The sequence below is a fragment of the Myotis nattereri genome, assembly GCF_964212035.1.
Source record: "Myotis nattereri genome assembly, chromosome: 16".
Classification (NCBI taxonomy): Eukaryota; Metazoa; Chordata; class Mammalia; order Chiroptera; family Vespertilionidae; genus Myotis; species Myotis nattereri.
The window spans coordinates 24,318,072-24,460,224 of record NC_138091.1 but is presented as its reverse complement, the minus strand read 5'-3'; the positions used below and the strand labels follow the sequence as shown (position 1 = coordinate 24,460,224).

The 142,153-nt window shown below is 50.0% G+C and overlaps 3 protein-coding genes and 1 long non-coding RNA gene across 8 annotated transcripts; 2 read left to right on the top strand and 2 right to left on the bottom strand.

Moving 5' to 3' along the window:
- Positions 1-602: 602 nt before the first annotated feature.
- PHF12 (PHD finger protein 12) lies at positions 603-42,760 on the bottom strand (the record flags this gene model as incomplete). 2 transcript variants are annotated; one of them, XM_081109900.1, is made up of 15 exons in its annotated part: positions 603-1,844; positions 2,193-2,331; positions 3,240-3,322; positions 4,258-4,356; positions 5,281-5,424; positions 6,087-6,212; positions 7,406-8,204; positions 8,809-8,967; positions 12,306-12,470; positions 14,279-14,411; positions 15,797-15,917; positions 17,705-18,098; positions 20,919-20,991; positions 41,358-41,539; positions 42,174-42,760. In XM_081109900.1, the coding sequence occupies 15 exons, from the start codon at positions 42,237-42,239 to the stop codon at positions 1,510-1,512; spliced, it is 3,018 nt and encodes a 1,005-aa protein (XP_080966026.1). In that variant the 3' UTR covers positions 603-1,509. The 2 variants fall into 2 exon arrangements, with proteins under 2 accessions (XP_080966026.1, XP_080966025.1); XM_081109899.1 differs by lacking the exon at positions 42,174-42,760 and having other exon boundaries at positions 41,358-41,659.
- A 3,428-nt stretch (positions 42,761-46,188) lies between these two features.
- Positions 46,189-91,949, bottom strand: SEZ6 (seizure related 6 homolog; the record flags this gene model as incomplete). 4 transcript variants are annotated; one of them, XM_081110542.1, is made up of 17 exons in its annotated part: positions 46,189-47,270; positions 47,435-47,537; positions 47,619-47,736; positions 47,978-48,016; positions 48,294-48,491; positions 48,590-48,781; positions 49,474-49,668; positions 50,254-50,450; positions 50,562-50,700; positions 50,940-51,134; positions 51,706-51,872; positions 52,004-52,172; positions 54,551-54,736; positions 59,282-59,477; positions 69,951-70,084; positions 70,535-71,200; positions 91,895-91,949. In XM_081110542.1, the coding sequence occupies 17 exons, from the start codon at positions 91,947-91,949 to the stop codon at positions 47,238-47,240; spliced, it is 2,982 nt and encodes a 993-aa protein (XP_080966668.1). The 4 variants fall into 4 exon arrangements, with proteins under 4 accessions (XP_080966668.1, XP_080966669.1, XP_080966670.1 ...); XM_081110543.1 differs by having other exon boundaries at positions 46,189-47,254; XM_081110544.1 differs by lacking the exon at positions 47,978-48,016 and having other exon boundaries at positions 46,189-47,254.
- On the top strand, positions 91,743-102,996 carry LOC308532878. Its single transcript, XR_013997012.1, has 3 exons — positions 91,743-91,895; positions 93,685-93,747; positions 102,977-102,996. It is a non-coding gene; the product is annotated as an uncharacterized lncRNA (long non-coding RNA).
- Positions 102,997-129,550: 26,554 nt separating this feature from the next.
- On the top strand, positions 129,551-141,678 carry PIPOX (pipecolic acid and sarcosine oxidase; the record flags this gene model as incomplete). Its single annotated transcript, XM_081109559.1, has 9 exons — positions 129,551-129,664; positions 131,117-131,265; positions 137,682-137,895; positions 138,179-138,361; positions 139,071-139,223; positions 139,596-139,754; positions 140,321-140,396; positions 140,630-140,803; positions 140,988-141,678. The coding sequence occupies 8 exons, from the start codon at positions 129,551-129,553 to the stop codon at positions 140,758-140,760; spliced, it is 1,179 nt and encodes a 392-aa protein (XP_080965685.1). The 3' UTR covers positions 140,761-140,803; positions 140,988-141,678.
- Between the last annotated feature and the right edge of the window lie 475 nt (positions 141,679-142,153).

The following is a 142,153-nucleotide window of genomic DNA, read 5'->3' as shown; positions in this document are numbered from 1 at the left end:
AGACACAGGGGCCACATCTGCCTTGTTGACTGCTCATAGCAAGTGAGCTAGACCAAGATTCAGGCACAGAGGGTCAAGTGGTACTTGAATTGCTCCATGTCCAGCTAAGGTGACAGGGAAAGGACAAAACCAGGTGTTATGACCTCCCAGAATAGATGAATAAAGTATGACAGCAAATAATTGGAACTAAAGGCAGTCTCTACTCTCTAGATTAAAGCTTCTAGACCAGAATGCAGAGGTCTCACTCATGCCAGCTTGTTTTAATGTCTTGGTTTTGGAGCCAATAAGAGCAGGGGCCTGAACATTCTTAGAATCTTGCAGAATCTGATCATGTCAAATAATCAAACCCTCTAAACTCTAAGTCACCCACAAAGTCATACAACAGCTCCCCTTAGCAGATGCACCCTTACCCTCCCATTTCCACTCCCCATGCACTGTAGGCTCACTTTCCTACAACACCTCCCCTCTCCTGACTTCCCTTGGGGAATGTGACTTGTTCAAGGAGACTGTGGGGCCAAGATCTCAGGGAGGGTCCCTTCCAAGGATGATGACAGGTAGGACAGACAGGCAGAAAACATAATTTGAAGTATTTTTGTTTTTTTATATACAGAATACAGGAAAGTTTCTGTAAAGTCTAAAACATTACAATTACTATGTACATTGGTACTAGTTGTGGGGTAGGAGAAGAGGAGGGAGTCAAGGGTGGGAGGAAGAGGAGAGAAGTGGCAAGAGAACAAAAAAAGGAGACAAAACAGGTTTACGACAAAAAACATTTTTGCTACAATAGACAATTTGAAGAAAACGCTCTACCACATGTAGTACTGTACACAGTTTTTAAAAACATTGAAAAAAGTCATCACTAGATGTATTTACACAAAATCCAAATACACTTTTCCTTATTCGAAATAAAATAGATGGACAGCCAGAAAAAGGATTCATTTCTCATTTGTCCATAATACACAGTAGCTACCTGTAGTGCAACCGCTGCAGAAAGGGAAAATAACTTGGAGGGTGGGAACCGTGGAAGGAGGGTGGGTAGCGATCTTTATATTAAATAAAACAATGATATTGTATAGATTTTGCTGTATGAAAACTGTATTTTTTTCTTTTAATATAAAACTATTGTCACTGCCACAAAATAGAACAAGTTTCTGATTATTTTACAACGGCGGGCGAGGGGGAGGGAGCAGGTGGGTGGGGAACGGTTTTGTGTTGGAGGAAGTGTCCAGACCATTGGCCTTCCCCTCCCTGCCCACGCTGTTCCTCAGCTCGGGTCTGCCGCTTTTCCATGAAATGTTGAGTACAAATATATGTGCAAATGCCCCCTAGAACTTGAGAAAAGAAAAAGGATTTTAAAAAACAGTCAAAAGGTTTTCTTCATGTCATGCAAAGATTGTAGTTGAAGGGTTTCTGGTGGAGTATAGAAAAAACCCGGGCTTGGTTTGTGTACATTTTTGCATTGCAGGAGTCTTGGGGTGGGTGAGGCGGGTGATGGGGTAGCCACCAGTCCTAGGGAACGGAGTTGGAGCGCAACACAGGGCCCTGGTGGGGCTTGAGAGAGAGCTTCTCGGCCAAGACCCCATCTTGCAACAGACTGGCATCGCCTTTGGGCTGTTTGGTCGCAAACTCAGTGATGCTGAAGACAAACTGCAGACACCCCAGCTTGATGTAGCTGCCATGGTGCAGTAAGGCCGTGCCTTCCCAGCCGGCCCCACTGCCCCCAATCAAGCTCGAGCTGCTGGCTTTGCAGTTGCAGGGTCTCCGTTGTGGCCCCTGGGCTTGGGAACTCATCATGGGTGCCTCCTCACTTGGCTCTTCATCCTGTTTCTGGTGCCGGCGGCGCCCTGGGGAAAAAGGGGATGGTCACCAGAGAGGAACAGTGAGCAGTCCAACCATCTGGGCTGTTTGCCAGATGGATCCCTGTACCTCCCCATTTTAGATGCTGCATGACTGGGGTGAGGGATGCTCAGAAAGGACTGGTCAAGTCTGAAGTGCTGTACACATAAGTGGGTGCACAGCACTTGGTTCTCTGTGACCCTCCCTTGGCCCAGAAGCAAGCACTTGGCCAATGCAACCAGGAAGGCAAGAGACAGCATATCACTGGCAGCAAGCCTGAGCCACCCTGACAGAGCCTTTGAAAATGTATCCAAAAATGGCAGGCCTCATGGCCACAGGCCTCTGCTCCAACTTACTGATGACACTCTGCACTTTGGCAACAATACTGCTTGGGGGGGTTGGCGGGGTCTTCTCAGAGAAGTCACATGAATACAGCACATTGTCCACCGTTGTCCCGTGCTCACTGTAGTTTAACAGCTCATAATGTTTGGTATTCTGAGGAGGAGGAGGGAAGATAAGATGTGTGGTCTGCTGCGTGGGGCCTGGGGCTAAGGGGAGAGAGGACATATGGAGAAGGCTGTGCTGCTCTATCTGAGGAGCTCTCTCTCTTTCCCAATCGTGCCCTTCTTCCCTATACTTTTCCACTGGGGCTCAAAATTCACCTCCTGTGTGCTCTCCCTCCCAGGAGCAAGCTCCCGCCTTTCCCTTCCCCCTCTCCTCCCCCCACAGGCATGCAACTCCTAACCTCTAAGGGAACCCATGAGACTTGCAACCAGGGGAGCAGTGGGCACTGTCAGTTAGTCCCAGGCTCATCCCCTGAACCTATCTCTAAGGATCCCTTTTCTCTGACTTTCCAGAGCCAAAGCAGATTCGCCTAGGTTCTCTCCTGTTGCTTCTTCTATCCTAAGCCCTGCCTTGTTTCACTGTCCCCAGCTTTCATAAATGTACTCTAACAATAAAAAACAAAAACAAATAAACAAAAAAGATTCACCCCTTCAGGGAAGCCTTCCTTCTTAGACCGCCCCCCCCCTCACTCTTTTCTGCCTCCTCAGCACTGGCTCCTGTTGAAATCACTGGCATATGAGATGATGAAACTCACAGAGTTGCACTAAGAGGGCTTGGCTTCTTTCTATGCTGTTTCCTCCCCCTGCTTAGCCCCACCCCTCCCCCCACCTCAGCTGAGCCTGTGATCAACCTCAGGAGATATGGTAGCCCTGCTCCTGGGGAGCAGATGGCCATGGTAGAATGTCCTTTTCACACCAAGACTCTTCTCCTCCCCAGATGACAGGGAGGGAAAAGAAGACCCCCAACCCCCTTCTCACCCAGGCACTGAACAAAAACCCAGTGCCTGGGAGAGGCCTCGGGTGGGGAGAGCTCCCTCCTATGCCATCAACACCCCTTACCTCATCGTAGAATATGCAGGCGTGTTTCCCGGACACGTAATTACAGTGACCATAGTTTGTAAGGCACACGTCCATGTCAGCTCCTGCAAGGTGACATGAATAGAGGAAAAGGCGGGCAGAGAACACATTGTAAGGTGTATGTGTGAAGGTGTGGGGGAGGGGGAGTGTTAGCTTCTGGGCAGGCACTAGGAGACACTGAGGGACAGGTAGCTCAGGGCCCCCTCCTTGTATTTTAAACTAAAGCTGATGTCTTTTCAACCTCTTGCTAAAGAACAGTTGTCTTTGCCAGTTGATCTGCTTTAGAACATATGGCTCCTGCCCAGGTGGGTACAGTGAGCTACTGAAGAAAATGCGATATTTTCTTTTCATTTTTTAAAATATATTTTTTATTCATTTTAGAGAGAAAGGAAGAGGGAGAGAAACATCAATGATGTGAGAGAATCACTGACTGGCTGCCTCCTGCATGCCCCCTACTGGGGATTGAATCCGCAACCCTGGGCATGTGCCCTTGACTGGAGCGTCAGTCCACAGGCCAACGTTCTATCCCCTGAGCCAAACTGGCTAGGGAGAGGATGGGATGTTTTCATGAGAACACAACATGGGGTGCAGGGCCTATAAATCATATCACCTGAAAGAAGGGAAATGTCTAGGCAGGGGGCTAATCTGCCTGAACCTCTGTACAAGATAGAGGGCGAACTAAAGCTCAGGTGTATGTGAACCCTGTAACTTTTTCAAAGACCTGCAGGGAGAAAGCACGTGCTCTCTCCTTGGGTATCTCCTTGCAGTGTTTTAAATGCCTCACTGAGCAGCAGTCAGAAGTTTTACCTCTCCTGATGTCACACTGGGCACAAAGCAAAGGGCCAGAGGACAGGGAAGACAAGCAGCTGATGGTCTCCTTTCTTAGCCCCTCTGGTTGGGACATCCATCAAGTTAAACCAGTCTGCCCCTTTCTAGCCTTTGAGGGTAAGAGTGTTAGTCTTTAGGGCTGAACAGACTCAGCACCTCCTAGCTGGCTCACCTGTCCCGATGTAGAGGGTTCGATAACACATGTTCACAGCTCCTCCCAACCCTAAGAGAGGGTAGAACACAGCTCGGGCCTGTACCTCCTTTCTTTGCACTACAAGACAAACACAGGGATAGGGTTATTCAGAAACTCAGAACCTGACACTCAAATGCAAACCAACAGAACATATGGCTCAAACATTAACAGAACCTGGACCTCTGGCGCATCGCTTGAAGAATATAATCCCATTGGATGAGTAATCTTTACAAACTCACATCTAACACTGGGCTGCTTCACGGTGAGGCTCTCTGTCCCACACACAGCAGTCCTCACATGGGGTAAGAAGGACCAGAGCTTTGACAATGGTCACAGAATTTAAGGATGATAGTACTTCATGAGCTCTTGGCTGCTGGTTGGTTTGTCAGGGACATACTAGCTGGTCCTATAGGGAGGTTGTGCAAAAAAGGGCACAGACCATCTCTCTCAAACTTTAAAGTGCATATGATTTGCCTAGAATCTTGTTAAAATGCAGATTATGATTTTGTAGGTCTAAGGTGGCGCCAAGCTCTGCATTTCTAACAAGTTCTTAGATGCAGCTGCTGCTGCTGGTCTGGGGACCAAACTTTTAACAGCTAATGCTCCAAGGGGAATCCTAAGCAGAGTTAACCTCTTGGGAAGGATTTCCAGGAGGCTAGCCCAACTGTTACTCTGTTTCTCACCTTTTGGGAAATTCTTCTAACTTGAATATTTGACAGCAATTGAGCAGAAAACACTACATATACCCAAAGGCACTTGTAGCTGCTTTCTGTGCCTCAAAGTGGATATGTATGAAAGAAAGTTACAGTGCACTTCCTGGAGTCTGAGCTGAAAGCTGTGGGTGCCATTTTGTATCTGTTTTCTGAGGAAAAAAACAAAAACCATGGTGCTTTATAAAGCCCATAAAAAGCACACACTGAAAGCTGAGATTTCCATGGAGGGGAGATGGCCATTCACACAGAGATCTGATGGCGTGGTGTGGTGGCAGGTGTGCATGCGCACCTTCTGTGTGGTGCCCTCCAGAAGCCAGTGGATGTGCCCCGACACTGCCCGGTGAAGTTTGGACCCGGGAGGGGAAAAGCTGATGTATTCTCTGCAAGGCCAGAAACTTGATCAGCTTCTCGTCCAGCATATTTATCTCGATTTCTATTAACCAAAGAGAAAGATTAAAAAAGCAGCTGAGGAGGAAATGGAATGAGAAGTAGGCTAAGGTTACCGAGCAAATAGTGCAGCATTTCTAAAATCCAGCCAAGAGCTTTTTAAAAAATAGCACAAAGTGATACAAAGATCTTGGCTGGGCATCTCACTAGCCATCTGCAGTGAGAGACAGGCCCCAGTGCAGAATATACAGATGCCTCCTGCCCCTGGGTAGCTGGATTTTAGGTAAAGTGGTCCTAGAAAGGTAGAGCAAGATAAACCATTTGCCTGTGCATGGGGAAGGGCCTGGATGTCTGATATTGGGGCTTGGATTTCTACCCACTCTCTGTTTACAGAGATCGAGTTCTGCCCTGCTTCTCCTTAATTGTGGGAGCGAGATGCCTCCTGATTTTATTCTGCAAGTGCAGGTGATCTGACTATAGTGATTTTCTTCTCTTCTCACTAGTCAGCTTGGCTCTGTTCTCTTTTCATCTTTGATTATGTGTATATGCATAAGGCAGAGATAGAAGGGGCTTTTCCCCTACACCACTCCCCTCTCCAACCCTGAGATCAGGCATCCCTTCTGCCCCTTTTGAAATGAGCTGAATGCTGCGTGGGGACAGCACTTCCACCACAGCAGCTGGTGGCAGAGCAGCAGCTCACTCACTCACCTCCATTGACATCCATAAATGCTCGAAGTGAGTTGGTGAGGTCCACCATGGCAGTAGAGTTGGCTGGGAAAGAGGGTACGGTTAAAGCGCTTCCTATGGATAACGTGCCGGGGCTGACCTTGCCATCTGGGGACGGAGCAGGAAGACTGTTACTTACGTCGCCTGAGGGAAACCCACCGGTACAATCCCCCACTGCCGAGACAGGTCTGGATTTCGGACCCAAGGTGATGTTCCCTTCTCGATTCTCACCCCATAGGCTCTGGAACTCCTAGAGCTAAAAACGTGTGGTGAGGAAGGGCAGATGGAACGACAATGCACCCAGGCATGCAGAAGGCTCCAGAGAACTGAGAACCAGTGAAATCTACTGCTCTGGGGAATGTTGGTGGGGTAACTTCATTCTCTGAGCCATGACTACCTCCCTACTACCTCTATTCATTAAAATAAGTGGTGCCTGCCCCTAAAGCTCCTGCCTACTGAAGTCTGACTCACAGGTGCAAAATCTATCCAGGAAAAAAGCCTGAGAAGTGGGGCCACCCTGAGATCAGGGGCTCCATGCAGAGAAGTCACAGACACCTTGTTACCAAGACTTCCAGCTGACTAGGGAGGCCAGCTTCAGTTCAGACAGGAGACCACAGGGGGTTTCAGCAGCATCTGATACCTGGTTCAGATGCTGAGGTCAGCAACCTCGAGGTCCCGAGTGCTGACTGGAGATAGCTGAGAGAGCAGGGCCACACTAGGTCAAGTGTGGACATGAGGGCAAGCTTTTGGGCCAGAACTATCTCTATGGGCATCCCACTCTAGAGCAATTCTAAAGGCAATGTTCCTTTCTAGCCCTGCTTTCCCTGACATGGAAGTTCCTTCAAAATAACCAGGCTCTGAGAATCTGGATCAGGTGTGGATCTAATCTCTGGTGTGGATCATGAAACAGAGGCTATCACTCAGAGCCTCAGGCTGAGCACAATGGTTTTGGAGCACATGCTGCCTTCCTCAAGGGTGATGGGACAAAACAGGCAGAAGACCCAGGCCTGGAAGGAGTGGGAAGGTGGAATCAGGAGATCCAGGCTGTAGTTCCAATCCTGCGACTGACTTGTTCGATCACCTTAAAGAAATCACTTAAGCTTTCAGAGCCTAAGCAGTCCCATTGAATAGACGAAGACAAGTTAACATGTACTTTCTCTTCCATCACAGAAATGGGGGAAGGATAAATAATACAGAGATCAAAGCCCTCTGAAATATTCACAGATAGGATTTTTTGAAGCTTATTTGTCAGGAAGAGCATAAAATTACTCCAAATCACCCTAAGGCTGAGTAGCACTCACCTGAAGATGGCGCTGGTGAGCAGAAACTTTGGCTGGCTCCTGTGGCCAAGATACTGTCTCCTGCTGCTTGGGGGGGAGTGAGCACCCGGGTGGCATTTGGGGGTGAGCCCAGTGGCCTTGAATCTGTCAACGGAGGTCCTATCTGTGATTGGACAGTCTTTCTTTGCAAAGTGCTGGTGTTCTCGATGCTGGCACAAGAGCTGGGAATGGAAGGGGGCAGGCTTGGGACAGGAACCAAACTCCTCTGGGGGCAAGAGCTGGGGCCAGTGGCATTCTCTGTCTTCACAATGATGCCGACGGTGTGGTTCTGAAGCCCCCCAGCCGCTGGTGGTGTGAGGGGCCGGGGCCAGCCTTGTCGGTGTGAGAGGCCTGGTAGGGGGGTGTTGGCGCCTGGAAGTCGCCGGGGGTCCGTGGAATCAGTGGGGCTGCTGTAGAGGTGTGGGCCATTGGCTTTCACCTCTGTGTTCACCGGCCCGTTGGCAGTCCCACAGGGAGTTTTCTTGGATTTTTCCGCACAAGAACTGCAGCTGATGTCTTCTAGGGCTGGGGGTTGGTGGGGTGGAGAGCAGCTCAGGGAATTCTGGGTGCTAATCCCTGAGGGGCAGGACAGGGGATAGTGGGAAGGTGTAGTAGGTGCCTTGTCAGCTGTTTGCAGGGAGGTGGTGATTGAGCTGTCAGTCACAATAACAGGCTTAATATCAGCCTTCTCTGTCTGTTCAGAGTCCCAATGCGAAGGCATCTGCTTAGCAGATAAATGTTTCAATATGCTGCACTGGAGCGCAACAACACTACAGAGCCACTGTAATGGAAGGAGAGGAGAGGAGAGGAGGGTAAGAGGCCTGGGAGGCGCTGGTCCTTCCTGCCACAGTGGCCAGGGCTACAGCAGAGCTGATAAACACTGTTTCCGAGGTCCCATTGCGAATGCCCAGAAAGGGTGTGCTTGACTCCTGATAGGATTCCATTTCCATTCCCAAGCAAGACTTGTTGGTACACTCAGCAGACAACACCCTGGTCAGCAGAGCTTGGGATTCCCGTTCTGGTTTTGCCCCTAAGGCTCACCTTGTGACCAATATTCAGCAAGTACCCTAAACATCGGCTGTGTGTCCAGCACTATCACCTAGTCTCTCTATGGGTCTACTGAGCTCTTTCTACAGACAGTTTTGCCCATCTCACAGTGCAGGGAGACCGATGGAGAGAAGCAGACCGGTTGACTCTGTAGTTCTCTTACTTGCCTCAAGATCTGAGTCAGAGGTTCTCCCTGAAATAGTCAACTCTTGGGGGGTGGGGGTGGGGGTGGGTGGGGTTGTAGAAGATGGGGATGGGAATGACACTGAGGCTATTTCCATAACAGCTGCAGTGGGATGGAAGATTAGATTTGGAATCCCAGCCCTGCCTTCACTCACCTCTTGCTGCTCTGCCTGGGTGGCTAAGTGCTCAGAGTTCAAAAGGTGCATCTGTGATTCCTCAGGGATCCCATTGCAGATCAGCTCCCCATCCCGAATGGCCGCGGGTGCAATGAGTGGGGGTGGAAACTGGTATTGAGATTTTATAGCATCAGGAACCTGTTCAGAAGAGATAGGAGGAGGAAGGAGAGGGAGATAGTGCCAACATGGCCAGTTGATTCTGCTCTGACCGTGCTCTTCTGTCCTTGGTGCTGATGCCCAGGGGACCATCATCCACTCTGGGATAAGGTGGCTTGGTGGGCAGCAACTGCTCTGTGCCACCATCTCGTTGCCTAACACATATGCACGCTAGCTTGAGAAGGCACAAAACTGGAAACAGCAGGCATGCCCCCCACTTTACTTCATTAAGGTCTAAGGACTGAGGAAGCCAGAAATCACTGCATACTGCCTTCTGCTTTGGTCTAAAAAGTGGAAGACTGACACCAAACAGGGCTCCAGAGTGGTACCCTGGGCTCCTATTGCTTAGGATCAAGTTTGGAAAGTAGGTAAACGATATCTGAAGAGATAAAAAGTTAAATGAGATCACATTCACAGTAGACATGTTCAGCATGAGGCCTGGCTCCAGATAAGCACTCAATGTCAGTTTTCTCCATTCATTCATGACTCATAAAACAATTGAAGACCTCTTTGTTGCACAAACAGAAGACACACTCTGAATCTCACCATGTAAGAATGAAAGAGCCACACAAGCAAAGAATCAATCATTCATACATTCAACCAACATTTATTGAGCATCTCCTGAGTCTGGGCACTATGCCAATTCCTAGAAATCCAGATGAATAAAATTTAAGCCTTGCCCTCAAGGAGCTCACAGTCTAGTAGGGAAGATAAACACAGAAACATTATAATACAATGTAATGGATCCTAGAATAAAGGTATGTCTAAGTAGCTATTAAAAACATGGAGAAAAGTGCTTATTTCTACCTGGGGGACAGAAGCTTGGGATTAGAGATTTTATAGGAAGGCGGTATTTGAGCTGAGACTTGGCAGTTAAGAAGGAACTTCCAGGCAGACCAAGGGGAAATAGGGTAGAGATGCAGTACCTAAGGCAGAGATGTAAAAGCACCTGGTAGATTTGGAAAATATTTTGGGAGAATCAAGAGATTTGGTGAGCAGGTTCTTAGGGAGGATAAGGGAAGGAAAGCCCCAAATGGTTGCCTTTCCTTATTTTATTATTGTTATTTTAATTTTATTTTTTTATTTACTTATTTATTTTTATTGATTTCAGAGAGGAATGAAGAGGGAGAGAGATAGAAACAATGATGGGAGAGAATCATTGATTGGCTGCCTTCTGCACGCCCCCTACTGGGGATTGAGCCCACAACCTGGGCATGTGCCCTCGACTGGAATCAAACCTAGGACTCCAGTCCATAGGCTGACACTCTATCCACTGAGCCAAACCAGCGAGGGCTTATTATTATTATAAACCCTCATTTGAGGATATGTTTTTATTGACTTTAGAGGGGAGGGGGGAGGAGAGAGAGAGAGAAACATCGATCAGTAGCCTCCCGTATGTGCCTAACCAGAGATTGAGCCCACAAGCTAGGAATGTGGCCTGAATGGAATTAAAACTGCAACCTTTTGATGTATGGCAGGAAGCTCCAATCAACTGAGCCACCCAGCTAGGGCTCCCTGTCCTTATTTCACTCTCAAATTGTCCAATTACAAAATGCTTTTCAGAAAATTTGTGCCCTTGGATTTTCTTCAAGAATAGAGAAACATTTTAAAAGGGAACATTATAAAGTGACAGGGTTTTATCAAAGCCTCTTGGCCTGTTCATTTTGGTAGCCTGGCTCTCTTCCATACCTATATGGTGAATTATAGTCTAGATTTTTTCTAGATCTGTTTAACTAAGGCAGTGGTCGGCAAACTGCGGCCTCTTGAGTGTGGCTCTTCTACAAAATACCACGTGCGGGCACGCACATACAGTGCGATTGAAACTTTGGCCACACTCAAGGGGCTAAAGAGCTGCATGTGGCTCGCGAGCCGCAGTTTGCGGACCACTGAACTAAGGTATGAGGCTTGTCACCTGTAATATTTCTTACCCCCAACTGAAAACACCTAACTTAATTTTGGAAAACTGGTGTTTCCACTGAAGTATAAATATTTACACAGTTAAGAGTTTGTTATCCAATTTTCAACAGTTAACATCTTGCTGGTGCTGACACCCACTGGAAATGATGGGTATGATTTAAAAAAAAAAATCCTCACCAGAGGATATGTTTTTACTAATTTTATTTATTATTATTTTTTTAAATCCTCACCCAAGGATATTTTTCTATTGTTTTTTAGAGAGAGTGGAAGAGAGAGGGAAAGACAGAGAAATATTAATGTGAGGGAAACACATCAATTGGTTGCCTCCTGCATAAGCCCTGACCAGGGCCTGGGCCAGGGAGAAGCCTGTAACTGAGGTACATGCCCTTGACTGGAATCGAACCCAGGACCGTTTGGTCCACAGGCCGACACTCTATCCACTGAGCAAAACTGGCTAGGGCTATTTTTACTAATTTTAGAGAGAGGTTAAAGGAGGGACAGGAAGCGGGGGGGCGGGAGAGAATATGTATGAGAAAAACAGTAATTGGTTGCCTCCTGTACCTGCAACCTAGGTATGTGCCTGGACCAGGAATAGAACCGGCAACCTTTCAGTGCATGGGACAACCAACTGAGCTACACCATCAGCCAGGGCGGGGCTGGTGTGATTTTGAAGTATGGCTGCCCCCAAGTGGCCATATTTGAGAATTGCTGGTTCCTATTGATAACATGACAGTCTGGGATTATTTCAAAAGAGAAAAATCAGTTTATATATAGGTATATAGTGTTGGGCTAAGTTAAATGAATGAGGGGATTGAGTGGTTTATGAGAACCAGCCTCAACACCACCAAATACTCTTCAAATTTCTCTGTCAAATCTCTGTGGATACACTTTAATAATTGTTAAGTACATAAAATGTATTGCTAATATATTAACAGCAGCCTGGGAAAAGAGATTTAACTTTCCTTTAGACATTTTCCCCTCTTAAATTCCTCAGTTGGGACAGCTCACTTTCCACATGGCCCGCTGCTTAATCACCCCCACCTTCACCTCATGACAGCTCTAGGAAAGGGGCCATCAAACAGGAAGAGATGGCACCAAGTGCCAGGTGAGGGGAGTAACAGCAGAGCACACCTACATTTGGTGGAAGGGGTTAAAGAGTGTTTATCCTCAGGAGAACTAGAGACCTGCAGTTTGAAGGCCTACTATGGGGTTTGGCATTCATAATCCCGACCACCCTCCTCAAGTATTAAAATGTACAGCCACATTCATTACTTGTTCAGATACCACAGAGAAGTCTCAGGGACTTCAGTTTCCCTATTTGTGGAAGTGGGACCATGGCCCTCTGTCTATACCTTGAAGGTGATCAGAAACCACCATCCTGCCTGAACCAGGTTGTGACTCACCTTCAAGCTTCTTCTTTTGACCGACTGGAGCACACGGCGGTTAGGAGGGTGCTTCTTGTGAATTCGGTTCAGGAAATCCACTTTGACGACGTGCTGTGAAATGGTGTCCTGGAAACGGTCAAACACCTGGCACCGATTACTCAGTGTCATATTCTTTTGGTTCAGCTAGGATCAAAGCAGAAACACTCCTGTGGTGAACCTCAAAAGACATCCCTCTCCCAGCTAACTATAAATGGACCAAATGGGATTGTCTGTCAGGGGTTGGCATGTCAACACTTGTCAGAGTTGCATAAGACTTTCTCCCTCAGCTCTGCCCAGTCCAACAAGGGACAACTGGTATGTTCCTATTCCCTAGAGTGGCAGGAAATAGGGAATTAGCTAAGAAGTGACCTTCCAAATTCAGCCTCTGAATGTCTTCTGTCCAGCTCAGACCACCCTCTGTCAGTTTACAGGTTTCTTTTTTTCTTCCCTTTAGTGTACAGGTTTCTGAGGAGATGCAGGCCTTGGCTCTCAAGAGACCCAGACTCCATTCCTAGCAAGAGAACCTCTCCCACAGGAAGCAGGACTGTTTCCTATATAGGAGTTTGGTTGACAGCTGGGATCAGCACCCAAATCCTGTGTGCCCTGCCCTTTTCCTCCTCCATGGTACTAGGGAGCAAACTCCTAGAATATATCAGTCTATAGGAGGCAGAAAACTTGGACTGCTCTAAGAGGCCAAAGGGAGGAGAGGGAAGTTTGTGCAGCAGCATACAGAAATTATGTCACATTTCCTCTTCTACAACTGGTCTCATACACTTTAATTCAAAAGGAAAAAAAATGTGCGGCAGCTTCTAATTAGTAAAAGAGGAAAAACCCCTAAGTGGCTAATAAAATATTACCCAATTAATAACTTCTCATCTGCTGGAAAGGTGATCTTTAAGATTCATATTTGGGTAAACTGCTCATGGTTGCTTTTTTTTTTGGTTCAGTAAGAGGCAAAACAAGATACTCACACTGAGCCCCAGAGAGAAGCTTCCTCCTAGATAAATCTTTCTGAACAGCATTAGACAAATAAGAGGACAAAGCAACTATTTTCTTTCATATGTGCAAGTCTATAACTGAGGTTCCCTCAGTGTAAAGTGGAGAGCACATTGCCATGTTGAGGGGCAACAGTCATTCCATGATTATCACCATTTGATAGGCGACGTCTTATGCAATAACATTTTTTAATTTGGAAAGGCTGTTCTTATGAGGGACCTGCTCCTCCTGAAGCCCTCTCCTACTCAATCTATGAGTGACTGTTCTAAGTGCCTGTAAGGAAATGTCTTTGGAGATAGCAAACCACTGTTCTGTTTTGGCCCCAGGAAGCAGTATGGAAAATGTACCCAAGACTCCTGGGAAATAGATAATACCCTCACACCATTCATTCAACAACTTAGTTACTCAACACCTATAAGTGTTATGACAAGAATTAAAGTAAGAGGAGGGAAAGAACCTCATTTGGTGCCTAGGAAAGATGAGGTGCTCAATAAATGGTTGACTGTCTGGAATACCATTATATCCACGTCAATTCGCTGAAGTTACTGTGCAGTTAATATCTTAGAATTTTCTTTGTTCCCTCTAAAAACAAGAGGCAGGAAAATACGGAAGCAACCACTGTGAGAGTATTTATTTCCATAAGGTTGGACCTAATATACCCCAGTTTAGGGCTATAACATCTGTTTGATTCACTCTGGAAGAAAATATTAATGAACAACCAAATGCTAGTGGGTTAAGTCTGTCCATGCAGCTAAAATAAGGCATTGTGATAAAAGGCAAAACACACAGTTAACGCATGTCAAAATAATCGGAATTGAGTAGAATGGTCTGCAGAAACCAGCATCGGAGAGATTATAGTGAATTCTGGTACAAAGCTGACCTTACTATGCTTTCTACTGAATCAGTCCACGCTCCACTGTGCCCGTAGGGGACTGAAGGGACACTGCTGTACTTACCACCACATGTTCGATGTGATTTGGACACATCCATCTGCCCAGGGGCATGGCAGTGAGTGGTGGCTCAAGGCAGTCCATGTGGAACAGGAGGGGGCAATAGTCACACTGGATGAGAGGGGCCACGCGACAACTCCTGCAAAAAAGAGATTAGGCCATTTCTGTGGCAAGATGGGAGAACTCAAAACAACCTCCCCTCCTTAATCCTAACAACATTCTCCCACATCCTCCTCCCCCAATGATTCAGTTACATTCACGATTAGAAAGATGGATGAAGTTGGGGGCCACCACACAGCTCTTCATTATTCTCTCTTCTAAGAGAACTGTGTCTTGTCAGGAAGTGAATGTATACGTGGAGTATGCTAAAGTGGCTGTCAAAGCATGAATGATAAATGCTTAGTACTCACTGGGGGAAGACAGCCAGCTCTACTTGATCTTTCTAGTCCTTAAAAAAAGCAACTACTGCATTAAACAACAACAAAAATACTAGCAACCTTTCTAAAATCTACTACAGCAAGAACCTTTTCTTCTGCCGAAACCGGTTTGGCTCAGTGGATAGAGCGTTGGCCTGCGGACTGAAGGGTCCCAGGTTTGATTCCGGTTGGGGGCATGTACCTTGGTTGCGGGCACATCCCCAGGGGCTGTGCAGGAGGCAGCTGATCGATGTTTCTCTCTCATCGATGTTTCTAACTCTCTATCTCTCTCCCTTCCTCTCTGTAAGAAATCAATAAAATATATTTTAAAAAAAAGAAAAAAAAAAAAGAAACTTTTCTTCTGCATGAAGCACTCAGACTGAGAATCAGAGACAGTTGTGCTGGGAAAATGTTTTGTAATGTATTAATATAAGCATAATTAAAGAGAGGGGCTTAAGCAAATGCCAATTATGATTTGTAACCATGATACTCCTGGGTCCTCAAAATGCACTGGAGCCACAGTTTGGGCTCAGAGTCCTGCACTTTGCTATCCAGTCCCCTATAGCTTTTGGTGTGGAACATTTCTTTTTCATATTCTTTCTCCTGTTACCCTGTTCTTCTAACATATCTAAACAAGTCCATCTTCAGTAGCAGCTGGCTCCTGTCACTGAGGAGATCCGATTTGAAGAAAACCAGTATCACAGGGAAGCTACAACTGGGGCAACCTAGGTGCTTTTGGAAGTCATCCAGGCTAACGCATACTGTGGATACCTGTACTACTTTTAAACTAAACTTGAGCGATTTAAAAATTATTTGTTGTTTCCAAGGACTTGTGTCGCTGCAGGCTAGAATTCTTCCTGATAGGTAGTCTAAATATTTCATACTTTAGTTTACTTTCAACTCCTCTTGTTTAGCCTCTACAGTTTACAATACTTGTTAAAATATTCAAGGCTCTGATCAATTAGTCACTCAGTCTCTCTGCTCTCATATCATCAAAATATAGATTATGTACATTTAACATATATGGTTTGAAAGAGGTGATGGAAAAGAGAAAAAAATATCATTTGCTGAATATGAGGAAAAGCCCCTTAGTATGGAGGAAAAATACCTGCTACACGTGAAGCAGACTTTGACCGGTAAGGGAACGAGACCATTGTGATCTAACTCATGCTGTGTCTTCTTAACGTTTTTTCCTGTGGTTTCCTCCTTTCTTCTTCTCTTGCTGGAACCTAGAAGAGAAATTGGTGATGCTGGACTTTCTCTAGGTACATAGTTCCTGGCCTCAGATTTGGACACAATAGTAAGCGAAAGGAAGAGACCTCAGTAAAAGCATGTGCTATGGCCTAGACATGGATCTCTTTCTGAGGCCCCCTGGTCTGGTTTCAAGTGAGAAAAAGAATTAGAAGGGAGACTGAGACATAAGTCAGAACCTTGATCAGAAGTCACTTGTTCTGTGGCACAAACACCTCTAAAGGTTTTGTAAACATCAAGTGGCCAGAAGCCTAGCTTATATACTGGCAACCTATGAAATGTAAATAGGTCAAAAAGCCTATTATCTGGAGGTAGATGAGGAAAAAACTACAATTTCACTGCATTTTAACAAAAATCAGAAAAGCTTTGATTCTGCATCCTACTGACCGTAAGTTTCTTAAGTTTGCCAATTTCACTCTATCTGAAAGAAAAAAATAAGATCTAGAAGCTTCATGGTATCAAGAAGAAGCCATGACTTGATTGATTAAACAAACAAACAAACAAAACACAAGGAGGGTAATTTGGTAGTATCTATTAAAACTATAAATATCTGCCCTAACCGGTTTGGCTCAGTGGATAGTATGTTGGCCTGCAAACTGAAAGGTCCCAGGTTCGATTCCGGTCAAGGGCATGTACCTTGGTTGCAGGCACATCCCCAGTAGGAGGTGTGCAGGAGGCAGCTGATCGATGTTTCTTTCTCATCAATGTTTCTAACTCTCTATTCCTCTCCCTTCCTCTTTGTAATAAATCAATAAAAATATATTTAAAAACAAACAAACAAAAACTATAAATACAGCCCGCCTGGCATGGCTCAGTGGTTGAGCATCGACCTATGAACCAGGAGGTCATGGTTTGATTCCCGGTCAGGGCACATGCCCAGGCTGTGGACTCGATCCCCAGTGTGGGGTGTGCAGGAAGCAGCCAATCAATGATTCTCATTGCTGTTTCTATCTCCCTCTTCATTACTTTCTGAAATTAATAAAAAATATATATATAAAAAAGAAAGTAACTTGTCTTAAAAACAACAACTATAAACACAGTTTTGACTCAGCAATTCTAATATTAAGAATTTATCCTATAGACACACACCAACAAGTATACAATGATGTATTTACAGGATTATCTGTGAAGCACTATCTATAGAAACAAAAGATTAGGAAAAACCTGAATGTCCATTAACAGGGAATTAAATAAATTATAGTGCATCTATATGTATATGATAGATCATTATACAACCATTAAGAGAAACTAAGTAATGTCTATATTAATATGGAAAGATCTCTATCCTGAGCACATTATGAAGTAAAAAAAAAGCAATGTGTAGAACAGAATATCAAGTATGCTATTTAAGGGGGAAATAATGAGCATATATCTGTACTTGCTTATATATACACAAGGAAATTCTAGAGGAAATACACAAGAACAAAACAGTGGTTATCTGTGAGGGGTAGGAAGGTGGAAACTAGGCAAATGGCAGGCAGAAGTAGGAGGGAAATTTTTCCTGTACGCCTTTTTATATTTTTTGATTTCTGAATCATGTGAATATATTACTTGTTTAAAAAATGTGATACTGGGAAGGGTGGAAAGAGAAAAATGAATAAGCACTGTAAGAGCTAAAACCTTCAAAGATCTCTCCAGGAAGAACCAAGAGCAGTATGAGACAGTGGCTATACAGACAGTGATCCCATAGGCAGCACTACCCTTTGACTGGACAATAATCCTCTGGAAGGTGGAGTGGGGGAGGGGATATAATGGTTTGGCTAACCTGGTAGTGCAGTGGTACAAGTCAGTTCATTGGGCAACTGGAATTGGGTGGGGTTCCGCTCCATGGCGGCAGCAATCAGCAGCTCAAAAGGCCGCCTTAGCTGGGGCTGCACATAGTCTGGCTCTACTGCCACTGGCTCCTCATCCACGTCAATGATGTCCTCGTCAACGTCGTTCTGCTCAGAGGTGGGGGTCTCTGTGCTGGCATTGGACGTGGGCGTGCCAGGCCGGCTGGCTCTTCTCTCCAGGATCCGGGCATGGGCCATAGCCTTGAGTTCAGTTTTGCTAGCTGATCTGTCCAACAAGTCAGTGTCACTGCTGGGGGATGTAGTCCGTTTGCCAGATTTGTCCACCAGTCCATTAACATGGCCCAGCTCCTTTTTCTGTTCTCGCTTCTGTGCAAATGAACAGGAGGGCCCATCATACAAAGTACCACAAAACAGAAAGAAATAGATGCTATAAAATCCTATTAGACTACAAACCAAAATTATGAAAGTCACAGATTCATCCACCTGGGGACTTGGAACACAGTTCTGTTAAAGTTGACAAAATTATAGCTGAACTAATGCTGGCAAAACTATTGCAGCAGGGAATCACCAAAAGGCATGGAAATTAGAAACTATTATACAAATCACACATCATTTCCTCTAAGTCATCATATGATACACAATATCTCTATACAAGTAGAGGAGTAAAGGAATAAACAACGAACACAGTGAGAACAAGCTCAGCGAGACTGAGGACAGTAAGAATAACAGTGGGAACCAATGAGATCACTGTAGTTTGCCTTGGAGCAGCAGCCTGACCTATTGAATGGTTTTAAGAACTGCTCAAAATAAATAAAGTCTGGCCCATCAGGTGTGGCTCAGTGGCTGAGCATTGACCTATGAACCAGGAGGTCATGGTTTGATTCCCAGTCAGGACACATACCCAGGTTGTGGGCTCAATCCCGGTGTGGGGCCTGCAGGAGGCAGCCGATCAATGATTCTCTTTCATCATTGATGTTTCTATCTCTCTCTCCCTTTCCCTTCTTCACTGAAATAAATTAAAAAAAAATTATATATATAACAGTCTGCAAAAGCAAAGGTAGTATGTAAAATAGGCAAGCAGAACTCCCTATCTAGGGAGACTGAGTGCTAGCCTGGAAGGTATCTGTACTACACAGTGGATAGATAGTGTGTGAAGGGTAAGGACTCAGCAATCATCGTGGTGGCTTTCAATGTTTCAAATTTAACTAGAACTCTGAAAGTGATACTTCTTTGAATGGGAAGGTGGAGAAGTAGAAAAAGACTAAGTGTACTCTGTAGGACTAGATGACTGACAATACATTTTCCTCCAGGATTCCAAATAGAGTGGTCAAATGAAAGTTTAACATTGGTCTCCTGTCAGAAGACAGTTCTGCCACTGATATCCTATGACGTTGGGTGACTCAGGCTGGTGGGCAGGAATTTCTCTATCTGTAAAGTGAATCTAGTAAAACTTTTCTTCTTTTCTCCGGGACATGGTGACGATAAAGAGAATCATATATATGCAAGGGATGGCTCTGAGTTGGGAGAATCTAGCCTCCACTAGGAACAGGACCTGAACATTGGAGGTTGATGAGGCTCAGAGGATGTATCATTTCAATCCACTTCAGTGTAACTACAGGAGGCCAAAGCCTGGAACTGGTGGTGGTGGTGGTGGAAAAGACAGATATGGCTCTGGTAGGCAAAGAGGGCCATCTGAGAGAGGGTCAGAGTGAAATTTCAGAAAATAAAAACTATGTTAGAAAAAAAGCATACTATAATCTCTAGCAAGTAGTTCTGCTTCTAGAAAATTGATGAAGAGGTAACAGAGCGTTGGAGTGAGACAGGATTTAGTTCTTATCTTGGCTCTGTCAATTCCTTTTCTTTGGGAAAGTTATTCTGCATTTATAAGCCTCAGTTTCTTCCATTCTAAAATGGAGATACTACCACCAGCACCCACAGATGGCTACATGGATTAAATAAGGCACATGAAATACCCAGCAGATGATGGGAACTAAAAGAACAGTTTATCTCCTCCACCCTCTTTTCCTGGCTTTACCTCTTCTCCCTCCACTGTCCTAACCCTTTCACGTCCAGCTTCTTTGAGTGGCAAGTTTCTGAAAGGCTTCCTGGCTGGCAGGTATCTCTAACTGGCCCTGCTCTAATCTAACCAAGGATGCACAGGAATAGATCTTGGGAGGTGAGCAGGCTGGAGGACAACCTGTTTTGTGGATTTTAGGAGAAATCAAACTACAACTGTGTTAGGTGGCTGAGTTGGCCCTGGCTTGCTTTTTAATAGGAACCCTTGTGAACACACTGAAAAAAAATGTCTACCTAACTGTTTATCTTCTTCTTAAAGGTTGAAAACTGTTACACACATAAACCACAATCTCTGAATCATCTCATCCTGTTTCTGCAACCAAGGAAGTCATCATTCACTGTGACATCATGTACAGGGGCCAGGAAAACAGAAGTGATGTCACAACAAAAGCAAGTTATTTGGTGTATAATTAGTGTGGGGGTGGGGGTGGGGCTTTACAATTCACACAGTGTAATCCACAGTCTATAATCTGAGGATTGGCTCTCTCTTAATCTGAGTGGAAACACACCTACTTCCTTTTTTGATAAAGGAGAATTTAGCTTTTGCATTCCACAGCAGTTCTCTCAATGTAGAAAATAATGTTCTCAAAGCCAGTACTGAATAATTGAAGCCAAGGTAAGGGAAACTAAAGAGAGATTAGGAATTTGGGGTACAAGTGAGTTCAAAGTCCCCCCACCCCCATATACCTGGCTAAGCCTTTGGTTACTAGTGACTTATTTGTCTTGGGGTAACAGAAACCATTTTTCCATCAAGTTGGAGAAGCAGTCTGTTTTTTCTTCAACCACTTTTAGCCATGGATATAGTTGCCACATTCAGGCCACTTATAGGAGGTCTACAAGATCAAACACTACTCCTGTCACTAGTGAATGAACATGGCTTAGTAAATTAACACACCTCTTCTGCCCATATCAGCAGCCCATGTTTGGATTTTAGGCCCTATTGGATTCCAAACAGTCACCATGAGGAGAATGTGGGTGATTCCAGGGCTGGAAGAGACAAGAAGAAGGGACAAAAACACCTTCAGGGCCAGGCCATCTTAGCTCTAGAATATCAGTACTCTAGATCCGGCATTCTGAGCAAAGCCTTTAGAAAACAGCATTATTTATTACCTTTCGACGAACAGTGCACCGGTGACACATCCACTCCCCAGGAGGCAACATTTCTTCACTCAGTGGAGGGTTACTGTGGGGAAAAGACAAGGGCAAGACTAAGTAACTAGCTAATCCTTTGAAGCAGTGGAAAAAGCCTATCTAGATTTGGCACAAAGACTCATGTACCTCAACTTCTATTTTGGCCAGCCCTACAGCACTGCTCAGGCTCTCACATCTTTCAAAATGCTTACTTGGCATCATTTACAATAACCTAAAGAGTGAGCATCCCTTCCTTATCTTAGAAAGAGAAGCCAAAGCCAGAGCTATTAATAGTTATAGGGAAAGACATAATTTCTTTCTCTAGAACACTCTTCCCCTAGAAAGCCATGCCTATAAGGTCTGCCTCAATCAGCCTATGATAGATGAAAGATCATTACAAATTCTTTGATACTCCTTCCATCCAGAAGTAGTCTATTTCCTTCCTCTTGAACTGGACTTGTTCTTGTGCCTTGTTTGACCAACAGAATGTAGCAGAGGTGACAATGTTGTAACTTCCAAGGTTGGGTCCTGAAGATTCCATTTTTACATGCCTGGAATGTTCCACCTCAGAGCCCTGATGTTGTGCTGTGAGAGGCCACACAGAGGAGACTTACGGCGCTCCAATGAACAACTTCTGTTGAAATCCAAGCCAACAGCCAGCACCACTACTGCTATGTGACCAAGTCATCTTGGACCATGCCAGCTCAGATGAGCTTCCACATGACTGCAGTACCAGACCACAGCATATAGAACAGGAAAACCACCCAGCTGAGCCCAATCAACCTATAGACTTGTGAGAGATAATAACTAGTGTCTGTTTTGTTTTTTTTTAAAAATATATTTTATTGATTTTCCACAGAGAAGAAGGGAGAGAGATAGAGAGTTAGAAACATCGATGAGAGAGAAACATCGATCAGCTGCCTCCTGCACATCCCCTACTGGGGATATGTGCGCAACCCAGGTACATGCCCTTGACCGGAATCGAACCCGGGACCCTTCAGTCCGCAGGCCGACGCTCTATCCACTGAGCCAAACCGGTTTTGGCAACTAGTGTCTGTTTTAAGCCACGGAGTTTTGGGGCAGTTTGTCAGCAACAATGGCACACTAAGGACAGCTCCTCCAGGTGTTCTACTGGGATTACTCAAGCATCCTAGACCCCTGGCGGCATGGTTTTGGTTCACTTCTGGCACTTCTCATGCTTTCCCTTATGTGATAGTTCTCTTACTTCTTTTATTAGAGGGACCAAGACAAGGGTTGAATCTCTTCCCTCTTTGTATCTTTATAAGAGGTGTACACAGTAGCTACTCAGTAAGTCAATACTGAATCAAAATTAAAGCTGTGTAGGGCTAGCCTTACTGATTCTCCAGGTGATTGATTTCCATTAAGGTTATACCAAGATCCATATGAGACTTTATTAAGTCCTTGGGAGGCTCATATTTATAATGCCTATACAGTAGTTGTTCTCAAAGTGTGGTTTCCAGACTGGCAGCATCATTTGGGAACTTATTAGAAATGCAAATTCTGAGACCTCACTCCAGATTCACTGAATCATAAATTTTGGAGATAGGCCTCAGCAATTTATGCTCAACACCAAAGTTTGAAAACCCCTGCTATACAGAATAGGCTACACTTATGCTTAAGAAATTCTTACATTTGGTTCCTGAAGGTATTTACTTGGAATGGTAAGGAGGAAATTTTTCTTCAAAGAATCCGAGATATTATAAAAACAAACAAACAAGCAAACAAACAAACATACTCGAAGGTTGAGTGTATAAGGACACTCCTTCAAGTCCCAGGGCTTAATGCTCTCCTGCTTTAACGTTTCTACTTAAAATAGCCTCGGGCTGGCAAATTTTCCTAGCTCCACACTTCCCCAGAGCCCTGAACATACATGTCAGGATGCCCAGCAAGCCTCACTGCTCCCTTTCTTCCCTGTTACCTTGGTGGGATCACAGGAGGACCTGTATCAGGAAGCAGAAAACTGGAGGGACACTGGCCTGTGCGGATAGGTCTTCAAGCCCTGGAGGACCACGGGTGAACATCACCTGTAATGTCTACCTTTGTTCTCTCCAATGTATTTCTGCATAGACCACACCCAAACTAATGAAATGCACACATGTAATTTGCAAAGGTCTACAGACTCTGCTATGCTTCAGCAGCTGTTATATTAAAATTAACCCTGAAAAAGCTGTCATTTCTGATTCTGTTTTTCATCATTTCTTTTCAGAAATCTGCCTACTGGCTTTGAATCAAGATACCCTACACCACATGTAAAGCAGAGAAGGGCAAGGCAAGGTTGTACAGGCTTAGATCTTTTTACCAAGATGTGAATGGCCTCCTGGTTACCCTTCATGCTTCCCTAATCTATTTCTAACTCTGCTGGCAGAATGGTATATTTAAAACACAATTCAGATCAGATCACTCTCCAAATTAAAATGCCCTTCAATAACACCCCATCCATTACAGGATAAAGTTCAAGCTCCTCAATGTTGTAGATAAGACCCCGTGACCAGAACCCTACCTCCTTCTCCAGCTCCATTAAGTCTGGTGGCCCCCTACACAGCCTATACTGTTTCTCAACTCTGTTTCTGCTCATTCCAGGGCCACTGTTCACAACCACTAAAGCCAAGTCTTTCCCCACTCCTTCACCTGGTGGACTCATCTTTTATAGGGGCTCAAGTCAGGTGTTACCTACAGGAAGCCTTCTCTGACAGCCACCTGGCCACGGTGCTTTCTTGTTTCTCTTTATTTTTAAAAATTGATTTTTAGAGAGAGAGGAAGGGAGAGGGAGAGAGGAACATCTCTTCATGCATTCACTAGAGGCCCGGTGCATGAAATTTGTGCACGGGTAGGGTCCCTAGGCCTGGCCTTCGATCAGGGCTGATTGGGCCTTCCTTCCCCAGCTGCGGGCTAGGGCCTTCCTTCGTTCCGTGCCGCCCCCTAGTGGTCAATGCATGTCATAGTGAGTGATCAAACCCCTGGTCTCCTGAACTCTCAAGGGGATACTTTGCATATTAACCTTTTACATATATAGAAGATGGGTTGATTCTTCTATGTGCCCTGACCAGGGATCAAACTTGAAACCTTGGTGTATCTGGGCGATGCTCTAACCAATTGAGCTATCTGGTCAGGGCCTTCTTTCTCTTCTGTGTGTGTGTGTGTGTGTGTGTGTGTGTGTGTGTGAGTTTAATTTTTATGCAATCAGTTTAGATTTTTTAAAAATATATTTTTTATTGATTTCAGAGAGGAAGTGAGAGGGAGAGAGAATCATTGATCAGCTGCCACCTGCACACCCCCTACTGGTGATTGAGCCTAGCAACCGGGCATGTGCCCTTGACCAAAATCAAACCTGGGACCCTTCAGTCTGCAGGTTGATACTCTATCCTGAGCCAAAACGGCCAGGGTGAAATGCTTAAAATTCTTATTAAGAGGCTTTCAAAAGTAGCTCCTGATTGGTCTCTAAAAGATCACTTTTAGAGATACCAAGTTTAAGAACACACATTTTTCAGAATTCTAGATTATGGCCACAGGCTCCTCTTGTCTGCCCTAAAGTATGGGATGAGGACTGTGAGTTTAGGGAGTATGCAGGGAAGTGAGAGGGCTATCTCCAAGATTAATGTAGAACACGTAAAACAGTAAGGCCTTGCTGGGATTTTGCTGCTTTCTTAGAGACAGAACATGCATCTTGAAATACATTTGAAAATGTGGTTATCTTGAGAAACAGTAATGAAATAATATCTAAGATGGGACTGAAAAGGAAGGAAGGTCTGTCTATGTTTCTAGAAAATGATCATAGGCATAGCTGGAACACAGGAATTGCCCATCATAAAGCTTTCTCATAATGATGATTCCTCTTTGCTACTAGCAATTCCTTTCAAGCAATTTAGATGGCAGTTTTTCAATTCAAAAGGAAAAGGATTTATGAAATGCCTCCAGGAAAGACAGACTGTTACTGGGGTAAAAAGCTCAGGAACCAGTTCCAGAAAAAGGCTGTTTTGCAAATAGACTAGTTCTCTTCCACATTAAATATTGTCAACAGGGAAAGGATTCCAGAGAGAAAGGAAATTCTGCCTCAGGGGACTCAAGTACACATCCTGAGAAGTTCCCCACCTCATCCACCCACCTTAAAGCTCCTACCCCCATAAGAATGACGTACCCCTAAGTTTAGTGTGCAACTCTGAAATAATTACAGGCACACCTTGGAGATATTGTGGGTTCAATTACAGACCACTGCACTAAAATGAGTATCACAATAGAGAGTCATGCAAATTTTTGGTTCCCTAGTACAGATAGTAGTTATGTTTATATTATACTATAGTCTTTTTTTAAACAAATTTTTATTTATTGACTTTAGAGAAAGGCGGGGGGGGGGAGGGGGAAGAGAAACATTGATTTTGTTGTTCCACTTATCTATGCATTCATTGGTTGATTCTTGTATAAACCCTGACCAGGGATCGAACCCACAACATTGGCATATTAGGATGACACCTAACCAGCTGAGCTCCCCGGCCAGGGCTATTAAGTGTGCAACAGCACTGTCTAGAAAAACAAAAACAAAAAACAAACCACTATATATATATATTATATTTATATATATATATAAATTAAAAAATACTTTGTTAAAAAATATGCTAACCATTATTTGAACCTTCAAGAAGTTGCAGGGTTTTTGCTGCTGGAGGGTCTTACCTTCATTTTGTAAAAAACAACAACACAGTATCTGTGAAGCACAAGAAAGAGGAGTACAATAAAAAAAGGAATACCTATACATGTACTTATGTCAGATTCTTGAAAATTAATGATACGCTTGTCAAGAAAAACAAGGCTCTGTCCCAGCTCCCTCTCATCCTGATGTATCAATGAAGACAGGGTGCCAAGGGCCATTCTCTACTAAAGGAAATAATTAAAAGCTTAAAGTCAGGTAGTGCTGAAATTATTCTATCCGAGTTTCTGCAAGCAGTGAAAACCATGAAAATACTATAATGAGCCAGTGCTGCTGTTAAAGACAGTACTTCCTAATCACTAAAGTTAGAAATAGCACAGTGATATTACATCTAGACAGTGTATCACAGTTCACAAAGTGTTTTCACAGATGCTCTTATTTGATTTTCACCACCATACTGTGAGAATTAATTATTATTCCCATCGCACAGGTGAGGAAACTGACTTATCTAAAGCCATGTAGCTGCCCTAACCGGTTTGGCTCAGTGGATAGAGCGTCGGCCTGTGGACTGAAGGGTCCCGGGTTGGATTCTGGTCAAGGGCATGTACCTTGGTTGCGGGCACATCCCCAGTACGGGGTGTGCAGGAGGCAGCTGATCGATGTTTCTAACTCTCTATCCCTCTCCCTTCTTCTCTGTAAAAAATCAACTAAAAAATGTATTTAAAGCCATGTAACCAATAAGCAGCAGAATTAGAACCCAAGCCCTAACAGGTATGGCTCAGTGGAGAGAGCATTGGCCTGTGGAATGAAGGGTCCCAGGTTCAATTCCAGTCAAGGGCATGTACCTTGGTTGCAGGCACATGCCCAGTAGGGGGTGTGCAAGAGGCGGCTGATCGATTTTTCTCTCTCATTAATGTTTCTCTCTACTCCTCTCCCTTCCTCTCTGTAAAAAAATCAATAAAATATTTAAAAAAAAATAGAACCCAAGTCAGTTTTCTAGTTCTTTCACATCTTGAATTCAAACTGTTTTTAAAGACTGTTCAGTAGTTCTCTTATTTCTAAGGAACACATTAGAATATCTATCAGGGTATCTTCCTCAACTTCAAGGTCAAGCATTTCCTTCTTCATCAGTCAATATTTATTGAGTTCCCACTGCTTACTAACCAATGCCACAATGGAGGTGCCACATTGAAGAAAGAATATAAAGCAAACAAAGTTATGATCTACCCCAGCAAGAAACATAGCCTTTGAGGAGAGAGGATCAAGGTCATTTGTCTATTCAAGCATTTATTGGACATTTATTTCATGCTAGGCAATATGCTAAGTGGTGAGATTTCAGACATGATCCTTGCTCTCAGGGATCAGAGGCTACAGACAACATGAAAAGGACAGCTGGCAATGCGACCACATACAATCAACTACAAAGTGATTCTTGCCGTACAGACTTATATAAGACTCAATTGCTCATGGGTGCCAACCTCAGCAAAGAGCCCCAGATGTTTGGTTACTAGGTACCTGAAGGTGACAGTGGCCTTTTCTCTACTCTCTTTCCACAATCCAGAGCTACTCAGCAAATGATAGTTCAGCCAGTGATCCTTTAAAGAGGGCAAAATTAAGGATCTCAAGGTATTCAGAAAGAAACTATGGTTTTAGAAGCAGGTATATTCTGAATTTTGAAAAGTTACTTGATAAAAAGAAGGTTGTGGGAGTGGGAGCATTTTTCTGAGAATCGATGTTTAAGTCTATCTAGCGCATAATAGTATTTGAGCCTTTAGATTTCTTCTAAGGACTGTCCAAGTCCTGAGAAGGAAGGTGAGTCCTGGAATAGTTGGCTGTGGTATATGAGCAGGTTTGTCTTGGGAAACTGGTAGCTCTTAAGCTAAGAGGCCAAGGACCTCTATTTTCTGGCTTCCAAAGAATATGGCCTATACAGTACTTTGAGATAGGTACTCTTCTCCACGGCAGAGAAGGTACCCCGTGAGGATGGAGCTTCTGCAGAATACCTTCCCCTCTTCACTGCTTGTGGATGTTTCCTTCCAGATCACTTGTTGAAAAGCGCTGGACTGCAAGTCCTGGCTAGAAAGTACCTGTTCACTGCTTTCCAACTCCCTCTTTATTTTAACCACTGCCCAATCTTAAAAGACATTCTGTTAGCTATAAAATAATTCATAACAATAGAACTCTAAATCTTCAGAGATTATACAATTAAAGTATATGTGTCTAAGAGTTTGGTGTAGTTCTCTATAAGGCCTAAGAGGCCTATAAACTATTAACAGTAATATCTGTACACCAACCAACTAGAAAGCTGGTGAAGGACATTAATTTTTCAAAAGTAAAACTCTTCAAGCCAACCTCTGCAGTAGGACTCTAGCATCTAGACTCCCATAAACAAATCCATTGTTGATAAGGGTGTTTACATAGGTCTATTTCAGAGTTATCGAAGAGAAAACCACAAATACACACCTCTCAGTTAACTGTAAAGCCTGCACTGACAGACCCCTCCATGTCAAATATTCAAAGCCTATAGCCAGATGACTCCAACTACAGCTAAAGGACAGACCCAATTTTAATTCAGAAAGCCTCTTTCATTCCCTAATGAGGCTGCAGCTCACCACTGCAGGTGGAAGATATTGGTAGTTGTCATGGTTCTTGGCTCTCTAATTAAGAGGATCTATTTCAAGTCATACCCTAGTATGGCTGATCTGAGTCTAACCTCACTCATCTCCCTCGCTTATTAATGCACGTGAACCTGCACGACATTAACATTTACTTCAGATTTAGTCCCCACCAGTGGGACCTGTTGCTCTGTGTTAATTATCCATCCAGCGCAAGCAGTTTTTCAATATGGAACTGGAAGGGAGCAGGGGGAAGGGAACAAAAGAACAAAGGGGGGAAGGGAGAGGTGGAGGAAGAAAGGGAGATAGGGAAGCAAAAAGACTGCCTTTTATTTCAAAGACCTATTTTTTACATTACAACACGCAGATAAAAATGGTGTTGCGTTCTGGACTTGTTTTTTAAAAATATATTAGGTTACTGTCTATCCAGCTAAGTGACATTGACATTTTAAAACTTGAGCCAAAGGCAGCCAGAAAGACAATATCATTTAACCAAAGTAAAAGCTTTAGTGTATGTCTTAGGACAAAAGGAAGCAAGTGGGTGAAATATATTTAAGAAAAAACACACTCCCATTTTCTCTTCCCAGGCTGACAAAATATTATGTTTAAAACAAACACTTAATAGGAACACTATGTAGACAACATATCTACACAATATACTAACAGCCTTCCATCTGGGTTGCCTTCTAAAAGAGGTCGGTTGCATGAACTGGTAGAGTCCCTCCTGTCAGAATCCATTGATTCTCCAAGCAACAGAAGCTCTCTAGCCACATATGGCAGTATGAGTTGAAATAAAATATCAGTTAAACTAAGAAAGATCTCAATGGCCCCCTACCATCATTTGTATACCACCTCCCTTTTTTTAAAAAAAAATATTTTATCAATTTTTTACAGAGAGGAAGGGAGAGGAATAGAGAGTTAGAAACATCGATGAGAGAGAAACATCGATCAGCTGCCTCCTGCACACCTCCCACTGGGGATGTGCCTGCAACCCAGGTACATGCCCTTGACTGGACTCAAACCTGGGACCCTTCAGTCCACAGGCCAACACTCTATCCACTGAGCCAAACCAGTCACAGCCCACCTCCCTTAGAAAAATAAAATAAATAAAATAAAATAAAATAAAAAAAATATATATATATATATATTTTTTTTTTCAGAGAGGAAGGGAGGAGAGAAAGATAGAATCATCAATGATGAGAATCATTGATTGGCTGCCTCCTGCACACTCCCCACTGGGGATCGAGCCCACAACCTAGGCATATGCCCTTGCCCAGAATATAACCCAGGACCCTTCAGTCCGCAGGCCAACATTCTATCCACTGGGTCAAACTGGCTAGGGCACCATCTCCCTTTTTTGATGGTGGTGGGGTATTCAGCAAGCAAACAATAGCACTAAACAGTTTTGATTTTTAAATTCATAGTTTATGGATCCCATTCATCCATCTGAGGTCCACTACCAGATAAAAATCCTACAATTATATTTAGTGGCATTGTGTAATACCAACTGCAAAAGACAATACCATACATGTTCAGAACAGGACTACTCCCTCTAACTCGCCCTGCTATCCTTTGCTAGCTCCGGAAATGTGTTGGTACCAGCCAAAATGAGAGTAAAAGTGACTACTAGCAGGACCACAATCAGGTTTCAGCCTCCCAGCAGCCATCTTTTTTCAGTTTGTTCTAAATTTTTTACTTTTTAAAAAATTGATTGCAGAGAGGAAGGGAGAGGGGGAGAGAGAGAAACATTAGTGGTGAGAATCACTGATTGGCTGCCTCCTGTATGCCCCCCATTTGGGACTAGCCCACAGACGGGGCATGTGCCCTGATGGGGAATCGAATCATGACCTCCTGGATCATAGGCCAATGCTCAACCACTGAGCAACACTGACTGGGCTCCCAGAAGACATCTTGATCTATAAAGGAACCTATGAGCACAGAAAACAAGCCTTTTACAAACTGAAACCAGCTACTGTCCTGGAAAAGCTAAGAGGCCCAGGGTGAAGTTTAACGTGAAAATACATTTTAAAATGTAAATTGAAAGCTGTATTAATATACTCAAATTTAATGGTTTAGGTTTTGAGGGAACAAAATTTAATGAAATTTAAATGGCAGCAGAGCCCTAACCGGTTTGGCTCAGTGCGTCGGCCTGCAGACTCAAGGGTCCCAGGTTTGATTCCGGTCAAGGGCATGTACCTTGGCTGCGAGCACATCCCCAGTAGGGAGTGTGCAGGAGGCAGCTAATCGATGTTTCTCTCTCATCGATGTTCCTAACTCTCTATCTCTCTCCCTTCCTCTTTGTAAAAAATCAATAAGATATATTTAAAAAAAAAAATAAATGGCAGCAGAAATAGTAAGCTTCCCCTGGACACTTGTGTGGTCACCAGCTTTTATCTTCAAATATGGTACACCTTTCAAAGGCAGGAAAGATGGTCACATTGAAGGATACTGGAGAGATGAAAGCACAGAGAAAGTTCATGGGGGTGGAGGGGGGGAGGCGTTGTCCCTGAACCTTAATACCTTACTCTCCTTCATCCCAGCTACTGACTGACTCAAATACAGTTAACACCACAAAGTAAAAAATACAAGGACTGCTGGTTTTCATGCAAAGCCTCAGTAGCAATGTTAACAAAAAGACCAATGAAGTGCCAGGCCATTACAAATACCCCATTGAGAAACTTAGCTAGTTGCGTCATTTCCACAGGCTACAATCCTTTCAAACTAGCTGACTGTGCTCCCAAATTTTAAGTAAAGCTGGCCTGTGACATCCTCCCGGTGAAGGACACCTGGAGAAGAGGGTTACAAGTTAGTGCACGGAAAGGAGGAGGGAGTGAGGGTAGAGCACCAACAGTTACACCAGGTGTTTGCTTCTGCTAACTTCTCTATAAGTTGAGCCCAGGTGCTTACAGGGTCTGATCTATTATTACTAGTTTGGCTATTCTTGAAATTCTGGCTTCTCTAGAATGGAAAATGGGCTCCATTCATCCACCTCATGATAGCTGTAGGAGCCCACCTGTTCTGGAAGAGTCAATATTCTGGCCTCAACAGCCACTGTGTAACACTCCTAGGGAACATGCCATTGGAAAGAGGAACCAACAAAACTGAGTACTGTTCTGTGGCCCAATGTTAGTGGACTATCAAGAACAAAGTAATACTCAGGCCACACTATTCTTACAGACCTAGCTCAGGGAATCTGGACCAATTTACATCTTATATATAGATATAGAACCTAAAATTCTATAAAGACTGGGAAAACTAAGAAAATATTAACAATGTCTTTATTTGAAATCCTACTAAAAACAGGGTGGGACAAAAGTAGCTTTACAGTTGTGAATATGCGAAAGTTTATTCTTGTGTTATCATTTATTAATTATTGTATTATTTTCCATACAAACTGTAAGCCATGTTTTGTTCCACTTTGTATATAGAGAACAGGTTTCTACTTAAGACCCAGCTACTTTTCCCTAAGGAGAATTTCTGCTTCATCTACTGACAGGGTCTTCTATTAAAAAAAAAAAAAAAAAATAAGGAAGGAGGGAAATGCTATTATTTGGGCCATAACAGCATAGAGGTTATTCCTTCCTTCTTTGACCACTATTTTCTCCCCTCCCCCAATTTTACTCATAAACCTCAACGCTTCCCCCGCCCTACATGACTGAAGTAATCTCCTGGGCATGCTGTCAAACTGTGCTGTCGTGGTTTGATGCCACAGCTAAGTGCTGACTTGGGCTGCTGAAGCCTTCCAGTTATACCCACAGTGACCTATTTAGGAGTTGAACGTACTTCTCAGAGACAGAGAACCATGATTTTTCCCTTTGGCCCAGTTTTCTTCCTAGATGGTCCCTAATCAAAGAACGATCATCCTAAAGACCTGAATGTGTGCACAAAAATGTTAAGATATTAGAAAAGCTTGTATGCAATAAGCACACAAGCCTTTGACATGAGCTCTTTCCCATAACTTAAATTGCAGACACTTTACTTACTATTCAGCTTATATCCACAACACCTAAAAACTACAGCCTGCACTCAAAAATGCCTGATATTATGGAATTAGGCGTTAGAATTTAGTTAGAATTGCTAAGTGTCATCTGTGCCAGGCAAAACCGTAAGGGCTACAGAGGGATAAAGTAAAACAAGAAAAAGCAAAACAATGTTTATAAAAAGGCCAAAATTAGTGCCAAAATTCTCCCTGGTTTAAAATGCTCTTTGAAAAAAATGGCAAGCAAGCTCAAAGAAAGTTGAATGTAGTAAACCTATGTATAGAACTATGAAAAGTTACAGGTTTATACACATTTAATGGTGTATAATTTTCATAATGCATTTTAATCAATAATTGATGACCGTCAATGGAAAAAGTACACTGTGTAGAGTGTCCCTCTAATGTTTCCAGAGTTTCATTAAAACCAAGAATCAGTAGAACTCTACTGATTTAATTCCCATGTTCAGTGGACGTGGGAACTAAAAAGCTACCAGCTCCGTCACAGCTCATAACTGGTGGAAAGCAGAACAAGAGTAGCTCCACAATGCCCAAGTTTGTAACATAGAGACTTATCTAAATCCACTTGAAGTGCTGTACATTTCATTAGCTTCTTGCAGACATGAGAAAAATAATACTCAACATCCCTTTGAATATCACAGTTGGATAAAAGCCTGTAAATGTGCTTGTATTGTCAAAAACAGGATTCCACCCTGGAACGGGAAGCTTGCTAGTAACTCTGAGCGGTTCCCCCATTCCTGCCTGGACTAGAGGTGAAGTGATGTCTTTGGATTATGGTTAAATTCAAACCCTGCAGAGTCCTTTTTTGCTCACTCAAGCTTATTTCAAAAAGAGCCTCATGCAGAGCCTAAATCAGTGGACTGATGGCTTGGTTTAGGCATGGAGTTTTCCTCTGCCCTGCAGTCACTCTCTGTCTTTTGTCCTTTCAAGACTGGGAAACATTTTCTGAGAGATATGCTGTACAATTTGTCAGAAAACAGGGGAAGGGCAAAGATTAAACACCAAAGCCATTAACATACAGGAAAGCAAATGTAATTAAGAGGGAAAGGAATGGTCACTCCGTGTTTGTATTTTTTTAATTGATTTCAGAGAGGAAGGTAGAGGGAGAGAGAGAGAGAGAAAAACATTAATGATGAGAATCATTGATTGGCAGTCTCCTGCATGCCCCCTACCGGAGATCGAGCCTGCAACCCGGGCATGTGCCCTTGACCAGAATCGAACCCAGGACTCTTCAGTCCTTAGGCCGACGCTCTATCCACTGAGCCAAACTGGCTAGGGCACTGTATGTCTGTATTAACAAAGGTACCATCCACTTGGAAGAACCCAGACATAATTTCTGTTCCCCAAACAGTGTTTATCTTTGCACATTCTCATTTGTAATATCATTAGTACTATGCACCCGTGAGCAGAGGAAATGGGTCAGCCTCTGGCTTTCAAGTACAGATGCTCCTTGACTTAACGATGGGGTTAAATCCCAATAAACCCATTGTAAGTTGAAGCTATTGTAAGTCGAAAATGCATTTAAAAAACCTAACCCACTGACCATAGCTTAGCCTAGCTGGTTTCTACTGAATGTGTATTGCTTTTGCACTATAAACAAAAATCATAAGTTGACCACTGTAAACCAGAAACTGTAGTTTAGTGAGCATTTAGTACACAACTGTAAAAGGGAAAGGAGCTCTTTGAATGAGTTGAGTTTTTATTAGATAATTTTATCAACCTGTAAGGTGTACTTGGTATTTGCTTATTGTGAATTCACCAACACTCTATATAGTAAGTAGCCAAGTTCCTCTTTGCTGATAGGTAAAATCAATGATTTCTCCTTTTATCAGTGTCTATTGTTTCCTTCAGTGTCTTTTGCCTTCCACACAATTGTGCTAAAACTTCATCTTTATTCTTATTTGCTGAGACCTAGATTTAGAAATAACCTTAGGTTTAAAAGATAAGGATTTTGATATCCATAAGAGGTAGGCAGAAAAAGGAGTCACCTTATTCTTAACTGTTCTCGAGTCATGGGAAAAGCAGTCAGCTAGTGACCTGTGCATGCGTGCTGGGCATGGTGACAAATCCGCAATACCAAAGTGCCTTTCTGAAATTTGGTCTAGGACTTGCACTGAATACAATGTCCTCCTCTTTCAGGAAACTGGCAGGGGGACAGCTGTACTCTTGTCCTATCTCTTGGGAGGATAGCATTATGCAGAGGTGCTCTTATAAGTGTCACTCATTCAACGGCAATGCAGCTGGCCATGTTGTACTCCCTGGGGACTCTAAGTAAAAGGAAAAGCACAGTGGAGGTGGGAAAACAACCCCCCCCCCCCCCCCCCCGCTCTGGTCACTTAAAACTCTGGTACCTTAAAATAATGCATTTCCAGGAGCTTGTGCTACATTATCGTAAGTCCATCATAACCCCAACCAGAATATTCTACTAGGGTGACCTGCTTAACTATACACCCAAGGAATTGTTTTATATGTGCTAGTATAAAGATGGATTTCAACATTCTTGTCTATAACCAAAAGCAAACAACATTCAGCTTCATCTATATTCTATTGCCCTGTCTCTTGTAGAAGAAAAGATGTACCCATTTCTGTTAATTAGCAGGACAACTGCATTTCTAGGTAACAAAAAAAATCCTCTTGGGAACATCAAAGCAGACTGTTTCTTTTTACAAGTTATATAAAACCTGCAGGCAAATATTCTCTCCCTATTTATTGCTACTTGGGCTTATATAAAGACACATATAAACAGGTGAGTTCACCAATGTACAAAAATCTTTTTGTCCTTGTTAACTGGTTCAAAAGACAGCTCATTAATTGATTTGAAGTTATTTCCATCCCAAGCTGTTACCAATCAAACTGAGGCAATTAAAATCTTCCTCCTTGCCACCGGTTTGGCTCAGTGGATACAGCCAAAGGGTCCCCGGTTCGAGCATGTACCTTGGTTGCGGGCACATCCCCAGTAGCGAGTGTGCAGGAGGCAGCTGATCGATGTTTCTCTCTCATTGATGTTTCTAACTCTCCTCTCCCTTCCTCTCTGTAAAAAAATCAATAAAATATATTTTTTAAAAAATCTTCCTCCTTAAACTAGGAGCCCCCATGTATGAGAAGTGCCTATACACAGAAATTTTCTATTGTGGCTGGTGGGTGCTGGGTGGGCATCCTGCTTAAGGCAGGTGGTGGATTTTTTTATATTTCCTCTAGGGTAACTTTCAGCCTTAGACTTCTTTGTTGAGAAGGATCACTCAGAAAAGTTGAAACAGCAACACACCAAAGCACATTGTAAGGTTCTCTCCACTGAGATGCACCATCTTGACTGCAGTTCACAGAAGAAACAGTTTACTCACTGTCATTACATAGGTTATACAGGCATAGACATTAACCTGTAATTAAATCTACCATCTTTCTCTAGGTAAGACTCAAAAGTTGAAAAATAAAAAGACAACCCATAAATTGTGAGAAAATACTTGCAAATCATGTATCTGACAAGGGACTTGTATCTCTAGAACATATAGAAAAACCCCTTAAAACTCAATAAAAAAACAACAAAAATCCCAATTAAACTTGGACAAAGGATCTGAATAGACATTTCTCCAAGAAAATATACAAATGGCCAATAAGCACATGAAAAGATGTTCAATCTCATTAGCCAGCAGGAAAATGCAAATCTAAATCTCAGTGACATAGCACTTTGTACTAATCAAGAAGACAGATAATGCCCTAACCGGTTTGGCTCAGTGGATAGAGCATCGGCCTGCGGACTGAAGGGTCCCAGGTTCAATTCCGGTCAAGGGCATATGCCTTGGTTGCGGGCACATACCCAGTAGGGAGTGTGCAGGAGGCAGCTGACTGATGTTTCTCTCTCATCGGTGTTTCTAACTCTCTATCCTTCTCCCATCCTCTCTCTGTAAAAAATCAATAATATATATATATATATATATATATATATATATATATATATATATATAAAGAAGACAGATAATAACAAGGGTTGGTAAAGATGTGGAGAAACTGGGACCCTCATACATTGCTGGTGGGAATGTAAAATGGTGCAACCACTTTGGAGAATAGTCTGGCAGATCTTCAAAGGTAAAACGTTAGAGTGACTTAGCAATTCCACTCCTGAATATACACTTAAGAGAAATGAAAGCAGATGTTCACACAAAGAACTTGCACATGAATGTTCATAGCATCATTATTCATGATAGCAAAAAGTAGAAACAACCCAAATTTCCACCAACTAATGAATGAATAAATAAAATGTATTATAGCCACACACAGAATAGTATTCAGCCACAGAAAGTACTGATAAATCCTACAAGGATGAACCTTGAAAACTCATTGAGCCCTTCTGAGTATCACTTGCAATTTCATTCAGAGCTTACCAAAACCCACTGTTTCATTTAACACAGGACTATTTGAATCCCTTTTCAGTCCAAATCAAATAATTTTTTATTTTACTTTATTTTTAAATTTTTTATTTATTGATTTGAGAGAGACTAAGAGAGAGGAGAGATACATCAATTTGCTGTTCCACTTATGTATGCACTCATTAGTTGCTTCTTGTATTTGCCGTGACTGAAGATCAAACCTGCAATCTTGGCATATTGGGGACAATGCTCTAACCAACTGAGCTACCCGGCCAGGGTGCAATTTTTATGATTTGGCTGTCAAAAAATTCTTTTGGAGACATACTTAAGAACTTAAAATAAATACAAATGCATCTCCATATTAAAAATAAAGGCTGTGCCTAAAACATGTCTTTACACATTTACACATGATTGAGGAGTATTACCTCTTTTCCCACTTTTAATACTTCCCATGCTTCCCATTTTCAACAAAAGCCATCTGAGTCACAAACATTTTGTGAGCAAACAACTCATACCAAATATTATTCTTATATTTTTGAACAGTGATTATCCTTTATCCTTGGATTAAAGCACTCATGTAATAAGAATTAGTCCCTGAGCCCCATCATAGGTTTACAAAGCATACATGTGATATTGAGTTGAAGGTGATTGGCAATGGACCCTCCCTGTTTGAGTGGACCACTTAAGAATACTACAAATGCAATTTAGCAAATGCAAAAGTAAATACATAAAATACACATAAAACCAAATTAGGTTTATTGTTCAATCATTTCACTACTGAGGGGGCAGAGTAAGGGGAGGCAGTCCTGATGCTGCCACCTCCAATTCTTCAGTGCCAGGCTTCTAAGCACTTACAATGTCAGAAACTACAGATTCATAAGATAATGTTAACATAAATGTATTTTAATTAATCTCTTGCCTGACACTATTCTAATGAGGAGCTAAATACAACAAAATCAGAAAAACCACCTCTTTAAAAGTTCACATGGCAAATAGTTTCTGTAAGGCAGTTTTCTACTCTATGTGTGAAACCTTTCTTGTTATGACTCACTGAAAATTAAATATGCAAAACTCTAAGCTGAGCTTAGTTTTGCCTGTGCACAGAGACCTTTTTACTTTCATTCTTCGAAAACCTCATTTTGGATCTTGCTGCCAACACCAGAGAGGAAAGCGGCCAACAATTCCAAATATAACATGCGGAGGCAAATGCTACAGAAATCTGTCTGACGGGAAGCAACCATGCTGAGGTCTGCTGAGGTAGACGCACTTCTTAATCAGACCATTTTGGTCCCTCAGTCTGGAGCAAAATGCCATGAGAAAGCAATCAGAGGAAACCATCCAGTTTCTAGTCAGCCTCATTATCAATGCCCTATGATACTCTATCAGTAAGAATAATTCTATCCATCTCAAACAGAAAGATGGGTCAGTGGCAACTAGAGCTCCATCAGTTATTCTAGTATTTTTTAAACTGATGTTTTAGGGACCAGTCCACGGAGACCAGTATTTTCAGAAGGCTCAACTTATGGCATGATAATTATAATAAAGGTCAGGCTCACCAGGGAACACTTAAAAACATATCTCTTTCCAACTCTCCAGGGGCAGGTTTAGTAACCCCTGCTACCACTCTGAATAATTGATAACCAGTTAAACTTGGATAAAATGATTATACTATCACTTAAACAAATATGAAAACATCATTAGCTTCTCAAGTTTAATTCTTTAGTGAGTTAATGGTACTGAGTACAGGAAAATTCATTTCCTCACCCAGATCATTACAGAAAACCCAAAAATAGGACTCCCAGTCTAATTGGGAAAAGGACTGTTCTTCATATAAAGCACTGACCCTGAGACAAGACAAGACAATTAAAACAGCTTATTTGACCAGTCATTTCCTCCAGTAGTTTATCTTAGAAAAATCCCTGGTGGTGGTGGCTGTCACTAAACCCAGGAAGTAAAGTTTGCCTAGAATTACTTCTGGAACATTTTACTAGATCCGGTTCACTGTGAGGCAAGCTGGCAAGGCGCACTGGAGACTGAAAAATGACTTGTCTCAGAGCCTTGAATGGAGACCCACAGTAGCACTGCAGTTAGGACCTACGGGGTTTGCAAAACTCCATCTTCACTCTTGTACATTCTGTACATGAGGAAAATTATCACCCTATGCTTACCTAAATAACCCAGGCTTAGCTAGTTAGAAAGGGAAGCAAGAGAAAATATAAGCATACCTTCTAACCTCATTCCCACATGGGTCAAGAAAGCAATGGGACAAGTTAAGGAGAACACACTCAGGATCGAAATTTTCTGAGACCATTAAGTAATTGCTGGACCTAGCCACTTCGGTTGAGATGGCTAACGAAGCACTTCACTTGTGCTGGAAAGAGCCTAGGCTAGGAGGCAGGAAAATGGGATAAGCCACACTTAAAACAAGGCTTCCTGTTTTTGTACCACTATCTAGAATGTTTTGTGATTTATATAATAACTCAGATAAGTTAATGGTACATTTAGTACCGGCATCTTCAAAGGGGGAACTGGAGATGTGAAACAAGCCCTACCTCGTTTACTAGGATTCTCAAATCTCTGATTACCAGTTCCCATTCATGGTCTTATAAAAAGTATTCAATGAAATGCACAGTCTGGCAAGGCTGAATCTCACCAACAGCTAAAAAAAGTCCTCCCCCCTCTCCTCTCTGCTAAAGTGGAAACTGCTAATTGTACAACTTGACAAGATTTAGACTCACCTAATTAAAAGATTCAGAGGTTAGATTTTAGAGTTTAAAAGTCCAATGTCAGGCAAAACAGTACACTTTTCCAGGACTAAAGTTTCTAATAAACAATTTCAGTTTTATTAAACAAACGAGACTAAAAACAATAAAGAGCTTATCAAATTTTCACTCAATATGGTTAACACTAACTTTAAGAAGTTAGGTAAAACATTAAGCCATATTTAAAATCAAGCAATCTACAATTCAGTCCTGGTGTATGTATTAAGTAAGCACAATAAAAAAATGTAAGCAACTGGGAATAACTTGTAAGAAACGCAACGTATTCAGGTAAAAACTGTTTCCATTGGCAAGAACAGAACAGGAAACTTGCCGAGATTTTTTTTCTCCAGGTGAATTACAACTTATAGGATAAAAAGGATAAACCCACAGACCCTTCCTACTGGTATTAGTCATTTCATAATAAAAATTTTAAAGCTAGCAGCAAAGCTTCCTCCAGGATAATCATTTTTGTTTCTGCAACATTAAAAGCCAAGATGGGGTGCCCTCCTGGACAAAAGTATTTTGGGAATGGTAACTGGAGCTTTCTACATAACTTCTGACCACAGACTTAATTTGCCCAGGATCAATCATCTGTTTAATAGGTGTTCCAAAACCTGCAATTAGTGTAAGTATACAATAGGTGCTATTCCACAAACTGAAACATGGAATTTGAATAGAATTGTGTACAGTCCTAAGGAAAACCTCATTAAAAAATTTTTTTTAAACAGGGCTAAACAAGACAACATGAAAAAAACGGGTGGAACAAACCGCCCCTCTCCTCCCCCCTCTCTCTGCAGCCTGTCTCTTTCCACAACCGCCCATTCAGTCAACTGTTGCTGAAAAACAGAATGAGACCCAATCTGGGTTCTATGAGCAAATTACGGGGTTTTCTGTGGAGGGCAGAGGTGATTTCTCCAGGCAGAAGCTGGAGTATAAACTCTTCTTGGCCTGACTGTTCAGGGCTGAGCTGCTGAGGAGGATCAAGCATCGGGCCATCAACCCAGGTCCCTCCCTCTCTTCCCGTGGTCTCTCCCCTCCCCTCGAGTTCAGTAAGGGGGGTGGTGGTGTAAAAAAAGCGCACAGCTTCCCATCTCTCCGCTCCTTAAAAATGTCCTTGCGGAGCCACCGCATACAATCCAGCCCCAGCAGCAAATAATCTTGCGGTGAAGGGTTCGCCGATCCAGAGCGGATAAGTGAAATCGGCGCCCAAGGGCAATTTTAATTGTCTAACAGGGCCCGATTTCCTAAGAGGCGGCAGCACGGGGCGGGGAAGGAGGAGGCAGCTTCGAGAGGCAACAGGGGGCAAGCGGCGGCAGAGAAAGGGGACCAGAGCGGTGAGATCCCAGCCTCGGCCTCCGAGGAGCTTCCGCAGAAAGGACCCAGGGGCTAACCCCACCGTTCCCCGGGAGGCGTTTGCAAATCATATATGCAGCCAAAATGGCGCTGAGAATAAAAATATAATTTAAAGACAGGTCGCCATATTGTAAACAGAGAGACAGAGAAGAGGCGGACTCAAGAGACACCCTCCATGCTTTCTTCTACAGCCGCAAGCGCCCGGACGCCGGGTCCCGGGGTCTGGACCTGGGCAGCCCTGGCGGCCGAGGGCTCCGCGCACCCCCCCGGAGGAGAGCCCGGCCCGGCCCGGCCCGAGCCCGAGGGCGGCGGGCGCGCGAGCGGCACAGGGCCCAGAGCTCCTCCCCTTCCTCCCCGCCACGGCCGGCCGTGCCCGGCAGGCTCAGTCCCGGCTCCCCGGCGACTTCCAGTCCCAGACGGGGCTCTCCTCACTCCTCCCAATCCCCACCTCGGGGTCCGGACCCATCGCTGCTCCCCACCCCCACCCCCCCAAACGGCCAGAGCCCTGCATACACCTGGGGCCGGGAGGCGCTCGCCCCAGCGGCGACAGAAAGGCATCTAGCGGCTGCAGGCGCCCGTTATTTGGCAGGCAGGGGTAGGCCGGGTGAAGGAATGTGCCAACGAGGGTCCACCATGGGGCTCCCAAGGTGTCCGCAGACCTTACCAGCACTGAAGGTGGAAGGCGGCAGGGCAATGGTCACAGCACAGGAGGTCACCCCCTTCTTTGCAGCTATCGCAGCTGTCGTGGTTGGTGGCCCTGCCGCTTCTCCGGGGTTCCTTCTCAGGCTTCCGACTCCGCTTTTCGGCCTCGTCCGTCTTGGGGGGTGCCAGCAGCGCTTGGATTTGCTGCACACACAGACACACGGCGTGTGTGCACACTCGGAGCTCCCCGGCTGCCCGCCGCCCCTCCGGCGCGGCTTCTCCGTCACCCACCCCTCTCCCCCCTTTTGTCCTTCTTCCTCCCATCCAGGCTGCTCCCAGAACCTCTCGGCCCCCGGAACCAGGGGGAGCCCACCCTAACCGTGTTCCTGCAGCACAACAAGGAGAGCAGCTTCTTCCAAATGGGGAGAATCAGGGTAGGGGGATGGGGAGAGGGTGCGCGGTTCCCAGCTCGCCACTTCCTTGTATGGACAGTGGGGGACTCCAAGCTGGGCTCTGGAGAGGCCTGAAGCCCGGTACCCGGGCGTGCTGGGGAGGGGGGTGGGAGCACAAAGGGGCCGACCAGAAGGGGGTGGGGAAGCCCGCCGGTGCAACGAGATGGAGTGGGTTGGTGCTTCGGGAGAGCAAATCGAGGGCGGCGGGTGGTGAGGCTGCTGCAAACGTCCTCGGAGGCTGCGCTCGGCCCCCTCGGATTGCAAAGATGCGAGAGTCTGGGTGGAAAGAACCCCCCTCCTCCCCCGGCCCACTTGCGCTTTGTGGGGCGGAGGGCGGAGGTTCCCTCCCGGCGCTGGGGGAAGGGGATGAGGAGGGCTCCTCTTACCTCCATCAGCCCCCCTGACGTGTCCAAGTCGTACACGATCGTCTTGGTCTCCATTTTCTCCCACATTCATCCACCTCCCGGGCTGGGCGCTTTCTGCTCGGGCCCCCCCAACCCCGGGGGGAGGGGGGAAGCGGGAGGAGGGGGCGCTCCTGACCCCGGTCCCTCTTCTTTTTTCTCAACACAGGTCCCGACTTCCTTGCCCTGGCTCCCCCCCACCCCCCGGCCCCCAGTCCCCGGGATGGCAGCGTCCTCCCTACGGGCCGTGAGGGGGGAGCGGCCCCTCAGCCCCGGCCCAGTGGCTGACTGCACGGTGGGTCCCGGCTCCGGGGGTCAGGCCTCGGCGGGGCCTAGTCCCACAAGCTAGAGCCGGCGCTGGCGACCGCTGGTCCGGCAGGGAAGGCTGGCGCGCGCTGCCATCCCGGGGTTGGGGGCTCGAAGGGGGGGTGAGAGGTTAGGTGAGGTTGTGGTACGTGAGGTGACTGCGGGGAGGGTGATGAGGGGTGGTCCCCGGGCTCCGCCTCTCGCCGCCGCCGCCGTCTGCGTCCCGGCTGCCGCGCACTTGGCGCAAACTTACCGCGAGCGCCCGCAAAGCCACCCGCGCAGGCGCCCGGGGATCGCCGCTCGCCGCGCGCAACCGCAGTGACAGCCGGCGGCCGGGCTCCCGCGCAGCCGCAATGAGGGGGTACCCCCCAGCGCGCAGCCGCGCTGGCATTCTTCTGAAGCGCCGAAACCCTGGCTTTTTTCCCCCTGCGCCAGCGCACTGAGATAAAAGGGCGGGACCTGAGGAATCGCGCAGGCGCCTGGGAGAGCGCGTAAGGGTCACAGCGCAGCCGCAGAAACAGGAGTACGCTTCATCCATTGGGGTTTGTATATGGACCGAGAATACGCTGTTCCTGCGCAGGCGTGTTGAGGATGTTCCTCTCCCGCCTACAACACAGCCAGCTCTCACGCAGGCGTATTGTCACCTGCAGGCCCTAACAAGAATGCTTCTCCTTTCGCCATTTTGGTAACGGGATATAGACTATCATGTCCTTGGAATCCTCAGGCATGAACAGGAAGGATAAGGTGTGATGTTGGCTGGAGCTGGTAGGCTGTTGGTGACAGCAGCACTCCCAGGGATGTTGCGCTGGACTGTTTGGTTCCAGCGCCAGGTGTGGCTGGACCAGGCGCCATATTCTTAAAGAGAAAAGAAAAGCCATTGCGATGGAAAACGATGCTTTTGGTGTCGGGTTGGATGGCTCAGTTCCCATTTCCCTCCCGTTCCCCACAGTTAATTTTAGTCTTAGCGTCTCTGCCTTGCGTAGTGATGACACCATGGAGAGTTTCGCATGCCTGTTAGTACCCTCTTTTGATCACTGTCCATGAGAAATGCTCAAGAGGAAGCCAAAAGCCAAGAGTTTATAATGTTGACAACGCCCAGCTACCTGCCTACAGTGGACTTCAACTCCCAGTTTGCAATGCGCAAGGGCTCCAAAAAGCTAACGGGACGCACTGCACCCTGGGAGGAAAGCTCGCGATGGCTCTGGTGGATTGTGGGAGCCGTAGTTCTGTGTGCATGCGATGCGCTGTACCGTAGAATGGACTCGGGGAAGAGTGATTTGCCTTCTAGGAAGGGCTTCGTTTGGGAGCGGCCGTTCTGTATGCTGGGGTATTTGTAGTCTGAAGGCCTCATTTCGAGTTCTGTGAAAAGGGCTTCATGCTACCTCTCCGGTGCCCGCCCCTCTCCTTGGTATCTCTTTCAGAGATGGCCAGTTATCCTGCCGACTGTAGATGAAGCGGTGAAGAAGGGAGTGGCATCATTGTGTTTGACACCAGGATTTTAGATGGCACTGTCACAGCTCACTGCTGAGGTATACTTACCACTCCCAGAAGCGGAAAACTGGAAAGGGCTTAAAGACCATCTGTATTAATCCCCGAATTTCCATATGCACAGAAGGGAGTAGTGATTTGCTTAGTTCAATTTATGGAAGACCTAGGAATGACACAGATTTCTTGATTCCCAGGCCAGGACACTGCCGGTGAGGAGTTGCTGCTGTTCCTTCTTTTAGGATAATAAGGAGGATGGGTTAGATAGGTTGGTATGTCAGTGTGTGGTCTTTGGTTTCCGATGATCCTCTTGGTGCCTGGGAAGAATTATAAGGTCATGGGCCTTATCATTGCTCTCTACCAACCTCAGCAAACAAATTATAGTGGCTATGGGCCAGAGATGTGGCCCTCAGAGAGAGGAGGGCTGAGTTAGATGTATGGAAGTGGCCAGACTTCATCTTTTCTGGGGCTATATTTCATGCCCTCAGAAGTTGGAGCCTCATGTTCTCTCTCTTACTGGATTCCTTCCTATTGCTCAGGGCCTAGCTGTGTTGCTGTGTCAGCCTGAAGGCATTATGGGGCAGATAAGTAAGCCATTGGCACAAGCCCAATAAGCAAAGTTTTACTTTGATCGACACCATCATTTGCAGTTGAGAATTGGAACAGGCTGTGAGCTAATGAGGGAAATAATACTTGGCTTTGTGGACAAGTGCCAGGAGAACTAATCACTCCACACCCCTCCTTCTCTCCCTCCTCCTCCTTTTTTGTTAATCCTCACCTGAGGATATTTTCCCATTGATTTTTAGAGAGAGTGGAACAAAGGGAGGGAGGAGCAGGAGAGAGAGAAAAACATTGATGTGAGAGAGACACATTGATTGGTTGCTTCCTGCATGCAGGGAATCAAACCTGCAACCCATGTAGGTACCCTTGACCAGGAATTGAACCCATGACCTTTCAGTGCGCACGCAGATGCCCTAACCAATGAGCAACACCGGCTAGGGACACACACCTTCTTCTTTGAACTTGAAGTTAGCCCAGCGAGTCCAGGAGTTGGTGCCACCTTGGAGAGCTCCAGCCCGGGTTATTCCAGGAGGATTGAGGGGAGAGAGCAGGTGGGATACAGATACCTTCAGAAGTGACCTCTTGTGGCTAATCTAGGCACTGCACTCTGCCTGGACAGCTACTCCATTCTTCCAGGTGGCCTGTGCTAGAGCCAAGAGGTGGTCAGCCATGAGTGGTCAAGACTTCTCTGTTGGAAGACTGTAGAAGCAGAAGGTGCTGGTTGCTGTTGTTATTTCCTTCAGAGATTTGTCTTTTGGCTTCTGAGTTCCCCTAATTCCCTGTTGCTTGTTTTTTGCTCTTATTCTGGAGGCAGCCATGCAGAGCAGTCTAAATATGGACATGCATGCTGTGGATCACGGCTGGGCAAACACTTTCATTTGAGGAGGTGCTTGGGGCCACAGGTACTGGGCTCAGGGGCTGGAAGGGACCAAACTTGACTAACTTAAGCAGATCCCATCCAGCCACTTCTTTCTGGGCTCTGGGGCTTTTGCTAAAGTGGGAGCCAAACCTCTAAGCTTCATTGTCCCTGCTGCTGACAGCCTGGATGTTTTCTGAGGGCAAGGCAGACTTGAGCCTCATGTTTAGGGTTGTCTCTGATTCCTGTTCCAGTTTCCTAAGTCTTGCTAGCTGGGAAAGAAGAGGAAGAAGAGATGTATGTGTCAGGCTTCCTGGGCCTTGTCAGCAATACAGTGACATTGAGAAGGGGCTTGGGAGTTTGTTACCCTGTCGTTCTAGACCTGGAAAAGAGGGGGAAATGAGGCTTTGAGGTGGATGAACAGTTGGGTTTCTGGGCTCTCACGCTCGGACTTCATGTTTCACTGCCATCTATTGCACTGACCTTGTTGGAACAGTGAATGCTGTAGCACCTATAACTGTTATATATAATTGATTTCAGAGAGGAAGAGAGAGGGAGAAACACCAACAATGAGAGAGAATTGTTGCCTCCTGCACATCCCTCACAACGGATCGAGCCCGCAACCCGGGCATGTGCCCCGACCAGGAATTGAACTGTGACCTCCAGGTTTATAGGTTGATGCATAACCACTGAGCCACATCAGCCAGGATTATTAGTTGATGTGTCCAGCATACCTTATGGTCCTGAAGTCCACATCCCATTTATCTCCCACCTCCTTTCCCTTCAAAAAAGCACCATCCACCTGGCCATTGCTTGTTTTTTTTGTTTTTTTGTTTTTTTTTTTCCAAAACACCATTTTAATAAGGAAACAACAGAAATAGAAGATTATTCTCTGGCTGGAGGCCAGACTGCATATGATACATTACATATACAAAGCGGCCTATAACCGGCTCCTGGGCCTCTCTGAGCCCCTGCTCCATGCCAAATTCCTCGATCCTTAGACTTCTCCGCCTCTCCAGAATATGCCTGCCCACTCCCCTTATCCCAAAACAGTAGCCAGGAGGGGAGTCTGGCAAATGGTTGGAGTTAGAGGAGGGATTAGTGGGAAAGGGGATGTTTTAATAGCCAGACTGGCATCAAGAGGAGGTCTTTCTCTCCTCAGCGTAGGGGAGCAGGGGGACTTCCTGCTTTGGTGTGGAGCATGAGTACCTAGGGAACCCCAGCCTTAGCTTGGGTAAGGTCTCTAAACCCCTCACGATCCCCTAGAATTGTTGCCTCCACTGGGAAGGGACAAGAGCAGAACTGTCCATTCCCGGAGCCTTAGAGAAGGACTAGAGGCTTTCTCATGGGCCAGGACCACCCAGAGGTCACTATTGAGAGCAGTTTTGGCCGCTGGTGATGGCCCTGTGAGGAGCACCCTGGCGCGCTTTCTGCCATCATGACGTTAACCCTGCTGCACAGAGCTATCTGCCAGCGCTGGATGGTGGTCCCATGGAGAACGGCGCTTGCATTCTGCCTCTGAATTCCAGGCTCGAGGTGCAGGGCGTGAAGGAGGGTCAGGAGAAATGCTGGTTCTTGATGCAAATGCTCCAGCTGTGTTCTGCCCAGAGGCAGATGCCCCCCGACTTGGACCCAAGGAAGGGTCCTAAGCGGGCAGTGGAACCAAGAAAATAGGACCTGGTGGGCATTGCAGGTGGGGAAGGGCACCACTTCTCGAGAGATTAGTGGTGTCTCTTCCCGGGTGGTATGTACAGGAGGTGGAGGGACAGCAGGAAGCTGGGAGCTCCGCTGCTGGGCTGTGATGCAGGGCTGAGCTGGCTTCCCCCACCTAGATGGATACTTCATATTCTCTCATCTCCTGCAAAGGAAAGAGACTGCTGGGAGTTGGAAACTTGCGTAAAGTTTGCCAGCCCGTAATCCACCTTCCCAAGGAAAAGGAAAAGAGCAAGAGGACTTGATAGGGCCCTCAGGGGTACCTGCCCAAGGGAGCATAGCATGGGGTGCTGGGTAGGGTGTCAAGGCTGGCCTGGGTACTTACTCCAGTCTCGTAGGTTGGATTGTCAAATGCTGACTCCACGGTGATCCGGTCATAGGCGCGGGGTCGTGTTCCGGGCAGCTGCCTGGGGCTTTTCCCCTGGAGCCTGTGGGACAGAGTAGCCTGTGAGTAGAGAGCGAGGCAGGAGTGAGCAGGTGTGCAGGGTAGGAAGGGAAGCCGGCCTCACCTGGAGAAGTAGAGGTATACACCTCCCACCAAGAGCGCCACTGCCACCAGTGGCAGGAAGATGGCAGCTGCAATGTGGGCAGCATCCAGGGTGCTGGAGGCAGCAGGTGCCTTGGCAACTGAAAGCACAGAGGGTGGGGTTGGGGCAGAGGTCCCAGTCACTGAGAGCCCACAGCCCCTCACCTCTGCCCAGGGAAACCCAGCCAGCAGCTCCTCCCGGCTGGCTGGGGGCAGGAAGGAGCTGCTAGTCCCAGACCTCTCTCTTTATCAATCCACCCTCCTTGGGGAACCCAATGGCCTGGGATCTATGAGAACCAGCGGAAGAGACTACTTCCCTGGCCCTCCAGCGTGGGGGCTCACCATCCAGGCTGCGGCCGCTGTAGAACCCATCCAGAGAGGCTGGAACAAGAGGGGAGGGCCAAGGGCAGCGGTTGAGTCCAACAGGCCTAACCACTAAGGCAGGGGGTGGGCTGATCATGGGGAGGTTTTGTCCATGAAGAGCCCACCCCAGCATTTGTCTTGGTGTCGCCAGGTCAGGAAAATTGGGCAGAGACTGGGGAGACCAAGGGGAATATGAAGAGAGTGTGGGCAGTGGGTTCTGGTTCTCAACATTTGACCTCTTTGCCAGAGCAGCCCTATGAGCCAGGCAGAGGTTTTAGGGGGGCAGACGACTCACCAGCCCTGCAGATGGGTGGGGGGTCACTCCAATGTGAGGGGTTCCCGGGTACACACTTGATGCTGGCCTGGCCCTTCAGCACATAGCCGGGGGCACACGAGAAGTGGACAGTAGCCCCCGCTGGGTGTAGCCGCTTTTCAGGACTGCAGGCACCATTCTCGGGGGCACTGAGGCTATGGCATGGCTTGAGCTGTTCCACTGCAAAGCAGGCGGAGCCTAGTGAGGGTGCCACACCCCTCAGGCAGCATCTTTTTTCTCCTATCAGAGGCTTCCCCTCCTACCCATTTGACACTTACGGAGACATTTGGGGGCCCGGTCGCTCCACTTGGGGCTGCTGGCTTGGCGGTCATGGCAGGTGAGGATGGCACTACCCGTCAGCACAAAACCCTGGTCACAGATATACTGCACCGTGGCTCCCACGGGGAACTTGGGGCTAGATATGAGGCGTCGGCTGTGCTCCACATCCCCAGGGTCATGGCAGGAAGTTACTATGGGTGTGTGGGGGGAGGGTGATGGGGAGGAAGTAGCTCAAGTAGAACTCAACAAAAGCCAGTCCTCCCTGGCGTTGTGCCAGGCAGCCAACATCTTCATGCCAGGGTGCTTTACCTTCTAGTTATCTGTCACCACCATTTTGCTGGTGTATCCCTACCTCTGTCCCTTTCCAATCCATGAGAGTCAACAGACACTGATTGGTGGAATTTAATTAACAAGCTGATGAACAGAGTGGATCCAGAGATATGGAAGCATGGAACAGAGTGAGGAATCTCGGAGGGAAGGCGGGGGAGATGATCAAGCAAAGAATTTGTATGCATATACTAGGTCTATGCATAACCCATGGACACAGACAATAGGGTGGTGAAGGCCTGGAGTGGGGGGTGGGGTGGGTTGGAAGCAGTCAATGGGGGGAAAAAGGGGACATATATAATACTTCCAACAATAAAGATTAAAACAACAACAAACAAACACTGATTGGCCAGCTACCAGGAACAAAATACTTGGAGTACTTGGTAGATAACTATGGAAAGGTTTGTCCCATTTCCCAGATGAGGAAACCGAGGCTATGAAAGGTGGAAGAACTTCAAGGACACCAGCTAGTAACAGTTGGAGTGTGGTTCATAGTCCAAGAGAGAGGCTTGTAGGTTGCATTGGGGAGGGGCACATGGGGAACAGGTACACTCACCCCTCTGGCAGGAGGGCAGGTCTTCACTCCAGGTTAGGTCCCACTGGCACATAAGGGTACTGGATCCCACCACCTGGTAGCCAGGGTAGCACTGGTAAGTGACGACAGTGCCATGCACCAGCTCAGGCTGTGACGGGCTCTTCCAGCCATTGGGGATCTCAGGCAGCTCTGGACACGTGTCATTGCGGGGCACCTCTAGGGGCACAGGGGCAAAAGATGTAGACCCTCAGCCAGCACCAGAGTAACTGTGCTAGCCTCCCCTCTCCTGAGGACACTCGGCTCCTGCCAGTTTGGCCTGGGCCTGGCCTGGGCCGGCTCAGTGATTCTCCCCACTCCAAAGTGTCCCTCCTTACTCGTCCCTGACATGACTGTCTCCTTGATTCCTGGTTTATCATCTAGGCTTTGGCCTTAGCTCCAAATACATGTTGGCCAGTTTCTCGGTCCTGAGAGATGGGCCAGGTAAAGTGGGGGAAATTGTCACTTCTAGTGAAGATGACCAGAAAGGTATAATAGAATACTTTTCCTTAGTTCCCTACTTTTGTTACGAAGTTCTGCCTGCTGCCCACCAAATCCCTCTTGCTGCGACAGAAGGTCCCTTTCTCCCCCTGGGCTCTGGTGGAAGATGGAGAACAAGGCTAGCTTCAGGTGATGCCCCGAGTGTTTTGAGCTTTCCCTTGTCAGGCTCCTCATCACCCTGGCCTCTCCGACTTGCATGTTTTGGGGTCTGCATTCTAGCATCCCTTCTCCCTCAGGCACAGGGTGGGGCAGGGGCAAACTCACCAAAGAAGTGGATGACAAAGCCCTGCTGGTAGCCCAGCACCGAGGTCCCAGGGTCTGACTGGAACTGGATGGTGACATCGGCCATGGAGGTAAAGAGCTTGAAGTGGCCTCGGGGCCCAGAATACTGGCCCAGAACCCGGGCTGTCAGGTCATCCCCATCATAGAAGGTAAGTACATCACCGGGGCCTATGCGCAGCCTATGGAGGAGGACTGTCAGGGAGGGTGGGTCTGGGGACCCCAGGATGGGCTGGGCAAGAGATGTCTCCATGGCTTAGGAGCTGGCTTGGCCGAGCCCAGTGGGCACTTACACTCGGACGTCCAGCATGATGCGCTTGTCCTCCTCCACGTGCACGCCCCAGATGCAGTCTTGCCCACGGCCATAGGGCTCCGGCCAGTTGGGGGAGAGCACCACGCCGGCTGAGTCTGTGATCTCCCCGCTGCACACAGCTGGAAGGCAGGGGAGGCCCGGGAGGCACGTCCCCTCCGCATTCCCCCCAGTGCCATGTCCTGGAGCTGCCATCTGCCCCCAGGAGTGCCTATCCATTGCTGGGAGTCCCCACCTTTTCCTCGGGGAAGCTTGCATGACACGTCACTGGGACCCTGCGGCCCCAGGTTCTGTGGCTGCTCCCTGGTGCCCACCCTGCTCCCTGCCCTTGGCAGGCCCACCTCTGCTTGTGCCTACTGACCTCGGCAGGCGGGCTCTGTCTCATTCCACTGAGGGTCATGGGGGTCAACACACTCAATGATGATGGAGCCTTGCTCTAGGGTATAGCCAGGGTCGCAGCTGAACTCCACGGTGGTACCCACAGGGTAGGAGGGTGCACTGCTGCTGAAGTTGCCGTATTTGACAAAGGGCTCATAGCAATGGCCCTGCTGGAAGGCTGTAAACCACAGGGCCGGGCTCAGCCTTCACTGGGTCAAACGGGGCAAATGTCCTCCTAGTTCCCTTTCTAGGGCTTTCCTCATCCTGACTACAAATGTCTCTCCTGGGCTTGGAGCAGGGGGCAGGAGCAGCCCAGAGCACCCATCCCTATTATGCTCAGGAGGCTGCCGTGATCACTGTTATATTTCTAGCACCTAATTTTGTGCTTAGTACATAGAAGGCACTCCATACATGTTTTGAATGAATGCATGCATGCATGAGTGGTTCTAGAATGTCTCTTGTAGCAATTCTCCTCCCCTAAGAATTGGGCCTTTTTGTGCTCTTCAAATTCTAGAGAATTCATTCACTTGGACCAGAGGGCCTGGGTCCAGGCAGGGGTCTCCTGCTGATGGGGTAGGAATCCTGGACTTGAAGGAAGGAATGGAGAGAGAAGGCCTTGCTGCCAGGTGAGCAAGGGCTGAGTTGGAAGGAGTGATGAGGGCCTGGAGGGGGAGGGTATGAGAGAAGAGACCCTAGGCCCAAGCCCCCGCTCTAGCCCCTCACCCCTGGGTAGGCCCCGACAGGCTCACCCTCATAGCGCAGGGCCATGCCTGCAGCTGCCCCGCTGCTGTCAGTGCTGAGCTCCACAAAGAAGTATCGGCCAGAGCTGAGCAGGCCCTCGATGGGCAGGTACTCCACCTCATAGGAATCATACACGGGCGGGGCCTCCACGTTGTCCCCATTGCGGATGATGAGCCTGGATCAGCAGAGTGGCAGCTGTGTGTCTGGTTGCTGCCCCGGGTGCGGTGTGACCCATGCTTGTGTGCTGTCCCTCCAGAAGGGTATTGCCAAGCCAGGTGCTCCCCTCCCACCAGGACAGGCCCTCACCTGTCGTCGTCCTCTGCCAGGGAAACCTTCTCAAAGTGCAAGTGCAGGCGCTGGCTCTCGGGAGCCTCCAGCAGCCAGTGGCAGGTGAGGTTGTTGCTGTAGTTGCCCGGGAAGCCAGGGGAGACAATGCGGCCGGTGGTGGCGTTGCGGATCACTCCGCCGCAGGCAGCTGGGAGACACGGCCGGAACTGTGGGCAGGGCCCCCTGGCTGGAGCCCAGGCAGCCTACCAAGCCTTCCGGCTTTTCCCAGCTCTGTGCCCTGTGCAGGGGGCAGTGGGGATCTTTGCCCTCATGGTGCTGAAGATCAACCCTTTGCCCCTGTAACCCTGCAGCTCCAGGCAGCCTGGACTCCAGAATCTGCCTCCTCACCGTTCACCTCTGGGACTACTCATATGCGACTCCCCTGAGTGTGGTAGCTCTGCCATGGCCTGGCTGTGTGGCCCTGGAGGAGTCACTTTCCTTCTCTGCTGACTCCTCCGGGAGGCCTTCCCTGACTGCCCCCCAGGTGGACTTTATTAAAGCCTCTTACCCAGGCTCCAATCTTCTTGGGTGTATCTACTACTTCTACCTCATGCCACTTGCTAAAACCAGTTACTGTTTGGATATGTCCCTTAACTAGGATCCCCTGGGGTGGGGGCCAGTCTTCTTAGGCTAGGCACAGATTGGTGTTCAGTATTTGTTGAATCAAATGATTGAATCAACGTAAAAGGGGGGTAGGACTAGATCAGGGATGACAAACATGGTGTACATGCCAGTCACCTCCAAATTCTGTGCCCCGAGTAGACAGGACTAGTCAGGTGATGGCCTCGAACACTCTGAAATAGCATCACTGCCACTGTCATTCCCGGGCTGACCCTTGAGGGCCTTCCCAGCACTGCCTCCTCTGGCCTGGGATGGTCCTCTTTCCCGAGGAGAGGCTGAGCAGCTCACTTGTCCCCATCACTAAGGACGGCTCAGTCCGTTGGCCTTAGACTCCCAGCTGCTAAGTGGGGCCAGTGACGCGGTCTCAGGTGAGAGGAGTGTGGCTGGTTCAGGCAGCACTTTCCTTTCCCAGACAGAGAGCTTCGGACCCTATCAGCTCACAGGGGCCCCGCTGCCAAGACACAGCGCCTTTGTCTCTAAATGTTCAAGACAGCAGAATGTTTTCCCCGAATAAACCTCGTGCGGACGGGGGTTGTGGTGAGTTTCTTCTCCGCTTCTCTGCAGAGAGGGCAAAGCTACCGTTGGCTTGTTCTCAGAACAGAATGCCCTCAAATCTGATGGTGCCCTGTCCTGCACTTACATTCCTCCGTGGTTCCCTGCGACCCCCGGACAGAGTCCAAGCTAAGATGGCATTCAGCCCTGTATGAACCTGATTCTGGACTTGGCCTCAGCCTCTGCTTATTTCCCCCTTCTTTAGGCCCAGCTCACCGAGTCCTCACCGTAGCACGCGGCTTCGTGCCTCCACACCTCTGCACGTGCCGTCCCAGGAATCCACTCCACCTCCCTGGGCTGACATTCTTGTAACCCTTCCAAGTCATCTCCTTGGGAAGCTTTCTTTGACTCCTTCCTCATTTTGGAGCAGCCTGCCCTCTCCCCCCCCCGCCCCCCCGCGCCCCCCGTGGGTCCCCCTTGCACTCTGACTTTGTCCCCTCCCAGCCGTGTCTGCCCTGAACGTGCCGAGCTGCTTGCTGGTCTCACTAGACAGCCCATGCGTGGCTCATTCACCTCTGCTTGTGCCTGGCACCCAGGAAGAGTGTATAGAATGAAATAAGGTTCAAAAGCCCAAGCTAAAAGAAAGGAGAAAAGCCCAAACCGCCTTTCATATTGCAAACTAAACACTCCATCCTTTTCCTGCCAGCTGAACTTGGGAGTCTCCTTCCACTCTCGCCCTTTCTCTCCTCCCTGTCTCTGGAACCTCTTCCCTCCTCTTCATTTCCAAAGTCACTAAGTTCAAACCCGCTTGCCTGGCTGGCCTCCCAGCCTCTGGACTCCACCTGATTGGCTTTCCTGGGGAATCGTTCTGAGCGCCTCTTGCCTCCTCTCCAAAACTTACACAGCTCCCACCCCAGTAATTTGGCTGATATTCAAGGCCCTCCCTCTGTCTTCTTCACAAGTCTCAGGCCTCAAATACTCCCTTACCTCTCCTCTGTGTCACTGTCCACTGAAATGTCAAACCTTCAGTGCCACTTCCTCCAGGAAGCCTTGTGAATGCCCAGCTAAGAATAACCGCTTTCTCTCCTCCCAGGTCACTTATGTCTCTTCATTGGTACTTTTTACTTCCTGCTGTGAAAGCTGATGACTCACGTGCTTTCTTCTTCCCCCATTTCCTGGAAGGGTGGGCCCTTTGAGGGCACAGTCCCTGTTTAATTCAGCTCTATATACCTGTGGTGCCTGTATATAGTAGGTGCTCACTAAGTGTGGGTTGGATGAATGCCACTAACACGTGAAACCATTTTCGGGCTTCCTTATGGAGAACCTGTGAAGGGACTACATAGTAACAGAAAACAAAGATGAGCCCCCCTTCTTACTCCCCCGTTCAGCACGGAGTCCCCTGGGGCCACTCACCAATGCAGATAGGCTCCTGGGAATCCCAGAAGGGTTGAGTGGCATTGAGACAGGTAAGGAGCCTGGAACCCTTCAGCTGGTAGCCAGTGGCACAATGGAAGCGGGCACTGCCTCCTGGATGGAGGCTAGTGACAGTCACAGCTCCATAAGCTGGACGTCGGGGAAAGTGGCAGCTCAGGAGATAGGCTGCAGAGAAAGAATGGGTGACATTGTGTGTGTGTGTGTGTGTGTTGGTGCTGAGGGGGTTGTTGGGTCATAGCCAGGGCAAAAGGGGTCGGCCCCAGCCTGCCTGGTGGTGTCACTTGGGGCCAGAGGAGGCATCAGGAGTTCCCGAAAAGAGACTGATCCCTTCCCCAGCAGCCTGGGCTCCGTGGCTTGGGTTGTGGTCCAAGGTTTCGAACTTTTAGGCAGGTTCCTTGACCTTTCTTTGTCACAGTTTCCTCATTTGTTAGATGAGGTTAAAGCCCACCTACAGGGTTATTGTGAGAATAAATGGGGGTAGTGTTTTATTCAGCGTGGTATCCCTGGAATCCAGCTGATCGTACATCTTCAAAAAATATTTCTGAAAGACTTGAAGGTGTGAAAGCACTTGAAACAGCGAAAAGCCTAAACTAATGTATTTATATTATTTTTCCCATAGGGGACAAATATGAATTGGGGCAGGAAAGATTGAAGCCAGACAGTAAAAACTTTCCCAATGTTCATTGAGAAATGCTAAAAAGCTCGATGGCAAGGTAGTGCACTTTTTATAAAACAGGATGGGCAAGGATGGGGAGGTAAGACATGCCTTCAAGGAAGCTGAGGGCGGGACAAGTTGCCCTAGGAAACTTGGTAGCTTTTAGATTTGTCATACCAAATACAACCAAATGGTGGCAGCAAATCCTACAAAACAGCCTGGCCAATTCCAACTCGGGGCCAAGCTGGGGTGGTAGCTAAAATGGGGGTCAGGGCTTGGGTCTGAGGAGTGGAGGAAGATCTGGAGGGGTCAAGGAGAGAGGCTGAAAGAAAAGCCTTGGGCTACAGAGTCTGAAGACCCCTGAGGACCAGGGGGAGGGATGAGGACTGACCACTCCTGGGTCTTGGGATGGGAGGGTGACCCCTACTGATGGCACCAGGTGGATGGAAAGAGGGGCTCAGGCAGGGACTCTGCGAGCCTCCGTGGGCCTTTGTGTGAATGGCAAAAGGAGGTGCCTCTGGGCTGACCAGGGTCCAGAATCAAGTTGAGTGATTTTTTTCACCTGTTCTGGCCTTAGGTCTTGAAAGGGGGAGGATGATACCTACTCTTCCCTCTCTCACAGGGTTCTTTTAAAAAATATGTTTTTATTGATTTCAGAGAGGAAGAGAGAGGGAGAGAGAGATAGAAACATCAATGATGAGGGAGAATCATTGATCAGCTGTCTCCTGCATACCCCATACTGGGGATCGAGCCCACAACCTGGGCATATGCTCTGACCAGGAATCAAACCCTGACCTCTTGGTTTACAGGTCGATGCGTAACCACTGAGCCATGCTGGCTGGGCTCTCACAGGGTTCTTAAGAGAATGGCCAATGAATGGTTACTTGTGATTGGCAGACAGTACAGGGCAGGGCTTAGGAAGTGGGCTCTGGGGTCAGATGGCCTGGATTTGAACATAGGCTCCGCACTTGCTGTGCCACCTTGGGCAAGTTACCTAACTTCTCTGTGCCCATTTCCTTGTTTATCCATCCATTTAGAGGATTACATACAATGTTGTTACATGAGAAGTTAAATGAGAGGACAGATGGGCAGTGCCTGGCACAGAACAAATACTGAACACACCAGCCTGCTGTTGTTTGTAATCTTGATTAATAAAAACACCTCACATTGGAATTCACCTTCTAGCTTCTAAAATGTCTTCATACTCTTCTTACTTGATGTCTACAACATGTTTAGGAGGAAGGCAGGCAAGGTAGGGTTATTAATTCATTTTCAGCTGAGGGAAATGAAGGTTTAGAGAGACTGAGGGACTTGCCCTGATCACACGGCCAATAAGGGGTAGAGTGGGCCCTTGAAGCTCCTGGCCATAGAGCCCACTTGCTTTGCGTCTCCCCTGTCCCACCTGCTTCCCCAGGTGAAGTAGAGACCTGGGCTTAGGAGTCAGGGAAACCTGAGAGTAATAGGCAAGGCTGACCTGAGTGGCTGTTCAGGGCAGCCACTCACAATGATCGGGGAAGACACTCTCGGCCAGGGTGGGATGGGGAAAAGGGTGTGGGGCACTTTACCCAGAGTGGAGAGCGTGGTACTCAGGGAGTTCCAGGCCATGAGCCAATGTCATGCTCATCACTTACATCGTCTCTGTGAGTTCTTGTCACAGCTCTGGGAAGGGAGGTCCCCCTGCTCCACAGATTAGGAAATTGAGCTGGGATGAGGTAAGAGCAGGATGCTGGGGGCAGATGACAAAGCCCCCAGACTTCACAGTGGGTAAAGTGCCACTTTGCAGGACGAGCTTCCTCCTGTTGCCATGACGACTGTTCCCGGAGTGCCTTCACCACTGCAATCTGTTGAGCTATTTTCTCCCTGGTGTCTGTTTCTGGAGCCAAGTCCAGTGCCAGGAATGCTCAGGAGGGAGGAGGGGGGTGCCTGGCAGGGCTCCCTGCCTCCTCACCCTGCCTGAGGCTGTGGGAGGGGAGTTGGGACTTGGTTCTGCAGTTGAGGCCTTTGTGGGGCCCCATCTTTGTGATCTCCTATATTATCTTGGACAGGTCTGGCAGGAGTGTTGGTACTGGGTCCCTTACCTCCTCTGCTGGCACCTTCTTTCTCCAGCCCAGGGAGACACGTGTGTGAGCACATGCTCTTCCTGTTCCCATCTCTGGGATCAGGGCTAATTACAGCCTATAATTAGGGGAATTACACTCATTAGGGAAAGAGCTGATCATTGACAAAAACTGGGCTGAGGAGGGAGGGCTTCTGGGAGCTGAGAAGGAGGCAGCACTGGGCTAGCTCTCCTGGCCCCTCCATAGCGTTTGTTCCCGTGTCAGGGCCTCCAACTTGCTGCCTTTCAGCCACCTTTGTCTGGCCCAACAGAGAGGAGGTCCGGGTTTTTGTGCAAAGGAATTTGCAGCAAGAGAGAAGGTTACCATGGCGTGAAATTATGCCTGCTGTTTAGGAGGATTGATGAGCCATTAGGGAGGCTGACTGGGCTGCCTAGATGCTCACCCTTTCCTTAGCTGGCCCCTTGCCTCTGCCAAGCCCCCGGCCCGCCCCACCACCAAACCCCTGCTGCCACGCCAGACTGCTCCCCCAGTTTGGGTGGTGAGCTCCGGAAGGGGTGAGTGCTCCTCAGGTGGGTTCCAAGCATCTGCATCTTCAGAGGAGTGCCTGCCCTCCTCCCTAGGCTGCGGCCCCCCACAGGGCCGCGGAAGTGGTCCATGACAATTCAAAGCAATCCTGTAACTGTTCACACCAATTATTTCCCCATTAGCATTCCCCAATCTGAACCAGTTATCCTGCTGCAGCAGTGCAAGAGATCAAGAAGACTTCGCCTGGAGGAGGGGGCGCCAGGAGGGATGCTGATGGGAAGGGGTACAGTTCCAAGCCCCTTCTCCCTTTCCCATCCTGCTAGCTCTTTAATACGAGTTTCTGGTTTCTTCATGGAGCATGTGCTAAGCACTGGACATGCACCATTTTGTTTAATCCTTATCATGACTTTGTGGAGTGTTTTGGTCTCATCTTGCAGCAGAGGAAAAGGAAAGTTAAAGAGGTCAAGTGACCTGTCCAAGGTCAATAGCCAGTAGGGAAGAGATTCAAACACAGATCTGCCTGGTCTGTGATTTTATCATTACACTAGAGGCCCAGTGCATGAATTCGTGCACTGGGCCAGTGGGGGGGGTGCGAGGGGGGAAGGGAGGGGCTGAGGGCGATTGGCTGGCAGGCTCTGCCCCCTATTGGGGTGGGGGGGCCTGATTGGAGGAGGGGCTGGCCAGGGGGAGGGGCCGTGGGTGGTAGCCTCCTGCCTTGCCCCTGATCAGAGTGGGGAAGGGGCATCAGGGGCAGGGCTTGTGTGGGGGAGGGGCCACGGGGGGTTGGCAGGCTGGCCCTGGCCCCTATCTGGCTGGTTTGCTGGCTGCAGTGGGCGTCATAGCTACTGGTCATTCTGGTTGCTCCAGCTTTCCAGTCGCTAGCTTTTTATATATATAGATAATGCCACTTCCCTATTTCCTGAGGTGTTCTGAGCTGATTGGGGTATGGGCCAGGGCTAGGGTGGGTTATGCAGTTCAGGAGGGCCAGGCTAGTAGCTAAGCACCTCCACATGGTCACTGAACTTGACCCCTTTGCATTTTGGGAAAGGTTATAATGTTATTGCCTTTCTAAGTATCTGCCTCCCCAGAGATTTTTAACTCCTTGAGGTCAAGGACTTGGCTGGTTCATCTTGATATTGCCAGTGTCCAGCACAGGCTTGGCAAAGAGTAGATGCCTACGAAAAGTATACTGAATGAATTAATAAGTGAATGAGTGGCAGTAGGCACATCTGGGGGTTACCCAGTCCTGTGTCAGTCTCCCTTCCAGACCAGTTCTCTGCAGGTGGAGGAGGGAAGGTTCTGGAAGTCTCAGATGTGCAATACTCACCTCCGGTTGTATACAGCTTCACCAGGCGCCTGTGCTGTAAGTTACTAGCCTCTCCCTGTTCCCCGTGCCCCCATGCCGTAATAGCACCAGAGACCCCAGGAAGGCAGCCAGTCTGGGCTGGTTCTTCCTCTGCTGCCTGGGCCTACCTTGGTAGTGGAAATGGAATGTGCCAGGCCCTGCAGGTGGTGGGAGGCTCTGGAACCTCAGGGCTGCTTGGTGGGTGGGGCTTCGGATGACTTGGCCCCTCAGCAGGAAAGACTGGTTGGCCAGGGGCAGCGGGTCAGGTCCCCCCAAGCCCTCCACAGTCACCGTCTCCCCTTCCCGCAGGCTGATGTTCCGGACCTGCCGGTGGAATAGACAGCAAAGCAGAGCGGTCAGGCTTTGTCCTGCTGAGTCCTACTGCCTTTAGGTTCCTGCAGGCCCGGGGCCTGGCCAGTCCTCAATGTCCCTTGGGCACTGGCACCCCCAGGCCATGAGCTAGGCACTTGAGTGCAGGAGGAGGTCATTTTACCTTCCCAGTAATCTTGTGAGATAGGACCTGAAGTTCAAAGATAGTCAGTAAATTATCCAAGGGCACACAGAGATTATTAGCAGAATTAAGATTTGTAAGCATATTTGTCTCAAAGCTTTTCAAGTACACCCGCTGCTTCCTGTCCTTTCACTTCTCTGGGCTCAGTCTTCTCATCTGTAAAGTGGGGATGGAGTAGGTATATTGAACTAGATGGTGTCTGAAAGCCTGGCCAGCATTGTGAGGTCTTATTTTGATTTTAAATTGATTTGAGGGCGGGGGAAGGGGGATATTTGCTGTTTCACTCATTTATGCATTCATTGGTTGATTCTTGAATGTACCCAGACAGGGGATTGAACCAGCAGCCTTGGCATATCAGGATGGCGCTCTAACCAACTGAGCTACCTAGCCAGGGCAGCGTTGTGAAGTCTTAACCATCAGATCCACGTGCTCAGCTTCCCCTAGACTTCCTCTATTAGGTGCCTCACAGGCACCCTGCATCTAGTCTGTATCATACTGAGCCACCCTCTTCCCCCAGGCAGCTGTTCCCCTGGCTCCCCATCTCAGGGGATGACCTCCCCATCCACCTGCGTGCCCAAGTCAGAAACTGGCATCTTGCCTCCTCCCTCATCTCCCACATCCAATCAGTCATTCAGTCCTGTCAGGTGGGTCCAAATCTGTTCCCTACCCTTCGTCCCCACTGCCACTTCCCTGGTACCTCACTGTTATTCTCACCTAGATCATGGCAGCATCCTCCTGGCCAGCCTCCCTGTCTGCAGGGCTTAACCCACTCCACCCTCCACATCAGTATCTCCGAACTACAGCCAGTTCAGTCTCATCCTGTTGCTGATCATGGTGTTTCTTTTTCTTTTTTAATATATTTTATTGATTTTCCACAGAGAGGAAGGGAGAGAGATAGAGAGTCAGAAACATCGATGAGAGAGAAACATCGATCAGCTGCCTCCTGCACATCCCCCACTGGGGACGTGCCCGAAACCCAGGTACATGCCCTTGACCGGAATCGAACCTGGGACCTTTCAGTCCGCAGGCCGACGCTCTATCCACTGAGCCAAACCGGTTTCGGCTGATCATGGTGTTTCTGTGTTTAAATCCTCTGGTGGCTCTCTGCTGAGCCCACAAAGTCCATGGTATCTGGTTCAGACTTCTTGCTGTGGCCCTCAAGCCCTGCCCAACTTGGCCCCTGCTGACTGCTGGCTTTATACCATGAGCCTCCCCATGCCGCAACCATTCTATTCTCTCTTCAATTCTCAGTAATCTCTTTTTCCAATCCTTCGCTCTGGCTGTCACAGGCCCCTCTGCCACCACCCCAGTCCTCAGGTCCTTAATCCCTGGAGCATCCTTCTAGGCTCCATGCCTCCATTCAGTCAAACAAACATTGACCAGCAACAGCCTCTACCCAGAGGGGAAGTAGCAGTGTGGCCTGCTACAAGGAGCACTGGATTGGGAGCCCAGAAATCTGGGACCTCATCCTAACCATGCCATCTTGGACAAATATGCTGACCATTTGAGCTTCAGTTCCCTCATCTTCTAAAATGGCCTTTGCTACTCAAATGTGGTCCAGCAGCATCAGCATTACCTGGGAGCTTGTAAGAAATGCAGAATCTTAGACCCACCTCTGATCTACTAAATCATACTCTGCATTTTTTTTTTTATATTTTAGTGATTTTTTTACAGAGAAGAAGGGAGAGGGATAGAGAGTTAGAAACATCGATAAGAGAGAAACATCGATCTGCTGCCTCCTGCACACCCCCTACTGGGGATGTGCCCGCAACCAAGGTACATGCCCTTGACCGGAATCGAACCCGGGACCCTTCAGTCCGCAGGCCGACGCTCCATCCACTGAGCCAAACCAGCTAGGGCCATACTCTGCATTTTAACGAGATCCCCAGGTGATTCAGAAACACTGATCTACATGATCTCCAGGCTCCCTGCCATGTTGCTCTGAGGCAGGGCCTTCAAGGGTTAACCACGTGGGCTAGTTAAGTGGCATCCAGTGAGTCACCAAGCCTCCCCCCTCAGTCTTACCTTCCAAATATTCCAGTTGCTTTCTCCTCTCATCCCTTTGTAACTGTCTTGGCTCAGATCTCCCCTATTGTTTCTCACCTAGAGAATGGCCTTCACACCTCCCATCCCCAACGCATCTGCCAGGTCTCAGCTGTCTCAGATCAGATCATGTCTCTCTCCCACCCAAACCCTGTTGGTGACTTCAGATTGCACAGAGCACCAGGTCTAAACTTGCCAGCTCGCAGTTGGCCCCAGCGGCTTTGCCAGCCTCACGTACCTGCACTGCAGCCGCAGGCTTTGCCTCACGCCCGCCCTCTGGGTATTTGCCTGTGCAGGACCCTGCCCAGGGAATGCTTTCCTCTCTTCCTTTCAGATCTCAGGGCCATCATCCTCTGCCTCCCCAGCCAGGCCAGTCAGTTCCGTTGCTTTGGGCTCTCCCCACCTGTCCTCTCCCCAGGGTGGCATTTGGGGTCACCACTCCTTCTTCACTGGCATTCTCAGTCAAGATGTGCGGAGAGAGGGAGTGTGTGGGTTGCTGGTGGTGCCGTCCTCCCCAGGTTCCTGTGAACTGAGAAGCCACAGGAGGCTGAACACAGCCATATCCAAGGAGACGGCCCTACTAGGCTCTGGGCCCCTCGGACTGTGGGCACTGAGAACAGATGTGCCCTGAGGACGCCCCTGACTGGGAGAAAAGACCTGGTGGGTCTTTGGGGCGGAAGAGAATGCCAAGAGAGGGTGCTGGGCAGAAACGCCTCCTCCGCCAGGAGCTCTCCACCATGGCACATTTGGGTGGAGGCTGCCTGACCATCTGCTGGTGACATTGCTCAGGGAATTCCTGCCGCAGGCGGAGGCTGGATGAGGCCCCTTCAAACTTGGAGATTTTGTGATTCTAGAGTTGGGCAAACAAGACTCACACACGTGGAATCTGTAATTATCGAGAGATGCCAGGCAGCATATAATTCTGCCTTAAGTGGCACCGAATGCGTGCAGCAGGAACCCTCGGGGGAAGTGGAGGTGTTGCCGGCAGAGGGAAAGCCGCACAGAGCAGGTGGGTCTGAGAGCACGTGGTGGTGGTGGGGGTTGCGGGGGGCGGGGGACGGTGGACTGGAAGGAGGAGGGACTGGAAAGAGGAGGAGGAAGGGAGGACATCTCTACTGGGAAATTACTCAGGAAGCGAAGGCAGAGAAGTAGAAATGAATTAGCATTTTTTTCTAGTTCCCTTAAACACCCTTTTGACCTCTAGCTTCCAGCTCCTGACCCTGCTGCTTTGCTAGCAGCAACAGCATCATTGCAACAACAATAATTACCATTTCCAGAGCACCCATAACATGCCAAGCCTTGTACTATTTATGGATATTATTTCAGCCTCACCACAGTTGTATCAGGTAGGTGGTAAAATCTCCATAAGTAAACAGAGAGGCTAAGGAACTTGCAAAAGGTCACACACAAGTGTTGAGTAGCAAAGTCTTGCTTTGCTGGAGGCAAAAGGCAGCTCCTTTCCTCCCAACCTCGTGGGGCTGTCACCCGCAGATAGACTCCCAGACATCTTTATTCGCAGGCCCCAGGCCTGCCAGGCACAGCAGGGAGTTGGAACTTGGCCTGACTTGGCTTTTTGCAAGATGTTGAGATTTATGTTCCCACCAGCCATCCTTCCCCCCAGAAGCCTGTCAAGCTGGGAAAGCTGGGAGCTGAGGCCTCCGGCTCCCTCTGGTCTGGGGAAGGCAATGCCCCCTTAAGCTGGCCTGGCTCCTAGCCCCGCGTGGTGGTGACGGTTGTGATGAGTGCATGGAATTGAGAGGGCCCGGGTTCCCTGGGGATCACATCCACAAGGCACCCTGCTCTTGGCCAGATTCTGTCTGGTCCCTCAGGCTTCCGACACCTACTTGCAGGCCTGCTGCAGTAGCTGGAATGTAATTCATCGCTTGTTTGAGGGCCAGGCCTGACAGAAGCCAGCCAGGGCTGGGTGTTGGACAAGGATGGTGATGAAGTCTTGATGCAATTTGCCGGCACCTGAAGAACTTGGGAGACAGATTGAAATGTCAGTTCTGCTCATGAGAACTGTCTTCTCACACCTCTAGCCAGTGACAAGAGCGGAGCTGGGGGTCAAGCAGGGGGAAGAGAGAAGCAGAGGGAGATGAGGACAATTCCCATAGGACTCCAGACTGTCTAACACTGACCAGAGGGTCAGTTCAAGGAAGAAAATATAGCCACTTTGAGGGGACTGGCTCTTTCCTGGATGGGAGGTCGGGAGGACGCAGGTTGCCCTTTGCCATCCCCCAGACCATCAGCCTGACCGCCCTGTCTGTCCCCATAGAAGCTGCCAGTCGGGTCTCCAGAACAGGCCCTAATGGTGTGACAGCGCCACAAGTCTTTGCACACAATTGCCCCAGTACAACCCTGCACAGGTGGATGAGCTCAAGGATGACTTGTGTGTGAGCCCCATTCCTAGCACCTGAGCCTCACACCCCCTGCAACTGACCACAGTCCCTGCCCCATTACACTCTCCTGGCCACCGACACACACCTGTGTCCTCTGACATAGGCCCACTTGCACGCACACAGCTCCCTCAAACACATGGCCCGGCACAAGTGCGTCCTCACATCTGTACGCTCCCTCAGGTTCACGTGCTCTTTCATGCCAATAGTAGTATAATCACAATCTCCCCCATGAGTTCAAAAGTTCGTTCACACCCATTATCCTTTCCGATCTCACAAAACCTCCATAAGGGAAGCGGGACAAGCTGTGTTTACTTCAACTCCATAGCAGAGGGAAATGTGTAATCAGAGAAGTGAGACCTCCTCTTTGGGTCACACAGTAATTCCCAGGCAAAACCAGGACTCCAGGCCAGTGCTCCTGATTCCTGGTCCAGGGCTTTGTCTTTAGGCACAGCATCCCAGCCCCTCCCCCAAACTGGGAGAATTCCAGGTGGGTGTCCTACAGGATCAGGCAGGGCTGGGCTGAGAGAAGGGGTCAGAGGTGGAGCCCCCCCACCTCCCTTACTGTCCCCACCTGAACTCCATCTTTGGAAATGCCACCCCCAGGCCAATCTCCTGGGCTAATGGAAGGACAGGGGCTCTTGAGTCCTGGGATCAATCCAGGCTCCATCACTGAGAAGTTGAAAGGTCCTTGGGGAAGTCCCATGACTTCTCTGAACCCCAGTCTCATCAGTGAAATAGGATAATCCTGCCACTTCCTGGGGTTGTAAGGGTTAAGTTGGATCCTGCCTGTGCGGGGCTCAGCACAGAGTGGGCGGAGCATTCACAGGCCTCTTCCCCTTCTGGAGGAGACCTGCGCCCCCCTCTGGTAAAGCCATGCCCTTGGCCATGATGATAGCTGGCTGTGGACTCACCCCACCCGCAGGCCTGCCAGGGCTCTGCCTGGGAAGCACTGTGCCTGGGAGCCACCCTCTCCCTGCCCAGGTTCTGCAGCTGCTGGGAAGCAGGGTCAGGGGCCTGAGGTGCCACTGCCCAGTATGGCCCAGGAGGGAGCTTTCTGAACCAAGGAAAGGAGGCAGACTCAGAGTGACTAGCTGGGAGGGGCCTTCTGTTTCAACCTCCTTTTACAGAGAGGGAAACTGAGGTCCAGAGAAGGTCAGGGGCTGAGCCCAGTCACCAAGACGGGCTGCAGAGCTAGGTAGGACTGGAAATTCAGTCCCAGTTCTGGAGCCTGCAGCAGCCTCTGTGCTCTGTCTGAACGGATGCTCTTTCATAAACGCTTATGGGGTAGGGTCTGCTTTAAGGATGGGGAGAGGGGCCTAAACCTATGGAGCTATAGCTGCCTGTACCCCACTGGCCCCCCTCAAATGAACCTTTCAGGAGCCAGAAATCTCACCTCTTGATATGGCAGGGAACTAGGTGCTTTGGCTATTTAACTGGCAGCTGGCCTGGCATGAGAGAAGTGTGTTCCAATGGGGCCACCTGGGGCACTAGGGCAGGGACAGTGGGCAGCTGTGCCCAGGCTCCAGATGGTATAGGGAGCAACCAAGCCAGGATGGAGGCTGGCAGTGGGGAGGCTCTTGGAATGCCAAGCACAGTCAGAGGCATGTGCCAGGCCCAGAAAGACCTGGAGCCCCCAGGGGGAGACTGGCTGCTTGGAGGGGATGGGACCTATAAAGCCATCATAAAAGGGCTTCTCTGGATCTCTCAGGAAAGAGCCTAGCCCAGTGCCTGAACCCCCGCTGAAGCGGGCAAGACTTCTCTGGGCTGGCCTCCTTGCTGTGGGCGGCTCAGACTCCTGGCCTTAGCAAGCACAGATATCTGCAGTGCCCTGAAGGGAGGTGTGGGGCAGGGCATGAAGCAGGGTATGAGGGGCTGTGGTCCAAAGCTGGGCTGTCAGGGATTCTGGAACCCCGGAGGCTATTCCTCATGAGAAGGACATTGAAAGGGTCTTGCCCAGGGCCCCAGACTTTAGCCAAGGTTGCGGTCACATGGCAGGGGCTAGCATGATGTGAGGCTGACCTGCACAGGGGTGGGATTTGTGGGTCCTTAGGATGCTCCTTTCTTCCCCTGGTTCCTCCCAACTCCCTTACCCAGATTCCATCCCTTTTGCTTATCCCTAGCCATCCTCGTGCATTCATGCAGGGCAGACAGGGGCTAACCCACAATGGGCAGAAGCCACAGACTTCCCCCAAGCCGGAAGGAGCAATGGGCTGTCTTCTAGGCCTTCTGGCTGCCTCACCCATCCCACCTCCAATGCCCAGCATGGCCTTGCCCAGCATGGCCTCGCCCAGCTGCCAGCCCTGGCCGGGCAGAGTGGCCCTGCTCAGGCCTAGCCTCTGGCAGGAGTATAATCCAGAAGCTCTTAAGCCTGCTCCTATGCAATAAAGTCACCGGTGCAAAACTGCTCAGCAGCCTTCAAGGGCCAGTGTACCACATCCACTACTTTCCAATCCAGGCTTGGCTGCTGGCCTCTCTCCTTCAGGTCTCAGAGCAGGTATTGTCACCCACAGAAAGCCTTCTCTGTCCCCCCAGACTGGCAGAGTGTGCCCCAGCCTGGAATTCCCACAGTTCCCTGTGCTTCCCACTCCATTCCCAACGGCACTGAGCATTCTGTGGTCATTGTTTATGGCTTCTGTCTCCTCCGCTGGCTGTGAAGAGCTATGTTCCCAGCACCTCGCACAGAGCCGGGCACCTAGTAATCGCTCAAGTTATATTTGTGGAACAAATTCATTCATAAAAACACACATTAGTTAATGATTAACTGAATGACCTTGGGCAATTCCATTTTTTTGCCGGCCTTGGTTTTTCCACCTAGCTATCTGGTTTTGGTATATGCAGTGTCAGTAATTCTCCAGGTCCCCAAGTGGCCTGTGTAGCCAGGAGGCCCGGGTAGGAGTAGAGATTGCCTGAACTGGCCCTGAAAGAACAACTTTTTATTTCTTTTTAAATCCTCACCCAAGGATATTTTTTCCATTGATTTCTTTTTCTTTCTTTTTTTTTTTTTGAGAGAGAGAGGAAGAGAGGGCAGGAGGAAGGGAAGGGGAGAGAGAGAAACATCGATGTGAGAGAGACCCATAGATTGGTTGCCTCCTACACATGCCCCAGCCAGAGCCAAAGGATCAAACCTTCAACCCAGGTATGTGCCCTTGACTGGGAATTGATATCGTGTCCTTTCGGTGCACAGGCCAATGCTCTAACCCCTGAGCTCACCGGCCAGGGCAGGAACAACTTTAAATCCTGCTTTAGCCTGGATGATTCTGTCCCTTCCCCTCCAACCCTCCCTGCCTTGGCCTCAGACTCTGTCTCCGGCCATCAATGCTCTCTCCTTGGTGGCGAGGCGGAGGGTGGGGCCAGCATTTGCCTCCACATCTCCTGACGGCAATCCAGGGCTGTGGCAGGTCTTCCTCTCAAGGTTGCCTGGTAACGGCTTTTGCATTTTGATGAAAAAAATGTGGCGGCAGCAAACAACAGACACTGGGCTTACATGAGAGGCTGGGCATCTAGGGTGGGGCTGGTGCCTGGGCCAGGGCTGGGGCAGGCAGAGCCAACATCTTGGTCCTTTGTGGAGAGTACCAGGACTGAGCCCAGCCTGGCCCAGTGGGCTTCAGTGGGGATGGTAGGCTTCGGGGGCTGGTAGAGCCAGCCTAGGCCTGCAGGGGGGCACCCAGCCTGGCATCAGCTCCTCCTACCCCCTTCCCCACACCTGCAACTGGTGCCTTCCACCTGGTGAGCCACAGCCAGTGCCACCTCTCATTAGGTGATGATTTTACATTAATTACCTTAATTAAGCGGCACTGAGTGCTAATGGCTTGGGGGATGGTGGCTTTTCCTAATTACCCTCCCAGTCAGCCCAGAGTGAGGGGCACAGTGTTTTGCGGAGCAGGAGCAAACAGTTACAGAAAGAAGGGGAGGGCCCAGCCGGTGTGGCTCAGTGGTTGCATGTCGACCCATGAACCAGGAGGTCACAGTTCGATTCCAGTCAGGGCACATGCCTGGGTTGTGGGCTCCATCCCCAGTAGGGGCTATGCAGGAGGCAGCCGATAGTTGATTCTCTCTCATCATTGATGCTTCTCTCTCTCTTTCCCTTTCCCCTTTTCTCTCTGAAATCAATAAAAAATATTTTTTAAAAAAAGAAAGAAAGAAAGAAGGGAAGGGGCCCACCAGTGGTGGGAGATGGTCCCTCCTCCACAGGGCCTGTCTCATAGACCTGGGCCCGACATCCCCAGGGGAGGGCTGGGGTGCTACCCCAGGACAGGTGTAGCTGACTTTAGGCCCGTATCTAAGGGCTTTGGAGTAGACGGGGAGGTGGCTGGAAGTGGGGAACAGGTAGTGCTGCCCCCTTCCCTGACTGCCTTCCTGACTGCCTTCAACAGTCACCTCCTTCCTTCCTTCATGCGTTCAACTGCCCATTCATTCAGTTAGTCTGTGGAGAACCCATTCTGGGCCCCTTACTCCAAGGCACTGCCCAAGGCACGCACAGCCTAGCTGGGGAGATGGACAGCTGTAAACAGATAGGTAGAAGGCAGAGTAATAAGACATAGAATGGGGGATGCCCCAGGCTTTGGGGATCAGGAGAGAATTCCCAGAGAAAGTGATGCCAGGCTTGAGTCCTAAGGGAGGGAATAGTAGGATGGCTCTCCCAGGCAGAGGGACCAGCACATACAATTGGGGCTTGAGGGGGCAGCGGGCTTGGCCCATTCAGTTAGCTGCAAGCTGTTTGTGCAAAGGGGGAGTAGAGAACAAGGGAGGAAGTGGTTCAGGATGGGCCCAGAGGACTGGCCTTGATTCTGAGGCACCTGGGAGGTGTGGGGGTAGGATTAATTTCGTTTGGAAAAAGTGACCGCAGTGTAGGTGAAGGAGGGATAGCGAGGACAAGCGTGAGTGGGGTGACCAGTGAGGCGGTCACCACATCATCTCGGGGAGGGATGATGGAGGCTGGAGCATGTAGTGGTTGTGGGATGGAGGGGCCCTGGAGGTTGTGGGGAGTGTCATGGTGATAGGACTTAGGTGTGAGTTGATGGGACTGAGGGAAGAGGGAGAGGAAAGGGCCAAGTTGACCTCATGTTGCCCCAGGGATGCCATCCACATTGCACTGTAGTTGCCCTAGTCCCGGTTTCTGACCAGGGGTCAGTCTCTGAGGAAAGAGTGGGGTGTAAGCAGGTTGAAGGAACAAAAAGGAAGAGCTGGGTTTGGGGCATGTGGAGGTCAAGGAGCTTTTGGCACATTCATAAAGACCTGCAGGCTCAGGTTTTGGGATTAAGAGAGAGTTTGGGGTTTATAAGGGATGAGATGGTCTGAGGAGGTGGGAGCAAGAGGCTGGGACTGTAGGTCTGACTCCCTCACCAACTGGTCACCCCTCTGATTGTGTGGCCATGACTGTCTTCCCCACTTCTGCATCCCAGGAGCCAGCACAGGGCCTGACCCAGAGGAGCTGCTCAGGGAGTATTTGCTGAAGGAATGAGTGAGTGAATAAATGAGTGAATGGCCAAGTAGCCTGTGCTCTCTCTACTCAGTTACACAGATTCAGACACCCAACCCCCTGTCCACTGAGGCAAGAGCCCCTTCCTCAGGTTCTCCTGAGCCCCTGATCAAACCCCTGTGGGAAGAGGAGGGGCACACCACAGCCCCTCTTAGCCTAGGACACCGCTGAGGGGAGCAGTAGCCTCTTTGCTCACTGGTCCAGAACCCAACCATGTTTTAGGCCAATTGCCTAGCCTTGGCCTGAGGAGCCCCACCTCCAGCTGATGCCCTTGAGCATCCCCCCCTTTCTCCCACAGCAGGTATCTTTCTGGAAAGATAACACACTAGCCCTAGCTTTGCCCCTGCCCAATCCAGGTCACTCACCTTAATTTCCACACCGTAGCCAGGGTAGACAGAGATGTAGTAGAAACAGTCCAGGCCGACATCATGGGGTGAACTGGGGGCCGAAGGGGAGTCCAGAGAGCCCTCTGGGCCTGAGAAATTCCAGCTACAAGGGCCTGAGAGGCAGGAGGAGACACAAGGCTAAGCCCAGCCCTGGAGAAATGGGTCCAGCCAAGGCTGATGTGTGTGTGTGTGTGTGTGTGTGTGTGTGTGTGTGTGTGGCCCACCTCTTGGGATGTCTATTCTCCTATTGAAAGAAGGGGACCACTTACTCTTGAGCACTTTTTGTGTACAATCTTATCTCAGTTCTCACAATGGCTCAATGAGGGAGGTATTCTTATTGCCATTTTACAAATGAGGCTCAGAGAGGTTAAAGTTCCAAGGGCCTGGTGTAGTTGCTTCCAATCAGGATTTGAACCCAGGTCTATCTGGTTCCAATCTGCATGCCTCCTGCATCCTGGCCCTTGGTACTGAAGGGCAAGGCCAACTGGCACAGTGATGGAGAGAGGAACTTAGGGCCCCACAGCTCCCCCATATCCAGATCTGCAAGCCAGCAAAGAGCTGACCTGGTGGTTGGACTGTGGTGATGGTGGTGGTGATGATGGTGGTGGTGGTGGTGGTCTCCTCATCATCCCCTGAAGCCGTGGAGGTGGCGATGGTCCCCTCAATCCCAAGCCCTGTGGTCCGGGACATGACCTCTGGAGCCCATGGCCTGCCCATGTCTCCAGGACCCTCTTGGGTTGGAGTCCATGCTCTGCTAGGGGGTGTAGTACCCAGCTTCTCCCCTGGGCCTGTGGTGGGCACTGCCATGCTGGGCCCGGGAGGCAGGGGAGCTGTGACATGAAGCTCAGGGGGCTCTGACTCCAGGCTCCAGGGTCCTTCCCTGGACGGGGGCTGAGTGGGTGCTGCAGCTATGGCCGGAGTAGGGCTGGTGAAGACGGGGCGGCTGTCCTGGTTGGCCAGGCGGGGAAGGGGACTTGGGGTCTGTGGCGTAGGTGGATCAGGCTGAAAAGGCAGTGCCGGCCTCAGCTCTTCGCCTGTCTCCAGCCCCTCTTGTAGGAACTCCTCGAGCAGTGGGTGGTGGTTGAGCAGCTTCAGGGTGGGGGCGGTTGTGACGAAGTGGATGCCTCGTTCTGGCTGCTCAGGTGTGGGGGCTACCGTCCGCTCCCCATCCGTCTCCTCGATGCCTGGGGCCTGACCTTCCGCCATGGTTGGGGCCTCTGAGGAGAGTCCTGAAATAACAATGGATGATCAGAGGTGTGCCCCCTGCCCCGGGGAGAGCAGCATCACACTCAGTCCAGGCAGTAGGAGATTCATCCTGTGGAGTGCGCTCACCACTGAGAATCACGGAACTGCCGAATTTCAGAGCTGGACATGAGATGATATCACTGTTAGGTCGGAGAGAGCCCAGGGTCGGATACATGCAGACATATGACAAGATAATGGACTTCCCCTGGAATTTCTCACAGATCAACGTGCCAGACACAGATACCAGCTTCTTCTCCCTGAATCCACGTACCCCCACACAGATACGGACTTCTTCTGAATACCCCCGCCCATCCCCTGTGGCAGAGAATTCCTCAGCTCATGTCCCCGCCCCTCACCCAACTGCAGTATAAAAAAGCGCCCCCCTCCCTGTTGGCGTGAATCCACGTGCCCTGTCCTGGGGGTACGTGGGTCTCCCGGGGACGCAGAATAAACCTTTTCCTTTCCTTTTCTGATTCACTGGACTCTATTTCTTGCGCCGCCTCCTGAGCCACCTAACCTAACAATCAAGTACTTCAAAAATGGCACATGAGCCGTGGCTGGTTCGGCTCAGTGGATAGAGCATCAGCCTGCGGACTGAAAGGTCCCGGGTTCGATTCCGGTCAAGGGCATGTACCTTGGTTGTGGGCACATCCCCAGTGGGAAGTGTGCGGGAGGCAGCTGGTCGATGTTTCTCTCTCATCGATGTTTCTAACTCTATCTCTCTCCCTTCCACTCTGTAAAAAATCAATAAAATATATTAAAAAGAAAAAAAGGAATGGCACATGAGCTATCCTCTCCCCTCCAGCACTAGAAGTGGACATTACTATCTATTATTGCACCATTCCCTGTTCTGTTCTCAGATTCAGTCTCAGACTCCTTCTCAATGCAGCACTCCAGGCAGCCATGCTTAATTCCTCAGACCGATGACAAATAAATATTTGCCATGCCTAATGTAGCTCACAGGCTTATTGGACTGATGAGCAAACAGCCAAAGAAAGGAGGCGACTTGCTCAAACTCTATGACCAGTCGGTTGACCTGAGAGGATACCCTTAGCAAGAGTGCCATCGCCCACCACAGTGACTGTTCTGCCTGAGATAACAGTTCATTTTTGTTCTCAGTGAAGCTGCTGGTCACTAGTCTCAGTAAATCGTCATATATTTGGAATTTTATTTTAGACCAGAGGCCCGATGCAAGAAATTTGTGTAAGAGTAGGCCCTCGCAGCCGCGGGCTGACTGCCTCGGTCCCTCCCTCGCAGCTGAGGTGGCTGCAGCCACGACTTGGTCCGGAAGGCCATCGGGTCTAATTAGCATATTATACTTTTATTATTATAGATTCCATCATGTGTTTCATTGTCTCATTGTCCCATTTCTCTCACTTCTCAGTCATGTCTTTTCTCTCTCTCCCTATATATCTACCTGCATATCTCTATCTCTATCTATTTCTCTATCTATCTATCTATCTATCTATCTATCTATCTATCTATCTATCTATCTATCATCTATAATTTGCCAGCTCTGAGAAAGCTGGGAGGAAATTTTGATTCTAACATCTCTCAAAATGGCTGCAAGAAGACTTGAAGGGAAACAGCCAGGGCGAGACAGTTTGCAAGGAGAAGGTTGGCTCCTCTGCGTGTCTGGTGGTGGGTGTCATTCCACAGGCTCACACCCACCCCATGGATTGGCAGGCGTGAGGAAGTGGCAGATGGCTTACATTCTGTTCAGGAGACTATGGCAGCTCTGATGTGTCAGACAAATGAGAGCAGGGAGGAAATTGGGGTGAGGAAGGTGGGTACAGGTCAGAGGGCTCTCCATTCCTCTGGGTTTTGATGCCTTAAACCCCCGAGAAACCAAGAACAACTCCTATCTCCCGAGACGCCCACGAAAGCAGCCCATCTGTGCCTTGGCATTCTGCGCCAGACACTGGCAACACAGTGCCCAAACTAGATGTCCGGCCAGGCCCAGACCCCCTGGAGCAGATGGTTGCCAGGGCCCTGTGTCTTTCATCTGAGTAGGGATGGAAGGTCTAGGCAGTGCCCTGCCAGGACTGTTTTTACCTCCCCCCACAGATGTCACATGGTCGTTGCCAGGTGAGCTGAGACTGATCTCAATGTGGCACAAGGAAGAGAAGCCTTTCCTGGGGGCTCCAGGATTGCCCCTCCCAGGATTGCCCAATAAAAGACATGGCCTATGGCTCCCAGGATAGGTACTCGTGGGATTCTTCCCTGGGAGAGTGCAAAGATCCTCTTTCTCAGGAAGGGTCCGTAGTGGGCACAGCTCCTCCTGCTGGCTGCCAGGTGGGTGCTGGGCAATGGAGCAGAGCTAATGGGCACCTCCCGTCACTGTCGATTGCACTGATTGTGTTATCTGGGGGCACTGAGCACTTGGTTAAATGGGATTGAGATAGCATATCAAACGAGCAAATTGATTCTGCAATCAGCTGCCACTTGGTCCCAGAGGGTGCCACCCACTGTCAGAAAGGGTAAGATAATCTCGGGGAGACAAGCCATTTCTGGGAAGAGGGCATCTTCAGACACCCTGGTTAACTCCGATGGAAGCCTAAGGCCCTGTGACAGTCCCCTTCCCAACACCCCCCACCCCACCCTACAGTCTCTCTGCCTGGGCTGACCAAGTTCAAAGGTGCAGACTGACAAAGGGCGAGAGTGTGTGATTCAGGAGATGTCAGGGACCCAGATGCCCAGTCTCATCAGGTACCTATTATGTGCCAGACACTGAGTCAGGCCGTTCCCAGACCTGTATTATTTAATTGACACCACACCTCTATGAAATGAGAATCTTATCCCCACATTACAGGCAAAGAACCTGAAGCCTAGAGAGGTGAGGTGAGGACTTGCCCCGTGACACAGGGCTGGAGCTGGGATTTGAACCGACGCTGATCTGGCTTCAAAGCTTTAGTCTTTCCTCACCAGCCTGCCTCGCAGAAGAGACTAGAGCTACCCAGCAGAGACATTCCAGCCAGATGAGGAAACTAAGGCTTAGAGAGAGGAATGGACTTGTCCAAGGGATCATACAGGTTAGAGGTGGAGCTGGGGCCATAGTCTCAGCCAAGCTAGGCTGGGACCCAGGGAGCCCCCACCGCATTCCCGAAGCACATCTGAGTCTGGGACCCAAACCAGAGACCCAACAGCACTGCTCCACAGGGCTGGGGCACAGGGTCTCACCTACCCAGGTTCCTTCAAATGTCAGCTCTGCCACTTAAACATCATGTGAACCTGGGCGAGTTTTTGCATCATTGGCTATAAAATGGGCGATTTGGAGGCGTTTTGTAAGACTCTGAATGCTCTAAATAGCAGTTTCCTGGGGGCACTGAGGGAGCGGCCATAGTACTGCGAGGCTGGGCAGCCCCCTGCCAGGGTAAGGCTGAGAGGCAGGCTTCTAGAGTGGGGAGGCTGATGGCCCAGGGTGAGGCCTGTACTCTCAGGGCCCATGTTCCTTGTTGTGTGGCTGAGATGTGGAGGACAATGTGGTACCACCTTGCAAAATGCAGCCACCTTCAAGGCCTGCATGTCTGTGGGGGACATGCCCACAGCAAGACAGTCCCCATGATGATCCCCAACTGCCCAATCCACCCAGTGCCTGAACACGGGAATGTACTCCCCCAACGCCCCCAAGTTGGCAGCATCCTAGGGCTGGGTCTGGGAAATACCACTCCCCTTCCCCCACCACCATTGTGGAGGCAGAGTCTGCCCAGAGCTTCTGCCGCCCCCAGCCCTGGAGTGGCCCTGCAGCCGCCCGGGCCCTCCCCCTGCATTAGCTCTTAAGCTATGCAAATAGACATCGGAGGGAGCCCTGTTTAAAGTATTTAGACGAAATGAAAAAAGGCTTTCATCGGCACTAATGAGCCATTCAGGATGCTTCCCCGGTGGATTCTCCCTCTCCTGCCTCCTGGCCCGTGCCACCCCCCTATGTCGCCCCTCTGGGGATTGGAGGCCCCCTCCCCCACAGTCCCAGCTTGGGCCTCCCACGGAAGGTCTCTTGCTCTGCCCCCTCCTCCCAGGGCCCAGCTGGGTAAATGTAGAGATGAGGGCCCACGTGTTCTATCCCGACAGGCTCAGATTAGAATGGGAGGAGGGGTGCCTAGTGAATGTTTAGGGGAAGCCAAAACATTTGGGGGGGACGGTTCTTTAGAGCATCCAGCTAGGTAAGTGCTCTTGTTATTGTCTGATAGTTGGGGAAACTGAAGCTCAGAGAGGCCCAGGAGGCTGCCAGGGGTCACAGTGCTGTGAAGCTGGAATTGGTCTGTGTGGACCACGCAACAGTTTACGACTCCAGATGCCATCTCAGGGCCAACTGGGCTGTCCCCATGGGGCTATTTTCCTGCAGATCTTTCTGCACCACACAGCCAGAAATCCTCAGGCTCCAATCCTCACCAGCTGTCTGACCTGGGCAGGGGGCGGTGCCCACTGAGCCTCTGTTCCTTCGTCTGTGGACCGGGGACATCTTGAGTTTGGTGAGGACCATCTATGTTCTCATCTGCCAGCCCACCCCATCCTCTGCAAGGGCAGCCCCTGCAGGGGGGCCAGGTATTCCCCTTCCAGGGCCTGAGCTGCTGGCCCCTTGGAGGTAGACACAGGAGCAGAATCCAGAATTCTGAGATGTCAGACTTGGTTCCCTCCTTGTGGTGGCACCAGCTCTGGGATGGGGTGCGGGCAGCAGGACAGCAGGTAGGTACAGGGAGAGCCTGGGGGATGCAGTGGGCAAGGAGCCCACCTTGCTGGGTTCTGGAGGTTAAGCTGGCCCAGCACAGGGAGAATGAGAATTTAATGGGATCCATTTATTAGCCCATAAAAGTTAATGAGTTTATTCTAGAGGTTTCTTAGCCCCTTTGAAGTTTTAATAGGGGATTAGTGAGGGCCTGGCCCCTGCAGAACCCCCATTATCCTAGAGCCCCAGGGAGGGAAGAGGGGCCCTGGGAGTGAGAGTGCTTGAGCTCCCCAGAGCCAGGGCCGGTCTCCACAGTGAGGGTTTCACTGGGCCACCCCGCATGCTGACCTGAGGGGCCCCAGCTGGAGGCTGGTGGGGCCAAATAGGACCCCCGAAGCCCTAGGTGACATCCTGTTCTAGAGCTTCTAATTCCACGTGCTACTGAAATAACTACCCCTACAGCGTCTCTGCATCTGAGGTAGGTTTGCTGCTGTTTGACTACTTGTATTAACAGGGAAGGCAATAATATAAGTCCCATATGACAAATGGGGAAACTGAGACCCAGAGCTGGGATGTGGCTTCTCCAAGGTTACCTAGAACATACAGCAGAGCCAGAATGGACACATTGCTGTGACCTGGAGCCAGGCAGCTGGGGCTGGTAACTATTACTCAGTGGTGACTGTGTGTGGACCATGCCCTTAGCACCCTAACATGTCATCTCTTCTCTCCTTACTCCAGGGAGGTCCCTAGAGACAAGGACACGGAGGCCCAGAATGGTTAATTAACTTGTCCAAGGTTGCACAGTTAATGAGTGGCAAGCCTGGGAGCAGAACCCAGATGTGGGCAGCTCTACAGCTTAGCTCTGTGCACTGCTCCCACAGGCCCTCTGCTGTAGCTCCTGGGGTCTCCTACTGTCTCCCCACCAGCCTGGCCACCACCACCTGAGGCACTTGTGCTGGGAGCCCTGTATCTCAGGGTGATGGGGAAGGAAGTCCTGATCGTGTCATGGTGGGGCAGTTGCTAGGGTGGGCACAGAGATATACTCAAAGGGATCTTCTCTTCCTCTTTCTGGCCCACTTGCTCACTATGTCTCTTCAAACTCTCCCCATCCTACCGGGCCCACCTCCTATCCCCGCTCTGGGGAGCCATCCCTGCCTGGCCCGCTGAGTGACAATAGCTCCTTCTTCTGATCTCCTGATGGAACTTCAGCCTGTGTACAGCTTGCATTGATGGACAAGGATCCAACCAGAGGCATCTCTCTTTTCCTCCATCTCTGTCCACAATAGCTGACTCTTGGTGGTAGGCACAGTGAAGGGTAGACTCAGGGCACACAGTTTCCAAGCTTGGATTTTGCCCTTCTGCACCCTGGGAAGGCTCTCTGCTCCCCAATGCACCTGGCCCTTGGCCAGCAGGGTAGCTAGGGATGGGCAGGGCGGGTCCTGCAGGGAGAAGACAGGCAGCCAGAACAGCAGTGTCCCAGTACAGCCCCCACTGGCAGCTGATGAAGAGTGTTTGCTGGCATAGGCTGGCGGGTCCCCTGGCCCCAACTACCCTCCCTTCCCCTGCCTCTGACCACCTCCCAGCACAGCCTCTTACTACCCTCTCTTGGTCAGCCCCCGGCAATCAGTCAAATACACAATGCAGATATGAATGGCGGATCTCCTCTCGGCCAGGCTCCCAGCAAGGAAGTGGTTGATCCTAGAATCTGAATCCTTTTAGTTTTTGTGAGCATCTCATCCCTCCCTCATTATTCAGGTGGCAACGGAGTCCCAGGTCACACAGCGAACATGGGGCAGGGCTGGGACTTAGGCTATTGGGGCTCAGAGAGCATCTGGCCCAACTGCTCTGAAGCATGAACCCTCCAGTGCTCTGGGCTGTCTACCACCCATGGATATATACCTCCAGGGACAGAGAGCCCACTGCTTCCTGAGCTGCCAGGGCAGCTATTTCCCTCATTGTACTGGGGTGGGTGGTGGGTAACCCTGGGCTTCGGCATCTTCAGGGTTGGGGTCTCCTTGCCAAATGGAGGTATGGGTTGGGGTAGTGGGTAACAGCCAGGAAGCGGCCCACTGGTCCTGGTCCTGCCCCTTTACTAGGTCCCTATGTGCAAATCACTTCCCCAACCTGAGCCTCTATTTCCCCAACTGTAAAATGGATTCAGTATCTAAGGGCCCTGCCAGCTCTCATATTATATAGGATCCCATGAGCCACAAAGGGCTCTGTGAATAAAAATATTGAATGCTGCTATTTACTGAGAATTTACCACACTCCTAGCACCATTCTAAGTGCTTTACCAGAATTAATTCATTTAACCCTCACGATAACTCGATGAGATATGAACCTTTATTATCCCATTTTATAGATGAGGAAACTGGGACCCAGTTGCCAAGTTACCAGTTTGGATATATCATGTTCAAACCCAGAGGTCGGCCAGCCCTGGAGTGGCGCTGGTCTAACAGAGCTTTCTGCGAGGATGGAAATGTTTTCTATCTGTGTCCAATGTGAGAACCAGCAGCCACACATGACTACTGAGCACTTGAAATGTGGCTAGTGAGACTGAGGAACAGATTTAAAATTTTATTTCATGTTAATGAATTTATACTTAAAGAGCCACATGCGGTGAGCGGTTACCAAAATGGAAAGCTCAGCCCCATAACAGGGCCTCTCAACGCTTGCAGTGTTCACCGCCTCTCAGAAGGGAAGAGCCTGGAGTGGGGGGTTCCCAGGGAAGAGTTAAGGTAGGGTGACGGTGTCTGCTCCCCTCCTTCGGACCTGAGGAAACTGGGGACTTGGGTTGGCGAGGGAAAGATGACAAGGAGCCCTGGGACTTTAAATTTTTCATAAAAGCCCGAGGGAGCTGGGCCCATCAGCCACTCACTCCTTAGGGAGGATTAGTGGCATCTACCGATGACGTTTGCTTCCCAGCCTTGGCTGAGCACTGGTGTGCTGAGGGACGGGGTGTTTGATGGGTAATTTTGGGAGCTCAGGCAGAGCCAGTTTAGGAGGACTTTATGGGGGAAGGACAGCCAGGAATGCTTGGCCTGTGGGATCTGGCCCAGGGTGTGTGACTGTTCCCTGGTGGTTCCTGATGTGCTCTACTGACTTGCCGCTATCTCACTGCCCAGTCAGGAGCACAGGGGCCTGGTCTGGCCAGAGTGGGGGCCACACTCCCATTTACTGATTACCTGCTACAGGTCAGGCATGGACCTTCTAGAGAGCTGTCTTCCACCCTGAATGACAGCCTTTTGCATTTATAATCCATATTTTACATTAAAACATTAAAAAAGAATAGTTTCTCATTTTTAGAGAGAGGGAACGAGAGAGAGAGAGAGAGAGAGAGAGAGAGAGAGAGAGAGAGAGAGAAACATCGATATAACATTAATCGGCTGCCTCCTGCACGTTCCTACCAGGGATGGAGCCCACACTCTGGGCATGTGCCCTGACCGGGAACTGAACCTGCAATCTTTCGGTGCACGGGACAACACCCAACATACACCCAACCAACTGAGCCACACTGGTCAGGGCCATATTTTACACTTTACATGTGAAGGAACTGAGGCTGAGAAACAGAGTTGCTCATCCTAGTTCATAGAGGAGAAAAGTGGTAAATAAGGGGTTTGAACTGGGTCTGCTTGTTTCATAGCCTGAGCTCAATATTTTACAGCACTGACTGCTGCTTCATAGGAACATGTGTGTGTGTGCTTGTGAGTATGTGGGCCTGTGTGTGCACATGAATGCATGTTCATGCACGTGCGTGCGTGTGCGTGCGTGTGTGCGTGTGTGTGCGCGTGTGTGGCCCAACATATTCATGGGCCACAGGTCATTACCATTTGTCCTTGCCCATGTTCACCACACCCTGGAACCTGGCTTCACACAGTCCTCAAGGCCAGAAAGGCCCTGGCTCCCAGAAAGGATACCCCTTTTCCCAAGGCAACTGCTCTGCTCCCCGCTTTTCACTCTGCTGCCTTCTTGGACCCCAACCCGATCCTTCCTGGGGCCATGTGGCCTGGACAGTCCCTCAGGCTCTGGGTGCCTGGAGGGGAAGAAGAACACAGCACTGAGCTACGGCAGGGCCTGCCTTTTTCTCCCCACTGCCCCTCCCTCCCATGAGGCTGTGACCAGGGGCCCAGGGTAGAGGGAACTCCCAGCTAACTGCCTCGTTCTCCGCTTTCCAATTTAAAATCTAATATGGTTTTGCCACTGCAGAGCTGGGGTCTGGAGAGGTGATTAATGAGGCCTCTGCTACAGAGTCACCTGCTGCGCTCTACACCTTCCCCTGCGGCCCTGCGTGTGTTCCCCCTCCTGCCTGCTTGCTGGCCCTGGGGACCTGGGGGTCCTGGCCCTGCCTGCCCACAGTTCCTGGGGCTGGGCAGGTGGCACAGGAGCTGGAGGCTTGGAGTGGGGGTTGGGAAGAGAAAGGAGCTGGCAGTGGAGGTGGGGACAGTAGAATCGACCCCCACCCTGGGCAGGCTAGAAGGAGTGGAACAGCGGGTGCCTCCTTTGCACCACCTCCCTTCCTGGCAAGGTAAGTAATCAATTTACCATGCGCCACCAATTATGCCGGCTCTCAGTAGTGTGGCCAGGGCAGGGGACAGACAAGGCCCCTGCGCTGGTGCTCAGATGAGCCCTCCCCTAGCACCAACAGCTCCTACCACCACCTTGTCAGCAGCAGGGACCATATTTCTCTGAATGAAAAACCTTGGAAATGTCAGCTGGAATGAGGAAGGCTGTGAAAGCAGGAACTGCATTCTCCCCGGAGCTAGTACCAGGGCTGGCTCAGCCCAACCCAGCGGTGAAGTTGGGAACAGGGGGTGATCTAGGGAGGAGCAGCCATCCGCTCCATCCTCTGCCCCTGCCCAGCTCCAAGCATCTGCCAAGGACAGTCCTTCCCAGCCACCGAGCCCAGCAAGACAGGGCCATAAGGTGCCAGGGCTTGAGATCAGGTACCATCCTGGGCTCCTGATCAGCAGCTCTGAGCTGCTGCCTTCTCCCAGCCCCCACCCTGAAGTTCAAAAGCCAGCACCCACTGCTGTTGTCCCAGCACCTGTGTCCACCTCTGAGATGAATGACCAACCCGATAGCCCCAAGATTTCATGATCTCCCTCCCGCCCCCGCTATTTTTATTGATTCCAGAAAGGAAGGGAGAGGGAGAGAGAGATAGAAACATCAATGATGAGAGAGAATCATTGATTGGCTGCCTCCTGCATGCTTCCTACTAGGGATTGAACTTGCAACCCGGGCATGTGCCTTGACTGGTAATTGAACCATGACCTCCTGGTTCATAGGTAAACGCTCAACCACTGAGCCACGCTGGCCGGGCTGTCTGGCTTTTTACTTAGGTATTCTAGAAAGTCTTTGGGTGGGTGGATGGAGAGCTACAGCCCCTCTGTTATCAGTGTTCAACCTCAGGGGCTGATGGAGCCTCATGGTGGGTAGTGCTAAAGATGGAGGGGCTGGCAAGGCAGGGGACTGGGCTCTGTTGACTTGCTGCTTTCCTTCTGTATGGTTCTTGACCCCCGCCCCCCCGCCCCGTCTCATCTCCACCTGCTGGTCAGTGTTTGCTGAGCATCTGGTGGGCTCGGCTGTGTGTGTGCATACATGCGAGTATGCAAGTGTACATATATATGCATGTGCTTGGGGGTGGCATGAAGTGGGAGGTGGGAGATGGAGGTGTGAGACAAAGACCAAGGGAGAGATTTAACATTTTCCAGCACCTACTGTGTGCCAGGGTCTGCTGGCCCACTCACCTACACTATTTGATTAATCTTCCCCAGCCCACAGATCAGTGGTTCTCAACCTGTGGGTCGCGACCTCTTTGGGGGTCGAACGATCCTTTCACGGGGGTTGCCTAAGACCATCGGAAAACACATAGATAATTACATATTGTGTTTGTGATTAATCACTATGCTTTAATTATGTTCAATTTGTAACAATGAAATTGGGGGTCACCACAACATGAGGAACTGTATTAAAGGGTCGCGGCATTAGGAAGGTTGAGAACCACTGCCACAGATAAATAGGATCAGATAGCTGAGAGAAGTGCTCTAGCTGGGCAACCATTAGCCCAGGAGACTGACCTGGAGCTGTCCCTGCTCTGCAGAGCCCAAGAGACAGATAGAAGGACAGATGCAGGGACAAAAGATCTCTGAAAGCAAGGGCAGCCTGAGCCCATAGGGCAGACACCGACTTGGATTGGGCCAGGGCTGCCTTCCTTCTTGGTCCCTAGGTTCAGGCTCCTTGAACTGCTGTATCCTACCCCTCCCAGCTGGTGTCAGTTTTCAGATCAGCTGGGACAGTGATGGGGTGGAACCCAGAAGCCCCAAGGGTCTGGAGGGCTAGGGGCTCTAAGCATGGTCGTTTGGCAAAGTTGAGCCTTAGCAAGAATCTGAAACCCCCCTGGAAAGTGCCAGGGTGGCACCAGAGGTCCCTGGGCAGGGTGGGGTGGTAGTCTCATCCAGGTATGCCTCCCTCTCCCTGACTTCCTGACACTTTGAGCCCTTTTCTGCCTCTCCAGCTTCCATGGGGGAGACCCCAGAGGTCTGGCCTTACTTCCAAATGGCCTGGGGAACAGTCACTGGAGGCTTGAGCTCTGTCCTTAGGGACTTGGAGGCGGCAGAGGGAGGACAGCCTGGGACCTTCTCCCAGCCCAGGTAAGTAGAAGGAAGCCTAACCTGCCCCAGAGTGTGGGCCCTGCACCTGTGGCCGATCCCAGGCTCTCCCTGCCATCATGGCCTTGTTAGACTGAGGGGAAAGGGCCTTACCTGCCCAGCACCCCAGCCTGTGAGGCTCCCCAGGCTTGGCCTGTCCATAACCCCATTCCCCCAGCAAGTCTGACTGGGGAGGGGAGGGGTGCAGAGCTGCTAAAAATAGCAGCGGCAGCTCCAGCTCTGAGTCTCCTTGAGGGAACAGTAGAGTCCAAGAGTGGGGAAGAAGAGAATGGAAGGGGCTCTGGGGGAGGGCGAGACAGGTCTGAGCTGGGGCCTGCTGTGCTTACACCAAGGACCACAGTCCCAAGATACAGAGACAGAGGGCACGATATGTAGAGGCGTGTGGACGCAGACACCCGAGGAATAGATGGACAAGCAGGGCAGAGATGTGCACAGACGTGGCTACCTGCACATCTGGGGCTTCTCCCTGAGACCCCTAGGAACCCCAAATAGGCCCAGCTGGCGCACCTCCAACCCTTCAGTCTTCTCTCTTACCCTAACCTTGCTTTGACCTCCAAGGACCCTGCCAGTCTGGGTGTGCTGACACCTTGAGTTGAGAGTGCTAGGACCTCTTCCCCTGTCCCTTCCAAACTCTTCTGCTTGAGGCCCAGGGCAGGGAAGGACCAGGGGCCCCAGAGGCAGCATCAGCAGTGCAGATGCAACAGGGACCAGACTCAGGGCACCACTCAGGTGGCTGGGGCTTCAGGAGCACCACCCCAACCTGATCAGCGGGCTTCCTCCTAGCCTGGGCTGGCAGGCACTGGCGGGGGTGGGGTGGGGTGGGGGGGGAGGGGGGGTGTCCAGACCCAGTAGGGCAGGGGTGGGCTCTGCCAGTAGATTGGCAAGAACTGAGTGAGCAGTGAAGGAAGGAGGACAAAGGAGGCTGAATAAGCAAATGTACAAATGATTTCTTGGTCTCTCGTGCACGCTTTGTTTGGTCCCGTTGCCTGGAGATGCCATGGACTCTTCTGTACTCAGAAGAAGGTGACTCCTTCATCTACTCCATTTCCTCTGATCAGCCAGAAAAGAGGGCAGGAGGGAGCCTGCCAGCTGCCAGACCAGATGTTTCAAACCACCAGCACATCCCTTGCTGGATGTAAATGATGTCTAAGACAATGTCCATAAGAGCAGTGAGCCAGGAGGAGGCCCTTAGAAGCACCCTGAACCCAACCTTCATCGCTCTGCACTTCTAGTCTTGCCTTCCTGGTCAGACCTGGGCCAGCTGTCTCAACTGTCCAGCCCTGGGCTCCTCCAGCTTCTGATCCAGCCCCTCCGGCGACCTGAAAAGCAGCTCCTCCTGGTGATGGACAGCTCTGGCTGCTGGAGGACCCTCCCCTCAAGCAGGTCTTCTGGTTTCTTTCCAGTACCAACCCCTCTGATTTCCTTTGATCTTGCTGCTATTCTTTGAAAGAGGTGGGGCAGGCACCATGAATCCCAAGGAAGCTGAGGCACAGGAAGGTGACACAACTTGCCCAAGATCACCCAGCCAGCAAGAGCCAATATTGGGTTTAAACCCTGGGGTTCTGGCTCCCTGACCAGTACTCTTCTAATTATGTTCTTCCTATGGGGCTACACCCTCCTCCTGACCCACAACGTGGCTCTCCACACTGCTCCCTCCCAGGCTCTGGGTCTCCCTAGGCACCTGCGGCTGGTGGGACCCAGGCCAGACACTCAGCAGGTGGCTGCTAGGGGGACAAAGGAACTGGTGCTCAGCTGCTGGGCTGGGAGGGAGGGAGGAAGAGGCTATGGAGGAGAGGAAGCTCTGGACTGGGAGTGTGGAGGGGCAGGGTCTGCCTCTGTGCCTTTAATAAGGAGCCAGCATGCAAAGGGGGGTGGGGTGGGTAAAACAGCATACAAATGAGCATCTGTGGGGGGCGGTGATCTGTGGTTCAGGCACATTTCACAGTTCTGCCCTCTCAGCCCGATGACCAGCTGGAAGGAGGGTCCTGAGGGTGGAGAGAGGAGCTTGTGGGGAAGGGAGGAGTGGGGGATTGGAGGAGATGCTGAGGTGGATGCCAGGATACAGGCTGGGCCCCTGGGGACCGCACCGGTGGAGGGGAGAGACACACTGAATGGATTCTGCAACACATGTGGCTTGGTGGCAATAGGGACCCTGCACCTGCTCTTTCTTGTTGGGGGGTTGGGGAAGCACCCCGACCCTGCAGAGATGGGAAGAGCGGTGGGAATGTAGGCCCAGGGATCCCCGAGGTTTGCTGGGCCCTCAAAGACCCACAAAGTGAGCCCTCTTGCTAGAGATAGAAAAACTGAGGCCCAGAGCAGTCCTTGGCAAGAAATCCCTTGTTCTTAGGAAGGTGAGTGGCTGGACCATGTAGGTGCTATTGGCATCTCATTTGAATCTCATTTAATCAAGATCAGAGGGTCCTTGGTCTAGCTGGGGAGGCAGTCACAGCTGAGCTTATTAAGAAGGCAGCTCCCCGTCTAACCTGAGTTCCTGAAGGGCAGGGATTATGTTGTATTCCTGCCCATCAGAGCGCCTGTTAGGTGCTGAATAGAATGGAAATGGATGGGTGGATGAAGGATGGACAGGCTAAGTTCCTGATGGGAGCTATTTAGTGTCCAGAGGACAGAGAAAGCTCTCCGGGCTGAATGATCAGGAAAAGAGAGTGTGGGAGAACTGAAATAAGCCGAAGGACCCAGAGTAGCATTCTAGGTATGGAAAATGCCGGAGCAAAATTTGATAGATGTACAAGGCATACACAGGGCCTAGGGGTCACTCCAGCATCCTCACCCAGTCTCTCTGTTGTCCCCCTTCCCACACCCACTCAGTTCCTTTTTGTCTCCTGGCAGAGCCCCTTGTCCCTGCTGGGCCCAGCCAGGACCTCCCACCCCCACCCCTTCCCGCCAGCCCGCCTGCCAGCAAGACTGCAGACTCTGCAGCCGGAGACCTGGATTGTTGTTGGAAAAGCGGCAGGTTTGTTTGCTCCAGAGCCCGCCGAGAAATCTCAACAATCAATGGCCAACAACACTGCCGGCGGCTTCAGCATCGATCGGCCCTCCTATGCCAGGGTTGGCAGTTGGGTATAGGTAGGCAGGCTTGGCGTCTAGCCCATCTACGAGCTGAGCTTCAGGCCAGCTTGGGTCTTCTCACCTGGGGGCTGAGGCTGAGGGGTGCTGAGGGGATGGGGGCAGCCTAGGATGCCAAGACTAGAGTGACTGGTCCTATCATTCTCCAAGGCTCTCAAAGGGTGAGAGGATGAGTCATGCAAGGTCACTGACCTCTGGGCCAAGATTCAGGGTTCACCTCACTCCCAGCCCTGTGTTGTACCCTGATCTCCAAGTGTCAAAAAGGAAGTTTTATTGCTTTGCTACTAAGGATTGAGCAAGATAAAATGTTTCTAATCTACAGCAGTAAGGACTGAGGGTAGACAGCAAGAAGATAAGCCACTGTCATCACCAGAAATGTGCTGGAAGAAAGTTAGGGGCCATTTACCTGGGTCTGTCTGGCAGCATGGGCTTGAACTGGCCTATAAAATGCAGATAATAGCTTCTATCTCATAGAATGATATGAGGACTAAATGAGTGAATGTATATAAAGCACTTAGTACAGTGCCTGGCACATAGTTAATGCCCAATAAATGTTTGCTATTATGGTTGCTGCTATTTTATTCTTGTTGTTATTGTTATTATTAGGATAGTGATACTCTCCTGGGTTCCCATCTGCCTCTGCGGAGGCTCTGCTTCAGGCTGGCGGTTGGCTATAGCTACCAACTGGCTAAAGCCAGGTTTTGCAAAAATGGGCAGGGGATTAGGAGGAGCCTTATAGCTTATTGGCTGGGAGCCCAGAATAACTGACTTAATCTCTCTGAAACTCTGTTTTCCCATCTGTAAAGTGGGACATAACTAGTCCCTTGTTGTGTTAAATAGAAAAAGGATATGGAAGGTTTGGCTCCTGAGTGTTCTGGGCCATACCTCACGTCTCAATACATGTTTGTGAAGTGAATGAACCCTAGATGGGTGTACCTCAGGGACTGCTCTTTTAGGAGATGTGAAAGGTTTGTGGGCATGAATTGTGGTCCTGAATAACACCTTGACCCCCACCTTCCCTTCATGATCCTGACAGTTTCAGAGCTGTCCCCAAGATTCCCTTCCAAGCTCTGTGAGGTTGTGTGAAGCTGAGATAAATGAAGGGGCTATGAAGCCAGATGGCATGGGGTTGCCTTCCCCTTACCTCAGTCCTTAAGTTCATACAGGGCACCCCAGAGGTGGTGGGTAGGTATCGGAGGAGGGAGTCAAGAAGCTGGAACTCCAGGCTTAACTCTGCCACCGTGCAACTCTCGTGAGTTTATTCAGCATGTGTTTAATGTCTGCCGTGTGCTAGGCTCTGCCACTGGGGACACGAGCAGTGGTAGCCGTAAGTGGCTGGCGGGAGGTTTTAGCCCTCTCACAGTGGCCATCAGCACCCCATCTCCAAGCCACTTCAGGCTGATGGTGTGACAGCTTAATCTGTGGAAGGAAAAAACTAAGTAAAGGCTATAATTTACAGTCGGGATAATAGGCCAACCGTTAGGAAATCTATGTAAAAATAGTGTGGTGGTTATGCAAACTCAGCTTCAAGACGCAGTCTCAGCTGCCATGCATCCACCGCTGCTCGCTCCTTTCTAAATAGTCAGCTGACCCTAAACTTCTTCCAAATAGGAATTCTGGAGCTGCCCCAGGATGGAGGGGGTGAGCAAAACAGACTTGGTGGCCTCAGTCTTGCTCCTGGAGCGGAGCATCAAGCAATCAGGCGCTCACGACCCAACACAATGAGTACCTTCATGGGGGAAGCCCGGGGATGGTGGGAGCACAGCAGTCCCCTGACCCAACTGGAGGTCAGGCGAGGCTTCCTTTGAAAACCATATCATAGATGATTCACATGTGCTAAGGAATTACATGAAGTGCCCACCAAGCCAAGACCTGAAGTATGAGGTGGAGTGAGGCAGTTTGGCCCAGCGGCAGAAAAGAATTTCAGGCAGAAGGAATGGCAAGAACCCAGGGCTGTTGAGAACATGGCTAGTTTGGGGAACTGATTGGTCTGGAGGGTAAGTCGGCTTCCTGCTCAAATTAGTATGGAAGAGGCCTTGAAGACCTCCTAGTGTCTGCTGTCCACCTCCCAGCTAATGACCAGGCCGGGCAGCATTTCTTTCTGCCTTTTCCCAGCCTCTTACATACAGATCCTGGCTCTTCCTCCCTGAGAGGAAGCTGGGGACCCAGGAATCTGCATGACTTGACAGCCCATGGAGGCCCTGGTGTGATCCCAGACTTGGCAACCACCAGAGTGGTGCAACCTTACCCTGGATGTTGCAGAAAGTAGAGACCCACAGCCCAGCTAGCGTGGCTCAATTGGTTGAGCGTCAACCTATGAACCAGGAGGTCAAGGTTTGATTCCTGGTCAGGGCATATGCCCAGGTTGCAGGCTCGATCCCCAGTGTGGGGAGTGCAGGAGGCAGCCGATCTGTGATTCTCTCTCATCATTGATGTTTCTATCTCTCTCCCTTTCTTTTCCTCTCTGAAATCAATAAAAATATATTTAAAAAAGAAAAAAAGAAAAGAAAGTAGAGATATGGAGAGGACCGAAGCATGCCTGAGGCCACACAGAGAGCTTGGTCTCCTAACCGTTTGGGCGGAGAGTTCCCTTCACTAAAGTAACCTCTACCTATAGGCTCTTTCCCACACTCTCTTTCTTGTTTGCTGGGTGGGGTGCCTTGCTCTGATAGTTCTGCCCAGGTGGGGGCGCAGCATCCTTGAGCTGAGCTCAGCCTGGCAACTGGGCCTGAAAGGGCTTGGAGAGTTGGGGACAAGGAGGGTGGGAGGAGACTGGAGGGATTGGGCACCTAGGGCAGGGTGGAAGGAGGGGCTAAGGAAACAGGCTTTCTGATATGCCCTCCACCATTCAGGCAGCCATGGTGGGAGGGGTAGAGAAGCTCTAATTAAGCCCAGTTTCTAATTAAGCCCAGCCCTGTGTCTCCTCGATCCCCATTAGCTCCCCATGGTGTCCCCAAGGCATTTTAAGCTGCCACCCTGCTGAGGACGCTGGGACCGCTGCCAGGGCTTGCCAAGCCTGAAGAGCTTAGGCCCGTGAGGGGCAAAAAAATCAACCCATAATTCCCCTCCCGTCCGTGGCAGTTTCTAAGTCCTCCAGTCTCCTCAGAAGCACAGGGGAGCCTCCTGCCCACCATGTCAACCTCTGGGGTGCTGAGTGGAAACTAGATTGGCTCCCATGCAGCCTTGTCCCCAGCACCCACTTTTTGCCTCCAAAATGCCAGGCTGGGGCACCGGGAGCAGGGCTGGTATTGGCTTTGGCTGCAGCCCCGAGACTCAGGAATGTTCTTTCAGAATCCTGAGCCTAGCACAGAGTCTTCAGGAAGCAGCAATTACCATTTTAGGTTAAGACAGCCCTGGTTTGTTAACCCTTGTGGTGCTGGATGCCAAACCCTCTTCCTCCTCCTCTCTTTCCCCCTCCATATGCCATGCTCCAAGTTCTCGGCAGAGTGAGCAACCCCTACTTGTCACCTCCTCCCTCCCTCTTTCCACCAGGCACCCAGAGTTCAGAGAGGTGGAGCATCCCTTTTAAGGTCACACAGCCAAGGAAGCAGCCTCTGCCCCCTGGAGACTCAACTACAGCCCTTCCTCTGCCACTACCACCTTGGCAATCTCCCCAGGCCACATTCACACATGCAGAGTTTAATTAACTTTATTGATATTCAAAAATTAGGAGAATGACTAAAGGTAATTACTCATTAAAAATCATGAAACTGACACAGCAGGCCCTGGCACACCGGCAGGTGCTGCCCCTCCTACACCATTTTCCTCCTACTTGTGGCAGGATCTTCTGGGCACTGCTCACAGGTTGGGAGTATGACCAGTGGCCCCTGACACCCCTCCCGGCTGGGAACAATTAGCCCGGCAGCTTTGGGGTGGGGGTGGGGGAAGGTGTGGAATAGGGGACTGCATTTATCAGGTTGAGCCAGGCCCAGAGACATCTTTCCCTGCCCCCTCCACCTCCTGATTCTGGGCTGTTCCTGGCCGTATCCCAGGGTCTGCAGACCTAGGCCTCTGTGTGAGCAAAGCTCTAAAGGCCCTTCTTGAGGCCACGAGGCTGCGGATGCACCGCCTGGGCCGCAAAGGCTCACAGCCCCTTCAGCCTTCTCTTGACAGCCGCCGCCAGGAGCCCAGAGGTGGCCCAATACACTGCCTCCCGATGAGACGACTTAGTAGTCCACCCCCTGGGACCTCACACCTGCTGGGAGGGAAGAGGGTGCCAGGGCAAGCCCAGGCGCAAGCCCTCTCGCCTCAGCCTGGGCACTGCCGGGCTGCCTCCTCTTCTCCCTTGAAGAGGGAAAATAAAGATCTTCCCTTACCCCACATATCCCTTGGGCGGGTGGCCCCACGGGTGTTAGGAAGGTCTGGATGGGTCAGGGAGGGACATTGGCCGGCGATACACAGACCCTCAGCCATAGAGTGGACACTCACCCCTCACCCCCAGGAGGGCTCCCTGGACTCCTGGCCACACCAGCCATCCTCCTGGAGACCCGCAGGCAATCTCACCCCAGCCCTGCAGAGAGCTCCCTGGCAGAGGCTGCACTGCACACTAGCATTCTTACACACTCCTCACACCTGCTCACAGCTGAGCTCTCACCCAACATCCAGACCCCTGAAGCACAGACGCCCTTGGACCCTCTACTCCAGATACACTGGGCCTCGATTACATTGATTACATTCACACTCAAACCGACACACCCACACACCAGGCTCCAGACTACACGCAGGGGAGGAGGCACACGCCGGCCCTGTGCCCCAGGAGAGCTGTCCATCGGAAGTCCGGCTGGACCCCAAGACAGGTCTTAGCTCCTGGGATAGCTGGGCTAGGATGTTGGCTTCCCCTCCCTGCCTGTCCCAGATGGTATGGGGTTTAAGGGGCTACAAACCCCTTAATATGAACACACACGTTCTGAATTCTGGGCACCAAGTATGAACCCTGCGAGGTCAGCTAGGGGGTGGGGTGAGGACATCGGCCCAATGCGACGGCTGGATGCAGCTGGAGCCAGAGGCTCAGAGAAGGACTTCTGTGCCCTGGGGCCGCAGAGTGAAGAGAACTGCCATCCCGGGGCTCACTCTGACCCCGGCCCCGCTGCCCTGACCTCAAAAAGGCTTGGAAAGATTGAGCACGGAGGTTTAGAAGTGTCTACATTCTCCTTCGTTCGCACTGGGTTCTACAAACCACACTGCGAAAGGCAGCAGGTCCCAACTTCAAGCAAGGTCCCAGCCCTCCCAGATGCACTGCAAGAAAGACCTGGGCGGAGGTAGCTTTGGTGAGTGCTTCTTTAAGCCCAGGCAGCAGGTCCCCTGTAGGCTCGGAAACCTTTCCTCCCAAAGGCACAGAACCCCCAACCTCTCCCCAACACCCCCTTACTGCCCACTCCAAGGCCAAGCTTCCCTCAACCCCGGACAGATGAAGTTGGAGATGGGACTGCACTGCTAGCGGGGGGCTTGAGGCGGTAGGGTGGGTGGCAGGTCTTCTCCGACGAGTCTCCCCACATAGGGTGGGAGGGAGCTGAGAGGAGGGCTGGCCTGGAAGGAGGAAGAGCTCTGGACGTGTGTGTGTGTGTGTGTGTGTGTGTGTGTGTGTGTGTGTGACCATCGCGCGCGCGCGCGCGGAAAAGACCTGGGGAGGACAAAGTATCTATCCCAGGACCTCAGCCGCTGCAGCCTAGGGCCGAGCGCGGAGCCGGTTGCGGGGCCCAGAGCCGCCGACTTTCCCCGGAATCGTACACGAGGTTCCGACTCCGGCATGGCAGCGGCAAGACCGAGGGAAGTGAGCGACGTCCCAACTCCGGGTCCGGCCGCCATCCCGCCCCGTCCCTCCGCCACGGGGGCGCGAGGGCCTCTGGAACCCGCGGCAAAGTCGAGCGAAGTTTGGAGGGCGGCAGGAAAGGCGGGACCGCGGCCGCCGGCAGGACCGTCCAGCCTCACCGCCCTGTGGCCTCCCTCCCTGGAGCGTGGCGAGGTAGCGCGCGGGTGAGCGCGAGAGTGTGTGCGGGGTGGGGGTGGCGTGATGAATTGCAGCAGAGAAATCCCATTAGATCCGGGAAGATGATTAAAGGCGAGGTCTCGGCCGGGCGCGAATGGCGGGAGCCGCGGCAGCTTCCCGCCCGCGGAGCCCGCGCCCCGCCCGGTTCGGCCGGTGCGGGGGCAGCGCAGCCGGCGGAACAGCCAGATGCGCGGAGCAGGGCGCCGGACAGCCCTCCCTTCCCACCCCGGGACCTGTCCTCGTCCCCGTCCTGCGGCCGGACGCCAGGGTCCCTTACCGTGAGCCAGAAGCGCCAGCAGCGAGGGCAGGAGCAGCAGGGCTGCCGGGAGCATGATGTTGGTTGTAGCCGCGCCCGGGTCCGGGCCGCGGCGGGAGGGCGGGGGGCTCGCTGGGGCGCGGGCGCGGGGCACAGAGCAGGGTCCGGCGGGAGAGGGAGCGGGGCCGCCGCCGTCGCTGCCGCCGCCAGCGCCTGACAGAATCAGCACCACGGCCAGCGCCTGGCGTCGGCGCCGGGGATCGCGGAGCGGGCCTGGGGGCGGGGGCGCGGGAGGAGCGGCTTACCGTAAAGTCTCAAGCAAAGGCGCAGAAGACCCAGCGGCGGGAGCACCGGGCACCGCTGCCTCCAGCTCCGGGGAAGCGCGGCCCTGCTCATGTGGGCACACGGCCCCGCCCTTCCGCGCTGCCCACGCCCAGCCAAGCCCAGTCACCCTTGCCCTCCTTAGCAGCCTGCCGAAGAGATGGGGTTCTAACTGGATTCTCCATGAGCGAGCATCCTCTTCCCCACGCTCCCCACCCCCTCCTGGTACCTGAGGGCGCCAAGGGCGACCTGGGAAGAAGACGGCGAGTGAGGCAGCCGGCGAGGCCCGCAGGCCCTTGTGACAGCTCAGTCCTGGGCCGATAATGAAGATGGCTTTGAACGTACAAGGGACAATAAATTATTACTTTGCGCTCAATAAATGCCAGGGCTCCAGGCAGCTGCATCAGCAGCAAACTGTGCTCACAGAAAAGCTTAATTATCCTGATATTATAGTTAAAAGCCAGTGGTACTTGTGTCCTGGGAAGACAGTCTTCATTTGGCAGGAGGCAACCTGGGCCAACCTGTGGGGCGCTGAAGCTAGTGTCCCGGGTCCCCAATGCAGCCCTGGATCTCCAGGACCCTGCCTTGACAACTCCCCACCCCCACAGGGTCAGAGCAGATGCGTTCCAGCCCGTGAGAGCGGAACCTTTGTGCCTATCCCTGCCCAGGTTCCTAGGGCTATTTGACATAAGGACTTGGAGGCGCAGAAGGGTAGCCAGAACACTGCGCCATTCAAGGGCATGGAGAAATAAGCTTCCAGGGCTGAGGAGCCCCCGGGAGTCACCAAACAGCAAAGAGGACAATCACAGTGGTGCCATCCCAGGGGCTGATGTGTAGACCCTGGGGATTTCGGCGCCACGGACGGGCTCACTTGAAGAGCCTCAGTGGATACAGTGTGACAGGATCCTGTGACTAGTGTTATTATCGTTCCCTGCAGAGGAAGAGGAGGGCGGAACTCACCGTGCTCCCTAGGGAACACGGCTTTCTGTTTAGTTCTTTTCAACTGCACTAGGCTCCTCCCTACTCCGGACCCCAGTCATTGTCCAGCGCCCTTCCTGACCTCATCCTGGAAGCAGGTGGCAAGACTTCTGCTCTTAAGGCTCATTCCTCAGAGTCTTCTGGTCCTTAGCCCATCCACAGTCTTCCAGTTCTGCTCATCAGATCCTCTCTGGATCCTCTTTCTGTACCTCAACTGCTGTAAAGAATCCCAGGCAGCAGGCAGGTGGTGTGGAATTATCTGAGGGAGCCACTGGGAGAGGGTTTCTGCACAGTTGTTTCAAGAAGCTGTGAAAAAAGGGCAGTAGCAGAAGGGTGGCAGAAGGGGGGACTTGACAAAAGGATTGGTGGTAAGGAGAGGAAGCCAGGAAAGAAGAATGTGCAGAGAGGGAGAAAGGGCTACCAACAGAAGAGGGAGGTGGGAGGTTCTGTGGCTGAGGGGAGTTTGGGGAGATACTGGCAAGTGGCATGAGATTCCTCTTTCTTCCTTAAAGGGATTCTCGAACTCCTCCTTGATTCCTGGGCCCCTCTGGACTAAGCAGCTTGCGCAGACGAGGGTGAGTCATGACCCAGTGATGAACCTTGTATGCCAGGATGATTCATATGGATTTGGAGGCTGGTGGCAGGCTTGTCTCCTGGCAGCTGGGCTCCTTGACGGGCTGGGCACTCACAAGAAGAAGGGTGAGAGGAGTCACCCAGGAACTTGGCACATCAGCCTCCTCATTGCCCCAAGAAAGAAAAGCTTTTAGGAGGGGGTTCAATGGAGACTACAAGTCCCAGAATGCAGCACTCTGCCCTGAGCTCAGAGGATGGGTTTGTACTGCATAATGGGAAGAATAATGCACCTGGGCTGTCCCTTCCCCCTAAAGGTGGTCAATGTGGTTTCCATGGAATGGATTCCCAGTTAGGTTGAGGCAGAGCCTGGGTCAAAGTGGGAAGCAGTAGAGTTTATGTCAAGCACCCTGTCTAGGGCGCTGCAAAGGGTCCATTGTGCCCAGATCTCAGCATCACCCACAAATTGAGGACAATAGATGCCCTAGGGGGACATTCAACTGTATGCTGCAGGCTTATTGTGTACTCAAGTCATATACACATTTGCAAGTGGCAGCCTGGGGAGACTTGCAAGTCTCCCTTCACTGGTCTTATTTCTCGCATTCTCTCTGTGTCTCAGACCTGGCTCTTTGCCCCCAGAGGAGCCTGGGTTTCCCTTGGTTATGTGATTGCTTGCTGAATTTCCTGTCTTCTCTACTAATTGTCAAATCTGTGAAGGCACAGAGCATGTCTGTTTTCTCTACTACCAACCTAGCCCACCACCCAGCACATAGTAGATGCTTAATAAATATTTATGAATGATGGCATGGGTGGGGTGTCTAAAGCCCAAGGCAAGTCATTGGTGCCAATGAGTGTTGTGAGATAATGGCGAAGGAGACAATTGCTTCTTTTAAAAATGTATATATTTTTATTGATTTTTAGAGAGAGGAAGAGAAAGGGAGCGAGAGATACATCAACGACAGAGAAACATTGATCAGCTGCCTCTGGCATGTCCCCTACTGGGGATTGAGCCCGAAACTCGGGAATTGAACCGGTGACTCTTGGTGCATGGGTGGACGCTCAACTACTGAGCCACACTGGCTAGGCAGACAATTGCTTCTATGAATATAAGAAGAGGTCATTGAAAGCTTTAAACAGGAGAAAGGTGGACTGCTGTGACTGATTTGGCTCAGTGGATAGAGCGTCGGGCCTGCGGACTGAAAGGTCCCAGGTTCCATTCTGGTCAAGGGCATGTACTTTGGTTGCGGGCACAACCCCAGTGGGAGGCGTGCGGGAGGCGGCTGATCGATGTTTCTCTCTCATTGATGTTTCTAACTCTCTATCTCTCTCCCTTCCTCTCTGTAAAAAATTAATAAAAAAAAATATTTTTTTTAAAAGAAGAAAGGTGGACTAAAATGAAGTCTTAGATATGTTTTAGGTTCCCATCAGTGGAGAGGAAGAGGGAAGACATCCAAAGTTGAGGGAGTGTCTTATGCAAAGCAAAATCGTGGAAAATGCAAGATAGTCTGGGGTCAGTGAGAAGACCTGTTTGAGTGGAGCAGGGAGTCCCTGCAGGGTTGGAGGAGGAAGGGAGGGAGTAGGCTGGGGTCAGGATTTGTGGTTACCTGAGATGCGTGGCACCCTTGTTGGCTACGCTGAAGGGGTTACCCTATCATAACGATATTTGTACCGAATCAAGGGAGTCTGGAAGTATTAAGGTAAGTTTTCAAGCACTATGGCAAGTGGTGTGGACTGAGGGGTTCACTGCTGACTCAGAAAGTGTGTGTGTGTGTGTGTGTGAGTGTGTGTGTGTGTGAGTGTGTGTGTGAGTGTGAGTGTGTGTGTGAGTGTGTGTGTGAGTGTGTGTGAGTGTGTGTGTGTGAGTGTGTGTGTGAGTGTGTGAGTGTGTGTGAGTGTGTGAGTGTGTGTGTGAGTGTGTGTGTGTGAGTGTGTGTGTGTGTGTATGAGTGTGTGTGTGTGTGTGTGTGTGTGTGAGAGAGAGAGAGAGAGAGAGAGAGTCCCAATGGCTGTGTTAGGACTGAGAGCCAGAGAGAGGGAAGTAGGGGCTCTCTCACTCCAGGGATCCTCACAGCCTCAGCCCAGACAGTGTCAGACATCCAGCCCATAACCCTGGAGAAGCCAGCCCCACTTTCCCATTTTGGGATCACGGGCACATTGGTAACTGATTTTAAACTCTCTCTCTGAGTGAGAGGAGAAAAACATTAGTCTTTTCTAAGATTTCAAAGCAGAGCTATATCTTCTGTGGAGCCAGGGGGCTTTCGGGGTTTCAGGGAAGGAGGGGCCAGGGGCTGCTTCACTCCAGAGACCCTCAGGGCACAGAGCTGCCTGCTCACCTCAGTCCACTCCTGCAGCATCTGGAACAGTCTGGGATGCCGTGGCTCTGGCCAGGTTCCTGGAGTACCCAAAGTCAAGCCTGAATTTAGGGGTGAGAGGAGGGCCCTGCCCTGGTAACCGGGGGGGGGGGGGGGGGTTCCTGCGCCCTGGCTCCTGAGCATTTGCTCTCGCTCCGGGAGCAGGACCAGGTCAGCTGTGGCAGAGCCCAGAGTCGATGGAGACAGCAGGAGAAAGTGGTTTGAGCTGCTTCCCATCTCCAAACCGAGGCCGCCAGCCTGCCCACCACCCCCAACCAAGGCCTTTGATCCTCCTCAGCTTCATCAATGTTTAATGCCACCAGCTGGGCAGGAATGAGGCACTGGTGGAGGAGCAGAGAGACTGCGGATAGGACTTCAGGTCCACGATGTTGGCTAGATTATTTTCACGCAGGAGCCCTGGGATGGTGGGTGGAGGCCTTCCCCCTCCACGTGACAGGAGAAGAAGTCCCAGGGTTCAAGTTTGTGGCACTAATAAAGGAAACTCTGAAAACCCATCAAGGGGTTGAAAAATAAAACAAATAATCAATTGTGGAAGCCCAGTCCCCAGTTTGATTGAAGGAGAAAGATGAAAGTTAAATGACAATCAAATGCAAATACAGCTCAACAAACACCACAGCAATTACCAGGCGCAGGAACCACATGGTGCTTGCAGGCGGCAGGGGCTGGCAGTTTGGAAGCCTGCGCCTGTGCTGAGGTGATGGAAGTGGGGCCATTTTAACGGACAGTTAAATGGAAAAAACCAACCCCAAACCACTTTGCATCTACTTTGCATACACAGCTAATGAGTGGGGAGCTGGAGTGCTGGCATCCAGAGGGAGGTCACGCCACCTTCTGTGGCTGCCTCTGCGTCATTTCAGAACTGAAGAGGACCCGAGTGCCTGGGGGGTGAGGCCAGAGGGGGCTCTTGGATCAGAGGACCTTGAAAGCTTCACACCAGTTTCATTGGATTCTTCATACCAGCTGGTGCTGAAGGGATGAGGGTTGAAGTTAAAGGGAGCCTGTGGGTTCCTCTGGGAAAGGGCTCAAGGTGCTGGCCTTTCAATAGCCCAAAGGCCCGGTGAGAGCAGCCTTCTCCTTTAGATTTGCATAATTATTTGCATTTCATTTGAATGCTATTAATTTGCTGTCAGGCTAGGTTGGCTCGGTGTAGAAAAAGAGAACAGCTGGCCTTCTCCCTCCCCTCTGTGCCCCGAGGCTCACCCTGAGCAGAGCCCTCCCTAACTTGGGGGGCATGAGGCCTCCATTTCTACCACCCACTCAGTGTTCCCTGGCACTTGGAGAGTTTCTTGGTGAAGCCAGCTCCTAAAAGCCAAGGCTGCCTGGGTAGTGGGGCCACCTGCAGAGTTATACAGAAGGAAGAGGGAAGGATCCCCCACAGTTGGTTGCTTTCACCCTTCCCAGAGGAGCCATGGGAGGATGCTGGCAGCCTTCTCCCCAAGCAATCAGGCAGCTTGGCTTGGAAAGTGTCCAAAGATAATAACCCAGAGAGGGCGGGAACAAAGACAGGTGATAATCCCAGAGAAATATAGAGGGCTCTTGAAATAAAATTCTCTGAACTCAATATTTCCAGTGCTTGAACTTACATAAAATACATTTGTCCAGAGGCATTGGGTTTATGGTGGCGTGGCTCGGGGGCCGGGGACCTGGTAAGCAGGATGACAGCCATGCGGTGGGAACTGGGTCATCAGGTGGGGTGAGCTCCTGAGAAAGGGGGAGGAGGCCCCAGGTGCACCATGTGGGTTGCCCCTGGCAGATGGGACTCAAGGGGCTACAGTGAGCTGGGGTGGGGGTGGAAAGAGCAAAGCTCGCCAGGCTGCTCAAAGGCATCTTAATTCCTTCCTATGTGGATCCAGCAAGGATGCTCCACTGATTTCTTGCCTGAGGTGGCCTGACCTGCAATCTTGGCCAGTAGATCTGAGAATATTTATGCATAGGACAAGCAAGGAGGAGGTGCCAGTGACCAAAAAGCTGGTCTCCTTTTGTCATGAAGAGCCCTTCCACCTTACAGAATCCCAAGGCCAACTTCACCAAACTCTGGGGACTAGGGCAGGATGGGAAGGCATGAACAAATATCCCCACCAGATTGACCTCATTCCTCTGCCCATGATGGTACTCACTCTGAGTCAAGCTGTGGCTGGGGCAAAAGACAAGATTAGGGGGTTGCTTTGAATAATGTGAGAGGGTAATTGAGTTTTCCCTTGAGCAAACCCAGGCATGAAGCTTTGGGATTGCATAAAGGATGGACTCGTAGCTGGCTCATATTTTACAGAAGGGCTTTAAGTATTTCCTTTTTAAAAAGATTGTCACATACATTTAAAGCAGATTCATAAAAATTTAGTATGTTCTCCATTTTCTTTTTTACAATTTCAGCCCTGAATCTAGTGGGCTGTTCCTGACTTTTAAAAATGAACAATGGCACCATTTATTATTTACTGTTACTAGACATGGAGCTGGGGGAGGTAACCACATCCTCACAGTAGCTAGTTACTGATAAAACCAAGATATAAAACCAAGGCAGAGCAGAAAGACCCAGGTGCCAGTGGCTCTTTGCAGGAGCAGAGGTGGGAGGGATCTCAGGTGCCCTGGACCTCTGGCCTCTGCTCTGGGTTCACCTCCAGGCGGCCTGTGCCTCCATGTTCTCCTCTGGTGCCAGTCCATGGAGGACGGGCTGCTTAGGAAAGGCAGTGCAGGCATAGATACTTATTAAATGTTTTATTAGAAAAATACATAAGTATTCACTGTGCTACGTGCTGGGGATACACAGGTGAGTGCAAGCAGCCACTGCCCCTATCTATTCATAGCTCAAGGTCTAGAATGGGAGACCTCCGACAACCACTTGGCTAAGTGCAAACTTGCAATATAGCTGGCGATCAGGAGAGGTTCCCAAGGCTGTGGAGTCCTGCACTGGGGATTTGACTAGTCAGGGAAGGCTTCCTGGAGGAGGCAGTGATTGAGTAGGAAGTCAAAAGATGAGTATGAGTTATGTGATTGAAGAGGGAAGGGAAGTGCATTCCATGTAGAGAGAACGGTATGTACCAAGTCCTGTGGTAGGCAGGACCTAGAGATAGTGTGGCCGGATCTCAGAGAACGAGGTGTGGGGTGGGATGCAGCTAGAGAGGTGGGCAGACGTATAGCTCTAAAGCTTAGGAGCTGTGCATGATCTCTAGGCTCCCCACCTGCCCATCTGTCCATCCGTTGATCTGTCCATGCATTCACTCATCCTTCACCTGACCACCTACCCAGTTCATTCATCACCCTCTCATTTGTTTACTGAATGAGGGAATATTATTGAGCATTCAGTGTGTGCCAGGACCTGAGTGTGGCACTGGAGAGGCAGAGTCCTTGAGGAGCTCCCAGGCCAGGGAGGGGAGCTAGAGTAGTATAGCATGTCAATCTCAACAAGGTACTCACACAGGGCGATGAAAGCCCTGGAGGCCAAGTGTCTCCCATGGTTCAAACTTCCTCAGCCAAGGCGACATCATCTCTTCTGGGGCATCTTCCAGCCACACAGCTCCTGCTGGCATCCAATCTCATTCTTTTCTGCTATAAAAGTAGCCCACTTCTTACAGCCCCAAAGTGGGGAGTGTTTCTGGTATTTCTTTATATTTACGCTTCTTTGGGGTCTCAGGAGCATCTGAGTCCCAGGAGAACACAGGGCAATTCGTCTAGGTCTCCTTCAGATATCAGAATCCAGCTCCAGACATTTTCTTTTCTGGGCATGAAAGTAGGACAGAAATTCCAAATGTCCCTCAATTCCCCAGTCATGCATCCCCCCTCTCCACTCCTCCTTGAACTACTTGTCCTCTGCTTGTGACATCACAATGGTCTCTATGGCAACCAAACATGAGGTCACCAACCCTTAAAGCAATAGAATCTGCATGGCTTGGAGGAAAGAGGGAGAATGTAAAATGGGGGCCCAAGAAAGAAACCATATGCTACCGTGTATGGGGGTGGCTACCCAAGACCTATGGGATCGAGGAGAACTCTAATTTTAGCCCATCTTCAAAGAAAGGTAAAAATAGCCTCGTGGTCTTGTCTTTCACTGAAAAGCTAAGTTGACACTGAACCCCTTTAAGACTGCCCATGAAGGGAGAACTTCCTATAATTTTTGTCTTTTAAAAAATATGTTTTTATTAATTTTTAGAGAGAGGAAGGGAAAGGTATGGAGAGATAGAAACATCGATGAGAGAGGAACATCATTGGTTAGCTGCCTCCTGCACAGCCCCTACTGGGGATTGAGCCTGCAACCTGGGCATGTGCCCTGACCGGAAATGGAACCTGGGACCTCTTGGTTCCTGGGCTGACACTCAACCACTGAGCCACACTGGTCAGGTGGAACTTCCTATGATTTGACTTAGATGAGCCATAGAGATTGATGGGATCTGCTGAACAGCTTCCTGGGATCACTGACTTGGCCCCATGTACCAGTGGGAAGGGGAGGTAGAAGCGTGGTTCTGGTCTCAGCCCAGCAGAAAGACAGGCCAAGATCTGGCCCATGCTTGAGCCTTGATTTCCCCATCAGAGAAGGAGTGAGGGTGTGAAGGGGCTGCAGTGGTTCTCAACCTTGGCTGCTCATTAGAATCACCTGGGAATCTTTTTAAAATCCTGATTTCTGGGCCACATCCTCTGGAAATTCTGTTTCTTTGTTACTAATGTTGTGGCCTCCCCCCATAATCAAGAAACAGAATTTCCGGAGGATGAGGCCCAGAAATCAGGATTTAAAAAAGATTCCCAGGTAATTCTAATGTGCAGCCAAGGTTGAGAACCACTGGGCTAAGGAGTCCTTTTCCTGACTTAAGATAAGAAACAGATTGGCTTAATGCTGTTGGGCTTGCCATACATCTTCTGTGAATCCGCAAGGGAAATTGCTGTGAGTGGAGAAGGGTGGAGCTGGGCTCCTGCAGGTGTTCTTGGATAGGGCTGGCTCCTCTGAGGCCATGCTGGCGGTTTGTAAGAGCAAGCTTGGTCTGTTGGAAAGGCAGACTGCTCATCGAGAGGCTGAGGGGTATCCTGAACATTACCCAGGTTTCAAATTCAGGCCTGGGTTTAAGTCACCTCAGCCTTAAGCTTGCCTTAGGCAAGTTTCTGAGCCCCTCTGGGCTTCCGCTTCTTTACCTGTGAAAGGAAAATGGTGCAACTTACCTTTCAGAGAAGTTTTCAGTAAAACAACCTGTAGGAGGGCTTGGCATATAGTAGGTGCTCAATAAATGCTTGTTATATTCCTTTTCAATCCTCTCCATCCTTAGCCTTGGGCTTTGCATATTATTTGTGCTTCATTAATGCTTGTGACTGTAAGTGCTGTGAGAGAAGTAGGGGCGATATAGGGGATACAGTTTAGAGCCAGGGAAGTCAGTGGACCTGAGTCCAAATCCTGGTCCTTACTAGTTGTACCTCTTTGTGCCTCAGTTTCCTTACTAGTGGCATGGAAGATCATGATAGTATTGTACTTAAAGTGTTGCTTAGCCCTAACCGGTTTGGCTCAGTGGGTAGAACGTCAGCCTGCAGACTGAAGGGTCCCGGGTTCGATTCCGGTCAAGGGCATGTACCTTGGTTGCGGGCACATCCCCAGTAGGCGCGGGGGGGGGGGGGGGCGCAGGAGGCAACTGATTGATGTTTCTCTCTCATCGATGTTTCTAACTCTCTACCCCCTCCCTCCTTTCTGTAAAAAATCAAATATATTTTTTAAAAAAGGGTTGCTAAAGGCTAAATGAGGCAAGTAGAGAGCACAGCTCAGCACATGCTCAGTGCACAGAGGATGGTGGCGAATGTGCTCTTGAGTAGGGCTATTTCCGCACATGCCGAAGAGTTTCTGTCCTTTATCAGCTTTAAGGAAATGTGAGTTAATCTGTGGGATGTCCAGAACTGGAGAGTGGGTGAGGCGCACAGGATGGCAGCCCTCCCCTCCCCCAGGAAGGGGTCGTCACTCCTCCGGATTCCCTCAGCGTGGATGCCAGCAGTGCTGCCCAGCTCATGCCCGTCACAGGGGCTGGGTCTCCCGCTGGGCTGGTGTGCGTTGAAGTCAGGCCTGGCTGTGTCTCATTCATCTGTGAAACCCCTGCTAATGCCTGGCACATGGCCGAGGCTCAGCAGCAGGTAAGGTGAACCAAATCAGATGATATCTTAATCATCATATATTGGCCGGCATGTATTCTGCACATACCTCACGCCAGGCTCTGTTCTAAGTACTTTGCATGTTGTTGATCCTCACAACAACCTATGAGGTAGATATCATGATCTATTTTTGTTTATTTTATTATTTTTAAAAAAATCCTCATCTGAGGACATGCTTAGAGAGGAAGGGGGATGTGTTCCGACTGGGGATTGAACCCCAAACCCAGGTATCTATGTGCCCTGACTGGGAATGGAACCGGCAACCTTTCGGTGCACAGGACTACGCTCAATCCACTGAAACACTCTGGCCAGGCTCATTATCCATTAAAAACAAATTGTTTTTTTTTAATTGATTTCAGAGAGGAAGGGAGAGGGAGAGAGAGATAGAAACATCAATGCTGAGAGAGAATCATTGATTGGCTGCCTCCTGCACGCCCCGCACTGGGGGATTGAGCCTGCAACCAGGGCATGTGACCTGACTGGGAATCGAACCGTGACTTCCTGGTCCATGGGTCGACTCTCCACCACTGAGCCATGGTGGCCTGGCTCATTATTTATTTTTAAAAGGAGGGAACAGAGAGACGAAGTGGCTTGCCCAAGGTCACACAGCTAGTAAGCAATAGCGTGGCTGGGATTTGAACCTAGGCTACCTGGCTCTAGAACCTGTGCTTTAACTCCCATGTTAGCCCCAGACTCATGGGCGCTGTCCATCCATTTTGCCACATCTGCCACCACGAATTTCCTCTGTCAGGTCTGCCTCCTGCCCTCTCTCCTTCCAGCTGAGCCTGGACTTAATGCAGCCCAAAGAATGGAAATTCTTCTCCGACCTGCCTCAGCCACCCGCCTCCCTCTCTGCTGAAGTAAAGTCGCGGCTGCCGCTGCCACCGCCGCCGCCAAAGCCTCCACTGGATCCCTTGCTTATTTCAAGTCCTCCTAAAAGCTTGTTGAGTTCTTAACTTATTAAAGATAAGCACATGGAAATAGGGAGCAAATCTCTTTATTTATGACATAATCTCCAGCCCAGAAAAGCGGCAGGAACAGTGTTGCCTATATTAAGGAACCAATAGGAAAAAAAATCAATTAGATCCACCAGAGCGTTTCCCTATTAGCTTGCTTCTGATGTTTCTCTTAAGGCTGGCCGTGGGGTCTCCACCAGCCATGGAACTGGAGGAGGGAGGAGAGCTCCGTAGGAACAGAGGAAGGAATGTCACACGGAGGGCAGCAGACCAGGGTCCCAGACAGATGAGAGCCCGTCCGTCCATGGTCTCCTTCACTGCCTTCCTTCAGCCAGGAAGTCCTCACGTTGGTTCAACCTCCACGTTTTTGCTGCAGTTTCAGCTGGCGTCTTTAGGGGCAGTGGGAGTCAGCTGCTTATGGGCTGCTTCTTGCAGACCTGAACCCCGAGTCTGATCACGCTTCTGCTTGTTCCTTTGAGGGCAGGATCCTCTTCTTTCTAAGTATGTTCTTCTGAAGGGGCTCTTGCTGGCGGATTTGCAGTACAGATGCTTTCTGCTGGGTAACCCAGCGGCCTGCAGCCATCCCATTAGGTCCTCACATCTGTCTGTCTGCCTGCTTTCAGGAGCAACTTCCAAGCCGTCTCCCAGAAATAGGATTCTCCCTTATTCCGGAGAGCCTCCAGCAAGGGGGATGCCCTGGCCCCCATAGAAACCCAGATTTCATCTCCTCAAAAGCAAGGGATCGTGGCTTGTTCACTAGTGTTTCCTCAGGGCAAGGCATGTAGCAGGAGCTCAATAAATATTCATTGAATCAATAATTATTATGATAATAAAACGCCATTGATTGAATGCTCACTTGGTGCTTTGTTACCCAAAGTAGGACCCTTCGGCTTCTCCCTGAACCAGAAGGCAGCCCAGGAGAGGCCTCTAGTTTTATTCTGTCTTATTTTTATTTTTATTTTTTTGGGGGCCGGGAGCACAGTAGCAACCGATTCTGAGAAGTATTATAATCGTCACTTTACAGAGGAGGAAACAGACTCAGAGAGAAATAACTTGTCAAGTCTAATACGTGAATGAGGTGCTCTACCCATCCACGTTCTGTCATTAGGAAGTCCTCCTTGAGGTCTAACCTAAACCTTTCATGTTTCAGCAGCACCAGTTCCTTTTCCGTCCCATGGGAGCAGAATGCAGCATCGCCACGCATGCAAACTTCCCTCGGTTTAGGAGTGTCCACCAGCTCTTTGTATGGGTTGACCTACAATGAATATTAAACACCACAACTCACAGGGGCCAGCCCTGCAGGGCAGGCAATGAACCAATCCTCCTCATGCCTGTTCATTATTATAATTAATATCGAGCCAGGGTTGGTGGTGACCTCGCCCTCACCAGGTATTTGGGCTATTTTAGAAGCTTATTCAGATCAATGACAGACAGCTCCAAATAGATAAACTCCCTGCCATCCAGACGAATCAATTGCAACACTGCCGTCACAACAAGCCCGAGAAATCAATCTGATTTCAGGCGACATGGCAACTCAGCGCTGGGCAGGCTGGTGTTAATTTCCGCCTGGCTGCGACCCAGCTTCCTCTGCTCACTGGAGCACCCCCCCTTTCCCAGCTGGGGTTCCACGCACACAGGTGCCCAGGGCCCTCAGAGGGCTCAGGCCAAGGGGCAGTCGGATGGAGGACAAGGTGACTGGGAGGCTGTGTGACTTTGAGACAGGCTCTTGAACCCCCAGGCCCAGGAGGAGCTGACTCAGACCCGCCGCTGGGATCCTTGTTTTGCTGGCTTCAGCTCCCATTTTTCCGCTGCCCTCTGCAAAAAAACAAGCCTGGAGGCCTTTCTGGGCTGCCTCCCAAATCAGGGAGCTGCAGAGGTAGTCTGCCTACCTCAGGCACCAAGACACCTGCCCTTCTTGGTCTTGGAGATGGACTTTGTCTAGCAGGGCAGCAAAAAGCTCACGAGAGCAGATATAGCCATTTACTGGTGCTTGCTTTATGCTCAGGCACTACGCTAAATACCTTACACACCTCATATTCTTAACACAACAACCCGGAGAGATAGGGAGCAATTATCTACATTTTGCAGAAGATGAAACCAAAGCTCAGAGAGGTTAAGTAACTTGCCCCGAGTCACACAGCTTGCAAGTGATGGAGTCTGGATTTGAACCCAGGTCCCTAAGTCTTTGCTACCGCTCTGTCCTAAAGATGTCTGGATTCTATCTGGTTAAAATAAGCCATTCTTTTCCTCCAGTCTTCCAGGGAAGGGAGCCCCTCTCAGGAATTCTCATAATCAGCAATTGTTCCCTGAGTATTCACTTTGATGCTTTAGGTACTGAGTTGAGGGTGTTCAGGAGGCTGAGCTGGCTACCTTTTCACCCCCAGTGTTTACTCCCCTCCCTCTTCCCCAGAGCTGTTAGTATATCTAGGTGGTGCCTGGGAGATGTTACTTTGGAATCAGCTGATCTGGGTCCAAATTCTAGCCCAATCACTTAGTTGATTACCTGAGGCAAGTCTCTTATCCTCCTGAAACTTCCCTTATCTGGTCTACATAGTGCAGATACAGTGGGCCTTGACTTACGAGTGTCCCGACTAACGATTTTTTGCATTGAGTCGATAGAGTAATTTGAGTTAGCGAGCACAGGTGGTGAGGATTAAAATGAACCACTATAGCTGAAGTGCCTAGGACAGTGCACAGCATGGAGTGTGTGGGGGGGGTGCTCCATGTGTTGGGTCCTTCCCGCCCCCCCCATCTTGCCCCTGCTCTTTCTGGACTCCATGCCTTGGGTGCCCGGTTCCAAATGGCCAAGATGAGGGCCTTTCAAATATTTTTTAGCTCAGAAACGCTTTAATCCAGAGACACCGTATAAGGAAGGCAAGGATACAAATAACACGGGAGTTGGCCAGATGGAGACAGGTGGCTAGGAGTCCTCCTGCTCCACCTCTTCTCTCCTCTCCAGCCTGAAGCTGCCTGCCCCCAGGGGCTTTCACCCAGCCCTGGGCCCTGGGGCTCTTTGTCAGCCATGGCTACCTTGAGTCTGTTCTGGATTTAATGAGAGACAATTTAGGTGCTAAGTGGGCAAACCAGCCCCTGGCCAGAGGGAGGCCACATATCCCTTTCCTTGGAGGAGGGGGGTTGAGGATTGTGGCTGGGGAGGCATAGATCTGGGCCCAGGTGGTCCTGGATGGGAAGAGGGTCTTCTGTCTGTCTTGGGAGCAACAGGCCTGGGCTGGCTCCTGTGGGAGGTCGATACCTGCTCATTAGGCTCAGGAACGTGCGTCCTCCCTGAGGGAGGCAGGGACATCTGTACTCTGAAGCCTAACAATGGAGAGTGACATATATTGTCACCCAGCTAGCAAGTGACAGAAGCGGATACAAACCTAGGCCTTGAATGGTTCTGGAGGCTGGATTGCCTCCCCTCTCTCTTCTAGGTATAGTGGGCTGCCCACCCCACCACATCCTGTTCTGCAAAGAATTACCCACCAGCCTTTTCACCCACCAAATAACGTGAAGAAAGAAACCAAAATTATAGCAGAAGGGATGGGATTAGATCTTGGGAAGGACTTCCTGACTCATTAGCTGGTCTCTAGGGAGTGTGCTCTCTCGGGAGGGGTCTCAGATCGGCTGCCTTCCCCTTCCCGTCCCCCTCCCCCCCGCCTCCCCCCTTTCTTCCACTTTCTGAGAAATGAGATGACCTCTGATATGTGTGTGGCTTTGTCTTTTATTTTTGAATAGGTGATACCTGCTCACGGTTCAAAAAATAAGGGTGTGGGGGAAGCCTGTTCAGTGAAAATTCTCCCAGCTACCCTCCCCAGGGGCAAGCCATGCGAGGCGCTCCCTGCCTAGACATACACAAGCAAACAGGGACACCTTCTCCTTCTCTAGTCCTATTTTTAATACACAAGATGTAGCACACCCTGCACACTGTTCTGCGCCTTGCTTTTGTCACCTGACAATATATCTTGGAGATTACTCCGAATCAGTACATAAAGAGCTGCCTTGCTCTTAGGTGTCTTTTTATGGTCACAGGCTTCTGGGAGCTCAGAAGTAATCACATCTGGTTTGATTAGCTTCCTATTTCCATTTATGACGTCCCCGCCCAGAGAGGGCAGGAAAGCTCTCCAAGGTCACGCAGCAAGGACTAGGGACGCAGGGGCTTCTCCCCCTCCTCGGTCCCCAGCTCCTTCCTGCCCCCAGCCACCTGGAGGAGGAGCGCTGCCCGCAGAGGGAAGGACAGGGAGGGGGTGGGGGGCGCATTTCTGATTGAAATGCGTGGTGCGCTGGGTACGGGTTGCCGGGTGCGGAGCGGGCAGCAGTGGCGCGCACCCACGTGCGAGCTGGGGGGGCTGCCGATTCCCCGGGAAACCCACGCCGCGTGCTTCGCGGTAATGAGCTCCCGGGGCCCGAGTTGAACGTCCCCGGCTGCTCACATGGCAGCCGCGTGCCACCACCGAAAACGAGTCCTCTTTTTCTTCCGTGCCTGACAGCTCATTAGAAGAATTAATTTACTCCTGCGTTTGCAGTTTAAAGGACATTATTTACTGGTTAATTGTTGTTATTACAAAATGTTAAATATCATTATTTATTTCCCAGGCCCTGACAGCTTCTCTGACAGGAATTTATTAGGTGAGACGGAGGCACCGGCGTGGGTCCCTGCGCCGGGCAGTGTGAAGGTGGCTGCCTGGCCTTGGGCCTAGGTCTCTGGGAAGGGTAGGCTCTGGGAGGGGCAGAACGTGAGGGGCTGCACCCCTGCTCACCCCAGGGCAGAAACCATCGGCTTCTCCTATCCCCCATTTCTGCCCCCTGTGTGTGTTGGGGGTGGGGGTGGGGGGTGGTGGCAGATAGGGGGCAGCATTCCCATAGAGCTGTGTTGGGGGTCAGGGAGGCCGTTGCCAGGGGTTCTGCAGCCAGAATGAGGCCTGAACTTTGGGTCTTGTTCTGAAAGGTTACCCCAAGAACATGAGTCCTCAGGCCATTTTCTTGCACTCGCAGATTTTAAGAGCTGGAGGGGAGGGGAGTGGTCAGCTGGTGTTCAGATCACAAAGTGGAGGCCTCCAGGCTATAAGTGGCCTATGGATTTGAGTTTGATCTGTTCGGGAGACTTCACATAAAAATCTAGATTTCTGGCTTCTCCTGAAAAATCAGAAAACCTTGCCACGCTTGGCAATGACCAGCTCGCACTGCAGGGCAGTGCTGTTCAAGTTCAGGCCGGATCCCTAACTCGTACCATACTCCCCACCCTTTGCTTCCCTCTCTGCATTATTTTCCTCTGTAGGCATTTGAGTTTTTAACTCCTGATCTGGTCTGATGAAGAACCGAGCCCAGAGCAGTTAAGTCTCAGATGGCCAGGACCACAGCTCAGCCCACTTTTCACCACACCTGCTTCCCCCCCACCCCCACCCACACCCCCCAACCCCCCTGACCTTCTGCCTCCTCTGGGTCTGGTTTACAGTGAGTTTGGACAGGGAGCTCAGGTCTAAGGGCAGCCTCTGGGTCAGGAAGTGAGAATTTACAAGGATTGTGGCTCCATAAATAGCATTCATTTCTTCACTGGGCAAATAGTTTCTGAGGACCTACTGTGTGATAAATAAAAATGATTTGGAGACAAATTCTGCTCTCAAGCAACTTGGTCTGGGGAGACTGTGTGTGTCACCCAAGCCTACAATTACAATACAGGGAGATGCATGAGTGATAGATGCATAGGGCAGCCCAGAAGAAGAAAGGGGTGTCTTAGCAGGACTGGAGGGGATCCAGGAGGAGGCTTTCCAGGGAGGGAATTAATAGTTCATGAAGCAGGTTCTAAGCTGGGCAGGCTGCCTTTGTCCTCATACGTGCACATACATCATATCATTGATATTGAAAGTGCATGTCATCATTTGATAAATATCGGCGACTCCAGGCCTCATAGAGGCCTCCACAGCCCGTGTAGATCCTCTCCCCAGGACGGGTGTCTGGAAGCTGCTCCAGCTTGGGGGGACCCTCTGTTCCTTTTGTTGTTGTTGTTGTTGCTGTTGTTTGGTTGTTGTCACTCGATATTTTTCGGTTGATTTTTTTAGAGAGTGGAAGACAGAGGGAAAGACAGAGAGAAATATTGATGTGAGAGAGAGACATTGATTGGTTGCCTCCCACATGTGCCCTGACCAGGGCCAGGATTGAGCCTGCAACTAAGGTACATGTCCTTGACCGGAATTGAACCCGGGACCCTTCTGTCCATGGGTGGATGCTTTATCCACTGAGCCAAACCGGCTAGGGCAGCACCCTTGCCATACAGTCTATCAACCATCACCCACATCTCACAACCAGTTTATGGGGCAAGGCTTAAATACCCTCATTTTATAGGTTAGGAACCTGAGGCTCAGAGACAAGACAGGAGCTGGGTGCTGGCAGATGAGATGGGCCCTGGGAAGGAGGGAGAAAGGACTGTTGTCTGAGACCCAACACCAGGCCCTGGGAAGTGTGGATCTTTCAGGCAGACTTCAAACAATGGCCCGTTAGACAAGGACTTCGGCTGAGTCTTTTCCTGCCCAGGAACCTGACAGTAGCAGGTAGCCTCAAGGAAATGTTGGAGAACCGAAAGATGAAAAGTACTTTGAAAAAGTATAAAAACCAGCTCCTCTGAGCTGTTCCTGTTGCTATGCTGTAAATTATTACAAAGTTATTTCTGGCTGGCAGCCTGGTCTATTTTAGACCCTACCCCATTTCTTCCAGGTTAGGGGCCCCAATCCCTTGCCTGTTGCGACGGAAAGAGACTAGTGCTATTGGAGTGAATATTGAGAGATTCAGAGACTATAACCACAGCTTGAAGGATTTTACAGATTCCCAGAATATCAGGGCTTGCCGTCCTTCGGAGATCCGCCAGCCCCTCATTTTATTTTATTGCCATATTAAGTTTTTAAAGAAATTATGCATATTTTTGAATAGGTAATCGCGCCCAAGGAGCAGAATCAAAAGGCATCAAAGAGTACACGGTGCACAGTCTCTCTCACTCCTCAGAGGCAGCCAATGTTACCAATTCCTTATTTTACTATATTTAAAAATAGCATTGTTTCTCTTTTCTGTTTATGCAGAGAATACAGTAATTGCTGCAGAAGGAAATAAAAATCATAAACAATTCCACTATCTGGAGCTGAATACTGTTAACATTTTGGTGTATAATCTGTAAGGCTTTTCTATTTGTAGTTACAAACTTGAGTAACCTGATTTTATTACTTGTTTATATTAACTATGATTCTTCAAAAATAAAGGTCTGAGAGGATACATGCTAAACTGCTAAGAATGGGTACCTTTCGAGGAACAAGATTGGGTTATGATTAAGAGAGAACTTTGCTTTACTTATTTGAAACATTTTAGAATCTATAATAATAAAAGCATAATATGCTAATTAGACCTGGCGTCCTTCCTTCTGGACAAAGCCGCAGCGGGTGAGGGCCGCGGCAGAGGTCCCTGGCTGCAGCAGCGGTGGATGAGGGCTGGGGCCAAGGCCCTTGCACGAATTTTGTGCATTGGACCTCCAGTAAAAATATAATTGTATATGACTTCCCCCCATCATTCCAGAATCTGATCTTAAATAACTGCATCAGAAGGCTACTATTTTTTAAAAAAATGTAGAGAGAGAGGGAAGGGAGAAGGGATAGAGAGATAGAAACATCATTGATTGGCTGCTTCCTGCATGGCCCCCACCAGGATGAGCCCCTAACCAGGACATGTGCTATGACTGGGAATTGAACTGATGACCTCCTGGTTCCTGGGTCGATGGTCAACCACTGAGCCATACAGGCCAGGCAGGAGGCTACTATTTAACCAACCCTTTAGTATCATGGTTTTAAGATATTTGCAAGTTTTGCTGTTATCAACGAGGCTAGGCTGGACATTTTATACATCTTTGAACACTTGTCTAATGTTTTCTTGGAGCAGTTAGTAAGAAATGGAATTGCTAGGTCAAAGGGTATATTCACTTTAAGGCCTTTTGATCCATCATGTCAAATTTCCTTTTTTCCTGGACTGTTTCAATTTCTCATTCCACCAACAGTGCCTGCTTCTCACCCCAACTTCCGATTGGTCCAGCACAGCACAACTGTGAGGTTTGATGAGATAGTGGGGCGAAACCATAGGAGGGTGATGCCATTTCTTCTCTGGATGAGGTTTAAGAAGGGGACAGTATCCAGTATGGGAGCCTGCACTGGTGCTTTAGCACCCTGAATGCTAGCAGGAGCCGAGAGGGGTCCTTGGTGGCCAAAGGGAAGGAAAGGAGGAGGAGCAAAGAATGACTGCAGAACCCTCAGGCGGGTGGGGCAGGGGCCTTCACCAGTCCAAGTCACAAGGCTTGAGAGCTGTGCAGCAGGCACCTAAGTCTGGATCCAGGTCCTTCCACCAGGCATCCATCATAGTGTGGGTGCTGCTCCACCATCTGCAGTGGGTCTGCAGAGCTAAAGGCATGGCTCTTCTTCGAGCTCTTGCAGCCCATAGAGTTACAGCCCTCAAGTTCACCTGGCACGCAGAGGACCTTCCAGGGTCAGTGTCTCCAGCACCTGCTTCCTCTAAGTATCTTCTCTAGGATTCCAAGTGCTTCCTGCGGCCCAATTCTTCTGGGTCTCACTTGCAACCTTTGCATCCTTAGACTCTCTAGCAAGGTGACCCCACTCATTTGGAAATCTTCAAAAGGAACAAGAGGGACTCGAGACAGACTTGTTGATGTAATATTGAAAAGATGGTGTCGAGAAAACGCCCCTTCCTCCCAGAGCCCAGCATCCCACAGTCGCCAAGGATTCCTCTTCATGGGGTGAAAAGAGAAAGCCCACGATTGCATCTCATTGGTGAGATGAATAATACATTTGAAGCGTCTCCCCCACCGTGTTTGATCCGCCTAAAGCTTCAACTGTTAACGCATTTCTCTTTATCCCCAGCCAGGGAGGGCTGGGAACTGTCAACATTTTCCTTTCTGCCTAATTTGTGCCTTCTCCATCAAGAGGAAAGCAGAGGCTGTGGGGGAGGGAAGGAGGCAGGAAAGAGGGTGGCAACACACACTCCCTGGAACAATGCAATGAGCCACGGGACCACGGTGCTGCCTTGGCCTGGAAACTCCTGGGCTCCCCAGGTCAGAGCGGGGGAGGGAGGCCCTGGGGAAGGAGGCTAAGCTCGGGTGCTGGCGCTCTTCAGGGCCAGTTTGCAGGACTGTGTGCCCCTCAGAAGTCCATCTCTGGGAGGGCCCAACTCCGGTGTTTCTGGTGGGCAGCCAGGGGTGGGAAGTAGAAGCTTGCCAGCTGTCACTCACAGAAGATGCTCCCCTCTTCTCACGAGAAGCGGAGAATAACAACATTAAAAACTGCCACTGCCTGACCGGCTTGGCTCAGTGGATAGAGCGTCGGCCTGCGGACTGAGGGGTCCTGGGTTCGATTCCGGTCAAGGGCATGTACCAGGGTTGCGGGCACATCCCCAGTGGGAGATGTGCGGGAGGCAGCTAATCGATGTTTCTCTCTCATCGATGTTTCTAGCTCTCTATCTCTCTCCCTTCCTCTCTGTAAAAAAATCAATAAAAATATATTAAAAAAAATAAAATAAAAATAAAAACTGCCACTGCCTGACCGGCTTGGCTCAGGGGTTGAGCGTTGACCTATGAACCAGGAGGTCAGGGTTCGATTCCCGGTCAGGGCACATGCCGGGGTTGTGGGCTCGATCTCCGGTATGGGGCGTGCAGGAGGCAGCCGATCAATGATTCTCTCTCATCATTGATGTTTCTATCTCTCTCTCTCCCTTTCTCTCTGAAATCAATAAAAATATATTAAAAAACGAAACAAAACAACAGCAACAACAAAAAACACCCTGCCACTGCCTGAGCTTAGGGGCCAGTATTTTAACCTACATGCATTCAGTCACTCTGAGCATTGCTCTGAGGGGTGATCTTAGGTTCTAAGGATCTTATCCAAGGTCACACTGCTAGTCAGTGTCTGGGTGTCTGGCCCCCAAGTTCACATTCTTAACCACAGAACTATTCTTCCGCTTGACTAGTCTCTAATACATTGTCAAACCGGTACCCTGTTCGGGGTGCGGGGGTGGGGAGGAGTAGAGAGAAGTGGGTAGGAGCACAGACTCTGGAGCAATCCTGGCCCCTCCCTCTCACAGTGCCTCAGTTTCCCCTTGTTTAAAATGGAGATGTTAACAGCCTCATAGGACTGTGGGTGAGGATTACATGAGTAAATACCCTCAGGTTCTCAGAGCTGGTGGCATAGGAAGCATGTATGTACACTCCCTCTTTTTTTTCTTCAGTTTATTTTACTCCACAGTCAAGTTGCAGCCACGCACTCCCAACTAACCTTCAACCTATTCCATCTTCCCTCGCGGGGCTTGCCCATGTCAGTCTCAATCCATCTTATTTCCCAGGCCCCTTCCCCTTCTGCCCAGCCTGGCTTGGGGCTCCACTGTCAGACTCCCCCAGATCCTGGTGGCTCCCCGGTGCTCCCCAGAGTTCTGTTGACATGTATCGGATGTCACCTGGTCTTTTGCCTAATTCGAAGGTCCTCCCATTCCCACGGACCTCATCGATGTTCGTGTGTGTGTGTGTGTGTGTGTGTGTGTGTATTAATCTTCTGTGGTGGCTGTAGTGGAGATGCCCATTCGCTAGGTAGGCAGCAGCACAGGCCTGCAGGAGGCAGAGCACAGAGAGAGGACTTTCCCAGGAGCGAGCCGAGCAGACAGTTCCCCCTGGGGAAGGAACAAGGGTGGGAGGGTTGAGAGCGATTTTCCTAATGATGAACAGTGTGTTTCCACCCTGAGCCATTCATTCCTGTACTTTCCAAGCTTTGTCCCTCCCCGAGGGGAAGCAGCAGTTGTGTCCACTCTCAACCCCTCCAGCTGCCTCAGGGAACTGGGACTTGGGCAGAGTAGCAAACGCTTAAGAAATCTCAAAGGTGGGGCAGGAGGAAGGAGTCTGCTGAAGCAAGGACTAAACACTAGATTTGAAGCTGGGTGGTGACATCGAGGGCTGGGGGGAATCGGGACCTCTCCCTACGGGGCAAGGCGGGCCCCGTGGGTCCCAGCAGCCTGGCCTGCGTGCCCGCCCGGTGCCCCAGAGCCCTTCTGTGTAGGCTTGGCATCCCACGGAGGTGGCATTCTGCTCAGCAACTCAGAGGCAGATGGGAGGGCGGGCATTGCGGCGAATCGATTTGCAGGAGCAGCGGGGGCTTTCTCTTCCTCCTTACTTCCCTGGTCTTTGATCTCCTGTCCTTCCTCCAAAGTCCTCTTACCCCGCTTCTTCCCTTGATCTCTCCCTCTTTCTCTCCCTTCAGCCAAACCACAGCAGCTCTCTGGAAGGCCTGGGGCGTGCGTGGAGGTGAGGGTGTGGGGAGGCAGTCCTTGTCCTCGTCCTACCTTTGACTGGCAGAGCCTCACTGCCCAAGGTACCGCCTCCTACCCAAGTCCTGCGAGGACACACTCACTTGAAAAGCAAGAGCTGAACCAGAGAAACCAAGGAAGAGCGGGAGAGGCAGAGGGAGAAAGACGGAGACAAGATCCAGAGCATCAGAAAGAGAGTGAGAGATGCAGAGAGTCAGGGACAACGGAAAAAAGAGAATTCAGCAAATTAAAAATTTTACAACCATCCGGCAAGTCTGCAAAAATGATCTTCCCTGCGGTCTTTCATTTATCTCATTATCTGACTCCTAATGTGCTTTTCCCCCCCTTTCTTTTCTCGCCACACTTGGTGCAAAATCTTATTAGCTTTTTTTTTTTTTATCTGGCAGGGGCTTCATATAGTCTTTTTCATTACATTTCCTAATAAAAGCAATCACTAGGACGGCACGGCTGGAGGATTAAAAAGCCACCTCAGCAGCCTCCTGGCCAGCAGAGCCGCCACTTGCTGTGGCCTCGGTCAGGCTGCCAGGGGAGCGGGCCAGCCCCAGCGGGCCAGGTCAGGCCGGCCCAGCTGTGCTGTGCAATGTTCCAGGGCTGGGAGAGGCCTCACAGCAGCAACAAAGCTGCACGGCATTATGTAGATGTGAGAACAGAAGCCCTTCCCAGAGCTTTTCTCGAAGCAGGTGTGACGGCCAACTGCCTGTCCCCGGCGGTGCTGGGTTTCACTCCAGACAAAGTGGTATTTTGGGCCTTGGCCCACCATAGCACCTTCTTTTGAATAACATCAGGGATAGCAAGTCTTCGCTTTTTGAGAATAGATTTGCTTGTGCTGGCCACACCTTTATTTCACTGTGGTAAAATTCACATAATAGAACATTTACAGTTTTCATCATTTTAAGTGTAAGTGTAGAGGCATGAGGTACATTCACATCGCCGTGCAACCACAGCCACCATCGTCGCCAGAACTTTCTCATCATCCCAGACCAGGGGTGGGCAAACTTTTTGACTCGAGGGCCACAAGGGGTTCTTAAACTGGACCGGAGGGCCAGAACAAAAGCATGTATGGAGTGTTTGTGTGAACTAATATAAATTCAAAGTAAACATCATTACATAAAAGGGTACGGTCTTTTTTTTTTTTAGTTTTATTCATTTCAAACGGGCCGGATCTGGCCCGCGGGCCGTAGTTTGCCCACGACTGTCCCAGACTGAACTCTGTACCCATTAAACAGTTACTCCCCCCTCCACATACCCTCCTCCAGCCCCTTGTCACCACCATTCTAATTTCTGTGTCTATGAATTTGACTACTTTACGTACCTCAAATAAGTGGACTTGTAGAGTATTTATCCTTTTGTGTCTGGCCTATTTTACTTAGCCTAGTGTCTTTGAGGTTCATTCACGTTGCATCATGCATTAGAATTTCATTAGTTGTTTTTTTGTGTGTGTGTTTGTATGTTTGTTAATTCTCACTCTCTCCATTGATTTTTAGAGAGAGGGGAAGGGAGGGGGAGAGACAGGGAGAGAGAAACATCGATGTGAGAGAGAAACATGGATCGGCTGCCTCCCACACGTGCCTTGACCGGAATTGACCCCAGGACCCTTCAGTCTGCGGGCCGACGCTCTTTCCGCTGAGCCAACCGGCCAGGGCTCATTCGCTTTTAAGGCTGAATAATATTCCATTGCATGGATACACTGCATTTTCTTTATTGCACACTTTTTATTTATTTATTTATTTTATTTTTAAAATATATTTTATTGGTTTTTTTACAGAGAGGAGGGAAGAGGGATAGAGAGTTAGAAACATCGATGAGAGAGAAACATCGATCAGTTGCCTCCTGCATACTCCTTACTGGGGATGTGCCCACAACCAAGGTACATGCCCTTGACTGGAATCGAACCTGGGACCCTTGAGTCCGCAGGCTGACGCTCTATCCATTGAGCCAAACCGGTTAGGGCTATTGTACACTTTTTAAACAGAAACATTTCTATCCACATAAGGAGAGTGAAGAGAAAACTCACCCAGGTTCGTATCACATTAACATAACGACGCTTCTCCCTTTTGTGTGTTTCTCTCTTTCGTTGGTAATTATACCTCCACCTGCCATTGAACAGTCCTGTCCTCCCGAGGGCTGTTCCGGACCGCTCCCAGAAGGCAGCTTGGCAGAGCACTTGGTGCTTGGAAAGGGCCAGAAGTTACCAGGAAGCAGGTCTGATAAATCAAGTGAAGGGATAGAAAGGAACCCCCTATAAAGTAACATGACGCTTTATTGCCTGGGTTATAAACGGGTCCTGAGGTGCTCCGCACAGCAGCTTCCAAGATGATCTGGGCCACACAGTGAGCGGCGCGGGATTGACGGCACAGGCTCGCAGGTGGGCGTTTGCGAGGAGGACAGTGCTCATTCGGAACTACTTGGTGGAGTAGGCTTTACAATAAAGATACAAAGAATCAAATTAAAAGTGACTCGTAACTGTCTTGTTCCTTTGGGAACCACTGAGGCCAGGCCTGGTTAAGGGCTGCATCCTCCAGGTGCTCAGCCAGGGCTGTCCTCCGAGGACACCGGAGACCGGCCAGGGAAGGCGGTATTGCAGAAGGGTCTGTGTCCGTCAGTCCCTATGGGGCCACAGCGGCTCCCAGCCAGGGAGCCGGGGAAGGGCGAGGAGAAGGTGCTCTGATCTCAGCCACTGGTTTAGTTAATAATGACAGATCTTGCATCTGTGTGGTCCTTTGGGAGCCTTTTACCTCTCCTTTCTTTTCACTCTCTCCCAGGACCCCTTTGCTCTAAGTCTCTGCCAACCCCTGTCCCTGGCCCAGATCCCAGGAGATAGCAGGCTCTGCTTAGAGAGAGCAGAACTCCGGAAGCTACAAAGACAACCTCATCGACCCCATTTCCTTCCCTCATCTTGCGTCCGAGCCCCTGAAAGGAACCACAGATTTTACTGCGTTCCCTCTCTGTACATGAGCAGAAAGTATGTATTTATTTTCCACATGGCCTTAAAAACCGCATCTTTTCCTTATGTACACACACACACACACACACACATGCACACGCACACACGCACTCATGCACTCGCGCACACCCTCTCTGTTCCATCAATATCAGCCTTTTCTAGATCACTTCCTTTCTCTTCCTGAGAAGCTGCCCTCCCTCCCATCGGGGCTCCAGGGGGCTTTTATTTTCAGCTCTCCATCAATCAAGGGGAGGGGGAAACACTTGCTCTGAACCCTTGGTGAGCAGTAGCAGCCACCAGCAGCTGCCAGGGCGGGGGAACTTCATTTCCGGCTCTGACTTTTATAAATGTGGCACCGAATACCAGTAGGGATTGGAATAAATCAAACAGCTTCTCCCAAGGTTCCCAGGGGCTGCTTTAGAATTTCTTCCCATTGGGGGTTATGTTCCTTCTCTTCCTTTGCAGGGATGGGGGGTGGGGAACGCTGTTATTTGCAACATGGAATGAACCACATTCTTGCCCGTAAAAGCACTGAGCTAGGGCCCAGGATGCTCTGGAGTGAGAGCATGAGGCCTGTCTCTGGCTGTGGACAACGGCCTGGGTGTGAAAGCCTGGGTGGGGGTTGGAATGTTGGCTCTGTTGCTCACCAGCTATCGGTTTTCTCATCTGCAAAATGGGGATAAAAATGCCTGCCCTGTCCTCCCAGGGCTCTTGCGAAGATGGACTGGGAGGTCTATAAATTGAGTGCCCTGAAACCTTTGGTAAGCATATGTAACGTGGTGAGGGGCCATTAAGGAGCAATGATAAGGACCAGGGTTGTCCAGACCCCCGGGGTGTCTGGAAACCTTTGTGGATGGACTCCAGGTAGACCTCCCCCACCCCATTCAACCAACCTCAGCTTTTTCCTTCCCTTCAAGAATCTGGGCAGGGAGACTGACAATCTGTTCCAAAAATAACTGGACTCTTCCCAATGTCTTTTCTAAGCTTTTGTTCCCTTCTTCTGCCCCTCTAAATATTGAGAAAATAAAGATGGGCAAGTATGATAAGTGGAGGGGGAGGGAGAGAGAGAGAGAGAGAGAGAGAGAGAAAGCTGCCAAGGTTGAGGCAGGAAGCGGAGAGCCGTTGCCAAGTATCCATGCAGCAAGCGTGGCCTGGATACTCTCAAGGTTCTGTGCAAGAACCCTGCGCGGTGATACGAGGTCCAGCGTGGGCCCCGCAATCCCACTCCCTCTGTTCCCTAAATTCCAGAGGCCGCACACCACCGTTCCCCTGCTTTCTGTGGATTTCATCCTACTCAGGCCCAGGCCCCCGCTGTGGTGGGGAGCTTAGGTGCGGGCAGGATGCCGACCTGCCGAGTCTACCCCTGAGGCCCCTCAGGATAGCAATTATCTGTCGGCCTTTCTTCTAGGCCTTTTTCTACATGTAACGAGATTCCACCCAGCGTCGTTCCCCAGAGGTGACATGTGTTGCCACTTTCTTGCTACCCTTATGGAGAGAAAACTGATTTCATTTAAATATTTGTTCAGCACTTTATTTAAAGAGATTAGGCGCTGCCATGAGGAAGGACGAACAGAAGACCACATTGCTCTATTGTTCTGAGCAGTTCAGCTTGGGTGGGCAAGCGCATGCTCCATCCTCGAAAGCAAAGGCTGTGCAGCAGGCAGGGCCCACCCTCAGCCGAAGGCAGTTAACCTTGGTGGTGGTGGTGGTGGGGGGGGTGTCACAGCCTACACCTGCATCTTATCAAAACACTCATGCCTCCTTTTAAACAAATATAGTAATTCCCTAAAAAGCATCTCATCAGGAAAATTTCCTTCGATCTTTTTGCAACTCATGATGATGCTTTAGGGTCCTATGTATCCTGGCCCTTTAGCGAAAACCTGGCTGGTCCACCCCTAAATCTGGTTCCCAAGGTGGCTGTTATGAGATTCCCATTTCTACTGCCCTCTAAGGGAGGTGGTCATTCTTGTTGACAATTGGCATTTCTGTCCTTCCACCTCCCCCCCCCCCTTCTATCTTAGGAGGAAGGTTAGGGGAGTGTAAATGAGGATGTACGGGGGAGCTGATGGATTTGGGGTACGAATAATCTGATTGCAACAGAAGTAGGAAGCCTGATAATGGCAGGTTGAGTTATTTAGACCAACTACCCCAGTGAAAACCACTGAAAGTGCTAGATAATACATCAAAAACATCGTAAAAGCCCCAAAGAGTTGATAAATAGCAAGGGATTTCCAGGCCAACATGCAAGAGAAGACCAGAGCATGGAAACCACTTAACAAACCTGAACTTTCATTCTGATCACCTGGAACAAGGAGGGGCTTAGAAATTCAAGCGCAGTCCCTGAACATGGTGGAGAGACTAATGGAAGATCCTCCCCTCGATACACTGAGACCCCAAAGGGCTACACCGTCAGGGTCCCGGGGACTCAGAGATACAATGTGGGCCCAGCAGCAAAGGTGTCTGGGAAATGTTGGACTTGCTGTTTAACCTTCTGTGTCTGTTTAACTCTCTGTAGCCCCAGGTGTGGCTGACTACCCAGAAAACTGGAATGCCGCCCAAAGATAAACGTCTTCCCCCCAGGAAGGAGGTTAATGAACGTACAGCGCATGATAACTGCCTGAATCTGTTAACTGAGGAATGCGTTGTTCTTTCTGGTGATCTATGTGACTACCCACCATATCATTTGATGATTAACCCCCTATTAAAAAGAGACCCTGTCCTGGGAGAGGTGTGGCGAATTCCCGGCCGGCCACCCCTGGGAGTGCAGCAGCTTTCCTCGTCTATGTAAGTTGCTCCTATTAAAGCTCATGAATTTGAATAAGGCTACGAGTCAGTTCTTTGGAATCGATCCTGAATTTAGATGTTTGGGGCTTTCCCCCAACAACCATCCCAGGTTCACGTTGCCTGGGTGATCCAAGGAACTCAATCTAGAGAGCTCAGGACTGGTGGTGCCCCCGTAAGCACAATCATCTCAGGATGGAGGCCCCTTCGTACGCAAATAATTGCCATATATTTATTCCCAGAGCCGGGTGAGAGATAGCCACGCACACAGGAAAATAAGGCTCCGTGAGTCAGAATGATAGAAACCAGAGACAAGTGAAAATCAGCTGAGAAGATTTCACCCCTCAGAATGATCAGAACAGGCTATAAACAAACGTGCTTACTGTGGCCAAAGAAATAAAAGACAAGCTTGGAAATATTTGCAGGGAATAAGAAATGATGTAAGGTGACAAAATGGACTGAAAAAAAAAGGTAACGATCCAAAATTTTTTTTTAAAATCCACTGTAGCTGCAATTAAAACTCAGCTTATTAATTTAAAAGCAGCCGAGATGCGGTGGAATAGAGAATTAGCAAAGTAAAAGATAATAGTGAGACATTACCCAGAATGCAGCAGGGAGAGACATAAAAGGGGAGGACAATGGAGAAGATAGGAGATACAGTGGATGCAGGCCTAATACATGTTTAATGAACGTCCCAGAAAGAGAGGAAAGAACAAATAGGGCAGAGGCAAATATTTGAGGAGAGATAATGGCTGAGAGTTCTCCAGAACTCGTGGAAGACACCGGCTCACAGATTCATTCAAGAGGTTGGTAAATCCCAACCCTGAAAGTCCTGCCTAAGCCAGCAGCCAGCTGAGAGGAGAGAGGGGCACCGCTGAGAGTTGCCCTGCCAGCCCCCGCAGGCTAGACGTCCCATAAAAGCCCCCGATTAGGAGAAAGAGCACTAAGCTTCTCACTAAGAAGCAGAGCCAAGTGGCTTTGGTGCCCGAGACTCCCCGCCCCCTTTTCCCTTCCTCCTCCTTCCACTGCCTGGAGGCCTCTCCCCCCATCAGGCCTCTGTTTCCTCCCACTTATCAGGCAAAGGCCTTCCCTCAAATCTCTCTTTCTCTACTTCAAGGCAAGGAGGGCCGCCCAAGGCAGAAACAGAAGAAACAACAGAAGAGTGAGAACCAGGGAGGAAGCAGAGTAAGAGAGGAGTCTTGCAAGCGTGTGGCTCAGGAGATGGGCCAGACCGGCTGTGGGGGCCAGTCTGCAAAAACGGGAACGGAAGATGACTTAGAGAGGTTGATATCCGGAATTCTGCTTCCCTTCCCTCTCTCCTTTCCCTCTGGCTTTCCTCGGATTCTCTGCCTCCATGCCCCTGGGCCTGGCAGTATGGTGGTGTGCAGTGTGGTGTCTGCATTCCCTAGCAAACAGCAGCATCCGTGGCCAGGCTGCGGACATAGCAGGGGGAGCACCACATGTACTTGAAAACCGGAGAGCACCAGAGAGCAAATCCCTGGAGTTAATCTTCCTGCACGCTACTGAATTTGGGCTGTCATTCGTCACCTGTCAAGCCAGCCCAATCCACGCGGAAGGTATTTACTTTTCCTGCCCCCAAGTCTCACTCCTCCCCACATTTCCTCACCCCAGAGTGTCCTGAAATCCAGGCTATGAATCATGGAAAAGACATGGAAGGGAAGGGAGGGGAGGCTCCAGATGGGATGCACATGTCGACTCCATCCCAGACACACTCTCACCTGAGAAATGGGACACCAGTCCTCAGCACTCTGACTGGTCATCTCCCCCAACGGCTGCTGAGCTTTAAGGGGTGCCTTCTCAAAAGCCTAGAGGTGGGAATGTATCCACTGGGATATACTTATGTATAAAGACACCTGCTAATGAACACCTGGGTATAACCGCAATCAGGTGAGTGTGCAATTATGCACACATATTTGAAAAGAGCTGCTGGAGAAACTAAGATGGCGGCATAGATAAACACCGGGAAATTGCCGCCTCCCACAACAATTGAAAAATACCGCAAAGGACAGAGCGGACATCATCCAGAACAACAGGAAGGCTGGCTGAGTGTAAATTCTACAACTAGAAGGAAAGAAAAGCACACTGAGAGCCAGAGGAGCTGCGGAGGTGAAGTGCAGAGGTACAGCGGCTTGCGCGCGCGCGGAAAGGGGGTGGCACCTGAGGACGCGGCTGTCTTTTTGAATCACAAGCTCCCGACTGCTCTGAACTCCGGTTCCGGGAAGTCTCTGGGGACCCAGGACTCATACGGGGAGAAGCTGGTCTGTCGGGCAGCGGGCGAACTTGAGGGCGGCTTTCCCTCAGAGACGCGCGACTCCGGACGGAGAATCAGCCATAGCTGCTTGCTCCGCCCTTTGATTCCCTGAGACCCCGCCCCACCCAGGCTGTGGCAGAGGCTTTTGCATGTGAATGTACCTAACTGCAGCCGAGCCAGGCAGACCTGGAACTTCCAAGAGAAGGCCCAAGGCCCCGCAGCAGTTTGCATTGCTTCACAGCTGAGCCTCTTTGTGGCTCCTGCTGTGTGGCCTCAGGCAGAGGCTGAATTAGCACCTCCTTAGATCCAGGAGCCACTGTACCCAGTGGTCAGAGGGGGACCATCCAGATTGCAACTCCTCAGATCCATAAGGGACACACTCAGGGAGCAGACTCAGTGAGCACCAAAGCCCCACTGAAGCAAGTCTTGCCCCAGAAGGGTGTCTTCAGCACAGAAGTTCTCCCACTTCAGACACAGCTGATTCTCACAGCCAATTGGCCTGGAGGTCAATTCCTCCCAGTGATCCTACAACAACCAAGGCACCAAGAGTGCACCAAGAGTGTCCACCCCAGGTAACTGGGGAGGCTGAGCCACTGGGCCCTACAGGACACCTGGCGCGCAGGGCCACTCTATCAACACAGGGAAGCAGCCAAAATGCGGAGACAAAGAAACAGGTCACAAATGGCAGAAATGGAGGAAAGCAAACGACTGGATATAGAGTTCAAGGCCACGTTTATAAGGTTTTTCAAGAATTTTATGGAAACTGCCGATAAATTTAATGAATCCCTCAATAAGTATAGTGAGACCATGGAGGACATGAAAAAGGACCAACTAGAAATTAAGCATACACTGACTGAAATAAAGAATAATTTACAGAGATCCAACAGCAGACAAGAGGATCCCAAGAATCAAGTCAAAGATTTGAAATACAAAGAAACAAAAAATACCCAACCGAAAAAGAAAAAAGAAAAGAGATTCCAAAAACATGAAGATAGTGTAAGGAACCTCTGGGACAACTTCAAGCGTACCAACATCAGAATTATCAGGGTACCAGAAGGAGAGAGAGGGCAAGATATTGAAAACCTTTTTGAAGAAATAATGACAGAAAACTTCCCCTACCTGGTGAAAGAAATGGACTTACAAGTCCAGGAAGCACAGAGAACCCCAAACAAAAGGAATCCAAAGAGGACCACACCAAGACACATCATAATTAAAATGCCAAGAGCAAAAGATAAAGAGAGAATCTTAAAAGCAGCAAGAGAAAGACAGTCAGTTACCTACAAGGGAATACCCATACGACTCTCAGCTGATTTCTCAACAGAAACCATGCAGGCCAGAAGAGAGTGGCAAGAAATATTCAAAGTGATGAATAGCAAGAACCTGCAACCAAGATTACTTTATCCAGCAAAGCTATCATTCAGAATAGAAGGTCAGATAAAGAGCTTCACAGATAAGAAAAAGCTAAAGGAGTTCATCACCACCAAACCAGCATTATATGAAATGCTGAAAGGTATTCTTTAAGAAGAGGAAGAAGAAAAAGGAACTCTTACCATTTGCCACAGCATGGATGGAACTGGAGAGCGGATAAATACCACAGGATCTCACTCATTTGTGGAATATAATGAACAACATAAACTGATGAACAAGGACTGATCCAGAGATGGAGAGGCATTGATTGGACTGTCGGGTCTTGGAGGGAAGGTAGGGGAGGGTAGGGGTAAGGGGGAAAGATCAACCAAAGGACTTATATGCAAGCATATAGGCCTAACCAATGGACACGGACAACGGGGGGGGCGGGGGGGGGGGAGGTGAGAGCATGAGCGGGGGGGGGGGGGGTAGAGGGTAACGTGGGGACAAGGACACATATGTAATATCTTAATCAATAAAAAATATATTAAAAAAATAAATAAAAGAGCTGCGATAGAAAGACCTTGAGGTTAAGAGTAAGGAGATGCCAGTGTTCGTCTTAAGACAATGACAACACCTCTCCCCTCATTTTACCGCCTTTCCTCTTGTCCTGGCGAGGTCGGAGAACAGGGGAGGTGCATCCCTGGGCTAAATGATGACAATATTTTCTCACAGGTTTCAGCTCCAGTTTCCGGGACTTTCCTTATTTTTCTCCCTCTCCTGGAGACTGAGTAGCAATTGAATTCTTGTATCTTCAGGGAGCAGAGTTGACCTTAATAGTGCCATTTAACAAACGCAGAAACCAAGGCAGGGCGGGAGGCAGAAGCCAGAGTCTCTGGGTGTCCCAGCCCCAGCCCCAACCCCTCCTGGCCCGAAGGTGGGTAATGCCCTCAGCCGCTCACGCAAGGCACTGTCAGCCTTTGATGTAACTCGGGGGCCAGCCCAGATGGACCTCTCCCCTCCCTGAGCACCTAATACCAAATAGCCAGAGAGCCGCACGGTTATAGGGCCCCTGTGACAGCCAGAGAGACCCTCCATTCACTCAGCAAACACATGTGGTGCCTTCTCTGTCCCAAATGCCTCCCCCGAATGGTCCATGGAATACTATGCAGCCGCCAGCAGAATGTGCCAGCGCCCTATGACTCACGGAGAAGCCAAAATATAGGAAATGGAAACAGCAAGGCGCTCCTTCTGAGATGAAAAGGGAATAAGAATATACCATGTAAGTAAGCTTGTGTACCCACAGAACACCTCAGGAAGGACACAAGGAAAACAGTAACAGTATCGCATGTGATGAGGTGAATGACGTGGCTGAGGACAGGGTGGGATGGAGACTTCTGTTCTCTTCTTTGCCTTTTAACTGTTGCATTCTCTATGAAAAATGACAGTCAAAAGAAGACCCCCTCCCCCTTACGGAGCTGAGGGGGAAGGCAGGCATGCAAACAATTACAATACACTGTGCTCATTGCTAACACTGAGACTAGACCGAATGGGAAGGGATGTGGGGGAGTTTGGTATCATCATAGCAAACGCTGGAACCTCCCTTAGCTCCGAGTAGCCAGGCCTAACGAGCACAGGGAGAAGGGACCTGTGGTAGAAAGACTGCAGGAGCAGGCGGAGGCCAGGGCGCAAACTGCCTTGTGTGCCAAAGGAAGGAGCTGCGGTTTTAGCCTCAGAGAAAATGGGCAGCTGTTAGAGACGGTCCAGCAGGAGAGTGAGCGGTTCCGATTCATGGTTCAGAGGGAGGAGCCAGGCAGGGTGGAAGGGTAGATTAAGAGGGGCCAGGATGGGGCCGGGAGACTGTTAAGAGGTTAATGTAAGAATCTAGGTGAGGGAAGGCGGATGGATGACCTGGGCAAAGGGAGCAGGGATGGAGGCGAGGGGATGAAATCTGAGCATTCAGTGGGTCCTCAGTGTGTAGGGAGACCACCTAGGGATCCAGCTCTGCCCCTCTTCATTCCCTCACGCTGGAGTCTTCTGCACATTCAGCTCCTAACTTCCCCCATCCCCCGACCCCCACCCGCAGCTGGCAGGATGGGTCTGGAGGGGCCACCTCCCCTGGCCTGTCTGCCTTCTTACTCCAGGAAGCCATTTATTGGCATAGAATGGCAGAGGAAAGACAACAGAAGCCCCTTTCCCTCACCATTCAACTCTTAGATCTCTTCTCTCTCTCTCTCTCTCTCTCTCTCTCTCTCTCTCTCTCTCTCAGTTCGGGGGCCTCTAATTATTTCTGATCTGTACAGATTGCTGCTTCCCTGGCCTGGCTCTCCCACCCCCACCTGCGAAGTGCCAATCAAGCCGTCAGATGAGCAGTTCAGCCTCACATCCTCGGTGGCTCTGCCCCAGGACACCAGCCACAATTGCTGACACACCACAGCAGGGCGCAGGGCTGCGGGCTCTCCCTTTCATGGTCTTCCGACCCAGAATGGGCGTTAAAATGGAATTTGAGGGGCTCGCTCCTCTCTCCCTCCCCTGTCAGGACAGCCACAAGGACGGGCAGCCCTGCGACAGAGGAGAAGCCTTCAGAAGTCAATTTGCTTTTCATTTCAAGGTTGGGCCACGGCCAGTGTATGCTTTCGGAGGAGCCGTTTGTAATTCTTAACAAGCAGCATAATGCTTGAGTCCAGGAATCCAGGGCAGGCTTGTGAAGTAGGGATGAGGAAATGGAATTGTCATTTTATCTCTGAAGGGATATCATATTAAACAAAGGAGAGGGGGGGATGCCAGCGGCTTTGTAGCTTTTCTGGAGGACGAACAATAAGAAATGTTACAGGCAGCCGGCAAAACGGAGATGAGAACAAAGAAAGAACTTGCCCCGACCCCGGAACCAGGAACCGGGGAGATCTAAAGCATCTGCATCCCCGGGGGATCCCTCCTCCTTTCACAAATTGTCAATGGAAGCACAATTTTTACAGAATACGGAAACTAATGAGCATTAAGCTCAATTACCTGGCCAGATTCTCTGTAGATCTTTGCTAACACACACACGTGACTAGGGGTTGTGATCTGTGTGTCTGTGAACTGCTTCTCCTCCTCAGTGTGATGTCATACACTGTACACATTTCTGCGGAGCCCACAGTCCTTGCGCCTGTCATTTTGAACCGCCACATAGTATTCCATTGTGTTCACGTGCCAGAGTTTGTTCAGCGATTCCCTGTGGCCGGCTGTTTCCAATCTTTTCTACTCTAAGAGCACAGCTGTAAATGTCTTCATACAAATGTCTTTTTCTCCCCTTGGTATTTCCTCGGGGTATAGTTCCCCAAGTCAGATTTCTAGGTCAGAAGGTTTAAACGATTTTGCTGTTCGTGCACACCGCCCAGCGTTCTCCGCAGTCCCCGGACACTCTGGGTTGCCACCCTCCTCTCCTCTCCGTCCCCACAGCACTGACACCGTCAGATGTTATCATTGTTATTTATTTTTGCTCACTTAATGGGCACATAATCGTGCCTTGAAGTTATTTAATTCCATTTCTTTCATTGCTAGTGAGGCTGGGCACACTTCCATGTGAGGATTTACTATCTGCTTTTCCTTGTGTGTAAACTGTTTATCTCCTCTGACATCTTATCAAGAGAAATCTGGGGGCTGACCTTATATATTTATATCAAGCCTTTATATATACTTAAATAGTACATTTTTCTCGGTTATGCTTGCCATTTTTTACCCTATGGGAGCTGTCCAATTGTGAGGGGGATGTTATCTTGTGCCTTTTGGGTTGGGGTGAGGTGGGGCTGAGATGACTTATGGATTCTAGAGTAATTTTTTTTTTTTCCAGAAGGAAAAAGAAAGCCAGTCATATGGCACCTCCTCTCTGGGCTCCTAGATTCCCAGAAAAGCAAGGGCTGGGCTGAGAAGACAGCTTGTGGCCAAGGTCACTCAGGGGCATTCTTTGCTGGGGGCGGCCACTGAACAGAGGCTGGGCAGCTCCCCGAGTTCACATGGATATCCCGGTCCATTATTTTCTCCCATTGACAGTATGGCTATGAGAGAAACAGCCAAAAGTTCAAATTAGAATCATCATGACAAGTTCTGACTGTTCCCCAGTATAGCACAGTGGTTAAGATTCTGGAGCAGGCACACCTGGGTTCACACCTCAGTGCCTGGGTTTAGCGGGTGTGTGGCACTGGGTGAGTTACAACCTCTGTAAGCCGTGATGTCTTTGGCTGTAAAGTGGTATTTTGGCATGGCTGCATAACCAATCACCCCAAAACGTAATGGCTAAAAACAACGATCGTATTTATCCCATCTTATGATTTTGCAGGCCAGGAATTCAGACTCGGCTTGGTTGGGTGATTCTTTTGCTCCATGTGGCATACATTGGGCCACTCAGTGGTATTTAGGTGGTGGCTTGGCTGGGCTGGGCTGGGGTCCAAGATGGCTTCACTCTCTCGTCTGGCTCTCCATGTAGTCTCAGGGCCTCGCCACGTGGTCCCTCCCACAGGGCGGCTGCACTTCTAACATGGGAGCTCAGGACTCCAGCAGTGAGCGCTCCAAGACAAGAGGGAGCTCTCAGTCTCTGAAGGCCTGGGCCAGAAAGAGTCCCATTGTCACTTCTGCCATATTCTATTGGTCAAGCCATCACAGAGCCTGTGATAGGAGGAGTGACAGAGAATCTGGGGCCATCTTTAACCTGCCAAAAGTGGGGATAAAAATACTTGCGCCTAGGGCTGTAAGGATTAAGCAGGACAATGCATGCAGAGGCAGTTTTACTGTGAAGCTAATGAAACGTCAACCAGGGGGCTCCTTAATTGCATGGTTTCTTCCAAGTCCTAGCACCTAATTTTGTATTCATCATTTTCCTTTTCCTTTTCTTAAAGAGGACCGCCAAATCATATGAGAATTAGGCCCTACCCATCCTGGCTCCGTCCCAGATGCATGTGGAAGAACTTACTTAGCACACTGCCTAGCCCTGGGCTGGTGCCTGGCCCCTGACTGTGGCTCAGGAGAAGGCTGCTCCTCTCACTCTGTCCTGTCCTTTCCATTTGTTCAGGATCATTTCTTCTTCTCCTTTTAAACGAAATGAAAGTAAAACACGCTGAGAGTAATTTTATAATCACAAGGCTGCCCTCTCAATTGGCCCCAGCACCTACTCCCTGACCTCACCACCCCCAGGGAGGTGGGCCTTATCCTGGGCAGAGTGCCAAGTTCTTAGTTCCGCCCTCTAGAATCTTCAAAGGAAACCAGGCTGAAGAGAGAAAAGCCAGCAGGGGGAGGCAGCATTCCTGGTGCCCAGCTTGGTCTAGGAGGCATTGAAATTCCAGGGCCGAGGTCCCAGAGACAAAGATCATAATGAGACAGGAAGGTGGCAAAGGAAGGAGCCCATTTGCATGACAATAATTGAGCCAAGAATAGAAAGCTAGAGAGATGAAAGGGTGAGGCTGGCAGCTGAGCTGGGTTAACCCTCACAAATCAGACTACCCAGCTCTGCTCTGCAGGGGAGGCCAGGCTGAGCCAGGAGCCAGGCTTTGGGGGAGGGGAGAAGGACACCGCCCCAGGGGATTGTGGGAATGCCGACCAGGCTGGACTTTGCCCTACTCCTCCTCCTTCAGCCCAGAGCCCCGCTTTGCTCGCCCTCTCCTTTGCGTGTGGGCTCTGTGGCTGTGGGGCTAAGTGGGCATCATGGCTGCTCAGAATGACCTCTGCGATGCCATTGTGATCGGGGCTGGCATCCAGGGCTGCTTCACTGCATACCACCTGGCCAAACACGGGAAGCGAGTTCTCCTGCTGGAGCAGGTACTGTGTCCCCTCTGTGCTCCTGACTTTAGGGACTGTCCCTGTCTCTCCCCTAGAGAGAGGTTTCCAGAGCTAGCAGGCTATGGGGCCAGGCCAAAGGGCCTGATCATCACAAATTCTGTGCAATCTGTAGCTTGGCTGCCTGGTGTGTGCATCATCACAATGCAAAGAAAGTCCATCCCCTCCACCCCCCTACCCCTGCCCGCCAAGACCCATGTCGGGTTTCTAGGTGTATTTTCTCCTTTAACCCCCCCCCCCCCCCCCGCCTGCCCAGTTCCTGCCCTTGATCAAGAAGTGTCCCAGGCCCTGTTCTCTTCCTTCTTGCTATCTCTTCTGTGCCAAAATGGTCGATCTGGCCCAGAGAAAGAATCAGTTCTGCTTTGGGTAATCTTAAGTAAAGCTAATTTTGTCTCGAGGCAAGGCTGATTTGTCAGCCTCAGAGGTAGGCTTCTTCCCTGCACATTCCTGGCCTCTCACCCTGGCACCCAGCGGAGGCTTCTGTTTTTTCTGCCGCCTGCAGGTAATAGCAGCCGCCTGTTTGATGCACAGGAAATAAGGCTTTGGTCTTAGTTTTCCTTAAAGAAAAGGTGACGCCAGGACCATGCACCTGTGGGTGGGCCTGCCTGTCTACAGGGTTCTTCCCGGGACATGTCCACCCAGCTCACCTGCCAGAGATTTCTCCCCTCCCCTTCTGCCTGGTTTGGTTGATTCTTCTTGGTAATAAGCTGGATTGGTTGGAAATTTCAGAGAGGAAGGGAGAGAGAGAGATAGAAACATCCATAATGAGAGAGAATCATCGATCAGTTGCCTCCTGCACACCCCCTACTGGGGACTGGGCCTGCAACCTAGGCAGGTGCCCTTGATTGGAATCGAACCCGGGCCCCTTCAGTCCGCAGGCCAACGCTCTATGCACTGAGCAAAACTGGCTAGGGCTGGAAACCTTTTTTTATTTCTCTGTCATTTTTTCTCAAAGCCCGAGGGATTCTTGGTTCAACCTTGCAGGCAACGCTCCATTTTTTGCTAAATCCCAAGTGGTTTCCTTGTCCTGAGTGATCCGAAGCCACAGGGAAATAGTCAGCATCCGTTTCCTTGTCCATGAAATGAGGGGCTAGACTAGGATGATCTCAAAGGCCCTTTCTAATTCTGCTTCTCTGTGCCTCTAAGTAGGATGCAGTAGCAGCAGGATGACTGAAGGCACACTAACAAAGGGGCTTCGGGGATGTGAATGATGTTAGCAAAAAAGGAAGCCGAAGAACTTCTGTTCTGACAGCCAGATCAGGAACGTGGTCATAAAGGGAGAATGTATGGAAATATTTGAAGAATAAGTGCTCTTGATTGACAGCTCCTGGTTGACTTGATGAGCTGGCTCTTAAAGGGAGTGGGGTGGGCGTGGCGGGGCGGGGAGTGCAGGGGGTAACAGCTTCAGTTGTCTCTCTTGTTTTCCACTTCCAGTTCTTTCTACCACACTCCCGAGGAAGCTCCCACGGGCAGAGCCGGATAATCCGAAGGGCATACCCTGAAGAGTTTTACACCCAGATGATGGATGAGTGCTACCAGATATGGGCCCAGCTGGAGCACGACGCTGGAACCCAATTATACAGGTTGAAGAATTCCTTGAATCATGGGGCCTGGCACCTGGAGGTGCTTCTAGGATGTGAGGGAGCAGTGCCGTGCACACTTGAAATGCCATGGAGGGACACGGGGCCTAGGGGAGTGCCAGTCACATGGAAGCATTCTGCTTACCGTCATGGTCACCCACAGGTCCAGATGGCTCCTGCCGGGGTCTGAGTTCCAGGCCTGGTTCAGACCATGTGTCCAAGGCTAGCCGAAGTTGTGTCTGTATCTCCATGAAGCCATCTGAGATTCTGTTAGAGCAGGGATGGTTATAGAACAGGAGGCTGCTGTCTTGGTTCTTTATATTCCTACCAGTATCATAACTTTTCATGCTGGATGCAGCTCCCAACTCCCAGAGTGACCCCTATAAATCCATTTTATTCTCTCTGAACGCCTCCTCCCATAGAACAAAGTAGGGATGCTCCTCAGACCCCATTGCTTGCCAGGGAGTGAGCCTGCAGCTCTTTCCTTGTTGCCCCCATGACAACCCTCAACGCCCCCTCCTAACTGACCTTTCACACGCTCATGGGGAAGAAAGGCTGTGATACACAGAGAACTTTAACCACTCAACCACCTCCGCTCCCATCTTCTCTGTGGCTCTTTTTTTTCCTTCTTTTTTATTTTTATGGTTGATCTCTATGGCTCTTAACTGAACTTCCTACAAAACTCTAGCTCTACCCTACAGGGTGGCAGTTATTTTAATGGACAGGAACCAAGAGGTTACTGTTCTGTTGCAAAAACACCATTAACTTAAGAACAAAGTGAAATCCATTATGCAAATACAGCAAGGGCAACTAATTACAGATTTATTCCAGAGGCAGCTAATGCACCCAGCACCCAAATAAAAGAGCATGTCCCGCTGAGGGGCGGCCTGGCAAAGGGACCCCTGTCTGTCAGCCATCTGCGAATACTGCTGAGTCTCTTGTGCTAAAAGAAATGCTGAGCCTTGGAGGGCAAACTTCTTTCCTAGCAGACAAGGAGGCGACTAAAAGAGATGTTAGAAGAGTGTCTAGCCCTAGCCGGTTTGGCTCAGTGGATAGAACTGTCAGCCTGCAGACTGAAGGGTCCTGGGTTCGATTCTAGTCAAGGTCACATGCCCAGGTTGCTGGCTCAATCTCCAGTAGGAGGTGTGCAGGAGGCAGCCAAACAATGATTCTTTCTCATCATTGATGTTTCTCTCTCTCTCTCTCACTCTCCCTTCCTCTCTGAAATCAATAAAAATATATTTTTTAAAAGAAGAAGAGTGTCTGGAGTCCGAAGGCTTGAATTTGCCTTTGTGCTCTACCTCTTACCAGCTGTGTGACCTTGGGGAAGTTTCTGTACCTCTCTGTGTCTCATGTTTTCTCACAGGGTTTTGTGAGGATAAAACGAGACTTGTGAAATACTTGGCCCAGTGCCTAGCACTCTTCAATAAATGGCAGTTCCTCCCACCTGTTTTGGGTTAGCCACATCCTATCTCAACTGAGCCAGGGAGAAAGTAGGGCAGGAGGAGACAGATGGGATGCAGCAACCAAGAACATCAAGGGGAAAGGCTGCTGGAAAGGGAGAGAGGGAAAGGCACCCTTGAGTAGGAGATGCTCATATTTTCATAATCTTCTTCTTTGGCAGGAGGACAGGACTTTGGATATCAGCTCTGACACATTTTAGCTGTGTGGTTTGGAGCAAAGACATTGTTTAATGTCTTTGAGACTAAGTTTTCTCATCTGTAAAGTAGGAGTAATAATATCTATTTCAGGGGCTGTTGTGAGGATAAGTATGAAAAAGGCTTAGACAAAGCATCATCATCATCATCATCATCATCATCATCATCACATATTTAGTGCTTATAGTAAGAAAGTCAAATTGTTCTAAAACTACCTGATATATTATTAGCTCATTTAATTCTCATTAAATCTCATTAGAGGGTTGCTAGTGAGTAGTCACGGCCTTAACCCATTAGTGCACATCACAGAATTCTTATAGTCTAGAGCAGGGTTTGGAAAACTTTTTCTGTATATGGCCAAATAGTATTTTAGGTCTTGCAGGCCACATGGTCTCTGTTGCAACTATTGAATTTTGCCCGTTACTCAACTCTACCCCTGCAGTGTGAAAGCAGCCACAGAGAATATGTGAACAAATGAGCATGGCGGTGTCCCAATAAAACTTTACTTATGGACACAAACATTTCATATAATTTTCATGTCATGAAATTTTGCTTTTTATCAACCATTGAAAAATACAAAAACTATCTTGGCTTGTGACAAGAACAAGTGTCAGGCCTGATTTCCCCTGGGTCATAGTTTGCTGGCCCCCTGGTTTAGACGATACCACAGATTGGTGACTTTGTCTACCCCCTGTCTCCAAACAAGTTTGTTGCTAAATCATCCCAGATCAGAAGACTGCTAATGTATGGTACATGTAAAGACAGAGACATACATAGATAGCCCTCCTTAAAAGACCGTTCTGATGTCTCACAGCCTCAATTATGAAAAAGGAAGAGTAAAGTGAATGTGCTTTGAAAACCTTAAAAGTCCTATGGAGTGTTAGGTGTTCTGTATCATTATTATTAACAAGTCCTTTCCATGGCTAACCTAATTTACTCAGGCACACTAATTTATTTGGCTCTTTAACTTAGTAGGGACACAGAACAGATACTTCCCATTCCAATTCCTTTAGCTGTTGTTCTTAATTCGGATTTTCTAAATGATCCATCATCTTCATGGTGGATCATACAGTAACAGGTCCTTCTGGAAGAACTAGCACAATATCATAATCTAACTGATAGATATGGATGCATTTACTTAATGCTATTTGATGATGACTTTAAAAAAAATAACACCTTCAGGAGTTGCTCAATTCTTTTTCTTCTGTTCTGTCGCTTCCTGTGACAGTGGCATACTAAACATGGGTGAGCTCGGGATATTTGCATACATTCTGGAAACAGACTGTGACACATGTGTCAGATCACAAGGTCTGAATCATTGTGATGTGTACAGCCAGGACGTTGATAGCAACAGCAAATCCCAGCTCTGTGGCCCCTCTCTTCCCCGCCCTGCCTTTTCCCTTTGAGGCCTACCATCTAGCTCCTGACCCCCGCTGCCCCTGCTTAGCTGACAATATCAGACAAGATCACAGCCGTAGGCAGTACAGCTGCTGGCAGAACCTGGTGGCCCCCTCCGCAGCTGCTGCTTCCTGTGTCTGCGAAGTGTCTGGCTTGTCAGCCACATCCCCTCCCTGGAGCGGTCTTTGTTAACCGATTCCACCTCGGCCCACTGAGCAGAAGATGAAACGCCAGGAGCTCCTCCAGCACCAACAAAGACAGCAGCCACCACCCAGTCCTTGCTTGAATCCCTTCCCCAAGGTGACTCTGAGAGCTGGCTTGCCTGGTACTTTTAACCCAGAGAGGGGGAAGCTGGAGACGGGGCTAGGACTTGGCAGATGTGGGGCGAGATGTCTGCCCTTCCCCCCCAGTTCCTCCCCACTCCATCTTGCCTCCCGTCCTGCTGTAGTAACTGGGAGAAATCCCTAATCACCAACTCCGTGGCTTTAGTGGGGCCGTCGAGTTGATGTGAGCCTTGGGAGGAATCTTTGATTACCTCTTCCTCGTGCTGGATCCAGCTGGGGTTGGGAGGAAGGCGCGATTCATACCAAATGCTTTGCACTCAGCTGAGGACATTTGAAGAGTTGGGAGCTGCACTCTTTCCAGGGTTTCCTGACCCCCCAGCTTCACTCGGGGTGCCTTCTTGCTAGGCCAGCCCTGACCAGACATTTTCTGGGCATTTCTTTTTCCTGTGACACCTCCCCAAATTTTGTAGCCTAGGTTAGAGCCAAAAAGGAGAGGGAGGCCCAGGGCATGGGGGCGAGAAATTGATGCAGAATGAGCAGTCTGTTTATTGGGATCTAGAAAAGCCATTAAAAAAAATAAGCACTTAAATGATTTTCAATCTGCCCATGGAAGTCATCTATCTTCATACTGGGGGAAGAGGCCCACTCTCCCATCCCGGTTTTGATTGACTGACTTCCAATTCTCTAAGCATTTCCCACCGGAGCCTCTCACCTATCTCCCATAATGACAGGCCTTTGCATTTCCAGGCAGTGTTTTACATTTATTTCCGATTTGCTCATAATGGTCAAAAAAATCTCTCTCCAATCCGAGGCGCTTCTCCAGCAGGGCACGGTTTCCCTCAGGCCAAATAGCTCAGCCGTGATCCACGGAAAATGAGAATTTCCTAAACGCATCTTCGGACTAGGGGAGGGTCCAGCATCACCGATTCAGATGGAAAATTTCCCACTGTTAGATCAATATCTGGGCTAAGAAATAAATGCCACAGGGGCAGAGAGCGGGAGCAAAATGATTACGATCGGCACAATTACATTCGCCGGCAGCACCGGCTCGCTGATTACTCCTCAGGATGGGGCGCTCCCGCCTCCCCCCGCCACAGGACGGCTCGGGAATGAGAACGTCACTCAGCATTTCATAATTCAGCAGGTCGGCCCGTTGTCTTGGCCTGCGTTCATTTCCCCTGTACTGTACATTCCTGTGAGAGGGGTTCTTATTTCAAGGAAGGAAGGGGAGAAGGAGGGAAGGAAGAAAGGAAAGGAGGAAGGGAGGGAGGCAGGGAGGAGGGAGAAAGGGAAAGGAACTAAATCTGAGCGCGTATGAGAGACCAAGGCTGATACATTGCAGGCAGGGTTAGGATATGGGTTCTACTTCCAGGCCGGCGATCTGACTGCTATAGGGAGGGGTTAAGCCAAAGTCTTTCCCAGAATTCTACCCAGCTACAACCCTATCGGGTAAAAAGGGTTCAAGAACATACACTTGGGTGACTTCTTAATTATCCTGTTGACCATGATGTTTACTAGGCAAGTTTCCATTAGCTGAGCACCCATCTGAGGTTCTTTTTGGGGCCACAGGAAAAAGGCCGTCTGCTGGTGACGGGGATTTCTCTAGCATCCTTCCTCTGCTGAGCTTTGAAGAGGCAGAGGTACTTATTGCTTTCTCACCAGTGGTGAACGCTGGGTAGGCGGGGGCCATGGCAAATGAATTGGGCACGCTGCGTGGCTCTGTGTACTGACACCAGCCCCGGGGCCCGCTGTGTTCCTAACCCCTCCCAATCTTCTCTTTAATCCCCCCAACCAGATAATGTGGGATTTGGAAGCATGTAATATCCATGAGACTCCATTATAGGCTATTACGAGCTTTATATGCGGTACCCGGAGGATGTACCAGGCTGATGCCGGCCACTACGGCTGCTGAAACTGAGAGCGATGACAGGAATGATTCCAAGGGCCAAAGTGACCTTTCCATTGTTTAGATCAGTTTCCACAAAAAAAAAAAAAAAAAAAAAAAGGATCTCTGGTTTCTTGTGACAAGAGACAGAAGCATTACAGAGAAATCGCTTTTACTCCCTTAGTGAGTAGGAAGCACAGAGGGAAGTATAAGGAGAAACAACATTGTAGAATCACTAAATTAACTGCTGGGGCTGCAAGAGGCCATCGACTGGCATTTCTGCATGAAGGTGCCATTGGCATTTGGGTGGGGTCTTCCTGAGCATCACAGGTTTAGCATCCCTGGTCCTTGTCCACTAAATGTGAATGGCAACCCCCAGGCATTGTGACAACTAAAAAAAAAAAAAAAAGGCCCATGACATTTTCACATGCCCCTGGGTTGGCGATGGTGCACATTGATGTGGAACCACCAATAGTCCAATAGACATTGTCACAGAGGAGGAACCTGGGGCCTGGAGAAACCAGAGCAAGGTTACAGGGGATGCTGGGACTGGCCCCAGAGCCAGACCTCCCAACGGAGGACCTTTTCCACAAAATGCGCAGCCTCAAGGAAGGAACAGAGAGACAGAAAGACAAGGACGGGACAAAACATTACCTGACAAGAAAAGGGACAGAGAAAAGAAACAGCAGGGGTGGGGGAGGAGGTGAAGGGTAAAGATGAAAGCAGTGAATAGATAGGGTCAGGGGATGGGAGGAAGGGAAGAGATCACATCCAACTCATTGAACACCTACCACTTTCTAGGTGTGGAAAAAGAAGAGGACTTAGGATCTTTGCCCTCAGAGTCAGAATGGATATCCTGAGAGGGATGAGGGAGAAACAAGCAAACCGGTATCAGTGAGAGACAAGGGCAGACTTGGGAATGGCCTGGAAACCAGCTCAGTATCACTGTGATTCTTGCAACAGAGTTGAGATAACTTCACTTGTTTGTGTGTGTGTGTGTGTGTGTGTGTGTGTGTGTGTGTGTGTTTAATGGGAGGCTGGGACTCTCCTTGATGCCTGGCCCTGGGACCCTTGTTGAAGAATGAGAGAGAACGGCCCAGGGCCCTGATGCAAACCTTCACCCAGGTCTCTCTCTCTCTTCTCTCTCTCTCTCTCTCTCTCTCTCTCTCTCTCTCTCTCTCTCTCTCTTTACAGGCAGACTGGACTACTACTGCTGGGAGTAAAGGAGAATCAAGAATTAAAGACAACCCAGGCTACTTTGTCTAGGTTGGGGGTGAAACACCAGTGTCTTTCATCTGAAGAACTGAAGCAACATTTCCCCAACCTTCGGCTGGCCAAGGGAGAAGTGGGACTCTTGGAAGAGTCTGGAGGAGTTCTCTATGCAGCCAAGGCCCTCAGAGTCCTTCAGGTGAGACTGTGCAGTATTAGGGGCAATGCAGCTCCTGATCTAGGATCCTGGGTCCCAATCAGTCATGCCCCATCCCGCCTTCCCCCACTGGATGAGAGCCTTCTCCATGCTGGCTTTAGTCTTGACCTTTGGGCGGGGCAGCTGTATACCCTGCCAGGTCTTGCCAATGTGGGAGAGGAGGTCTAGAATCTGCATTCTTTTCTGCCCTAAGCAAAGGACTCTTTGTCCACCAGGGTGAACTCCATATATAACCATTTGCCCTTCTCTGATCCTGTCCTCTCAGGATGCAATTCGACAGCTAGGAGGCAAAGTGTGTGATGGAGAGAAGGTGATGGAGATAAAACCAGGGCTACCGATCATAGTGAAAACCACCTGTAAGAGTTACCAAGCCAACAGCTTGGTCATCACAGCAGGTCCTTGGACCAACAGGCTCCTCCGTCCCCTGGGACTTGAGCTGCCTCTCCAGGTAAGGGGCGCTGGAAGCCCGAGAGTTGGTGCTTAAGAGAAGAAACCTTGGAGCCAGATGGCCGCTTACTGGTGGGCAACTTTGGGCAAATTCGTTTCCCTCACTGAGCCTCCAGGTGTATAACCTGTAAAATGGGGGGTAGCGCTGCTGGAGAATTAAATGAAAAGGTATACATAAAGCCCTTCAGAGATGGTCTGGCCCAGGGGTGGGCAAACTTTTTGACTCGAGGGCCGCAATGGGTTCTTAAACTGGACTGGAGGGCCGGAACAAAAGCATGTATGGAGTGTTCGTGTAAACTAATATAAATTCAAAGTAAACATCATTACATAAAAGGGTACGGTCTTTTTTTTCAATAGTTTTATTCATTTCAAATGGGCCGAATCCGGCCTGCGGGCCGTAGTTTGCCCAGGGCTGGTCTGGCCACTTGTAAGCACTCCATAAATAGAAGGCATTGTTAGCTCCTGGAGAGAAAGCAGGAAGGCTGTTAGTTATAGAAGACTAAGAATGGTAGAAGAGACAGAGATTCAGAGATTTTTGTGCATCATGATATAATGTAACACGCAAATGACATGAGAACTGGATGAAAAGGAGATAGGTGAGTGGAGTGGGGCATCCGGGCTGTATTGCAGGGCTATAAGACCCCAGCGTTGTCTTTAGAGTTCGAAGGTTTTCCCTTTTCATCTCCCACTTCCTCTCCCTGCCTCTATAGACCCTGCGGATCAATGTGTGTTACTGGCGAGAGAAGGTTCCCGGAAGCTATGGTGTGTCCCAGGCCTTTCCATGCTTCCTGGGCCTGGACCTCAGCCTGGCTCCCCACCACATATATGGGCTGCCCTCTGGAGAGTACCCAGGGCTGATGAAGGTGAGTGAAAGGCAGCGAGAAGGCCAGGAGGGGTGCACACAGCATTGGGACCACTGCTCTTCCGTTCCCAGCGGACTCCCTCAGATCCCGGTGGGCGGCAGCGGGCGTCTACTGGCTATTCACGACTTGCATTGCAAGAACCCAGCTGTCCCGGCGCCCCACAAGGGGAGCCCTTCCTTTGCAAACAGAGAGTTGGCGGGGAATGAACAACTAGGCAACCTAGCGTGGCAGCAAGCAGCATTTGTCAGGAACTGGGGAAGGCTGGGATGATGGATGGGGGCCCTGTGTGTACAAGCCTGTCCCCTGGGCTGGGTGGGTGTGCGGGAAGGCCGGCCCTCGCAGCTCACTCACCCTGCTCTGGCTGGGAGCCAGGTCTGCTATCACCACGGCAACAACGCGGATCCTGAGGAGAGGGACTGCCCCGCAGCATTCTCAGACATCCAGGACGTGCAGATCCTGAGCCGCTTTGTCAGAGACCACTTACCTGACCTGGAGCCGGAGCCTGCCGTGGTGGAGCATTGCATGTACACGGTAAGGGGGCGGGCGGCCCCGGAGAACAGGGGAAGGAGACAGATTGGCCTGGCGCCGCTCAGGCTTGACTCTCCTCGACTCCTGACATCGGATGTGACTTGAAACAAATGAGTTAATTTCTGTGGTTCGGTTCACCTCCACCAGAGAGGGCCCATTAGAGGTTATTCATATGCCTTTTCATTAGGAAACTAGACTACGCCTGGCAGTCCTTCGCTATGTTTCCCAGAAGGGCTCTAAAAGATTTTTTGGCAAGATGTTCTAGTTGAGCGGGCCTTAGGGACAAAGAGAAGAGACAGCTGTCACCAGAGCCTGAGGCATCTTGGCTAAGTTCGTTTGCGCGCATTAACTGAGCACCTACTGTGTTCATAGCTCTGTGGAGGAGAGAGGCAGATGGACAAATGAGAAAGGCTGACATACCCAAAGGGGGCACTGGCGTGCAGAGCGCGTTCCTGTGCCGCATTCCCATTCTTTCTGGAAAGAAAGCCAGCCTAACCCTCTCCCTCCTGAGCCTGCAGTTCTTCCTCCCTCCGCCCTCCAAGGACACAGGTGTGACTGTTTCTTTCTAGGACACCCCTGACAAACACTTCATTCTTGATCGACACCCGAAGTATGACAACATTATCATTGGTGCTGGATTCTCGGGTGAGTCTGAGGAGGGGGAGATGAGGGGCCTTAAAGCCGAGTGCAGGTGCTCAGTGCCAGGCAAAATGGTGTTAGCTGGCCATTGGGGGCCAGCGCCTGGACACTGAGTGTGTGTGAAGTCAGAGGAACGGGTGCTCCTAGTGGGAGGCTCTATCTCGGGACGGTGTCGGGGCCTCCAGGGAGCCCAGCCCCTGTCTCTGAGGACGCCTGACAAGCTGCTCTTCTTCCTCTAGGGCATGGATTCAAGCTGTCCCCTGTTGTGGGCAAGATCCTGTATGAATTAAGCATGAAGTTGACACCATCCTATGACTTGACACCTTTTCGAATCAGCCGCTTCCCTGGCCTGGGCAAAGCTCACCTTTGACCCAGACATCCAAGACTTCCAGCAGCCTTTCCTTTGAGCACAGGTGCTGTGAGTGAAGCCCTCTGCTGGGAAGTCTTCTCGCGAGGGTGGGGGGCGGGGGGGGGAGGGAGGGAGTGGCCGTGGGATGTCATCCTCTTCGGCTTTTAGAGTCCCCCCTAAACACCAGACGGTTGAATGTACCTTCTTCCCTGGCTAGCTCCTCAATCCCATTACTTTTTTGCTTCTAGATGGTCAATCAAATATTCTATCATCAGGGAGTAGCCAGGACCTTCGAGAGGATGTCTGTTTGTACAACGAGGGGCACAAGGGCCTGGGCAGGAGACCAAAGTGGTTGTTAAAATTCTCTTTGCTGGGACATTTGATAAATTGGAGATGGATTTGACTAAGGCTGCCCAGCGGAGGGTAAACACGATGATTTGTAGAGGACTACTGCCCTTGAAGTTCCCTTTCCTTGAAACTAGAGCCACCCTCCATCACAAGCTCTGCTCAAACCTGGCTCATTGTGGGTGCACCATGAATGTTTGTGAAAAAAAATGTGTTGAATCGACAAATAAGTAATGGCATTGCCTTAAAGTCGGCGGTGGGCTTTATTCTTTGTGTGACCCCATTTCCTGTAGACTCAGCACCACAGAATCCATGACCCCAGGAATCCTTGGGCGTCCTTATCCCCTTGATGCGTTGCACCCCTTTTCTCTGGATTCTTTGTCTGGTTCTCATCCTCTCTCTGGTTCTGGAAAGATGCTCAGTCCCCCAGTCTCCCATTAAGGTGTATTGTCAGGTCCTTATGAAGATGGAACTGTTATACCAGAAAGAAAGAGAGACACACTCGCTTAGAAACCCTGTTCAATGTTTGAATGTTAAATGTGCCATTTTATTATCATTAGGATTGCTCCCACTTAATGAAACGGCATTAGCACCGAGTCGGCTGGCCTCCTTGCACTAATTGCTTTGAAAGGGAACAGGCTCATGACTACCCCAGGGTGGGAGGAGGGGAGAGGGGTGGGAGCGGGGACTCAGGCAAGGCTTAACGCGCTCAGATGGGACCCATGCAGGAGGCCCTCCAGACCAGGCCAGTTGGGCCCAAGAGAAAGGAGTTAAAGTGCTCGGGGGAGAAGAAAACTGGGACTGGTGGGAGGGTGGTGCGGGAGAGAAAATATTAGGAGGAGTTACTGAGCGGGAAAGAGTGGGAAATGGGAATAAGAGCATAACTATTCCCAACGGAAATACAACACAAAGGAAATTACTCTTCAACTGCCATACAGGCCTAGGCACATGGCTTAGCACTGATTTCTCCAGGGGATTATAAAAGGCAGACAATCCCATCAGCCCCAGGACGAGTCTGCTTTTTAGCCGCTCTCAGATCGCTCCCTGAACCTCATCCTCTGTAAAGTGG